At 42.9% G+C, this 144,179-nt stretch overlaps 1 protein-coding gene across 1 annotated transcript; it reads right to left on the reverse strand.

Moving 5' to 3' along the window:
* Positions 1 to 478: 478 nt before the first annotated feature.
* On the reverse strand, positions 479 to 75,784 carry LMNTD1 (lamin tail domain containing 1; the record flags this gene model as incomplete). Its single annotated transcript, XM_084537008.1, has 12 exons — positions 479 to 809; positions 8,297 to 8,388; positions 46,794 to 46,888; positions 53,274 to 53,446; positions 54,489 to 54,706; positions 55,928 to 56,047; positions 58,778 to 58,964; positions 64,792 to 65,002; positions 71,164 to 71,369; positions 72,527 to 72,554; positions 75,048 to 75,117; positions 75,755 to 75,784. The coding sequence occupies 12 exons, from the start codon at positions 75,782 to 75,784 to the stop codon at positions 806 to 808; spliced, it is 1,434 nt and encodes a 477-aa protein (XP_084393134.1). The 3' UTR covers positions 479 to 805.
* Between the last annotated feature and the right edge of the window lie 68,395 nt (positions 75,785 to 144,179).

The raw sequence follows: 144,179 nt of genomic DNA on the forward strand, positions 1-144,179 counted from the left end.
TTCAGTCTCGCAAATTAGACACTATTTTAGAAATAACACTTCCTTGCTCTCTAAAAGGTGTTCTTTTTTCTCAGTGTGCCATTCCATGCAGGTAGCTTAATGTGGCTTTTGTCTGCTCTGCAAAAGTACCTTTCCCCTGCCTATTGACAGAAGCTCTCCATACTAATATAAGGGTTTTTACTGGTGGCATTTTGCTGTCGGTTGTGAGGTTTACTGAGAATACTTGGCCAAATTAATTCCTGGCAAAACTCCGACTTGCTTTGCAATTGAGCAATTACCAAAATAAATAAATAAATAAATAAATAAATATAAAAAAATAACATTAGTAGCAGTTGTGATACCAGTTTAAGGAATCATGTGTTTGATCATTTAATATCCAAAATCAACCCTGTGGCTCCATTTTGGGGTTCTCCGGGAACCACGGGCCACTAATATATTCAGGGCTGTACCAAGGGTGGGGCAGAAAGTCAGACAGCCCTGGATGTTCCTCCAACAGAGGCACAAAATGGGGAAATGAACAAAACACAGCAGCTCCTTGTGAGTTTGGAGACCAGTAGGAGCCCCAGCAGGCAGCCCCCATGGAGCTGGAGGGAGATGGGGCAGCCGCATTACTTTCCTGCTCCAGAAAGGAGCGTGCCTTGCTGCAGTACCCTGAAAACAGCAGACTGAAATTTCTTGCTTACCTGATCAATAGGAAAATGACGTTAGCCTTATCTGATGAAGCAGGAACCTGACTGCATAACACCACAAGCAAGCTATCAGGCTCAGGCTTCGGAGCTGCTGGTTTCCTCTGAGCAACAGCGATTCACCTTTAAGACATCAAATGAAAACGTGTAGAGGTGGGTCCAATGAAAGCCTCAGATACCTCGTCTTCAGGGGCCTGTTTCCTAGAATGGGCTAACAACTGCAAGCCGGACAGCTGAGCTACCTACCTGGCTGCAAAAAGGGAACACTGGGAAACCTTTGGAGTAGAAACAAACAAGCCATCAAACTCACCAAAACATTTGAGGGCCTTCAAAATAGGAGGAAATGAGGGCTCTTACTCAGAATACCTGGTATGGTGGTGGCATTCCTGCAAAGAGGAGATGTATGGTTTTGAGCCTCCTTTGGCTGAGGGGACTTCAGACCTCCTCACGTCTCCTCTCTGCGCAGCACCCTAAGCACCGGGTGTGACCTCTGTCCTGCAGAGCTGAAGGAGGTGACTGAGCCACGACCCTCTCGCCACATGCTGGCTGGGAGCTGAGGTTGCCTCCCAGCGCAGCCCAGGTGCACTCCAGGTGACAGACGTTCTTGTGCCATCACCGTGCTCAGCTCTGTCCCCCAAGGGGTCACCCCAGGAATCGATCCTCTGGTTCTCACTCTCAGCCCTTAGCGTAACTCCAAGCCTCCAGCACAAAAGCCCATCAGGGTAACTCAGCACCACCCTCTTCATGCAGGGGTTACAAGCAGGGTGTCCCTTGACGCCGGAGAAAAAGAATAGCTTTGACCCAGACATCTGATAATGCAGTTTTGTACTAATCTACAAGATTCATCAAGCTGGAGAAATTAAAAACTTCTGCCCTCTTGCAGATAACATGCTTGCAGGTAAATGCTGATGCCACTGGCAAAGGAGTGTAAATTACTGCAGTTTGAAGTGTGGTAACCTACACCCTAACTTACCTAACAGGTTTTATTTAACTGTAAAATAAATGAGTCCTAGCTTTAAAAACATATTAAACAACACTGCTGTTCATTTACTTGAGAAACCTTTTGTTTACTGATAGTGAAAGCATGCACAGAAAACTTATTACAACTGCTGAGTAAATGCCATACCACAGTCACAGCAAAAAGCTCTCTCTAAATGCCATCACTAGTGCTTGCTGCCTGTGCTGATCCATATTCTGCTGCTCTGGTGCATGCTTAGAGGTCCTTCAGCCTTTGGAGTAAAAAAAAAAAAAAAAAAACTCACCGAAATGTTCACGGACCTTGAACAGAATCTGTGAGCTTTCCCCTGAGTCACGTTAACATCAGATCCCCAATAAGCTACTTAGTCTTAGAAGGAACAAAGAAGAAAGGACAAACAAAGCTGTTTGTAAATAGCACACGTCAATGGGCCGGAATATGTTTACAAATTTCTCACCAGATTTCATGCAAATTTCATCCCAATAAGTATTATCAACTTTATCAATGTGGGATCTCTCACTAAGGGTGTATAAACCCAGCTGTACCACTAATGCAGGAGAGGGCAGAGAATGAGTGCCTTTGAACAATATGCTTGGTTCTGCTGCAGGTTAACTGGGTAATTTTGGGACAGCTCTCAAAAGTGATCTGTAACTCCAAGGGCTGCAATTCTGGGGAAACCTGTGTGTTATAACAGCTGCTTTCCTTGCTTAGTGCTGAAAAATGTGAACCACTAGCTTGAGGCCACTTTCAGCCAAACTTCTCAGCTTTCCCATCTATAAAACAGGCACAGAACTACCCTGCATTGGGTTTTATCCTGCAGTCCCTTTTTTAGGGGAAGAAATTAAAATATGCCAGGAGAACTATTTTGAGTCTACTCGAAGGAGAAACGGTTTGCAGAACACAGTTGTGAGATTACTGCATAGCACATGCTATAGACAGAGACGCAATGTCGGAGAAAACTAAATATGAGCTCTTTAATCCCAGGACATTATTTACACAAATGTGTTCTATTTCAAAACTGCCTCTAAATTATTTCAAGAAAGCAGAGAATGCTCATTCCCCAAAGTGTTAAATTATGCACAGGAATTGCAATTCAGTTCCAGTAAAATACTTGTTCTGATGCTAGATTTATTTGTCCCCCCTGATTAATTGCATGTGCTGAAAAGACCACAAAGTCCACAGTAACCTGAGGCCATTTTACTGAATGCTGCAGGGGTCATTTAGGAATGCACCATAATGGATAAGCAAGGCATTTCTCACATTATAACGTGCCACAAGGCCTGAATGACACACCTTCTGTACATTCTGCTGCCTGGGTTTCTTTCCAGAGCAGAGTGTTTTATGAAGGAGCAATTTCAGTCCGCAGACTAATAATGCAAGACAAGTTGCCCAGGTTGGAAACATGGGAGGAGTCACTCAGAAGAATGTTGCTCTCAACACACTGGATTAATAATTAACAACACAGAAAGAAGAAAAGTCTGTACAGATACACATTTAGGGCTACCATCAGAAGACCAATATCCATGCTTTCAATGCTCCTTTGGAGTATACTTTATTCAGATTAAAACAAACAAACAACTGTTTGACTTTCCATTGTAAGTGAAAAATACAACCACCTTCCTCAACCACGCCACTGGGTTTATCTTTCCTCTGGGCCCTTTCTCCTTCACTTCCTTTAGCCTGTTGGGCAGATGGCAAGCCAAACTCACAATTCAAAGTCCCTTTTCTGCACTCTGACTCCTTTTCACATGCTCAAATGCCCTCAGACCCATGACTGATAGACATGACTCAAGTCGGTGTAAGGACTGAAACACCGGTGTAACTTAAAGGCTGAAAAAAGTACATTAAAGTAGTCCAAGTGCTACCCGAAAGAAGGCTTAAATACTCCTTTTTGTAAGGGTATGATGTATTTTGGATCTAGAGATGATTTTTTTTGGCTGTGAACACACGTCATCTTCTGAGTCTGGCTGTGCTGGTAAAATCTGTTACCACCCTGTGCCCCTCTGCTGGTTGTTGGCCTCATCTAACTGCCTGTGGAGCAGTTCCAGCGAGCGCTCCTCCTTTCACTTCAGACAAGCTCAGGCCAGTTATTGCTACCATGCAGACCAGCCTGCCTGATTTCTGCCTGGCAAGGAATTAGGACGTGCTCCCACAGACTAAGCAGCTTGATGGGAACAGCAGTCTTCCTCCAGGAGACAATTACAAATGGCCAACAAGCTGCATGTGGAATGTGACATCTTTCTACAGCCTTACTGAAATAACTACACTGAGACAGCAAATGCAGCAATTCCAGTACCAAAAATGTCTTAGTTGCACCATCCCACCTCATCCTGCACCCACCTAGCAGCTTGTGGCCTCCAAAAGAGGCACTGCTTCCACTTCTCCCTCCCTGGGCTGCCCTGCATGGCCCCTTGAGCTCTCTATTGCTCATCGAAACAGAAAGGAAATAATTCAGCCCATTCATCTAGCAGAGAACTTGCCACTTTTCTCAATCATTACCACTGGTACTAGTCTTCTGCTGTGTGAGTGAATTGGGCCAGTTTCAAGCAGTAGACAGCAAGAGTCAGGGCCGGAGCAAGGTCCCCCACCATCATGACTGGTAGCAAAAGGCAGCAATGGGTAGGATCCCTCCTGGCGCCAAAAAGCCATTGCAGCCACAGTCCCTGCCACATAGCCACCAACTGCAAAGAGTTGGGTTTATTTTGTGTTAATCTATGAAAGTAACTATGAATAGGAAACACCGGCGTAACAGTAACTGTGCCACAGGCTCCGCACTGCTTTAATCCTGCCAACGAAGCCCAAGACAGACCACTTCCACACTGAGAGAATCCCTAACTCAGGCCTTTGAGAAACATTTGCAAGGAAGCGAAACACAAGTAGTTATGATTGCTGTAATTACTTAATTCATATTCAGTATCTCCATCAAAGAGGTTCATTGGCACAAGTGCCAGTGCGGACACAATTATGGTAACCGGCTGTATTCTGTTCGCAAAGCTCGGGGGGATTTTGTACCCATGGGGCTGTTGCACGCCTGGTGACAGGACGCTGATAGCCTGAGGCTACATTGATGATATTCAGTTTTCAGGGGTAGTGATAAAAAAAAATAAATATATAAAAATCCCCAAAATTGAATCAGAGCTGATAACTAGATTGAGTCTTTAGTATAACAACAGGCAGACAAATAAACACAGGTAAGTAGGCGTAAGAGAGAGGGATTTCAGCACTGCTCCCCAGCTCAGGCTGCTCAGTGACAAGCGTGAGCCCCTGACAGCACACACTGGGGGTTGCTGGATTGAAATGTACGAACCTTCCAGCAAGACAGGAACTCTTCACAGGCTACACGGTACAGATGGTGCTTGTTTTCCTCTCCTCTGCCAGCTCACGCCCTGCCTCTCCACCTGATCCTGCCCCTCAGGATGAGCCTTCTGCTCAGCAGCCACAGGGGACTGCTAAGCGCGGCTGTCCCTGCTCCCCAGCCCCATCACGTGAAAGCTTCTGCGCTCACAAAAGCCTCCATCCTCCCACCCGCCTCCGGTATCTGATCATTTTAAATCTGGAAGTGGTTCGTTTCTTTGTATGTACAGAGTCGAGGGGTGGGGGCTGAGAATCCTTTGTATTAGTGACCAAGACGTTGACTGCTAGGCAGATGGTGCTTGCCAGTGACACTCCACAAGTTTAACTTTTTGGATCTGGCTGGTTTGCGCTTTCATTTATTGTGAAATTCAATTCAGAGCAGGAAGAAGCCACAGCACTACTGGCTGAGGCAATGTCATACACTGAAACGGTCAAGAAGTTCACTACATAAATTTCCGTAAATTCACTTAAACTGCAGAGTGTATTAAAACCCACAGCTTTAAAACTGAATGTAGACATCACAGTCATTTTCAAGTGGATGCCAACAACAGTGCAAGTAGCAGGGTTAGAATAAACAGAAAAAAGCCACAACCCAAGTGAAACTGCTCGCTTGAAGCACATTCCATCTATGAAATATGTTTCGTCTTCTCTCCCACTGTGGCAGTGATGAGATCCTTAACAAAAAAGGAAATTGGCAGCCTGAGCATTTCAAAAAGCCTTGTAAGACGTACTTACCCACCACAGCATTTTAGCATACAGGTTCTGCAAGGGCCTGACCCAAAGACTGCTAAAATCAGCAAGTCTTTGCACTGATTGAATGGATTGAATGATTTAGTTTTAAGAGCACAAGAATAAGAAATCTGTTGCTCTTTTTACTGATTTACTCACAGCGTCTTTCCCTTTCCCAGATCCACTTACGCTTTATCCTGGAAACTACTGCCATGCGCTGATAAACAGGGGTCAAGTCAATCTGCACACTCACAGTACTATTGAGGTAAATTGTTTGTTGGGAACTAGCAGCACAAATTTCAGGCTACTGGGAGCCCTGCAGTCAGTCAGCTCTACACAGAGGTAGGCTCGGTGTGTGTGTGTGCGCGCTATTTACTTATTTATTTTAATGCCTTTTTATTTGTTTATTTGTTTTGTTTCCTTCTTCCTTTCCTGGTTGCTTGAAGAAATCCTAATAAAAGCCAGAGGGAAACCTATCCGTCTGCCTCTGGTGGGAAGTGTGCCTAACCTTAAGAGCTAGAGCATCTCCTCTCAAACCCACTAGCAGTGAGCGTGCTGCCTCGCCAAAAGGCACGTTGCTGAGGCTTTTTTTAAAGCACGAGAAGAGACATTTGCAATTCTTATTACAGTCAGTGCTCAGTGGTATCGTGAGGCAAGCAGCCATGTGCGGTGGGTCTGCATGAAAACACGCACAGCTACAGAGGGCTGGGTCTCTGAGCAAAGGGGTAAACGCTACAGATTTCAACAGCGCTGGATGCTGTGAATCCAACACTGCACAAGGGGGAAATTGTACTGGAAAGAGCAGCAGCTCGGTGACTCTCAGCAAGCCTGTGCATTCTGACAGGGGACTCCTCGGGTCCCATTTCCTCAGAGAAGACTCATGTAAGGGCAGGCTTGCGAGACGGGCTCAGAGTCACCGCCGCCTTACCTCACCGCTTATGTCAGCGCGAGGCGGTTACAAAACCCTGCCGCTTCGTTACCGCCTGGAGCAGACGCACGCACCAGCCCCGGGACCTCAGGCACTCCTAAGGCGCCACACCTGGGCGCAAAGTCCCAATAAAACAACAACAAAAAATAGAACGGAAAAGCAACCCGGACCCACAAGCCAGCCCTGACAGAAGCGACTTTATTTTTTGAACTGAGAGCGCCCGGACTGTTTCAGCCTCGGCACCTCGCGCTGTGGGGCGGCCGGGCGCACCTCAGCGGCTGTAACGGCCGTAACGGCTTCAACGGCTCGCGGGCCCCCCCCCGCCCCCTCCCGATCGCACGTGCCCCGCCACCACCACCGCCGCCGCCGCCCAGCGCTGTGCGGCGCCTCCCAGGGGCTCTTTAAATAGCGTCTATAAATACAACGGCACAAGCCGCCTCCCCATTGGCCGCCGCCGCCCGGCTGATTTGCATATGCCGGAGGCGGGGCCTCCGGGTCACGTGGGGGCGGGGCGCGAGTTGTGCAAGCGCGCGCTGACCCATTTCCCGCCGGGGCGGCGGCGCCTGGCGCTTGGCTCGCTGCACTGCACGGCACTGCTCGGCACTGCTCGGCACTGCACTGCACTGCACGGCACGGCACGGCACGGCATCACATTGCATTCTATTGTGGTGCACTGCACTGCCTTGCCTTGCCGTGCCTTGCTTTGCCCAGCACTGCTCTGTGCAGCTTCACGTAGCATTGTGCTACCCTGCATGGCTCATTGCATTTTATCACTTTTGCACATTACCAGCAAATGCTCAAGCGGTGTCAGTGTGTCTGAGGCTGCTTGAGTCCCTGGCTCTGCGTGGGGTGTGCAGCTGGCCGCGAGAGGAGGCCAGAAAACACCACCCTGCCTCCTCCAGCAAACAGCGTGCAGAGGGTTCAGAGCCGGGCTGAAAAGAGCACGTTTCACGCTCCCGCTGGTGTATTTCTGGAATTAGGTGGGGTGGGAAAGACAAACAAGGCCCTTGAAACTGTGGACGTCAGTAGTGTGTCATGCTAGGGTCAGTGGCTGACAACGAGGGGAGGGAGTGTGGAGCTGGAAGTGCCGGAGGCAGTGGGGCGAGAGGGGGAAGCCCAGGACATCCGTGCAGGATGCTGCCAGCACCCACTTCCCGCAGCACGGAGCTGCTTCATGCAGCACTGGGTGCTGGGCCTTCACGGGGGCAGCCCCATCACCCCTGACAAAGCAGCCCCACTCTGGAAGCAGTAGCTGTGTGAAAGATCATGAGGGTGCTTTGCAGGAGCAAAATGCGGTCCCTGTGTGAGGAGTGCTGCTCCTGTGAGAAATAATGTAAGAAAACGCTGAGATTCCTTTGCACAAAGGTCTGGAATCTTGACAACTCCCAGAATTTCCACCGCTGCCCCTGTTTCTCTGCTGGGCACAGGCCCTCCCTCTGTCACCCACTGAAGGAGCACTCCCTGTGCTGCTGAATTCCTCAGGCCAAAGCAGGCGGGGTGCAGATGCTTGCCTTTTATTTTCATCTTCTTAGCACTTAGCAAAGTGACTGGGAGTTGTCAGAATGTGGGAATTCATCTCAGGGCTCGGATATCCAGTGTTTTCCTCAGACCTATGGCACCTACCTCGTGTGCTTGTAAGAGCATCTCAGCTTTCCCTGAAGGCAAAGGGGACACTTCTGGATCTTGTGTCCAGGCAGGAAGACGAACGAGGGCAGCTAAAAGGGAAGAGGGGCAGGGAGAAAACAATCAAATTCTGGTGCAAAACATGTCAGAACGTTGCTGCACAAACAGTGGAGCTCAGGATTTCTGCACTCTCGGTGTCGGCAGCATTGCCGCACCAAAGGAGTCAGCACGTTCCCCACTTGCGTGCTGCACTTCCCGGCAATTTCACTCCAGCTGTGCTGACCCAGATCTGCCTGAGGAGCTGATGTGGTTTTGAGCATGATCTTAAATACACTTTTAATTTTTGAGCAGCTGTAATTAAACACAACTTTATTTAAACACATCCAGACATGCGCAGCACCGTGTAGCAGCCGAGCGGCTGCTGCTGCCGCAACCTGGACACACCACAGCCAAACTGGATGGGCCATCGGAGGGCTTGTTCAGTGAGAGAAGGAAGAAAGCAGAGTGAAAAGAAAAAGGAAACAAAAAGAGAGTTGACAACTGCAGGCCACAGGTCGGAGTTGTACTGCTGGGTGACATGGTATGGCTCTGAAAAAAGGCAGAAAATGGGTGCACCACTGTGTGTGTGCAACTTCTGGCAGCAGCTAGCATCTTGTGCCTGCACTTTTTTCCCTGCCCTGGCTTTGCCATTTCGGCTGGTGGGGAGAGAAGCCAATACACTATAGTTTTTGTCTGCCAAAGCAAGCCATTGCTGCATCCTAAAGAAGCAGTTTTGATTCGCAAGAGGCCATCGATGACGGAGGTGACGGTGCAAGCAGCACTCAGCGAAGGGCTGTAGCTCCCACCTTGCCCTGCTCTGCCAATGTGCGACAGCCCCAGCAAGGCTGCAGTGTGCCACCGGGGCTGTTTGCCCTTCCCACTGCAGCATCGGCTTGGTGGTGTGGTGAGGTGTGTTTGCACAAGTAGTGCAGTCATCACATCTCCAGTTTTCCTCCAGAAGGCACATATAGCTGGAGCCCGACGTTGAGAAAACACAGAACACTAAGGCAGGAAGATTTTGTTGTGATAGTAGATTTAAAGGAACGACAGATAGCATGGCTCTACAGTAATTTATTCTGGTGTAAATTTGCTGCAAAGTACTTCTAAATCTGCCTGCTAACACTTAGACCCGTTTTATACTATAATAAATAACCGCACAAGATGCAGATCCATAAAGGTCCAGGCTTGTGATCTGGGAGCAGTCACACCATGAAGCCAGCCAAGTCCTATCGAACCCTATATTACTTCTAGCATTTCTGTACTGCTCTATGCTCTTGCGGGTGCCAGGTTATCCCGAACTTTATTAAACACCGCTTTGCAAATTACTTTGAACCAAATCCTGCTGAGACAATAAATAACCAGTCCTACCCAGGTGCACCTCTGGCAAATGAAAACTGCACCAATGCAGAAAAAGTGCTGGAGCAGCGGGACGGGCAGACAGGCCAGCCAAACACCGAAGCTGGCAGTGGGAAGGACGGGGCTGCCTAAGCAGGGATGCCTGATGCTATTTTGGGCAGGCGTGTGGATCCCTCTCAGCCCTTCCCTGCCAGTCCAGAAGGGCGTGGGTCTCTTATGGGTTGCATGTCAGACGTGCCTGTCTTGTATGGATGTTTTGGGTATTCTAGGATGGGTAAAGCAGCCATTCAGGGGCTGGGCAGGGTAAACTAAGGCACTTAAAATAGCATTGCGTGACTGCATTTAGGCAAATGAGCATGGCCGTGGCATGTCTGAAACCATGCCCAGTTATGTCATTTTGATACCTGGCTCACTGCAGAAGGTAGACTTGGATGGCAGAACTACAGATTACTCAAGATGCAGTGCTTAGAAAAAAAAATAAGGTCAAAAATTAGTGTTGCTGCCTTTGGAGGTAGGTGGAAACAGAAAGGGTCTTTTCTGGGGGGCTGAGGGTCACAATCTTCAGAGTTCTGGTTCCCTCTCGGTCAAGCCTCAGACTGCTCACACATGAGCAGACCTTGTCCTCAGCCTGACTCCTGCAGCCAAGACTCTGCCTTGGACACTTGGTGCAGACTGAGAGCGCAAACAAGTGCATCAGGCATGCGTGGCTCCCTGCTAACTCCATGGATTGGAAATCGTCTGACTGCATCCTGCAAAGAAAAGGAGAAGTGAGGCTCTTCAGAGGAAGAGCTTGCTGGAGGAACTCGTGAGGCTTCTCCCTGCTCAGAGTGTCTGCAGCAGCCAGGGAGGGGAATAGAATTGTCTTTTGTATACAGTCTTTATGGACACACAGGATACACCAAGCTTGCATCTGACTCACACCTTTCTTTGTCACCCAAGTGAGGCAGCTCTGTGTGGCCTGCACGCCGTCTGGCTGCACAGCCGGTAGGATGGCACTGGGACGCAGCTCCACAGGAGGAGCCAGATCCAGCCAAGCCATGCAGCAAAAACCCCTGTGTCAGTGCAAGCTCATCCCTAAACAGCACTGAACTGTAAGGTTGCCACGTTTCATGGGCTTGGAGAGCAGAGCCATGGCCTGTTTGCCACTGTGTGGGTGGTGCACAAAGAAACAGTGAGGTTGGCCCCGGGGGACGTGAGCTGGGCTGCGGGTGCTTGGCCTCAGGGCCAGAGAATGGGCCCAGGGCAATGTGTTTGCTCATACATGTGTTAATCACCATCAGTGACCCCTTGGACTGTTTTGCTGGGAAGGACGTAAGTGCAAGAATTAATTGTCTGGTACCACTGTTTTGGCTGCTGATGTGATCTTAGGGGCTGTCACTCAGTTTGGAGGCTTTCTACAGAAAAAAAAAAAAAAAAAAAAAAAAAAAAAAAAAAAAAAAAGAGAGAGAGAAACCTCGACCCCTGCCTTGGCAGATGTTTGGTGCGGAAACTTCAGTGGGGTACCACCCTGTCCTTCTGAGGTCCTCCTTGCACTATGCTTGCATGTCAGGATGCTTCTGAGGGTGAGTTACACAGCCAGAAATACCCAGATGATGGAGACAGCTGGTATCCATTGCTTGGCACAGCATGGTCCAGTCCTCTCCTATATCTCACACAACATTTGGGCTCCACTTTTGTCCTCCCCTAGTCCTATTTTAAGGCCCAGGCATGAGTTTCTGTGGGCTGGGAACTTTCCTGCCCCAAACAGTCACCTTTGGAGGTGGGACATGCGGCTCTGGCTCCATCAGAGAGGTGTTTACTGCCCCCAGCTGCTCACTGCCAGCGAGCGTCCGTCTGCAGCCCGAGCGCAGGATTCCGCGGCCGCCTGCAACCCTAGCGATCTTGTGTCTCATCCCATTGCAAGCTTGCTTTTTCGCTGGCACTACAGACCTGTGCTTCAGGCCATTTTAAGGCTTTTGGAAGACGCAGACACCCGGCTGTGAAAGATCACGGGATGCGTTTGCAAAGAGTTACGCTTGCAGCCGTGAAAGAAAAGCAGCAGCCTAAACAGCTATTCAGGGCTCAAGAAGCTACTTGGTATTCAGAAGTCTGCTTCTATCAACGTCACCACCTCCTGTGGAGCCTCATGTCGGTGTTCATGTTCTATGTTGTCATTTTTTCTCCAGCACAACCCCTGCTTATCAGTGGGGATGTCACAAAATGCTTTCTGGAGGCTGGAGGGAAAGCGAAGAAGGGTGGGGAGCCGGGGAAAGTCACCTGTGACATGTCAACAGCCACCTCCCAGAGTCTTATCATGAGCCTCCCATGCCTTCAAAGGGTTCTCAAAGCGTCCAGGTGAAAATGAATCCAGCCACACACCTGAGGAGCCAGCATGAGATACAGGGCAAGTGGGAGGAGGGTGTCTGGAAGTTTCTGGGACAGTGCACAAGTCTCATCTGTTTTCACCGGAATTCAGATCATTTGTAATGTGCTAGCAATTGTTTTGTGCCTCACCTAACAGGTGGTCTATTACAGTCTCTCAGCTGCAGTTGCAGGATTAATACTTACAGGCTTTACAAGCACCATTCGTCTTGGCTGGCAAGGTAATTTGTGTGTGTCTTAAATACTTAAAATTAGAATGTTCCTCACTGGAACAAAACAGACTTCAGTAACACATGAATAATTCAAAGTGTATTCCGAGGAGAGGAGAGGAGAGGAGAGGAGAGGAGAGGAGAGGAGAGGAGAGGAGAGGAGAGGAGAGGAGAGGAGAGGAGAGGAGAGGAGAGGAGAGGAGAGGAGAGGAGAGGAGAGGAGAGGAGAGGAGAGGAGAGGAGAGGAGAAAAAGAAAGAGGAGAGGAGAGGAGAGGAGAAAAAGAAAGAGAAGAGAAGAGAAGAGAAGAGAAGAGAAGAGAAGAGAAGAGAAGAGAAGAGAAGAGAAGAGAAGAGAAGAGAAGAGAAGAGAAGAGAAGAGAAGAGAAGAGAAGAGAAGAGAAGAGAAGAGAAGAGAAGAGAAGAGAAGAGAAGAGAAGAGAAGAGAAGAGAAGAGAAGAGAAGAGAAGAGAAGAGAAGAGAAGAGAGGAAAAGTTGTTTTTCTGCCTCTCCTCACTGTTACTCCGTGTTCCCAGACTGGGAAGTGGGGCCCCGGTCTGCATGCAGGTCGCACAGCTGCCCCTCCTGGGGAACTGGGAAGTTCAGAGAAAACCAAAGCATTCAGCAGGGAAAGGAGTTCTGTAACATCAGTTTCCCTAATCTGGATGCACTCGCTCGTGCTGCTGCCTCTCCAATAGGTACTCCACCCAGCCCTCAGATAATAATCACAAGCTATTTCGCCGTCTCTGTTTCCTTCCACATTTTTGTTGTTAACTCCATCAGCTGAACCGATAGCATTCGGCTTAGGAGCGTGCGCCTCAGAACAGCTTGGTATTTCACAAAGCAAAAAGCAAACAACAACAACCCTGTGATCTGGGCTCCAGGCTATGAAAATATTGACCCTTGCCTTGCAAAATACACAAGCACATGCTCAACTTTTTTTTCAAGGAGGCTGTGTGTAAGCGTGAAGTTGAGTGCGAGTCTTGAGGAATGAGGGACAAAAATGCACACAGTGCATCGCCAGGGTGAGCCCATCTGACAAATGGATGTGGACATTCGTGGTGTCACGTTCTTAGCAAAATCACTGCCGTACTCTACCGTAGTCCAGGCACTCCCTGGGGGAGGAACAGCTTTGCTGTCAGAAGGCCCAGTACTCCTGTTTTCACTCAGACAAAAATTCCACTGAGAGCACGAGCTGATATGGCCGAGTGGAAATTACAAAACTGGATTCAGATTGGCACACAGTAGAGAGTCAGAAATACTCAGTGATAAAGCTTTTTTTTTTTTTTTTTTTTTTTTTAAAAAAAAAAGCATATATCAGTTTCTGAAACAGATTTTATTTTTTAGAAGTGTTATTTCCTCCCTCAGTTGCTCATAGTTTCCTTCTTACACAGAATTATTTTAGCAGCCCAAAATACATATCTCCCTATGTAAACTTCAGCAGCACATTAAAGAGACGCTGCCCAAAACATTTCAGTCCTCATGAAGTGAAATGCATAGTGCCTGATATGGAAAGTTTGTCTTACTTTAAGCCTGAATAATTCAATCCATCTGTCGTGGAGACCTTATAACGTTCCTTTTGCTGGACTGGTTTTCTCTAAGGCTTCCCTTCCTCTGAGTGGGTCCCCAGGATGCCTCTTTGTGGCTTCCCTGACACATTTTCAGTGTACAAGCAGCATTTGTAGGCAGGACATGGCACTTTCTAGCAAAGCAACCTTCATAAAACCCAGGATGCTTTTCTTCCCCAACTAGTCATACGATGTGGCTTCAGACCATCATTTCTGGGAGCACCCTGGCATACAACCCTCCTTTTCAGGGACACATGGAGCTGAAATGAAGAGATGCACTCATTTTTCTATGGGATAAAAAATTATTCAGCCAGAAAGAAAACAGCTCCAAGAGAATAATAGTGCAGATATACTTGCACAGGCATCTTCCCACTGTGATGAGGGCTTCTCTCAAAGTCCAGGAATGAGCTTGGTGCCCACCATCACTTGCAAGATTTTATTTGGTGTTGCAGTTGCCCAGGCAGGGCAAAAATGTGCCATGCCCTGGTATAAGTATCCTGCCCAGCTGGCCAACCTGGCTCTGCAGTAGAGACTCTTCCTTTTAAAAGCACCAGTGGCCTTCACTGGCTGGTCCAAATTCTCCATTCATTGATGGCTTTGTCCCTTCCCCAATGCTCAGTCCTGAGGAAAATAATTCAGCCTGGGCAGCAGACATCTCCTCATCCAAGGGCCCTCCAGCTGGGTGGAAAATCATCCACACTTGAGAGCTTTCCATCAGTGTCCCTGTGCCAAGTGCAGGAATTTTTCCCCTCTTCTCTGGAGAGCTGCAGCTCAATGCGGCAGGGAAGGAGGGATGAGGAGGTGAACCAGCCCTTGAGATGAAGCTGTTGTTCTGCCAGAAGCGTGCTGAGAGAGGCCCCAGGACCAAACTGGCTTCAAGGGGGCAAGCTTGCCTATGCAGCCGAAATCTTCACATCAATACCCAGCAAATTAATGCTCATTATGGACACGATTCAACTCTTCAAAAGCATGTGCCTAATTCGGCATAATTCAGCATTTCAATACAGCCTTTATATAGACTCTTTAAACCTACAAACCATATTTTAGTGGCGTAACTGGATTCCAGGTGCAAAGAGGAGGAGGAGGCAGACCCTCAGCAGAGTGCAGTTGGGGGTGGCAGAACATCTGCCTGCTTGCATTGCTTGGTTAGTCCAGTGCTTTCCAAAAGCTACCCTCAAGACCAGGGTTTCCCAATGGGAAAACCCTGGTTACAATAAAATCAGCAGCATTTTTGCCATTAGTTTCATGGCAGTAGGATTTGACTAGAGTAAATTTATAGAAGTCAGTGAGCATTTTGATTCTGTGAAGAGCACGCAACTGGAAATCAAAATAAAACAAAACAACAACAAAAAAACTTTACTCAAGAAAAATGTATATAAACAAAGGAAGCTTAAAATGTGAAGCCTGAACTAACAGAGAACAGCCCACGTCTGCCACTCTGATTTGTAGGCATGGAGCTCTAAGACAACTGTTGTCTGGACAAGAACCAGAAGTTTGGTCTTCATTTATGAGCTAGATAATCAATATGGGCTGAGGCCAAAACCCGCAATTTTTATAAGGCTGGGCTATTTCTTGCTTCATATTATTAGGCACAAGAGACAGAGCTGACTTAGATTTACAAAATCTTGGCTTGGATGCAAAAAGCTTCAGCATGACTACTGAGGATGAGTGCATTCTCAGTTTAGGGCCCCTCCAAGAATTGGGACATTTTACTGAGCTTTTAAAGCTCAGCTCCAGTGCAAATGCAGGATTAATTTCTAAGACAGCATCACTTATGTGTTATATGAAGCAGTATAATATTACAGACAGGGCATTTCTGGGTTTTAGCCTTTTCCTTTTATTCAAACCTAGAGAACAGTGCAATGCAGACAAATCCTGGAACCACTGGCATGCTTTTTCTCAAGTCAGACTTTCAGTCACTGGGAGTTATGTACACAAGCCATAGCGGCTTTCATCAGGCACCCACGTTTCTTTGAAAAGTCTCATTCAAAGTGTTTTTCTCTGTGATACACCACTGAAAAGCAGTTGACTGAAGTGGGACAGCACTGTTGGATGCTGTACAGACACGATGCAGGGCAATTCTGAGTTTAAAGGAAAGAATAATTTTCCTGGCAAAAACTTCAAGGGTACTTGAGACAGAGATTTTGGTGAGAACAAGAAGAAACATCCTTTTTAATCTGTGAGGTTTGCCCTGTGAGTTTTTCGATGGCATCAGGAAGTCAGCACAGTTTTCCACCTTATCCAAAAGATGGCACTATTAACATTGCAGACACGCTGCATCCCTGCTGCGACACTCCCGCAGCTCTGAAGGCCTTGTGCTGGAACATCCAGCAAGCTCAGCCCTGCTCAGCTCCTGATGCCTCATCTCCCAGCCCACCCAGGTACGGCAACAGTCATCAAAGGCAAAAGCGAAGCATCTCAGAAGCTCCACTGAAGTCCAGTTTCAAATATTCTGGAAGAGTTTTGTGTGTTTGAGAGACAGATAGAGGGGAGATGCAGGGGTGAGGGGAAGAGCGGATGAGAAGCTGTGATAAGACAAGGAGCAGATGAGGGGGCTGGGGTAGGAAGCAGGACATGCTGCAGCAGTGGGAAAGGAAAGGAAAAAGGAGCGAGAGAAGAGCAAAGAGATTCACGACCCAAGAAGAAGGAGCAGGGCTAAGATGCTAGGATGGAAAATGCTAAACTTGCTTTGCTCACTTTGCTCATATTTCTCCTCACCCATCCTGCCCAGAACATGCATCTAGTCTGCAGTCCTGAAGAAATGAGAGAAATTTCTAGCAGTACTTTCTAGCAGTGAGAGCTGTGGCCCAGCTGTAGACACTCATGGTAAATAACAAAATGCCTTATCCTGGGCCTTGTGACCACTCTGTGCTGAGCCCCATGATGCTTTGTGGACCAGAGCCTGTTATGGAGGGGTGTCAGAGAGTAGCGAGGCTTTGCACAGCTGCAGCATGGTGGTGGCTAGCAGGGCCCCCCAGCAGCTTGGTGCAGTCCCATGTGGGAAGCAGGGACAGGACACGGAGGACCCTGGTATGCTCCATGGGACATTCCCATGAGACAGCTCTGAAACAGAGAGGTCTACCTGCAACCTAGAGCAGGAGAGGGACTCTCACTTGGTGAGTCCAGCCTTGTACTCACTATGTTGAAGCCCACCTAGAGAATACCTTTGTGGATAGAGATGGAAAATACATCAGTTTTTCAGGAGAGCACGGGAACTTTACACAGGAGTGTAGTATAGGTAGTGAGAAATTCCATGTTAGCTTTAAGTTTAATTATACTTCCATCCCTTTCAATCCAATTTTTACTTTAAAGAAGACCCAGGAGGTTGTCAGTTGAGGTTTAATTGACCTATTTGCAATTGATCCAGCTCATTCCTATGTCTGGGGACTCATTTTCCTAGATTTCAATTCATTGATTCAAGATTTTAAGGCCAAAAGGGACCATTAGATCATTTAGCCTAGTCTCTTGTGTGAAAGACACTTTTCACCTGGACACTTTTCCCTGAGCTCCACAACATGTACCTGGAGAAAGGCTGTGTCCCACCAAGGTGCTCAGCTTGGAGCTGGTGCTTCCCAGAGGTGGGCAATGAATGCCCTGTTTCCCTTGATTGCTGGCTCCAGCAGATCATCAGTCATCCAGAGATTAAAATGTAAGCATAATCACGATGGTGGTGATCCTGAATACTGCCTGATCCAAAAACATTTAATGAACAGTGCCTGACAGATAGACTGTTAATTTTTTAGATAAAATGCTTAAAATATAAATTGGATTATAAAGTACTTATGAAATGTTAATTTTGCCAAGGGGGCTGATGAGCTCCGGATACAGATAGAGCAGACAAAACAGTGAGAGTCATCATTTGTTCTCTCAACTTTAGCTTACATTTTTGTTAAAACTCAAGCCATTTTGGGCGATGGCTTACGTTTTACAGAACTCAGTTTTTAGTTACCCTTTGGAAGCTATGACCGGGAAATGCCCCCGTAAGACATTGCAGATGGCTCTTTCCATGTACTGCTTGGCAGATGTGCAGGAAAATTACACTGGAAAGTTGGCTCTCATCTGGGCTTTGTACTGAGGCGCTAATGCATGTGTTGTAATGCTTTGTAACTACATGATTTTTTGGTGCCTCTTTTTTTTTTTTTTTCTTTTTTGAGTTTCTGTGCCAAATTATAAATCCAGTTGCAAGTGGAAGCGTGAAATCTCACATCTTCACAAGAAGGTAAGCAATGACCTGAATATCTGCAGCCCATCCTGGAGCACCGTACTGCCTGCTGGTGAGGGCCTTGGTGCCAGAGCAATGCTGGAAGCCTCTAGGGACAGGGATGGGGCAGGAACTGGGCACCGGGCTGTCACCTCCCCGCTAGCAGCGCTGCCCAGAGGCCCTCAGCATCACAGGCTCCCTTGCCTTTTCTTCATCAGGTTCTTCCTGTCCATTTAATTCCTCTCCTGCTTTCTGCCCACTTTGCCCTGCCTCACTCTTTTTCCCACTCCTTTCCCCCTTATTTTGTCACCAGAGCTTTAGTGTTGAACAGGGTCGCCTTGCTGGCTCCTGGCTCTTTCTTTCCTTCTCCCATTGTCCTCTTCCCCAGTCCCTTCATGCTCCCTTTATCCTCATTTCTCTTGGTTGCCTTCCCCTGGCCTCCTTTCCCCTCTACCTGTCTCCAGACACCTTTGCCTCTCCTGCATTGCCTTTCTCTGCAGCTCACTGGGACAGCCCCTTCCCTCCCACCCACTGGCTGAGGAGATGAGTCTTTTTTTCCTCACTAACGCCAGTCCTGGTACACAACTGTCTGGGGACTAAATAATGTGAAATAACTTTTGATAAGGAAAAGCACCCACCTGTTGATCAGAGTCATGGTGATAGCTGCAGAGGTTCACCAGGGCCAGACATTGGGCTTCCTTCTTCCCTTCGTGATTGTGGTCCAATTCCCTGCAACAGTATTGCCACCTTCATGTAAAATGTTCTGAGGGCCCAAAGGTTGCCCTGAGAACTGAGGAACTCTCCCTTTCCCAAAACTGAAGCCTGGAGTGAGGTGCTGCCTGCTTCTGGGTTATAGGTCCTGCAGAACATGCTGCCGTGGATGACACCAAGCTAAAACAGCTCTGCAGGAGTCTGAGGCAACTCTGAAGCCTGTCCTGTCCTGCTTTTGTGCTTGAGGAGGATTATTTCCACCCCAGTCCCATTGCTCAGCCCTATCCACGGTAGTTGGCCAGGGAGCCAGGCATGGGGATGTCAGGACAATGCCTGTGCTTAAGGCCTTCACCTTGCAGCCAGCTCAATAGGTTTTGTGTGGTCCCCGCCTCCTCACACCGCATGGGCAGGGTGTAGTGAAGGCCACAGCTGGCCAGGCAAGCCTCTGCTTCGCAGCATATCCTTGGCTCCAGGAGACAAATCTTGAGTTTCTACCTCCCTTGTGTGTTTCACCTGCTCCAGGAGCAGCGCTCCTTGCCCCTGCATCTCCTTGCCCCAGCACCCAGCGGGAATGTCCTGCTCCTGCGGTGGAGATGCGGGACCTGCTCTGTTACCCCCAGAAACACACTCAAGGGGTCCTTGGCAGAGCATTGCAAGGACATGTTGGTGAGAAGCAAGCTTTGTTTTCACTGCAGTTTGTCTGAGCCTCGAAGCCACCACCAACACTTCTCCACAGGCAAGAGGATTCATTTTCATCCTGCTTCTACTCCCTTCCCAGCACTGCAGTGTGCTGCTGCTTTCCAGGGATTTGGGCAATGTGGTGAGCGTTACCTAATGTTTAATGTTACTGATTCTTACTACAGTCGTTTAAAGTACAGCAGTGAGAAACTGGGATCAGAGAAAAATCCGAGGCAAGGCATATCATGCCTGCTGGCAAGAAGACACCAAAATCCTATGAACCTTGATGTGCTGGTGTCAGGGAAATGTAAGGGCTCAACTCTTTGGAGCAGGAATAAGGAACTCCATGACAAAAGCAACTGCAAAGGGATTTTTAAATTAAGTAGGGATTTAAAATTTTAATAGCATTTAAATTTTAAATAGTCTATCTCTCTGTAAAATGAAAGCAATATTTCTGTTCCAATACAAAATGGACCAGATCCTCTGCAGCTGTAAGTTGGTGGCCCTCTGCACTGGAATTGAGGGAACTTAATTGATTTGTAGCAGCTGACAATCTGCCAGTTTATGCTCTCTCCTGGAAATACACTCCTCCAATCATCTGTCTGGTAGTGCAGCCTTGATGTTTCATTAATTTGCAAGAAAGCTGCTGCCAGGATTGACACACGCTCTGGCAATGCAGCTGAACAGAAAAAAAAATGCTCTAAAACTTGTTATCGTCTGTCATGTTATTGAAGCTAATTTAAAAAGCATTTCCCAGGCTCCCAATCTCAAAGGATCACTTAGGGATGTTGTTCTTCTTTCTGTGTGTATGTTAGGAAACCACTGCTAGCATTGTGTTTTCCAGGCTCTGTTTCTTTTAGAAGAGAGAGGGCAAGGAGTCATCGTGGAGGAATGGGAAAGACCCTTCATGCCCTGCCAACACATGACTATCCTCTACACTCAGAGCTTTGTCCTTCACAGTGTGAAATGACTCATTGATAAAGGTTTTCACTACTTCCTTTGGGAGATCATTAAACAGCCTTTCAGGCTTCAATGTTAGGATGTTTTTCTTGATAGTCAGCCTAGACATTGCTCTGCTGTTTCCTCCCATTGCCCCTAGTTACACTTCGTCCCACCCTAAACAACTCCTTTTCCCTCCTTGTGCTGATATGTGTATCCTCAGCATATCAGAAAAGGCTGGGGAACCAACACGGAAATAACACATAAGCTGTCTTGTCTGCAGAAAAAACTTGCACTAGAGGTCCTGCCATGATGCTGTAACCAGGAGAGTGAGGAGAAAGGAAGGTATTTGCTGCTATGTTGGTTGTGCCTAACCCAGTGTGATGCCTATGAAAATTAATGGGTTCAAGGGTCCTTAGGAACTTCACAAAGCTCTCTGTTAGGCAACTGGACCTTACAAAGGTGTGCACTCATGTCCAGCTCCCTTTCACCAAACAGTGCCCTCAACACAGCCAGTTTTTGAGGTAAGGGGATGCAGCAGGTTTAAACGACAAGGCTACTGTGGAATCCACCATCCTTCGGAAAAAGAATGAGCACAGGATTGTAAAATGGCATCAGGGGCTGTCTTGAGGGAGTTAACTGGATCATCTTCCACCACTAGCTTTCCCACTGGAACCTCACAGATCTTGTTTGTCATAGTGATAATGTGGGTTACTGCAAAAATACCAAGTCCAACAGAAGCAAAAAGATCCCTCTGGATGAACCGCTAATATGAAAAAAACAAACAAACAAATAAACCATAATAATTAATGGCAACATTTTGTCATGATCACAAAATGAAAAGTACTTGAAATTTGTGTTTATTGACTTCTACGCAGCAGTAAACAGCCTAGCAAAACAAAAGGGAAGAAAAGCTGACAAATGTGAGGCTACAAATGCAGTGTAAAGGAGCAAACAGGCATGGCTTTAGTGGTCAGAGATGTTCTTTGTCTCCTGTCTTAGTGGGAATTTTGCAGCTCCCTCTACGCTATTAAGTGCAACAGAAGTCTTTTTGGCTTTGACTGTCTTCCAAATCTGTGCTTTAAATATCTACCTCAGTTTTGGGAAAAAGCTCACTGCTGCCAGATCTTTTCCTTTTCTCAGCTACACACATATATTAGACTTATGATTTAAAGGCACTTCTCAACATCCAGACAAAAATGTTGACTTTTGTTTTTGTAAATAAACAGCAATGAGATGTTTAGCTCAAAACTGCTGCACTACAATATTAACTGTAGGAAGCATTGCCTCTGCAGAGCTGGAATTAATAGATGTTTGGCAATGAAGAGGGAGCTCATGTAGTGCCTTGGTGCGATCCACACAAGCAGATTCTGGAGGAAAAACTCCAGTATTGTCTACTCGCACTTATTTCTCCACATTATGCCTTAAAGAATCAGAGCAGGACACCTGAACAGCACTGCAGGGGTTAATGTTGCAGAAAGATTCAAATGCAAGTGGCCAACAAAACCCCTTAACTTCAGAGACAGGAAATGGGAATTGTTTTGCCTCCTCCTATATGACTTCAGCTGACTTTTTCCTCACCTTTTTGGGGTCATCAGTTGAAAGCTTTGAGCTTCTTTGGCTTTGTTGCTGCTATAAGGGTCATTAACTCGAATGTAAAAATCAGTGAGGTCAACAATATGTCTCTAGGGATGCAGACTGGAAGCCCACAAAAACTGTCTTTGTCCTTCACCAGAAGCACAAGCATTTCTGTGGCTGGCAGGAGAAACACACCTCTGTAGTCTCCTGTGGGGTGTTTGCTCACTGTCATTCAGGTAAGGGGACAATTTCAAAATCCAGAAAAGATGCTCAAAGCTTAGAGACTAGTTTAATAAAGCCTGTGAAAAAACTTCTGTGAAGATCTGCAGAAAGAACAGGAGGGCACTGTTTTTCTTGCTGACAGCAGGACTGAGGCTGAACTGCAGCTTTCCATGTCTGGAAGACGATTAGGAAATTGAGGCTCAGATTTCATAACCTTCTCATAATGAGGAAAATCAAAAGGGCCTTTGGGATATCAACACTCACAGGTTTAAAGGGAAAATGGGACCTAAAAAAATTGCTTCGAAAGCCAAGCTCTAGACAGGACAAACACATTCCTGGGGACCAATCTGATTAGGAGAGTTCCTTTGAAGGGCAGCCATGATATACAGAGCTTTGTTTGGCTGTTATGACTCAACTAATCTGATCATTGCCTCCTCCTGGCCTCCAGGACACCCCGTCTGACCAGCTCTCTGCCTACCCGTTTGAATATATGAGCGGCTTCCACTCCAGCTGATGGTTTGCCAGTAGCTCATAAGGCTAGAGCAGAAAGCAAACAATGACTGCATGAGAAATAGCACACTGCAAACTCTTTTCAACATCCATTTCTTCTTCAGGCAAGAGAAAGTAAAAACATTTATCTATATAGCATGTTTTCTATGTATATGTTTTCTTTTAAACATTATGTACTTGCATGTATACATACAAAGTTTATAAACTATACACAGCACACTATGCATCAGTAAAAACATGGAATTACTGTGAAATGCTAATGATAATGATCTTTAAAGTGAATTTTATGGGACATGCCAGGCTGTACAGATAAAGCTGATGATCTCTGGTGTCACCACAAAGCCAGATCTCATTTCTTGAAGCAACAAGAAGCACAATTTTAAATCCTGCAAAGGATTTAAAAATAAATAAATAAATGATAAAATAAAAGATAAAATAAAAAGCTCAGACAATCTCTTCCTGTTGTTGATGGAATTAGTGATGGATGCTAGAGCAAGTGATGTGTTCGTAGCATGTAGCTGTAAGATGGAGTGACAAAGTACTTCTGGAGAGCAGTGCCAGCCAGGGGGAGAGACTGTACATACATCACTCCACCAAAATTAGGCTGCAAGAAAGAAACAAGATCTCTCATAAATACTGGCAGTGCAAATAGCATTATATCAATACTTTTAACGATAACCGTGCTGATTTAGTTTAGCTTTTCCTTTCTCCTAGTAATCTCAATGCTCACGAGTGTTTCTGATTATTCATTCAGCAGGTCGTGTGACAACAGAAATATTTCTTGTGCTAGTTCTGCTGCCTCAGCCCTGGCACCAAGGGTCCAACAAATATACACTCTGTGTTGGAATCCAGCTCCTGAGACTCCTATGGGGAGGCTAGTTGGTGTCAAGGAAGACCATGGTGTTTTTTCCATTTGCATTCTTTCATTACAAGTTGGACTGCAAATGATTTTATATTTAACCCTTATCTCAGCTGTACATTGATGGTTATTAGTACATCATATTGAAAAAAAGTCCTGTTGAGACCCCAGTAGTACAAAATCCAAGTCTTTCTCACCTCTCTACCCTATGTTTGCTGTACCTGGCTCCTTTCTTTTGGAGTAGCAGTAAGGAAAAAAAAAAAAAAAAAAGGAATTTCATCCAAGAATATCAAGCAAAAGAAAAATTGAGATTTTCAATTTACTGACCATGGACCAGGCAGATGGCATTGTACTATTTTAACATGACTTGGTTCTCAGTAAGTGATGAACTTTCGCTTTTGGAAAAATCAATGGTTACTCATGGTGATCACCTAAATACCAAAGTATTGCAGATCGCTGATCTCTTTCCAAAAAGAAAGGATCTGAATTGTTGAAAACAATGATACTCAGACAATTTTCTGAACCTCATTAGTCTACGTTTCCACTCTGCAGCAGGAAAAAGGTGTGTCCGAAGTTTAGCCACCGCACCAAGAACTTGTGTCAACAAGTTGATAATTTCATTGCTTTGCAATCTTTAACTATGTTCCTAAGGTCTGGTCAGTCTGCAAACAGCTGAGGAGAACAAGAGGCATTTATAAATGGCTGCATTAAGAAGTACCATGGAAATGAAAAACATAACTCTTGAACCACTGAAACGAGTATGTAATCATTTTAGTGATACTAATACTGCTGAAGCACCCACAAATTGAAGAATTTAAATGTAGAGTTCATCAAGGCCAACAGGAATCTTCCATTGGCTTCTATGGGCTTTGGTACCTTAGCAATAGCTTGTTAAACTATATAGTACTTCTTGAAACGGAAAATGCTGTGTTCTCTTCCTATGTCAGTGGGGTTTCTTTAAGGCTGTTTGTAAGGTTCAGGACGATGTGGTCAGTGCCAGTCCCAGCTCTCTCTTCTGTGCTACATTCAGCCCCACTGGAATTGTCCATTTACTTAGAAAATGAAGTGTGAGACACAGGTGAGTTGACACTTTTGTCAAAAAATCCCAGTCACGAGTCACATGCAGTGACTGCAAGATGATTTTTGATGCTTGTTATGACTGCAGTGCCATGACTGGAAATTCACAGAGGAGCAAGCAAGAGATTTTATTGTGGAAGGATGTGGTCTGGTGGCTAAAGAAGCAGTGTAGTTTTCAAGAGAAACTTTGCGAATCATCTCTGCCAGAACTAGCTATTCACACTGTGACCTTCAAAAGGTTATATTAGGTACCATTCTAATAACATCTAGGACACAAGGGTAGTTCAGAGGCTTAATTAATCACGGTCTCAAAGTTTCAAATTCACAGACCTTCTGTGAAGTTAAAAACAGTATCATAATAATTTGAGCCCTCTAGCTGGTTATGTTCAGGATCAGCTACCTGGGGTGATTTAAGATAAATGCGTTGGCAGGTACCGCCCCTGCAGTTAGTCTCATACAATTCCCTGCGGAGTGGCAGTATTTTTAGCTGCAAGCAAACCTGCAGTACAAAACAACGTAGCACAAGTATTTCCCAATGTAAGGTATGGGGGGTTTATACTGAATTTAGGAATATTGCAGTAGCAATCCCAGAGTGATTCGTTTAGTTCAATGCCTGGCCTTTGAGAGTGGACACTGTCAAAAGTTCCCAAAGAGGAAGCCAAGGCAAAAGTGGGAACTTAGTGAGTAGCCTCCCCACGGGATGAGTCCTGGGCTCAATTATCCCTTGTAGCAAGATCTTGTCATTAACTGTACACTGTGGAGAAGAGTCCCCTTTGATCTGCTTTAAATGCTCAGTTTAATTAAATTCATTTTATTCATTCTGAGGAGAAAGAATAAGCTGAAGTAAAACAGTTACCCTCTCTCTACTGTTTTTCCTTTTATTCATCTCCAAATGACAGTTCCAATCTTTACAGTTTCTCTCCATGTGAACACTTTAATCCAGTAATTTCAATATCCCATTTCTGACCCTTACTTTTTCTGAAAAAAATAATTTTGAGAAAAAAATAATCAAGAATTAATATAGTATTTCAGATATACTGATTAGCTTGGTTTATAAAGCAGTGTTAAGCTATTTGCAGGGTCTGTTTTCCGTCCAGAGCTGTACAGTACTCACACAATTCTCCCACAATTTCTTTACCTCTGCATTTTAAGTAAAGGTTTTCACTGTCACCAATTATGATCCACTTTTTTTTTTTTTCTGAGTAGAGTTAATTTTCAGTTTTTAACAATAGTTGACATTTGTGTTTGTTTTTCTTTTCTTTCCCAAATCTAATTACTTTGTATTTATTCAGAACAGAAAATTGTACTTGCTCTCATATTTCTATCTTTCCTTGCTTTCATAGACTCTTTTCAAGTTTTTCACAGTCATCCCCAGTGGCCTTCACCCACCTTGTGTCATGTGCAAAATTTCCAACCTCACTGCTCGCTCTGTTTTCCAGATCGTTAAAAAAAAAGCAAAAAATACACTTGACAGTATGGATTACAACACCTGCTGCTAATCTTTTGCCAATGTGAAAATGTATCATTTATTTCAAATTTTACTTTCTCCATCCCATCGAATCTAATGCTGAGCAGCAATTTAACTGTTGCTTAAGATATTTACAGATATTGTCAATGTGAGATTAAATAAAAGACACTTTGAATAAGAACTGCCATGTGAAAAGTTGTCCCTGTTTGATGACTCTCATCTTATGTTAATTTCATTTATTCCCCTTACACTCCTAATGTTAAATTGCATTCGTCCTTAAAATGACAATAACAGGGGAAATATAAAGTCAGACTGCTGGTATTTTAGGATTGCTCTGTGGCAATGCCATGTGGTCATCAGAACTGTTCAGATCTTTTCTCTTGTTAAAATATCAGCCTTAAATGCATATCCAGGAAGAATGAGTGTTCTTTGATGGAAAACAAATTCCATTATGCGCAACAGGGTAAAGCATGATTACCTTTACCTGTTAAGTCAGGAGATCTATTCTAGGAATTAGTCTGCTGGGACCAATATTTGCAACAGATCAGTCTTATACATACATGAAACCATAATTAAAAAGTGTCTGGAAAAGAAATAAATCTGCTATAGGCTGAGTAAGAGTAAGAGTATAGATTCAAGAGGTTTTGACTGTATTGAATCTTTTCCAAATGATCTGAGTAATCATTTCCAAGTGTTGACTTTCCTGGATGAAAGCAGAACTAAACTAATACACACAAGAGGTATGCTCACAAGCTGAAGAAAGAGGGCAGCAAAAGGATACCTCATTCTCATCCACAGGACCAAGTGAATTTCATCTCAGCGTTATCTGTAATCAGCATAGACCTTTATGACGCAAAGCCTTTCTGTATGGGATACTGACCAAAATAAATCTGTGCTGACATTGCATTCTGGATAAGAGACTGCTTTTGCCCTGGAGTAAGGGATGCATTTCTAAAGACCAGGTGCTTCCTTTGGGATAAAGTTACCATTTTCAGAGAATTGCATTTTCTTGGGGAAGAAGTCTGTTATGGCTAGTAATTAAAACAAAAATGTAGAAATTCTGACCCAACCTTGCATCCCATCTGTGGGTCCCTATCTCTGAGGGGAAAATGGATCCTAGCCCAGGAGCTGGCAGGGCTCATTGAGAGGGCGTTAAACTAGGTAAGAAAGGGGATGGGGCTGAAACAAGGCTTGTTAGAGCTGTGCCAGGGGGAACAATGGCAAGGCCGGGGGATAAGGCAATGGCCCAGCTGAAGTGCATCTACACTAATGCATGCAGCATGGGTAACAAACAGGAGGAGTTGGAAGCCATCATGCAGCAGGCAGGCTATGACTTGGTTGCCATCATGGAGATGTGGTAGGACCACTCTCATGACTGGAGTGCTGCAATGACTGGCTATAGGCTCTTCATAAAGGACAGGCAGCACAGAAGGGGTGGTGGTGTGGCTCTCTATATTAGAGAATCTTTTGATGTTGTGGAACTCAAGGCTGGGAATGATAAGGTTGAGTCCCTGTGGGTTAGGATCGGTGGGAAGGCCAACAAGGCTAGCATCCTGGTCAGAGTCTGTTATAGACCGCTGAACCAGGATGCGGAGACGGATGAGGAGTTCTACAGGCAGCTGACAGAAGTTGCAAAATCATCGGCGCTTGTTCTCGTGGGGGACTTCAACTTCCCTGACATATCCTGGAAACACAACACAGCCCAGAGAAAGCAATCTAAGAGGTTTCTGGAGAGCGTGGAAGATAGCTTCCTGATGCAGCTGGTTAGTGAGCCTACCAGGGGTAGTGCCCCACTAGATCTTCTCTTCACAAACAGAGAAGGACTGGTGGGAGATGTGGTGGTCAGAAGATGTCTTGGGCAGAGTGACCACGAAATGGTGGAGTTCACTATTCTTGGCAAGGCTAGGAAGGGGACCAGTAAAACTGCTATATTGGACTTTCGGAGGGCTGACTTTGAGCTGCTAAGGACACTGGTTGGCCGAGTCCCTTGGGAGGCGGTTCTGAAGGGCAGAGGAGTCCTGGAAGGCTGGGCACTCTTCAAGAGGGAAATCTTAATGGCACAGGAGCAGTCCGTCCCCACGTGCCCAAAGACAAGCCAGCGTGGAAGAAGACTGGCCTGGCTCAACAGAGAGTTGCAGCTTGAGCTTAGGAGAAAAAAGAGGGTTTATAATCTTTGGAAAAAAGGGCGGGCCCCTGAGGAGGACTATAAGGATGTTGTGAGGCTGTGCAGGGACAAAATTAAAAAGGCCAAAGCTCATCTGGAGCTCAATCTGGCTACTGCCATTAAAGACAACAAAAAATCTTTTTACAAATACATCAACGCAAAATGGAGGACTAAGGAGAATCTCCATCCTTTACTGGATGCGGGGGGAAACTTAGTTACAAAAGATGAGGAAAAGGCGGAGGTGCTCAATGCCTTCTTTGCCTCAGTCTTTAGCTGCAAAACCAGCTGTTCTCTGGATACCCAGTACCCTGAGCTGGTAGAAGGGGATGGGAAGCAGAATGTGGCCCTCACTATCCATGAGGAAATGGTTGGTGACCTGCTACGGCACTTGGATGTGCGTAAGTCGATAGGGCTGGATGGAATCCGCCCGAGGATACTGAGAGAACTGGCAGAGGAGCTGGCCAAGCCACTGTCCATCATTTATCAGCAGTCCTGGCTATTGGGGGAGGTCCCAGTTGACTGGTGGCTAGCAAACGTGACACCCATCTACAAGAAGGGCTGGATGGTAGACCTGGGTAACTATAGGCCTGTCAGTTTGACCTCAGTGCCAGGGAAGCTCATGGAACAGATTATCTTGAGTGTCATCATGCGGCACTTGCAGGTCAAGCAGGCGATCAGGCCCAGTCAGCATGGGTTTATGAAAGGCAGGTCCTGCTTGACGAACCTGATCTCCTTCTATGACAAAGTGACATGCTGGGTGGATGAGGGAAAGGCTGTGGATGTGGTCTACCTTGACTTCAGCAAGGCTTTTGACACCGTTTCCCACAACATTCTCCTCAAGGAACTGGCTGCTCTTGGCTTGGACTGGTGTACGCTTTTTTGGGTTAGAAACTGGCTGGATAGCTGGGCCCAAAGAGTTGTGGTGAATGGAGTCAAATCCAGTTGGAGGCTGATCACTAGTGGAGTCCCCCAGGGCTCGGTGCTGGGGCCGGTCCTCTTTAATATCTTTATCGATGATCTGGATGAAGGCATCAAGTGTACCCTCAGTAAGTTTGCAGATGACACCAAGTTAGGTGCGTGTGTCGATCTGCTCGAGGGTAGGAAGGCTCTGCAGGAGGATCTGGATAGGCTGGACTGATGGGCTGAGGCCAACTGTATGAAGTTCAACAAGGCCAAGTGCCGGGTCCTGCACCTGGGGCACAACAACCCCAAGCAGAGCTTGGGCTGGGAGATGAGTGGTTGGAAAGCTGCCTGTCAGAGAAGGACCTGGGAGTGATGGTGGATAGTCGGCTGAATATGAGCCAGCAGTGTGCTCAGGTGGCCAAGAAGGCCAACAGCATCGTGGCTTGTATAAGAAGCAGGGTGGCCAGCAGGGCTAGGGAGGTGATCGTCTCCTTGTACTCAGCTCTGGTGAGGCCACACCTCAACTACTGTGTTCAGTCTTGGGCTCCTCGCTACAAGAAGGACATGGAGGTGCTCGAGCGAGTCCAGAGAAGGGTGACCAAGCTGGTGAGGGGTCTGGAGAACAAGTCTTATGAGGAACGGCTGAGGGAGCTGGGGTTGTTCAGCCTGGAGAAGAGGAGGCTCAGGGGCAACCTTATCGCTCTCTACAGGTACCTTAAAGGAGGCTGTAGCAAGGTGGGGGTTGGTTTGTTCTCCCATGTGCCTGGTGACAGGACAAGGGGGAATGGGCTGAAGTTGCTCCAGGGGAGTTTTAGGTTGGATGTTAGGAAGAACTTCTTTACCAAGAGGGTTGTTAGGCATTGGAATGGGCCGCCCAGGGAAGTGGTTGAGTCACCAACCCTTGAGGTCTTTTTAAGACATTTAGATGTAGAGCTTAGTGATACGGTTTAGTGGAGGACTTGTTAGTGTTAGGTCAGAGGTTGGACTCGATGATCTTGAGGTCTCTTCCAACCTAGATGATTCTGTGGTTCTGTGAAAATGCATCAGACTGTCAATACACTGAGCTCTGCCACTGTTACCTACTGACTGTGGGGATGAGTATCTCCTGCGCAGTACTTCACTCCAGCAGCAGCAGCTGTAGCTGACTGTGCTGTTGCAGGCAGGCTCACAGAGGTGCTGAAATGGAGCTCTGTGAGCAAAACTTTATAAAAAAAGTATATTCACAACTGAATGTGGAAGACAAAACTTTACAGTTATAATTTGCTTCTCATCTCAGAAGATCCCGTGGGAAACCACATCTTCCAGAGACAAGATCCAAAGTCGTGCTACATGGCAGCTCAGATCTCACAAGTATCTTGTGACCAGCACCTTGGGAGCAGAGATGTCCATCCAAGCTAAGCCACTCCTGCTCCCTTCATCCACACATGCATCATCACTCAGCACATGCTTCGTTGTAAGGCCACGTCTTTTAGATGGGGTCTTTTATAAGAGAAAGTTGCGTGCCACATTGTGGAAAGAAGTGAATACATATAGGTCCATTACACAAACTGCATCTAACTGCCCTGAAGAACAGGCTGTGAACACTGCACAACTAGATTTTATCCTTCCCTTTCCCATTGCTTATTTTGACCACTCACAACGTAGCTGGCCCCAGGTAGTCTCAGTTCTGCAATTTATAATAGGTGTTTTTGTTTTGTTTTGTTTTGTTTTGTTTTTTGACACATCACAGAAATCATATAGTTCAGTTTCATTTTTTGTGAAACACACTCATATTTGTCAAAGGAGAGAGAAATTATACTGTAGTTCATACAGATATCTGTCTTTTCAATTATGCTACAACCTCTTTATAGCTCTAGGTGGGTCTGAAGCCATGAGTGTAATACAGAAGCAGCAAAGAAGGACTGTAAGCAAGTGTTTTTCACTTCACTATTTCTCACAGATCCATCGAAAAGGCAGGTATCCTGTCCAAGCTAGTTATGTAGGTTCCCTCTTTAGTCTGTGGATATAGGAAGATACCTCCAGTGGGAAAGTGATCCTGTCAGTCTTAGACACCTATTTTTGGATAGAGTGAATCATCTTCTAGAAGCACGTCTCTAATTGCTGACTACCGATGGAGCCCAGACTGAGACTAGACATCTAATTTTTTGATGTCAAAGGTTAAATGAAGGAAGTCCTACTCTAAATCACAGCATCATTATGTTTCAATCCAAACAATTTGTTGCAGTATCTTCATGGTGTAAAGCCGACACTCTGTCACACAAAGACAATTAGAGATAATGATAATGATTCTGAGAATAAAATGTAAAGCACTATTTATTCTAGAAATGCCAATTTTAAAATAGGACTGATCAAGCTTAGGGAGATCTCAGGAAAACTAGGTGGCAATCTAAAACCTTGGCAAAGAAAACCAGATGCTACCAAGTCATGCTGTGCTTTTGCTCTATCCTTGAAAATACAGTAAAAGCTCTGGGTATACTTCATACATTTCTTTGCTATTCCTCATGCTTGGTGCCAAGCATAGTAAATAAAAATTATCTTTATATGTAAGATTTAAAGCTCTTAACATGCTGCATTTATATAATTTTTTTAGTGCCCCTTCAGTATATTGAGAAGACAAATCAGTCTTAAGAACTGTGTCGCCTCTGAATTGCCTTCTTATGCAAAAAAATATGGTTAACATTGAATTTGAGTGCATCCCAAACGTGTGTACACAGTGAAGTTGACACATGCTGCTTTTATAATAGACCACATCACCAGACAGGAAGCTCTCTGCTTCATGGAAATTAAAGCCAGGAGGACAGATATCATCTGTGTGTATGGGCACAGAGGGCGAGAAAAAAGAAACAGTTTATGAAGATCTAACAGTCTAAGAGTCTAAGAAACTTCCAAAACTGCTACACACCTCTTGGCAGGAGCCTGCCTGCACGTAGCCACTATGCACCTTTTGCCTTGTGGGTGGAGGCTGCTTTTCTGTCTGCAGCATCTGCTGACTCTCCCCACCTCCGCTCCAAAGTGGCTGCTTGAGCTGCCTTAATCTTTGCATCACTTCACAATAATAGTGGTGCCAATGATTAGAAAAACAAAAGCACATTAATGAAACAAAACATTCGTTTTACAGCCTCCTTCCCCTTCTGTCAGCCAGCTAAAGGCAATTTCAGCGTAGAAGTGTTTTCCTTTCCTCTCAATAAGGTCTTTTCCTGCTGGAGTTCCAGCCAACTCCACCGTTTTTTTTCCCGTCTACCTGAGCTCAAACTAATTAAAAAATGGTCTTTGCAAATACTCTCTGGGGGATCACCAAACTTGAAGTGAGTTTTCAAGAGAAGGAATACAGTCCCAAAATGTATGACTTATATTCCAGTAGCAAATTCTCATGACTTTGGGTCAGATCCTTTGATGGAGTAGTCTGGCAAGGTTCACTTCTGACAGCAGAGGTACACTGGTTTATACCAGCTCAAAGTTTCATCTTGCCTTTGTTTACCAAATGAATGCTGAACCTCCAAAAAACAGTGAGGTTAACAAGTCATGCAGCTGCAGTCATCCGTTACTGATAGAGAGGCATAAGGGATGTCAATCTCACTTTCTTCCCTTCCCAGCAGTCTCCTGTCCCACTGGCTGTACATAGATGGGGTTCCTTGGAGAGCCTTCTGCTCTCATTAGCTTCTCCACTGCTGGGGAGTCATTAGATTTAAAGCAAAAATGGGTAGATCTTGTTCACTCAGCAATAATTACACAAAAATAGAGACCGATAAATTCCTGGAAGATAATTGCTGGTGGTAACAATTGAAACCTGAAGTCTGCTGCTCTGAAAAACCACTGTGTGCAAGCTTGTTTCTAGCTAAGAATTTCTTTTTACCAGGAGATTCTTGGAATAGGAAGATTTATGTGCTTCACATCTCTTTGTGCAGCCCTACATAGAGGGAGAGAACCTCAGTGTGTGCACACGTGCCTGTGTGTACATGCAATATCTCAGAGGATGCCTTTTCAGAACAACCAAATATATGCCGCAGCATTAGTATAGAACATATCTTGTTATTCTGGTCACAAATTACGATGGGGACACAGAGCTACTCCAGCTGGGTGTAGCCATTAGTTTACTACCTACTTGGCAGGAGATATATACAGGACTATCTATATGGCACAAGTGGAATATGCACCACGGTGCTCAATTCAGCCATAAAAGTGCTCTAATTTATTGAAATAGTGCAGTTGGATGACACAAAAACTAATCAGGCTAGTGATTCCACTACTATCTGGAACAAATCACCCCCCTGCTTCACCATATCTCTATCTAGCACATTCCTCCATCATTTAGAAACAATCACAGTGCTATTGAAATGTGCTAGATAAATGGCATTTGAAACTGAAGTTCTCTGTGCTTCCATGGAAAAGACCTAACTAAAAAATGTCAATGTATTTTCAACCTTGCAATGAGACTTTGTGTTATTCCTGCCAACAGAAACAACATTACAGTCAATTTTCCCTTTCCTCCAGACAGCCTATCTGGCACAGACAGGTCATGCCATCAATCTGGAGAAATCCAAGTGGTTTCTGGTTCATTGCAGAGCACAACCTTCATGAATAAAGCTATGCTGAATGAAGTTATACTGCTTCCTCTAGCAGAAACATAGGTGTGCCAAGACCTAGCTGATCTGCTAAATCCCAACAAACCTAAGCTGGCTTCACTCGGTCTCGGTGCTGGTGTGGGTGGCTCTATACCATGCACCTGGCTGAAGAGGACAGGGTGCAGATATTGGAATGACTCAGGAAAAAGTGCACCTGAGACCAGCAGAGCTCATGTGCCAATGCCCAGCATCACTCTGGACAGCCTGAGCTAGCTCCCTGCTGCACCACTCAGACATCTTTCCACAACACTGCCCACCATAACCTACTGTCTGTGTATAACCTTGATTATTTGATCACTTAGATTTTCCTAGACCTTCACTACCACAGATAATGAAGAACCAACTGTCTTTACAAAGTACTGCAATCTAAAAGATTGTCAGTATTATTTTATAAGGGTGTTCAAGTGCTAGGAAATTCTGGCCATACCCACTGAAAACATGAAAGTCCTTTTTCCAGCTGCTTGAGCATATGCAACACCCAAAAGGGATGGAAAAACTGGTCAAGGGAAGGCTGTTAGCTCTTGGTAGAGGTGGAGAGGAGTGGAGCAGTGAAGTATCAGCCAGTCTTGCTGTGATCCAATGGCATTCTTCCTCTTGCCTTCCAGAAGAGCCTATAAGAGGGACAGGGTATTTTGATCCCCAGAGCTCTTCAGTCCTATTCCATCCAAATGGTGCCAGCTGTGAGGATGTTTCCTGGCCTTTGCCTCTCCCTGACAACTCATTTCACAGGGTGTTATCTTCATTGCATGCTTCAACTGTACCAATAAAGGTGGAATAATAGGTAAGGCAACTACTAGGCCTCATTCATTATTAACCACAAGCACATCTAAATCAACTAGCTGGAAGTGCTAGCTGGTTCATGACCTCCACCAAAGCAATTCCTGGGTTTTGGGTACCCAGGAATCCAATGCTACCACTTTGGAGGGCAGGACAGAGTTGCTTAAGTTGCATTTGCAAGGAGGTTTACATTAGACAGAAGCTTTATAGGCATGTGTGTTTAAATGAGTTTGAAAACGAGAGTTTGTAGAAATGTTCTATGGTGTATCCTGTTTAGCATTTCCTTTTGGAGAAACTGGCAGAAAAGCCAAAGGATATGGTTTTGACAAAACCAATGAAATCATGGAAACAATGTCAATTCACTATGGTTTGTGGTTGTAGTGAGCGATGCCATCATACAATCACAGCAAACCATAGAGCATGTAATTTAGTGAAATGTGGCATAGTTATATGGCAAAAATATTTGTCATGCAATAGAAATGGTTGAAACAATCAGATGCCTTTTTTTGTGCTGAGGCTTCCTTGCAGGGCCCTGCTCGCTGAATTAATTAACTCTGTGTCTCCAGGTTCCTGCAGTAAAACCTCGCTTTACAGGATGAACATGACTAGGTGCACCTCAGCCCTGCACATTACTTTTCCATTTGCAGGGTGTTTTTACGGGCCCAGACTTTGCTGAAGACACAGTGTTCTGGCCCCAAAGGACATGTCTTCAAAATACATTTCAAGTGAGACTGCATCTGCTCTTTTGGAGAGACACAAGTCTAATAGGCAATCTGCTTGATTTATGTACCATGAAGTATGATTAGAGTATGGATAAGATCCTCGTTCATTACCTAATTTCTTTGAAATGATGAACCTGGTGTGTTTGCTATGAGATACTAAACCAAGAGTAAAAGGACATTTTCAAGGCTGGCTCTAAGCCTGTATTTAGCAAATCCTTTCTTGTTTTTGTTCATCGGATCTCTGTAGAATGATTTTTCCCCCTTTCTAAACAAATAATATATATATATATATATTAACATTACATAATCACTTTTGCTTCAGGTACTTTAAAATCATGCATCATTTAAACTTCACAAAGGCATTATTACACCCTGGATTCAAATGGATAAACTGAGGTAAATGGGAAGCTAAGCAATTTCCTTGAGAGGCTGAGCTGAATGTACAAGTCCAGAGTTTCCATTGTGTTAACTAGCACACTGCAGATCCTTAAGCATTCTCAGTTTTTCTGGAGTGAAAAATCAATGCCATCGTCAAAATGCACTATAAGGGAATACAGTATGTTGTTGACAAAGATACATTGTCCAGAGACTTCAGTTTTATGAAGTTGCACTGAAGAAAGGAAAAGCAATATTTTAAGAGCACAGAGACATAACTTTTAAGAGCACAGAGACATAGCTCTCTGACTGGGGAGAACCTTTATGCAAGAGATCTTTAGGAGCTGATCCAAAATCTACTGAAATTTCACACTGGCTTAAATAAAGCTTGAATCAGGACCCAAACTGCTGTATTATGCAGATATTTCTCAAGTTTAGGAAGTGACAGATCATTCTGTGCATATCTTAAATGAAAGAATAGGAGCAGCAAAGGGAAATAATATCTGTAAAAACAGAGCAAGGAAATGGTGGAAGATCATTCATTTGTCACTTTCTCTTTTAAAAGAAGACAGAGGGGAATGAGAAAACAGTAACTGGGAAATGAGGTGCACTCCAGATCTGAAAAGGCAGTGTCCATAAAAGAAGAGAAATCTAACAGAATATTCATGGAGAATTAATATCTCTCCCTCTCTCCCCTGCCAGTTCTTCTCTAGGTATATGTAAATCTTTATCTAACGTTAAATATATGTACCTTTAAGCCATTAGGAATCCTAAAGAAAAGTTTGACAGTTTCCATGTGATTTCTATTTGTGTTACTTAAGCTGTTTATTAAAAATCTTTTGAATACACTCTACTAGTCTTTATGCCTACTCCTCCACTAAGGCAAAACAGCATTTATCCCCTGAAATCATACCAACATCACAGATTTACAAGAGGGCAAGACCTCAGGATGTTGGGTGTATAATGACTGCCATTTTGCAGTATTCAGAGGTGCTGTAGAGCACAGCACCAGTGCACCACTGTCTGAAATGGGGAGGGACTGCAGCAACTGGAAAACATCACACAGCAAAGGAAAACAGCGTGCTGTAAATCTGTGTTGCCATTGTGGCAATTGCTTGGGACTAGGAGAAGGTGGTAGCAGACTTTCTTATCTGCATGAAAATTTTTGAGCCTCTGCTGCTAAGTTTTACCTAAACTTTTCCCAAAGTTTCAGTAATAAAGCCTAAGATTTTTTTCTTAGAGGTGGTGTGGTCGATAGAAGCATGCCTCAATAAATGATATTGCACACCATGGGGAGTTCTTGTCTCTCCTTTAGCTGATGCTGTGGTCAAGGTCACTGTTTGGTTAGTTGGAGGTTGTTTTTTATATATATTGAATATAACGTAGAATTCACAGAGGACAGAAGCAGCAGCTTTTTACAGATCTGGGCTGGAGCTGCCAAATTCAGAGCCAGACTCTCAGCTGGCATACAACATACACTGAAGTCAGTCAATTTTCAGCCAAGAAACACAGACTTGGGTTTTTGCTTCCTTCAGGAAAGAAGAGGGGAGATGATCCAGGTCTTGTTTTTTTGCTACTACAAACTATTAGTTGTTGAGACTGAATTTAAACTATCCATAGGCTACATGGTTTTATATGAATTATTAGTGTTATTTACTCTCTGCTGAGCACTGATACTTACTCAGGGAGACATGGAGGGCTATGCTGCCCTAGAAAACAGAATTCCACTCTTTCCCTAGGCTTTGCAGAAAAATCATAGAATTGGTATCAACAGACCTGAGCTCTAGCAAAGGTGATGCCACACATCTTGTCAGAAGTGTTGCTCCTGCTGTGTTTAACAGAGCATTGCCCATTCACCTCAGAGAGTGTGTGAAGAAATTGTTTGTGAATGTAGAACACGCCCAGGTTTTTGTATATGATGTGATATATCTGCTGCTGGCTGATTAGCTGGCCTGCTGCAGCCAACTTCAAATATGAGAAGCCAGACCTTGACTGAACGAGATTTAAGTTAGATGATTTCTGTTGCCTTGTATTATGGCTTTGCTCTGGGTTTCTCTTTATCCTGTTTTGGCAACTCCATCCTCACGCTGCAGATGTGGAGTGGGACTCACCACACATGCATACCCTCAGAAGTGAGGACTGGGAGGAGGTGTGCCGGAGGTACCCCCTCAAGCTCCTCACCACCCTTCAGACCAGAGCTCAGATCATCCCCACCTCCCCACCTCTTTCTCCCCAGTCCCCTGCACTTCATATGGTCACTCCTAGACCGCTGTAACACCTCAATTCAGCACTTCTCAGGGGACTGGAGAGGCCCCAGCCATTATTTACATGGGACTGGGACAAGATGGGGTCAGGGAGCCTGTTTAAATTACCCCGACCTCAAATGGCTGCCCTACAGACTGCAGTATTGTCTAGGCTCCCCAAAGCATAGCGAGCTTCATTGCTGCTCACCACTTTTTATTAAAGGTTCAATCACACCTTGAAACTCATATGAACCATCCAACTCCCTGGAGGATAAAAAATAAAAGGGGAAAGCTCACAGACAATCTATAAATCATAGCTGGTAATGTACTGGTACATTTGTACCACATGCATTTGTAATATCCTCTTGATAGCATACATTGCAAATTCATCTGTGTAACTGACATATTGGTGAAAATGAGGACTTGTTCTGAAATCACTCAAGGCCAAAGTTTATTGGATAATTCACTCACAACAAATAACTTACTCAGTGTTATGAACATGTGATGTAATGTGCTTATTTGGTGACCTCTGTGAATGATTAGTTGCCCTTAACCCCACTCTTACTGCAGTGTTGTTTACCCTCAATAAAATTACCACACAGCTGGCATTATTTGTTATTGCTTTTGACACTCTCAGTGGAGGCATTTACAAATGAAGTGGTACAGAGACTACAGTATCATGAAGGCTTTTCAGCACTCTAACAAGACAATGAGAGGAAACTTGTCCTACCATTTCTTGTGCCCCATCTGTTTTGTGGATAAAAGTTATCCACGGCTTGGACCAGCTTGGAAACTCCAAGGAGCCCTGGGTTTTGCATGTACTGAAGCTTAATGAATTTTGCAAACTAGAAATGAAAATACCACAATTAAAATATTTGATGATGCACCACCAAAATGATGTTGTTCACTTATTTTGAATTGGAAGTTTAGGCTTGTGTATTTGTAATAACACTTCACAGATAGATGGCTATTACATGTTCTGTAGTTGTGCATTGTGAAAACAATGAAGTAAGAGAAGATCTGATGCCTTTCTGGATAGAAATTATTGGGTTTGCAGAATAGCTAACTGAGAATGATCAAGATTTATTGGGTTTGCAGAATAGCTAACTGAGAATGATCAAGATTTTGCCATGGCCTTTAGCTTTGTTTAGATTGCAAGACTCGGTATGTGTAAACAATAAAAATAAATAAACAGAGGTGAGAAAATCAAAGAGTATGGAAGAGAAGTGATGACAATAAAAACTAACAAACAAACAAACAAAAACAAAAACAAAACAAAACAAACAAACAAAAAAAACACATTCTCTTCAAACACAGGTCTCAGGCATGTGCAGAGAGCACAATGTATGTCTTTTATGCCTCCTGTCTCATGTCGTGAGAGGCTCTCTCCAGTTTGCTGCCTGCACCTCTACCTCTTGTTCCTGCAATTTCACAGACTGAAGAAACAGCTGCTCCCAATTTATTTAATCATCATTAGCCAGCATAATCACCTACCCATGTTCACTGGGCCAGCAATGCAATGTTACAGGCTTATAAAGCACCTTCTGCACCACGTGTCATTTTGAATGTGCACACATGTACTGTTTCTGTACAACTCTGCAAGAACTGGTTCCAAAGCTGAGATAGATGGGACTGACCTTTCAAAATGTAATTCATAATTAAAGAAAAGAGAGAAGCTACCCTCTGTCTAGTTTCTAGCTTGCAGCTATTTGTTATGCTTATGTTCGACCTACCCTGTGAAATGGTCCAGCACATGGTACAACAGCTGCAAGGAAGGTAAATGACAATAGAGACCCCCTAAAACTAATGTCAGCTAATGAAATAAAGCTATTTACAGAATTTAGTTACCTCCCAGCTGTTTAACAGGCTGCAGTTCAGGTTACTTTGGGATAAATGGAAACCAAAAATAAGGTTATGTTACAATGGAAGAAGACACCATTGTCGTTCTATTGTAAATGACGTCCGCTTGAGTGAGAGAAAAGGCTGTATAAAAAGAACAGGAAAGCACAGTCCTATGCTTTGAAAGTCAAAAGAGGCATGTAAAATAATACACCTCCTGTTGCTTAAGTCATACTGATCCCTTTGAAGAAAGTATGGAAAATAAACTCACAAAGCTTTCAGTAATTAACTTATCAAATCATTGCATGTATGGAGTGGATCTATGATTTCGGTGAATTTCCATGTCATTATCGCTAGCCAGCAGTCATCTTGCAGCAGCTGCCAGGCTGGCAATGCAATTTGCATCCTCACTTTTGTGGGACCACAAAGGATTTGCAACATGCACACAGGCAGTGGCCCTGCACAGCTCTGCAAAAACTGTTGTCAAAGCCAATACCAAAGAGAAATGGGATGTAAATCAAAACATTTTGAAGGTAGAAAACTACAACAAATAGTTGGAAGAGACTGAAATCCACACACTTAAGGAAGAGACAGTAACTGCCTACAGGAGGGTAGATGGATGAAGTAGCTAGATAATGAAGTGGGAAGAAACAAGGAAGGGGAGCTAACGAGGGAATCTAGGACAGGAGCCAGTTGGTAAAGATAGGAAGTGTCTGGTCAGAAATATCTGAAAACATACCTGGAGGACACCGAGCCTTGCTAGCAGAATTGCCACACAATGCATTGAGAGAACAAGACGGGATGGAAGGTAAAGCTGTAATTCCTCAGGGATGTAAACTGAGGTTGCACAGGAGAGTCTAATTCTGGCATTTCCAGACCTCTGTGCACACAGTTCCTTATTTCTCATCTTAGTTACATTCCTCTTAGCACAGACAGAGACACTTCAAAATGGGCCCTCAGCAGAGCAGATAAAGTTGGTACAGCAAAGTGATGATATACTGAGTAACAGAATATATGTACAGACTACTATATAGTCATCCTTTAAGTGTTTATGGCTTGAGATTTGAAACCGTAAAGATGTATCCAACGACAAATTTATTTTGGCTTTAAGTTTTGCTATGAAAGTTTTGCTCAGCATGGTGGGGAAGGAAAGATCTGTCAAAAGTATAGTCCTTCTGTAAGGTTCTGGGAACGTTTTTTCTTTTGGCAAGGTTACAAAGTGGGCTTCTGCAGTGTGCCGAGATTCACCAGAACCCTTCCTGTCTTTCTAAGCTCTGTTATATCTATTACGTTGCCAATAACTGTGACATAAATAGCATGGGATTTTACTTTGCTTTTAGAGCTCTATCTAAAGGAAATGTGCAGTGATACACGGACTTGTACCAACTCTCTGGGTTTATGCTCAGTAATATCACCCTACAGATTGGGCAATACATTTTTAAAGTGCTGTCAAGTCTGTGGGGGAGTTCACTGTGTGTTTTAGAGTCTCCTGAATGGAACATGCAGCAAAGCTGAGATTCACCACGTATTTTGTTTAACAGAAAAAGAAGCAGACTAAAAGAAAACAGGGCACTCTATCTACAGTGTATTTCCTGTACAGTCCTGTGATTGTGCAGTTATTGCTGAATCGAGTCAGATTTCCACTTCTATTGTTTGGCACTTGCACCTGAATACTCCCACTGTCAGTCACCACTGTGACGTGTTTAGGGCCTAAACCCATGAGTGAACAGGGTTGGTGCATGTGATGTAAGATTAGGTATAAGAACTGGTACCTGGATGCTGGCAAGGCTCCACATGTGTCTTCTGTTTACACACGTTTCCATGCAAGAATACAATATCACTTAATAAGCATATTTTCTAGAGATTTTTTAATATGCTCATATTTCAAGCTACTAAAATCCTGTAATGAACAACAGCTTTCTCCTGTCCTATGTCTAAACACTCTAATTAGAGCCTGGAATTCACCTTCAGAGGGAATAACTGTATTCTCTTAGCAACTCTTACAAACCACTGAAGAGCCACTAGGCTCACCTTCTTATTTCTGTGAAGTCCTGTACACAAGCCAAGGGACCTGTTCACAACTTCTCTGACCTCTCCTGAAGCCAGAGTGCAGTTAGTGCACAAATATCGCCTGGGACACCATCAGTTCTGTGCTGCTGTTTTTAACCACCATGTAAGCAGGCTGACGAGTAGCTATGTCATAACTGGTTTGGATGCACTGCCTATAGATGCAGCTTATACCTAGACATAAGCCTAAGACCAAAATCCAGCCATCCCTACGCCATCAGCTTGTTTTTCAGAACTACCTTTCTTCTTCTATAACAGTTAAGCTTTTTCTGGAACAGTCTCCTTCATTAAAGAGTACAACAAAATACAGAGTGGTCTTTCCCAACATTACTTAAATAGGATAAAACTGGATAGAGAATTTCCACACCATGTAAAACATAGTAAATACGAAGGATCAGAAATAAGGTGCAGACTTAATATCCTGGTTTTGGAACACCTTTATTTATCCTACAGTTGGGATTTATCCTATCCTATCCCGTCCTGTCCTGTCCTGTCCTATCCTGACCTTTAAAACAAGCCTGAGGAGGGGTGTGAAGAACTGAATTGGATAGCATTACACTAAGCCTGTCCTCACAGGTCTTTAGAAATGCCTGGTTTTATTTCAGGGTGCTCGACACTCAGTTCATACAAGAAGCATTACTGCTAGCCTTGGAGACAAAAGTTCTTAAATTCATAAATCTACAACGCAGGGTATGTAGTTGAAAAGAGTACTTTTATGCTACCCATCTAAATTTTCTTAACACTGTCCCATTTGCGTCCCTTCAAGTGCCCATACAATCAATTCTTTGCTGTTGGGATTGCTACTAACACCCCACAAAGTGGTGTGTTCTCTGCTAGGGACTAGACTGAGACCTATGAACATGTCCCACGTGGGTTGCAGTCTGCTCATGATAACTTGATCGTAACAATCCATGCTGCTGACACACAAGTGAGAGAGCCTTGACAATTAAATCCCAGTCATTAGCATCACCATGGCTGTAGCCACTTAGTCTCAGCACTGGGCATGACTGCAAAGGTATTTGCAGTGTAGTGGAAGTAAATAAATAATAAAAAGGTACTGTCTGCTCCATCATCTCTCTAACAGTAATCTGGAGTGTCACTTGTTCCCAAGCTATTCCAGACAACCTGAAATGCACTGAGGAGGATAACAAGAGTAATTCTGCATGAGTATTGTGACAATGGACTGTGTGCCTGTGCCCAGCTTATTTGGATTGTTTCCATTACATTGCCTCAGAACATAACAATAGGTACTGCAGAAGAACCGAACAGAAAACAGGAGGATTGCTTATCAACCATAGGACCTTGCTGACTCAAACTCTAGATTTAAAATATATAAGCACCAGTTCACTAGGACTCCTCATGAGAAAGAATTGTGGGGACTGCAACGGTGGAGAAAGGGCTCCTTCTCCCCCACTCCTGCAAGCACACAGGCTTGCAGATAAGCTAGTCCCTTCTCCCGTCCTCTGGTTTCTGGTAGCTGTCATCTTCTCTACTCTGCTTTTTTTTACTCACAAAGCAGACAGCTGCACAGGGATGGACAGCTACACTTCTCATCTGGCCCCATCAAGTAATCAAAGGTCACTTCTCAAATATCCTAAGTTTTCCCCATACTTATTGAAATGGAAATGATTACTTGTCTGTTCAGAAAAAAGGCACGTCTTGCCTATTTAGTTCCAAGGGTAAATCCTATTGATTACTGGAATTGGGATTTCCTTACATGCACTACTGTGAAAAGTCCAATTCAAGAGCAGCAGAAATTACTCAGGAAGTGCTTTGCAGCAAAGGTAAAGGAGAAAGGAACACGCGTTTTTAAGGATTGTAATGAGTACCAAGCAGCAGACTGATTTCATTTCTCTCTCTCTTTTTTGTCTTTTTTTTTTTTTTTTCTTTTTCTGCTTAGGAAACACCTGAACCAGATTGATGCCTCTGCTCCTGTTTCAAGAAGCTGAATGTTTGAGGTCCAGCAAGGTATTCTTTTTTTGAGCCAACAAAATGCCTTACAAGTTGCTGTATCTCCTTCTCTCTCCTAACAGCTGGTGGCTGGATACCACACCTCAGGAATTCTACTGTTCATTAGGCATGCATTTCCTCCTCCTAGAGAAAAGTAAAAATGTAGCACATATTAAGATGTGAACATCTCTCTGAGATGGGCTGAACTGGGGAGGCAGATGGCATCCTTACAAGTGCAATGTTTTAAGTGAATTTTTAAAGAGTAGGGTCATTGCAAGCTTCCTCACTCTATCCCAATAGAGTACTGCCATCTTGCCTCAAAAGTGCCTCCTCCTGCAGCCAGAGGGACCAGATAGTAGCCCTTTCCCACTTCGGTTCTTTTTTTTTTTTTTTTTTTTTCAGGTTCTCTACTATGGTAACAAACCGAGAAAACTCCTTTACTAAGCTGGCAACTATTGTCTATTGAGAACTGGGAGGAGGCTCACAGTTCCCCTCAATATCAGATTTCAGGGGGGAAAACAGGAGTTTCATGTCATTCTTAAGTCTGAGTTCAGTTCACACTCACAGGCATTCCTATACATTGACTAGATGTCAAAAGACATGTTGTCTATAGGATAGTTTATGAAGGTCTTTATTAAGGTGGTCTGTGTGGAAGAACTTCCTAGTATAGCTGTATGACTGAAGTTATAGTGATTTAGCTACTTCTATAGATATTCACTTCAAAATAAAGAGGATTATTTTCTTGTTTAGGTTATGCCATATTGAAAGTGACACAGACAAAAAAAAGGACACTCTTGTTGTGAATAAGACTACTCATATAGTAGGCATCCAGTGATTTAATTTTACCTGTTCCCATTTCCAATGTAAAAACTACCTTTCCATGGGATCAAACCTTCTATGTTTCTGAGTCAGTGGTCTCTGGGGTCTTGGAATTTCCTGTCTACTGTATGGTTTCATGATTGAGAAGTTAGGACTATATGGGCGTTATGATTGTTTCCATAAGAACATAAGACCACAGTAAGTCAAAAGACTTTCCACTCATATGTCTTAATAATAATTTTTTACAGCATCACAATACATAATAACATTTGGGAAAAAAAAAAACAAAAACAAAAAACAAAACAAAACAAAACAAAACAAAAACTGTCTATAACAATCACTAGCAGTACAATATATAAAGTCACTGTTATTCTTTGAGGTAATTAGAACATGGATTTGCATGTGCATGTGAAGCCACACTGCAAAGCTACACTTGAGTCACTGTGTCTTCACAGGTGCTGTATGCACCTCACTTTCAGAAGCACATCCCACAGTCCTGTATGCTGTAGCAAACTTAACTCTTCTGCTATTCTTTCTCCCATGCAAGAGCTTATAGATCTGGAGCTTACAGACCTACTTATCTCTGTCTCTACTGGTTCAGATAACTCATCCACGCAAAATGGTAAGTGACCAGCCCAAATGAGAGCTTCCCTTGGGGTTTAAGCTAGTGCTCTTGACAGTCTGGCCTGATTGAAAGCATAACTCTATCATGTAAAAAGATTTTTGCATGTGGGTGAATAAGTTTTGATAGGGATACCTGAAGGAAAGCTTGACTCAGCCATGAAGCAAGGGCTTCAAACCAGGGTTTGATGAGCTGCCACAAGTCAGCTAAGCTAGTGACAAGCCAAAATTTTAACATACTGTAATCTGAAGTATTCTCTTCAATCTGTTCAGTTCTGTTTGCTGAAACTAAAGCAAGTGTGTCCTTCATCTTATTTTCATTTGCTCTGACAGAACTGTGTGTGCACAGTCAGTCACAGCTGATAATATTACACGTCCCAAGATGTTTTCTGAGCTGTGAAGCTCTTACAGTGCAAATCAGCATCAAGCCCATAGTACTAAAGGCTTCCTCCTCATAAAGCTCTAAAATGCCACTTAGTTGTCTTTGGCTATTCTAATAGTTCCATTAAACCCTGACTATCATGTAGCAAACGTAGCGATCAGAAAACAAGTTACTTGGTCATAGTTTTCTTGGGTGGCCAACTCACTTTACTTTAGAGAGTTTCTCAGGAACTGTGTTAGTCTTAATCAAAAAGCATTTAATCTAGTGTCACTGAGAAAAACATTAATTCACTGTACTTCTAAAGTACCTCTCATATCAAGATAGAAAAGCCTTTTCACAAGCACTGCTGACTCACAGTGCCCCTAGGAGATATGTGTTATTGCAGTCATTTTACACTTCATGCTCACTTCTTCAGTGAGCAGAGAGGCACAAGCAGTAATCATGCAGTTTCTTTTCTTCTTTCTACCCGATGTATATAGGCTGGCTATTCTTACTATTATTAATTATACACCATTCTAAACGTAAATAGCACTTTGGAGAACATTAACTATTTTGAGTAATATCAATACATCAAGTATAAATCAGTAATTATGGCCATAATAAGAAGTGCATAGCTTAATGGGGAAAAAAATGCACCAATTATTGCAGCTTAAGTAACAGAACCTGAGAAGTAGAGATAGGTAATGTGAATACTTAACATGTCACGAGACATTTCCAACATCTGCATATTTATGGATATTTTATACAAATAAAAATCCAGAGCAAAAAAAAAAAAAAAAAAAAAGCAAAACAGCTGACTTCAGGAGATGAGTCTAGAAATCAAGAAATTTGAGAGAGAAATTCACAACAACTCAAACTAGAGGGTCTACACATTTACAGACACTCAGAACAGACACTCCAGGCCTTTAGGTAGGGTAGTGCCTTCTGTTTTCTAGATAGAATAGCGTAACTAAATTACAACTTTAAGCAAAAGTAAGATGCAAACATAAACTTCTCTAGACTTACATGTGTGTAGCTGTGATCAAGTTGTATTACCCAAACCCAGATACTTTGTATTTGTAGTTCTGGTATAGGTTTTACTCACCAAAAGAAAATTAAAATTATTTCCAACAAAATAGATCAACTCTTCTATTCAGAATTGTAGTTTGTTTGTTGGTTTAAAAACTCTACAGTTCTTTTCTTTGTTTTCTTGTTGCTGTTTGTTTCTATTGAAAACTGAGTCATAGAAACTTTACTCACCCCTGCTGACCAAGTAGGCCTTGTTCTGCATTCCCCCCTCTCACAGCTGGGAACTGAAGGATCTTTCCTCCAGCTACTTCCTGCATACAGAGTGCCTGTTGATGACAACAGTCATTATTTCCACACATTTACTTTAAAAAGAAAGTCAGTTCAGGAAACAAGCATGCTAATAACAAAAACCCTGTTTCCTCTGACTTTATGGAACTTTTAAAATAAAAGCCACTCTGGGAAAAATACACAATAACATGCAAGGTCACTAGCTGTCTCTAAGATACTTTTACTTTAAAGGATCAATCTCTCTCTTGCAGGATTTTCAGTTGAACTGGATTTCAGTAAGCATTGGTTAGCCAAAATCACAGTTGGATTGGCTGTCCATGAACAAAAAGTACTTCGCAAAAGCTTTAACAGCCTCTGAACAGAGATCACGTCATTTTTTCTCCTCACTGTCATTTTCCCTCCAGTTGATGCTCTCAGACTATCTGTCTTATACCATCTCTGCAAGTCTCACTGGAAAAATCATCATGTCTTTGGCTCCCTGCTGTCACTGTCTGCAGATCTCCATAAATTCCTGGCAGGCAGGGAATAAGAATTTTTACTTCTTGATCCTGAATTTCTGTCAGTTCCTTGAGCTGTGTTCAAACCTAATCTCAGCCCTGGACATACTTTTACCATAGAATCAGCTTTTTAAATGGATCCATGTTTCCCCTGTCATGAACACCACCTTTAAGCAAGTTCACTTGGAGATTTCATAAACGCTGGGTATTGTTATTATATCAGAGCAATTTCCAGAAGTGGATCTCTGGACTCTATCACTCCCTTATATGACTTGGTCACAGACTGAATGCTGTAATGGGTGACAAGAAGATAAAGGGCCATCCTTAGTCATGACTTCTTGAAGGTCAGGTTGTTCCGCCAAAATTATCCTGGAGAGAATTGCTTTTTCACAAGCCAACTTGCAAACACAGTTTTCCCATAGTGATCAGCTTGCAATAGAAGCAAAGGACAATAAATGTACCTTTCATTCAGACAGTTCTGCTGATATTTCCAGGGGACATGTGTGCTTAGAAGTGCTCACATCTCAAAAGCATTGAAGCTCTCCAGATTTTTCTCTCAGTGGCAGCCAGAGTTTGCAAGTGCCAAATGTGTTAGCACTTCTCAGTGCAGAGACGACATTTGGGCTGCGAAGTGATGGTAATATACATGAAGCAGGTCAGTGTTGCTGACTTTCTGAGGCTGTAGACAGTATACCTGCTACACAACCTATCACCTCTGGACACCTACATCAACGGTGGCAGGGGTATTTTGGTTTCTCACAGTCTTAAGAAAGTCTCTCACCAACCTTTACCTCTCCTCCTTCTCAACAAAACCATGGATAAATCCTTGTTTTTCTTTCAGTGTCACTGGAGTACTCATAATGTAGCTCATACTGAAACAGTGAGTTGAAAGAACATTGCTTGCTTATGCTATTCAAAGACATTGTACATAATGTAATTTATTTCATGTTTTCTATATTTGATAACAAAGAATTATTAATCTCTTTGATTTGCCCAAGTTTTTCCCTCCCACAAGTCAGAATAACTTTTTTTTTTTTTTTTTTTTTTTTACCCTGGAGCATCAGAGATACACAAATGCACATTACATCAGTGGTTTTTAAGCAGTAAACAACAAATAGATAAGGAAATAATTCAGACAGACTGGCATTCTGCCTGGCGAGTAGGGAAGCATACTGTCAAGTCATAAGATATCATGGCTGAGAAAGCAGCAAAAAAGAAACCAGAATTCCTATGGTTCTGACAAAATGATGGTAGAGCATTTGGTACCTAATAAATGATGCCAGGATACTTTCATAGCTTTCTGCTAACAGAATTGTTTTCTTTACTGGATCATCCTCTTCCATAGCTACACTGACCCTTTGAATTCTAGATTAAGTTTCTAACCCAGTGAGAAATTGAAAAGTTTTTTTAAGGTTTTGAAGGCTACAGAAGAACTTAAGCTGGCAGAGGGCACATAAACACACAGGTACAGACTACTGGAGCACATGGCCGTCAGCCAGGGTGAATGACATTGTACTGAGCAAGCTGAGATGCTTTCCTTTATGTCTTAGCAATGATAAGCACAATTCATAAATCCGCACTGGTTAGCTGATCTACTGGAGAAAGTAGCTGACTTAATTTCGTACCATAGGATATTGCTGTAATATCGTTTGACCTCTTGGTACTCAAAAAGTGCATCTGCATGTTTGTACATCATTTACACTGGCCAATGTTATTGCTCGGCCTTGTCTATAATATGTCAGAATCCTGAGAGAAAACAGAGAAATCTGCAAACGTTTCTCATTGTTTACTGGAAATTACATGGGTGGTCCCACAAAGTACAAAAGTCCTTGGGCAAGTAAAGAGAATGAATGCCTCATGATATGAGTGCATCTTGTCTCATTTGACTCTTCTTTTCTGAGGCAAAAAGCATGAGAACTGCTGAGGAAAAAAAGAATACTAACAGGCTAGCTCCATTTGCTAGAGAAGAAAGTTGTAGGAATTGGCTCATTTTCACTGAAAAATGTATGCTAAATACTTTTCTTGTCTGCAGGTTCAATTTGCCACTGAAAGCTTAATTAACGTTCCCCAGCAACAGGGAAACATTCAGATTCATGAAATACGTTGGTCTTGGCTGAGGCTTCAAAGTGTTCTCTTTACAATATGCTCCATGGCTATTTTTAAACTCCTTGCAAAGTTCACAGCTGAGCATTTTGATTCAGAGTGAAATTCATCAAGAACAACAAAAATATCATCACAACAATGTGTTTCTGAGGAAAATGGGAGGTGTATGATGAATCTGAAATGCAAGAAGCTTGGCTTAAACACTGTGACTTATGGCAGGAGCAACTTTTCCCTTTCTATCAGTCTAAGAAAAAGAGGATAATTGGAAACCAAAGAGATGGTTCAAAGAGTTCGGGAGTGTTTTTTTGTTGTTGTCAGCACCAAAGAAAACTGTGCACAGCCTCAGGAGGGACTCAGAAGCCAAAGTGGAGGAACCATAATGTGCCAGCTGAAATTTCATATTGGTGGATAGATGCTGAGAGGAACAGCCACTATATGCCCTACCATCGTCTTATGAGCTGCAAGGACTCAAAGTAAAGCTACAAGCGTAACTGGGACAGGATAATGCAACTCCTGTTCTGTAGCAGTTAGAAAAGACAAATGCTGAGTTGCAAAAGGAGAGGCAAGGCAGACTTCTTTAAACACCATCATGTCACCGAATGTACTTTGTTCTGTACTGGAATATTGCAGATTGCTGCAATTAACATCCAAAAAAGAGGCCAAAAAGATAATGTTTGGGATATGATCATATACTTCTGGGATATGATCATATACTAAACTGATTTTGAAAAGCATAATTCAGTATCTGAGAGGAAAATGTAAAAATACTTTGAATCACTATTTTGATTCAATAGCATTGACCTAACATTGCTATATTACGGCATTAGGAAAATAAATATCCATACTTAATATTGATTAAAAGTATGTTTGCAGCAGAAAATAAATGTGAAGTTAGCAATACTGATTTCTCTAAGTCTCTGATATTAGAAAGCATTTATGAACAAGTTGAAGAGTCCTTTCTGAACAGGGAAGCTTTTGTGAATCAAGAACTAAGCAAGACTGTACTTATGCATACTACTGTGGATTGCAGTTGCTCATAGCATTTATAAGCCTGCTAGTTAAAAGTTTTGAAGCAATGAAAGAAAAATCAAAAGAAAAAATAATAAAAAGTAGTCATATATTCAAAAACATCATTCCATCATATATTTGAAAATCATCATTCTGCCACCATCACTAATAATGTCTAAGTACTCATATAAATCTGCCTGAAGATCTTGTAATTTTTGCTTTGTAATAAAATAAGAATGATGCCTACATCTCTCTATATATTCATTTATGGAAAAATCCTGCAGTAATATGTACTACGCATGAATATTTATCAGAGGAAAATAATGGTTGTACCCATATTTAATTTTTAATCTGATATCTTGGATATTATTAACTTTCCTGACAGTATTAAGAGGAATAATTTCGTACTTCAGTAGTGAAAAGAACTGCAAATGAACCATAAGTAAATAGAACTGAATTATCTTTTGCAAAGATCTGGGAAAGAGAGACTAAGGGTATGCAAGTTGCATGAGATTACCTACAGAAAATCAGACACATTTAATGCATGGCACACCACCATGCCTTGAGTTCTGCCTCCACAGTTCCCACACTTTGGAGACAGGTCTGTGGGCAGGCCCTGTCTCTATGCCTGCAGACTGGGGACATGATTGCATTACAGTCTCAGAGGTGTTTTGCTTTGGTTTCATGTTGCTTGCTTTACTGAGAAAAGTTTTAGCCTTAATGATTGCAAGGAAAAAAATAATCTTGAAAACTGAAACCAAATGTAGCCTGTGGCAAGAGCGCTGGCCTCCATCTGCAGGGATGTGAGAAGAGACAGGAATGCAGCAAAGAAGACTATGTGCAGTTCACCCCAGCTGTGTCATCAAATTCCCTTTGGCTCCCAGGAGAAGCACTGGGGGACATCCTGTGTGTGCATGTTGTGCTCTGGGTCCGAAGAGGACTGTTCCCTTGCAGTGGAGTTGCCACTCTCCCTGCCCATGGCACTCAGGTTTACATCATGGAGCAGTATTGAGTGCATGAGCTGGATTCCTCTTGAATGAAACCAAGCCACAAGATGTTCTCCAAAGCAGCTGCACCTCAAGCACTCTGGCTGCAAATGGGTGTCCAGATGGAAACTACTTTGAGCAGTCCAGTGGTGAGCATGAGTGGGTGTCGCAGCAGCCTGGGAAATTCCATGCCCAAAAAGGACCTGCACTGTGCAGATGTAGGTGCCCCCTCATGGTCTGTTGGACCAGCCTAGAGTTGGGACAAACTAAATCACCCTTAAAATATGTATAGGGTGAAGGCCAGATCCTCAACACCAGAGGTTATGCTCTACAGAGTGTCTCCTCTTTGTCCACAGCATTTGTGTATTGAAACACAACCTCTGATGCTACCAGCAGCCCCAGCTTACAAGTGCTAACTCCTTCCCAGCTTTTCCCTGTCTGGGAAACAAGCAGAGGAGATATGGGAGACCCAGCTCTGCAGAAGATCAGAGCATCACAGAAAGAGCCAAATCAAGTTTTAAGAAATGGGAAAAATCTTTCAAACAGATGATCCTACCATTACGATAGAGCAGGAAACAAACCGTGAACTCACTCCATCAGGTCTTAATCTGCCTTGCCTGGATTTGGCATTTGAGAAGGATGTTCCTGCATGGTTATTATTCAGATAAAGCTAAGCATAAACACTTTCCTAGCTCAAGCTGAAAGGCTTTTCATAGACCGGCACTCCTAGAAAAGGGGAAAAATTCCTGACATGGTCACTTATCCACACCAGTCACAGACTGACCTCGTTAGTACATTCAAAGAATTTGACTGGCCTAGTTCTAAACACTCACTAAATAAAGAACTGTTGCAAAGCTGTCCTCAGGAGCTGGATACCCAGTTCCTTTAAAATTAATTGGAACTGAGCACTTGAAATTTGTAAGTGGTTTAAAATACTAAATGGAGCAATGAGCACAACAGGAAAACTACACTACAGATCATTAAATCTATGTTTTACATACATATGCAACCTAAGCCTCCCTGCTTTTCACTTGTTTCTATTCCCTTCAGCTCTATATCTTGGATTGAAGAGTTTTCCTTCTTGCAGAGGAGCTTGGGGTCCCTCTGTATGATGATCACCTTGCTTGTCAAACACACATCTACGTCTTTTTAATCTTCATGAATCAATCTCCTCAGACACTTATTCATTTTGTCATCCTCCCCTGAACTATTTCCAGTATGTCAACAGCTTTCTGGGTTTGAAGCACCCAAATTAAACACTATCTTTCTCACCACTGCCTAATTAGCAATTCACTGCCAATGTAAGAGTGTCTTTCTTTTGTTGATTCCTAATATTCTGTCTCACTTTATAAAAACATTAATATTAGTAGCAATTTCCTCCCTCCATCTTCCCAACATATGCAGTTCTACAGAGCAGTGGTCTTCCAGGGGGTGTGCAAGACAATCCATTGTGGTATGGAAAGAAAATGTTTTTGTACTATTAATAAGTAAAAGAAAATATTTAAAGTATTTAAAATTTTGTTCATCTTTATCTCACCCTTTTTTAATTTCTATTTTTATGTAGTTTTTACAATGTACATATTATTACAGTAGTAAATGTATATAATTTATAAATAAATAAAAATGAATATACTGGGGATGTGTGTTCTATGTTTTTTTACAGGTAGGGGTGCTCAATCAAAACAGTTTGGAGAGCACTGCAGTAGAGCGTGGAGGTACATCCAGGTAGTAAGATATATGCATTTTAAGTACTCAACAGTTTGTGTCAAACTCCACCTCATCACCACTGTTCCATCTGCAGCCCATACTGTGTCAGCTCCTGAACTCACCTGGCACAGGGTCAGGCCTTGACGACTGACACCAAGACTGCCTGCACAAGCTGCTGCCATCATTCCCCAGGGTTAGTGGTCTAACCAGAGAAAAGTGAGGATGGGTGGGAGAGTCTGGACTTTGGCACCAGGCACTCTGATTAGGAAACAGGCATGCAAAGGTCTTTTTTTCCCTGTAGAGAGAAATTCAATTAACTCTACTGTGTATATTTCACACATTTTGCACATGCATGTATGTGTACAGGATATAAAAAATGCGTCCATATTGTATTTATTACTGCATTATTTATTGTATTGCGTTATCATATTTATGATCGCATTTTGCATAGATTTACTGTGTTTACTGCACATGTACATCAAATTTATGCTATCTATTTAACAAACAGCACAAATATTTGACACATTCTGCATTTAGTTGTAGGTGGAATAACTGCAACTTCTATATTTTTTGACATATCACATTATAATTTACCATTTGCCATTGCTTATAATTCTGCCAGACTTGAACTCTTTGCACTGAATTTTTACATAATTTCTCCTTGCCTCTGAGTTAGTTTCTTTGGAGAGATTGAGCAAAAGTGATTTAGCCATTTTTAAGAACAAAGCTTGTAAAGAACAGCCAGTCCAATTGATGGTGAAAACTGTTCATCTTCCTGAACATCTACAGCTAGAATCTAAAGAAATGTAGAGAAAAGCAATTACTTCAAACATGAGAAGAGGCACCCACCTTTTTTTTTTTTTTTTTAAAATATATCCAGATCGGCTAATCCTTTATTTTTAGACTACATGTATATCAACTCCTTTGCACATGCTTTTCTGTTGTGAACCTGGCTTTAAAGTCCCTGGTACAAACATTTTGGAGGGGACTTATAAAAAAAAAAAAATCTAATATTGTGTTCCTTATTTAAAATAGTCAATGACTCTGCTCAGGGGTGCGTTACTGAGACTTGGATGCTCAACTAAATTGTTAAAAATTTAAGCAGAATTTTACTTGAATTTTACTTTTCACTTAGTCTTGACTGACAACAAATGCACTCCTATCAGGAATTTGGGGCTGGCTGGATACCTGTTTGGAGATTAAGGTTAATTCTTATTTTCAAAATTCCAAACCTTTTAAAAATTGCTTACCAAGATGCTCACTTAAAAGCATCCACTTACAAAACTAGTCTGGCACAATACTGTAGTTACAAAGTACACTCAATGAATGTCAGACACCTTTTAATGAAGCTTTGTCCTTTTTTTCTTGTTTGTTCTGAGTCAGCCTTCTTCCACTTTTTATCAGTTACTGTAAATTCCTGTTTCTCTTCCCATTCTTCTTTTTGCTTTGCTGTTGAGAAAGTTGGTACAACAATGTTCTCAAAGTCTTCACTTTCCTCTTTCGCCAGCCATCCTTGCTTTCCGTTCCAGTAGAGAGGAGAGTACCAAGACACAGCCTGAAAAAACATATCACTTCTTATTTGTATTCTGCATTTTTTCATCAAGATAAGTGTTTATTGTAGACAAACCAGGAAGGGGTAGGCACTCCAATATATTTCTAAAATGTCTATAAATAGTAATGGCAAGCATCAAATTCCAGATTTTTTTTCTTTGGTCTTTGAAATCAATTTCCAGTCTTTAAATATACTTAGGGTAGAACCATCATGTAAGAGGCTTGAAATTCCACTGCTCCAATTAAGTGAATCAGACAAAGAAGAAGACAGAAGACGTGACACCTTGGCAAGTTTGTCAAAGGCTGATAAGAAATCTCTTCTCCATGGCCACAGTGGATAGGACACTAAGGAATGGACTAAAACCAAGACAGAAGATGTTCGGTTTGGGCTCTAAGAAAGGTTTTCTAACCATATGGAGAGCAAGGCACTAAAGCAGATTGTCTATTACTGAAGGTCTTCCAGAATTACTTCAGCAAACAAACGAGGAACAATCCTGGCAGAGGTGATCAAGTTTCCCTTTCAGCCTCTGATTTCCTGGCTGTATGGACAATGTAATAGCAAGTATGGACAAACTGAGCTTAAAGAGAAGTAAATATGAAATGGTGATACTAGAAGTCAACATACACTTACTAGTTTGTAAGATGTAATTTATGCTGCCTTGGGGAAGCTGTACAATTTACACTGTTTATGAAAACCACAGGTCTTTTCCTTCTGGTCACCTCTTCAAGTTTGTATAGATAAAAATGACCAAAATCATAGTTGCCACTGGACAGCTATCAGGTAAAAAAATGGTCTTGGGCTCTTTCTCATTCCCAAGTAAATAGAAGTTTGGCTAAAAAAATTCAACCTAGTTGACAAGCCAATGACATGGGCAGCCATTGGATGAATAGCCATTGGCACAACTGGATCTTTCATGGCTGAAGTACAGTGGCAGAGGATAGGCTGGCAAATTGCATATTTGTAGCCTTGCCTTCAACTGTTGTAAGGATTTTAGCCCTTCATTCAACAAGTGTGTCATCAATCTACTGCTTTCTTCAGTCCTTCAGATCCTATTATCATCCATACTGAAGAGAAGTTAACAGAAATCACAGCTTTTCTATACTTGGATTGCTTGGACTTGATTCTACCAGGAGTTAAACAAAATCACCCTAAACTTCTGGAAGGAAGTCCAGCAAGAGAGCTGTCTGGATATGGGAACATGGTGGCTTTGCTCGGGGCACTCACTTGACCATTGGGGTCACAGAGAATGGTAGTACAGTTGAGGCTTGTCCCAGATGTCTCCAGGCCATTCCAAAGAAAATCTGAGGGAGGTCTCTGAAGCACTTTAGCATCTGCTGCCCAAACCTGCAAAGATCAAGCAGTCAGCACTTTAAAGTCAAAATGGCTCCTGGATATTTATATAATGCTGGGACTCAGTAAAAACATCAGGTTTTCCTTTTCCTTTTTGATTTCTGTAATGCTGGTCACCATTTGATCTGTGAAATCAAAGCTGAAAGAACTGTATTTCAAGACTTGCAGTTTAGTTATAGTGATTATTTTAAAGTACCTCTCCTGTGGATTAACAGAGATTAGCAAAGGCACAGTTTTCAAGGTGTGATAGTAAATCCAGGACTTTTTGGTCTGGCTTGCTGAGAGTAAGATTAAAAATAGGCAGTTTCTTTTATTTGCTAAATTACCAGGGGCATTTGAAGAGATCTGTGATATCAGCTTTAAAATTCCAGTCTCTGCTTGATTCTGGGTTCCCTCTGTTCAGGGAGAAGCAGCCTCAGCTGGGGACTAGAAGTTTTCTGTACTTTTATCCTCATACAAAAGGTTTAATAATGCTGTGCTTTATAAATTGAACACAATTATCTGTGACCTTTATCACAAGCACAGCAGCAAAAGGACCTGTTACGAAAACACTTCTCTTATATAAGACAACCACAGCATGCTTTTGCAAGTGTTATTCCTAAAGGATTTGTCATTTGCCATCTGTGAGAAAATGGCTCCAATCTCTTCCTGGGAGCCAAAACAATTCTCGTTCAATTTTAAAGGAAAAATACCTTGGGAAAAAAAAAAAAAAAAAATCTCTTCCAAAAGTGCTCATCATACAGCACTCTGCCAAAGTATATTTGTGGCTTTTTCAGACATACACCAGAAGACAGCAGTGACTGTGGCTCTTCTGAGCTCCTGCCAGCTTGCATTTCCAGCTTTCTTATAGGAGGGCTCATGCAGGGCTGTCCTGAACTTGGTGGTGAACATGGACGTCTCATTGTATTCTGCGAGGCCTCGATTTTCATGTCAAAAAAAGAAAATAAGCACTGGTGGTAAAAGAGGCTTCGGGCTATACTCCAACCATCTACTCTGGCATCTAACTTGAACATTTTGCCTTGGTTCATCTGTTGCTCTGACAGAGAGCTGGGGCCTGGAAGTCCTGCATAGCTGGCTCTCTGACACAGATGCTATTGTAAATGAATTTTAGATGCAAGAGTTGGCAACTTGAATAGAACCCTTTGAAATTAATAAACCAGCAGAAAACTTCTACTTCCATTTGCTGAAACAGCAACTGTGGTGAACCTTCTACCTCAGGCAGTTGTCCACCCAAAAGCCATTTAGTGATAAAGGGAACAGTAACCATGTAAGTGACCTTAGTAGTGATCACAGCATTTCAGAAAGGACCACTTCTTTTTTGATGGTTGGTGCTTCAAAGCCAGTTAGCTGAAATTTCTGGAGAGCTCTTCAAAGTGTCTTGCAGCCAGACAGGCAGTCGGTTCTAGAAAGGCTGTGTCTGCTCTGAGTGTGGGCACAGTACTTGGTATTTTCATCCCTGAGGTTACAGGAGGCTGGCTGCAGATACTGGCAGATACTCCTTAGCTACAGCTACAACTGAGTTTTGGTCAGTTGCAAAACCAGCTTTGGTTTAATTCATGTCTGACCCTTTTTCATTACCATGGATCACAGAATTATAGAATTGTAGAATCATCTGAATATTTACTGATTTTTTAACACATCGTTCTGGCTTGACATCAAAGGAAAGTCACACCATTAGCTTCCTTTTAAAGACCATCTGGTTCCAGCCCCCCTGCCATGGGCAGGGACAGCTCCCAACAGACCAGGTTGCCCAAAGCCCCATCCAGCCTGGCCTTGTACACCTCCAGGGATGGGGCATCCACAGCTTCTCTGGGCAGCCTGCTGCAGTGCCCCACCACACTCATTGTGAAATATTTCTTCCTTGTATCTAATCTAAATCTACCCTCTTTTAGTTTAAAACAATAACCCCTATCACTAAAGACCCTAGTAAAAAGCCTCTCCCCATCTGTCTTATAGATGATCCCCTTTAAGTATTGAAAGGCTGCAAAACAGTCTCAACGGAGCCTTCTCTCCTCCTGGTTGAACAACCCCAACTATTTGACTCTTGGCATCTTAGGTCCTACCTACCTCTCTATGTCTTATTCAGGCTGACAAAAAGCTACATCTAACTCTCTGGAGGAGAAGTCTATTTTGAAAAGCAGCAGCCCATGCACTGAATTTTTAACATATAGCTCTGGCATGACATCAAAGGAAAGAACATCATTTTATAGAGTGGCAAACTAAGGCACAGAGTTTCATTGTCACACAAGGCATAGTCACACAAGGCATAGTCAGGACCAAATGCTTTATGGCTTTCTCTGCTGGAAAACAGCTGTCCTCAGATGGTGGGCACAGACTAAAAAGTAATATCACTTCTTTAAAAATTCTCAGTTGAAATCCTACTACAGCAACATCTCAGAGTATGCAAAAAAACATAGTAATGGAAACATTACTATGTTCCTGGAAACAGGAACTTATCAAACAAGAACTTTTCAGGATAGCTTTCCATTGCTCGGCAATATAAAATGATGGATACATGATGAAAACGCCAGGCTTGTATTGGTGGTGGACACTAACTGTTACTTCTGAATTCATCATTATTTATGAGTGTTAGCCCTTCTGAAAATACAAATTTTGTATTTGATTGATTTGATTAAAAGTTTGATTCTGTACTGCTAGACTAAGAGTGAACACTAGTCTGCAAGCCGGAGACTGAAGAATGACACGCAGATTCCCCCCACTCACCGTCACAGTGGAGTTGGCTTCCATCCTGGTCTCAGGGGGAAAGCAAAACTCAGCCACTGGTTGACCTTGGATGTCCTGCTTTAAGACATAATTCCCAATGTTTTCCTCTTTTTCAGGGGCACAGTTCAGGATCTTTATAAAATGACCATCTGGATCAACTTCAGAAATTTTCACATTTCCAATAGCACTGAAAGAACAGAAATAGACTTGAAAGTGTAAAAGCCATTGCTTAGTTGAAAAAATACATGTTACCAACAACTAGGCTAGATGTCAGTAATTAATGGTAAGTAAACATACCACAGGCAGAATACCTACAGTACTGCCATCTTATCTTTTATGCCATGCTTTTCAACTGATTAAAAAAAAAAAAAAAAAAAAAAAAAAGCACTGAAATTAGTATATTCTATTTATCTTTCACTCTTAGGTAGCATCTGTTACCAACACAAACGAAAAGATTCTTTGTGGGGCAAAAAAATTATCAGTGTACCTTTTGCTTCTTTTTCTTTTTTTTTTTTTTTTTTTGGTCTAAATCTATGTAGACTACAAGCTCTAAGGCTGTCTTGTGTATTTAGACTATTACGATTACAGGGAGTTGTGTAGCTGACTCCCTTTGTAAGTTTAGAAAATTCCTCCTGTTCATCAGTATACCTTACTCCTCCTGCCTCTCATTGTTTTTACCTTCCTGGAGAAAGACAGACCTCCATTATTAACTTGTTATTGTAAACTCAGGGACGCTCCGTGCTACAAGACTGAGATTCCGTCCACCTGTTGTTTCGGAACTGTGGGGTCTGTTTTGCATCTCCAGTAAGACTGGGGACTTCTTGCATGAGCAGGGGAACACTCCATCTCCCTTACACACTGGAAAACATATTTATTACTTGACTCTTCCTTTTAGTAGTGCACATGTCAAGAAAGTACATTTAAACACTCAGTCCCAGTCTGTAATACTCATCATAGGTCTCATTAGACAGGTTGTGAATGAAGTCTAAGAATTGTTCAGCTTTTCATGCAGCATCCACTGCAATTAATTTGATTACTTAGCATTGGTGCAGTGCCTTTTCTCTGTCTTCTGTGTGTGTAATGCTTTTTCCCTTGCCGTATTTGTCTTCTTCCAGTAAGTTTAAGTCACAGATGTCTGTGTGTAGAGTAAAGGTTGACCCAACACCCCAGACAGCTTATGTGCTTGCTTAACATAGCAAAATCCTCACTGACAGTGTGACAAATTCTGCCCACCAACCCCAGATAATTCAGCTGTGCACTGCAGCATTGAGTCACACTTGCTCATGACAGCCAGGCTGCCTCCAGGCTGCTGCTGGCATCGGTAGATTTGAGAGTGGAGTCTGATGGGGATCGGCCCCTCTATGGCTAGAGAGGACACACACACAGAGCAAAACACTTTGCTGCCTCTTTTCTCCCTGCGAACTTGGGGAACTCCAGAGTGCTCCTCTTCCCGCTCAGTCCTGGACTATTAGTGCTTCATGTCAGCAAGGAAAGGCTTGAAGACAGCTTCCCAGAGACACAGAGCCTCAGAGGGGTTTTGGAAGCAAAACCAGACAGAGGAACTGCTCACATTCAGACCCCACCTGACCCCCCCTCACTTTTATGGCTGCTTGTTTACATCTGGCCACCAGTTTGGCACGCTTCTCCTTTCTCCCTCCTCCTGGAACCACACTCTAAGCTGGATCACTGAAATAACCCAGTGTAAAAGGTTTTGGGAGACATTATTTTATTCAGAGACTTTTTGGCAGTCTCTGCAAGCCATCGTGTCAGTGCAGCTGAAGAGATGGCCAGCTGTACTCAGTAACATTGCTAACTGCTGGTGTAAAGACCAATCCTTCATGATCTGGTTGTAAGTCATCATTTACACATGCACAAAGCAGATGTAAAATGCTATGACTTAAATCCACAGTTGATCCCTACATCATTATAGTCCTAGAACTCCAACAGTGCCTCAGGACAATGCCTATGGTGGGCACAGGATAGGAAGGCACCTTTAGAATTTCATTTTTGCACTCTCTCTGTGTGTGCCTGTGGCTCTTAGTCCCATGCAAAAGCCCTATATGTAACAAGAAGGAGAGAGACAGTGAGGAAACTGAGATTACTTCTCTAAGGACTTGTACAACCAGCTATTCCCTGGATGGTAACAGACTTTTGTTAGTTTTACTGAAGGAATAACATCTCTAAGGAGATGTTCACTGAAGACTTTAAAGCTTTTTTTTTTTAGCAAGCTAGTTTACCTTTCAAAATACTGGACCAACTCCTTGGGGACTGGAGCTAAAATGCTAAAGTGCATGGAGGAGATGTCAGCGTGCATTGATGCTGTACTTAACTCTTTAGTGTGCTAATGTGGTCTGTTGGAACAGAATCCAAAATTTTCTATAATATACACAATGCTGCGCATTGCGAAGGGAAGAAAAAATGTCAGCACTCTTGGTAGCACAGTGTGCATCAGCCATACACCTGTGACCTGCCATTAGGATGCCAGTTGCACTGGTCCTCTCTTATGTGGTAGAGGCAGCAACAGGACATTTTAAGCCTTGAAATATGCCAAGAATTAAAGTCTTTCTAAGTTCCTAAGTCTTCAATAAAGTTACAGATTGATGTAATTAGTATGTTGGGAAAAGCTTATCTCCAGAAGTGCAAATACGTTTGTTTGTATGCCGATAGATTTTATACTAGAAGGATATGACTGGAAAAGTCCTGTAAGAAGGCTCAGATCTTTCTTTGCTGCAGGCTGGGAAATGTTGCATACATACTAGCTGTAGGCCTGGAATGCCTACAGCTAGTATGGAACTCAGCTGAGATCCAGAATGCTGTACAGGTGTTCACTGAGCTCATCCTCAGTATATAGCACATTCACTGAGTGCAACAGGTTGATCATTTTCAATAGCCATGCACAAAATTTTAAGTATCAGCATCCACCTCTATTATTTTCTGCAAAACGGTCAACACCAAAATATACTGGCTTTAACACTGCTCAGGTACGAAGGTCAGGGAGAGGTTAGGGCAACACTGAACAACACACAGTGGCTGTCTCCAAGAATCAGTGCCAAGACCTGCGTGAGAATACTGTCAGTCTCCCTGCACACTGCTGATAGCAGCAAATTTGATGCAGCAAATCCTGATGCAGCTGAAAATCCTGGTTTCTCAGCAACCATACATTTCTCAGTAAGATATGAGTTAACAATCTAATTAAACATTTAATCTTCAAGGTGCTTTCAGCATTTTCAAATAATCTGAAAAGCAAATGAATATAAATTAAACTTGATCGTAAACAATAACACCAAAATATCCTTGTTGGCCCAAACCACATATTTCCACTGCGTTTGTCTATGCTCATACTGTGACTTCATAACAAATCAGATCTAGACATACTATTCATCAACTCTTTATAGAAGTATTACTAAATTATGTATTCACACTGTGTTCATGCTAACATAAAAGATGTTGCATAATGCAATACCAAATTAAAAGACTGTGTATTGCATGCTACCATGTAATTGTATTTATTGAATGTGTTTTCCAAGAAAAGGTATACTCTAATTACAAAGTGAGCAGAGTTTAAAAAGTGCTAGTGTGCTGGCATGGAGGAATAACGAATCAAATGAGAATTAAAATAATTGTTTAATTTGTGCATTTAACAAGTTTAACCACACACAAAGTGAACTGTCATTGCTTTTTTACCCTAAACAATTAGCAGAGCTAATGACCTCTCTTCCTTTTTGTATGAGACAAGATGTGATTCAGTCCCCACTGGAAAACAGTTCATGCAATACAAGGAAATGCATAAACAGGAAAGCAATCTCTTTTATCTCTTAATATCTATTTAGACTTATTCTCTGCAAGCACAGTCAAATAGTATGGTATAACTCGGTATTTGGAAACAGCTTTAGAGCTCTGATCACAACTGTGGCTTTCTTTCTGTCTTTCAAAGGTATCTTTTCATGGCTCTCCCTATGCCTTAAGAATTACACAGATCTCTTTATGGAAACGTGCATGGAGTGGGTTTACAAAGACTAAGTCAATGAGGAAAATGAATACAAAGTCCACAGAATTTCAAAATGGGTGACAGCAGGGAGAGCAGCAGGCATCAAAGAGCTGGGACTCAGGAAAGCATTCGATAAAGTGTCTCTCAAGTATTATCTCCCACTGGTTTAGATATAAATACTGTCACAGGAACCATCTGAAAGACTGCAAACAAGGAATAATAATAGACAAGCAGGTTGTGTCTCATATGTTCCCTATAGGGATGACAGGTAGTTCTCATTTCATGGAGCATCTCCACTTGTGATGTGGAAGGGGGAATAAAACAGCTGGTTAATAAAATATGTAGATAACATTAAGTTGAGAGGAGAGGGTAGGGGAACACAAATGAGGACAATAGAAATAATACAAAGAGCCCTGGAGGGCTTAGAAATATGGTCAGAAAATAAGTGAAATGCAGCTCTTGGAAAATGGTGAACTAATTCAGCAGAGAGGAAATAAAATTCACCAAGAGAGAGACGTATGGAGAGCAATAATGCTGAAAGAAAGCTACGAGGAAGCCAATGATGCATTTGTAATCTGACAGAAGAAAAAACGCTGTTACAATTTTATGGCACTGTCCATGCAGAGTAGGAAGCACAAAATGGAAGATTCGTTTTGTGCAGCTGTGGAGAAGGCAAAGTAGAAATACTGGTCCTTATGTTCACATGCACCAGTGCAGCTTCATTGACTACAAGAAAATTCCTCCTAACTGCTTCTATCTCGTATCACGAGTAAATGCAGGTAGACAGGGTTCTCCCACTTCTAAGACAGGCAACACAGAGTTCATCCACCTGTCGTGTCTTGGCCTGAGGCACCATATTTGCAAACTCACCGATGATGCTTTGACTCGTTTTTGAGCATTACTGTGCTAGAAACTTTAGATTTAGGCTGGAATAAGACTGAAATAATATGCATTTGGCTCATTTTAGAACTTCTCATGACCAAAAAAATGTTAATTAAGAAGGAATCATAGAACAGTATAATGGTGAGGGATACTGGGGGTAACTTCAGAAAAGAGCTAAAATGCTTGTATGCAACAGATAATCATGGGGTCATGTGATAAGAATGGGTATGGCATATGGGTGGAAAATACCAAAAAGGCAAAGGCTTTATGTGGCTGAACTATCACCTATGAAATAACATTAGAAAAGGAGAAATGTGTGTTGACTATTGTGAAAGCAATCTTAGCAATAAGCAAGTGCAAGCCTATCCACTGAACAACGTGGCAGGAAACAGTCTGCAGGAGACAGTGTCTAAATAGGAATTAGCCTTAAAACTGGAGTTGTTAGTTATTGCCACTTCTCTCAGGGAGACGGATCTAAGATAATTGAAACCAGCTGAGGATCTGTTTTATAGGTCTTTCCCAACCCGTAGTATATGTGAAGCCAAGTTAGAGATGGCAAATGCCTTTTTGGGATAACTATCTTCTCTGGAGACAATACTTTATTTTTAGTGGGTTTTCTCAGTTGATGTAAACTACATACAGCCCAGTTCATTTCTCTGGCTGCCTGTCACTGCCTCATAGAACTCCATGCAGGTGGGACCCTCTAAAAACCCCTGCAATATTGGTTCTACTCTTGGATTCAAAACTGGGTGGGATCAGTTGAAGACAAGGCCAAACCACCTATGAGATACAGTATTTCTGCTCTTTTTCTGGGCTGCATTCACAAGGTGTCTTTACAGCCCTAGGCAGAATAAATTAGCAAACATTGAAAGGGATATAGTTAACGATGTGTGATTAATCCTTTTCTGAGGATTAAGCCCAATTTAGGGGCAGTTGTGCCTAAAGCAGTAAGCATGATCCTTACAGTTCAAAGCCTCTGAGGTTCACCAGTACCCTTTTGTATAATAACTCTTGTTAAAGGGTACTCAGCCTCTTGTCCAGGGTTTGCTTGAGTTTCACAGTCATTCTAAATGAGATACTGCACAAAACACCATCTCTTACCTACAGAAATAAACCAAAGGAAAGGCCTCAACTGTGCCTGTACCTGGATGCAGAGTTCTGGTAGTAGTTCTCATAAGCAGAACAGGTCCTTCCATAAGTCTTTATGCGTCTGAGGCTCTGGGCAGTCCTCCCTGAGTCAATAAGCAAAGGGATGAAATAATCCTGGTGCTGTCGTGACACTGTCAATGGAAGGCTAAGGTTTCTTGGTGGAGCAGGCTCCCAGTCTGGTATTTCAGTACCATCTCTGAGCTGAGCTGATGAGCAAGCAAAAGACAAAGACACAGTGTTATGCAATATTAACAAAAAGACAAATTATGAGACTGAATTCTTCTTTTTTTGGTAACAAATATGGCACATTTTATTTCCCCTTTGCCTCTAATTGCAAAGTGGTGCTTAGCAAACACTCTTTTCAAATCCTTAAACTTATGGCTATAAAATAGAGCACAGCTGGTAAACTGAATATTTTGTTACTGACATGTAGATTTATTACCTCATTGGAATTACCTTGAGTAACAAAAACAACAACAACAACAACAAAAAAAACAACAAACAAACAAACAAACAAACAACAATTAATTTTGCCATCAGTGATATAATTGTCATCCTTCAATTTCAGTGCTGCAGGATGGCAAAGCATCAGCTGTGAGCGGATAATGAATATATAGAGGCTCCCTTCAAATTACAAAATGAAAGTGATAACATCCCTTAATCCCCTCTATGTTCCTCTTTTCAAATATAAGTGTCCAAGAGGGACTATGAGGGACTCCCCACCCTGGCAAAGGCAGGGAGAACCAGAGAGGGAGTATGCACAGCAAATCTTTACCAAGAGAACTCCTCTCACATCCCACACCAGTGTCTCCCCAAAAAACTAAATGTTTTTCAGTGCCTGTTTCTCTGACTTTGCATTTGAGATTTCTTTCAAGGTTTTATCTTACTGTATCAGAGTCACTCCATCAGGCAACCTAGCTAACAAAATATGGTGGGGCAGTGATAGCATTGATTGTTGGGGGAAGAGCAGTCCCTGAGCTCTTCTTAGCTCTGAAATGACTGGGGCACAAACCAAGATGATTTTTTGGAAAAGTGGGCAGGCCACTAGGGAGGACTTTAAGGATGTAGCGAGGCTGTGCAGGGACAAAATTAGGAAGGCCAAAGCTCATCTGGAGCTCAATCTGGCTACTGCCGTTAAAGATAACAAAAAACGTTTCTATAAATACATCAACACAAAAAGGAGGACTAAGGAGAATCTCCATCCTTTACTGGATGCGGGGGGAAAATTAGTTACAAGAGATGAGGAAAAGGCGGAGGTGCTCAATGCCTTCTTTGCCTCAGTCTTTAGCGGCAATACTGGTTGTTCTCTGGATACTCAGTACCCTGAGCTGGTGGAAGGGGATGGGGAGCAGGATGTGGCCCTCACTATCCATGAAGAACTGGTTGGTGACCTGCTACGGCACTTGGATGTGCACAAGTCGATGGGGCCGGATGGGATCCACCCAAGGGTACTGAGAGAACTGGCAGAGGAGCTGGCCAAGCCACTGTCCATCATTTATCAGCAGTCCTGGCGATCGGGGGAGGTCCCAGTTGACTGGCGGCTAGCAAATGTGACACCCATCTACAAGAAGGGCTGGAGGGCAGACCCGGGAAACTACAGCCCTGTCAGTTTGACCTCAGTGCCAGGGAAGCTCATGGAGCAGATCCTCCTGAGAGTCACCGTGCAGCACTTGCAGGGCAAGCAGGCGATCAGGCCCAGTCAGCATGGCTTTATGAAAGGCAGGTCCTGCTTGACAAACCTGATCTCCTTCTATGACAAAGTGACGCGCTGGGTGGACAAGGGAAAGGCTGTGGATGTGGTCTACCTTGACTTCAGCAAGGCTTTTGACACCGTCTCCCACAGCATTCTCCTCAAGAAACTGGCTGCTCTTGGCTTGGACTGGCGCACGCTTCGTTGGGTTAGAAACTGGCTGGATAGCCAGGCCCAAAGAGTCGTGGTGAATGGAGCCAAGTCCAGTTGGAGGCCAGTCACTAGTGGAGTCCCCCAGGGCTCGGTGCTGGGGCCGGTCCTCTTTAATATCTTCATTGATGATCTGGACGAGGGCATCAAGTGCACCCTCAGTAAGTTCGCAGATGACACCAAGTTAGGTGCGTGTGTCGATCTGCTCGAGGGTAGGAAAGGGCAGGAGGATCTGGATAGGCTGCACCGATGGGCTGAGGTCAACTGCGTGAAGTTCAACAAGGCCAAGTGTTGGGTCCTGCACCTGGGGCACAATAACCCCAAGCAGAGCTACAGGCTGGGAGAGGAATGGTTGTAGAGCTGCCAGGCAGAGAAGGACCTGGGAGTGATGGTGGATAGTCGGCTGAATATGAGCCAGCAGCGTGCTCAGGTGGCCAAGAAGGCCAACGGCATCCTGGCTTGTATGAGGAACAGTGTGGCCAGCAGGGCTAGGGAGGTGATCGTCTCCCTGTACTCAGCTCTGGTGAGGCCGCACCTCGAGTACTGTGTTCAGTTTTGGACCCCTCGCTACAAGAAGGACATCGAGGTGCTTGAGCGGGTGCAGAGAAGGGCGACGAAGCTGGTGAGGGGCCTGGAGAACAAGTCCTACGAGGAGCGGCTGAGGGCGCTGGGGTTGTTCAGCCTGGAGAAGAGGAGGCTCAGGGGCGACCTTATCGCTCTCTATAGGTACCTCAAGGGAGGCTGTAGCGAGGTGGGGGTTGGTTTGTTCTCCCATGTGCCTGGTGACAGGACGAGGGGGAATGGGCTTAAGTTGAGCCAGGGGAGTTTTAGGTTAGATGTTAGGAAGAACTTCTTTACTGAAAGGGTTGTGAGGCATTGGAACAGGCTGCCCAGGGAAGTGGTGGAGTCACCATCCCTGGAAGTCTTTAAAAGACGTTTAGATGTAGAGCTTAGGGATATGGTTTAGTGGGGACTGCTAGTGTTAGGTCAGAGGTTGGACTCGATGATCTTGAGGTCTCTTCCAACCTAGAAATTCTGTGAAATTCTGTGATTCTGTGTGAAGATTGTGGGGCCAAGTGTCTGGGTCAGACAGCATCCCCGCAATGCAGATCAGCTTCACCAGCTCACTGTGAGTGTTGTCTCTAGCTACACAGACATCGTTACTTTTTCCATATGAGTTTTTCTCTATGTTACAAAAAAACAAGGTGTTCGAAATGCTGTAGTCCCTTCTCCCTCTGCATTTCACCATGGCGTGGCAGTGGCACAGCATCGGACACTCTTCCAGTGCCATTTGTAATCCCTTCCTTTGGGACACTCAGGGGAGCACAGCTCCAGCCCTGGGACAGTGGTGCTGGTTGACCTACCTGTGGCAAATGAGCAGTTAGTGGCAGCCAAGCATAACAGCACTGGAGTAATAAGGAGGTGAAATGCTACAGCATTAGCAGTCTAAAGAGAAAGCTACAGCTGGCATACAGTTTAACAGAGTGTGACTTTGGTTGAGGATGAACCGAACTAGGAAACATTAAAGTATAGCATTTGGGCATGTAGTGGCAGGGAAATAGCACAAGGGGCAATGAGCTCTTGAAGCTGGGAACTAGAAATGCTGGGCTTTGTTGTTTTGTGCTGCAGTCTTTGCTAAATCAAACATTCAGAGTGGTAGCTGAACTGGCAGCCAAAAGGGAGCAGACTGTGTTGAAGCTGCTTTTCACTGATGTTTCAACAAGCCAGTCTGTTCCTGAGATCAGACTGACAGTTGCTTTTGCTGTTGCTAGGATGTGGCACCCTTAAAAGGGGGCTTTTGGGGAGCTGGGGGCAGGGCTGAAACCATTGAAATTCAGTAGGATCAGTTGACTAAGTCGCTTATGCTCTTTTGGAGACTTCTGTCTAAACTGTGGTAGCACCCAGCACTCAGCAGTGAAAAATGCTGTAGTGGAAGGTTCCAGGAGAGCCTCTCTTGGGCAAAGTTTGCTCTCCTGTGGCACCTTGAACTTCAGGAAACCCCAGCTCCATCAGTCTTCAAGCTGCCCAAAGTAGCTCACCCTGGGGCACCACCAGCTCTGTGTCCCTGCAGACTAGTGAAGCCCTGACCTCTTCCTTTTTTTTTTTTTTTTTTTTTTTTTTTTTTTTTTTTTTTTTTGTGCTGTGTCATGCCTGCATTGCTGAGCAGGGGACATCCATGTCCCAGAATTTGCAATGGAGTGGTTAGAAAGCTCTCCTAAGAGAGAGGAGACACTGAATTCAAACACATTCTATCCAAATCAGGGTAAGGATTTTAACCCCAGTTTTCCACTTAGGGGGTTGAATTAACTTCCAGGCAACAGTGTGGAGGGAGAAGGAGTCTGTCAGCAAACCCCACTGCCTAACATGCATCACTGCTCACTGATACACGAGAATAGGAAGGAAGGATCTGAACCTGGTGGCTAGCTCATGCTGCAAAGGGAGGAACAGCAGAAGCCACCACTTTCCACATACGTACCCCATATTGTCTGTATAAGAGCTTCAGCGAGGGGGACCGAGGGAATGCTAACACATAACATGCTCAGATTTGTTTGAAGTGGATCAGTAAGTTAAGATACAGCTGGGAGGACAGACAAACGCTCACACGCAGGCACACATGGATGGAGGTCACATTAACCTCTATTCCCTAGAAGACCAGGCTAATAAAACATTTTTGCATCATTCTTTCTTTTTTTTTTTTTTTTTTTTTTTCTCCCCTTCTCCCCCCCCATACAGCTGCTTATGGCAGGAGACATACACTCCTTTCAGACAGCAGGCAGGACTCAAACTGGGATCTGTCATTGCATGCTAATATTTGGGGTGAAATCCATCATAATTCATCAATACTTTGGAGACAATCAACATTGCACCTTTTGAAAAGGAATGCCACCTTCTCCAAACCACAGGGCTGACAAGTGCAGCCAGAATGAGCTGCAGCTGCTCCCTCCCAAGCTCTTCATTACAGTGTTTCACCAAAGCTAAGTGTTTTGATTTGGTTCAATAGGCAGGAATGAAACATTTCAACTGAAGAATGTCCAAGCATTTTGTTTAGGTCAAATGAAACATCTCGACCTTTCCGAACATGCTGTTCCCTGAGCAGCTGAATTAATGAAGCCTGGTTTCTAATGACTTTTTCTCTTCATTTGCCTTCCCCATCCCCCTGCCCTGGCATCATGTGGGTTCTCTGATGGCTAATAAATGGGAAGGAGAGGACATCTCAACCTTTTCTTCAGTCTCATGCCTGACTGTCAATTTTCAGAAAACCTACAAGACCTCATCCTTGAGGAGGATCCCCATGCCAACCTGTGAGGGAGAAATTCGTAGCATATATTCCAAAGTTATTAACGTTGTTAGAAAAATGTGTGCATACACACACATACCAGTAACCACGTATCACAATAATCAAAAATCCTTTTGGTTTCCCTCAAAATGTTTGTTTCTATGTTTATCACTAAAACAAATGCCAAAATATCAGAATTGCCCACTGACTAGAAATGCTGGTCAAAACTGTGTTTAATGAGCTGTGTTACATCCCCCTTTTTGCAAGATGTTGACCAACTCCCCTACTATGACTGGCATCATTGTTCTGGTCTATGTCAAAGTAACTAGAGAACATTTTAAAATCTCTGGGGATAAATATGCTCTGCTTCACCACAGACATATGTAACAGAGATTTTTCCCCCTTCTCTCATGAATGTCCCTTGCACAGAGCAGCACTCACACATATTCCCACCCAGCTGCACAGTTTCTTGTCTGACTTGTCATGACTTTCTGTGAAAGCCAAAAAGAGTCTGCGGCCAGACGCAAAGTCAGGGCCTTTGCCCCATCAACAGCACCTTGCTGCAAGACAGCCTGTGTCACTTAGCTCCCCTCTGTCCCACACGGCAGTGCTGCGGGGAAAATGACATGGAGGGGGAGGCAGAGGGCACAGAACCTCTGCTGGCATCATGGCTGCTCTCAGCCCTGGTTGTGATTTGGAAACAATCACAATCCCTTTAACAGATTAGAGCTGGATGCTCACTGTTCAGTAGCTTATTCTGGGCCAATCACTGCTCCAAGAACATGTACACACATCTTTCCACAAACTTCTAGGCATCAACAAACTGCTTGGAGCACCGTTACAGATTTTTCTGCAGAAGAAAGCTAAGCCTACTGCAATATAAGGTGAAAACATAAGGTTCTTTTTAAATGTGGGGTCCTTATTGTAGCCATAAACATTGTGAAACACAAGCTCAGATAAAACTGGAATACTCTCTACTGCCTGAGTGCCCTCCTCCCACTTGCATATTTGGAAATATGATCAGTCCCAGCTAGAGGGTGGGATATGAAGTAGGATGTTGGCTTCTCTCTTCCATAAGCTGAAGTATCATCAAAGCCTGCTCTCAAGCTAAAGGGTTATATTTTCATAACTGTGTGCATATAATGGACTCTCTTTGCCTGTACATGGCAGACAAACCTTCCAATGCTTACCTATGGTTCTGCTTTGCAAAGTGTGGGCTAGGCCATGAGATTGTGCTGAACTGGATGACTCTATGGTCCCCGTGACAGAGGCAGAATGAGACCAGTCCACAAAGGACATGTCTGAAGAATACGTTGACACATCCACTGTTGAGCATGGAGTGATTGAGCTTGTAACTGATACATCGGAGGACAGTTGGAAGGCTGTTGTCTCAGTTCTGTAAGAAAAAAATGACCCTTTAGTAATCTTTCAAGTATATATTGATTTATTTGTCTATTAAATAAATACATAAATGACAGCATGATCTTATATGGGGACAAGCCATATCATTGCCAGAGCGATAACCTCCCAACCTATTCCTCATTTTAAATTAGATACAGTCCTGGGTGAGCAGTACTACATCACGATAGAGCCAACAAAGCTATCTTCATCTCTGAGCAATAGGCTTATGCTGTCTAATGTGTTTGCATGTTGAGTTGTCTACATGTATTTGTCACATCCTGCCACCTGGGCAAATCTCTATCAGTGATGAGATCTTTACATACCTTTAGGCTACCAAAGCTGCCAGGCTGTGGCAGCTTTTGGCTGAAATCTATAACTCTAATTCTTTCCTGTATGTCACCATGGACAGGAGCAGACAAGAGCTGAGCATGTAGTGCCTGCTCCTTGGGTCAGATGAACCTAAGCCAGTTCCCACCTGGAAGCAACCTTGCCAAGTCAGTACAGCACCATGTCCTAACCAATAAATTTGCTTATCATAACCACAGCTCTGAAGGTTTTGGATCAAAGTTGGCTTATGATCATCCTGCTGGGAGCACAAACAGAAGGATTTGGATTTGTCTGCACTTTGTTGTTGTTGTTGTTTCAACGTGCTGCCTGTATGTGCTGTTCCTTTAGAAGGATGACCAGACTGGTTTCAGAGGCTCCTGATAATTTGCCAGCATAGTTAGGCCACAGAGCCACACAGTTTGTAAACATCTTCAATCACAATACAATAGGAATTTCTGAGTTCCCCATATTAAGTCCTTCAGTTGAAAGTCTTTGTGCTTCCCTTTAAGTTAAATAATTATGTGGCTCATTACGTAATTGAGAGGATATGGCAGAACTCCTTACTGTGGCACTGAGAGGTGCTGCTGCAGTCAGGACAGTTCAGGGAAGGGAGGAGATGAAGTGTGGTGTTGTCCCTGATCTAGTTTAGGCTTGTGGGACAGGATGTGGGGAATTTTCCAAGAGCCTAAGAAGGGTGTGAACTGCATGTCTTGTGAGGACAGCATGCTGCCCAAGCAAAAGTTACTCTTCTCTGAAGCATAATTTCATAATTTCAATTGCATGCCTGTAAATGCAGAGGCAGCCTCTGCACACACAGCAACTGACACTCTCAGGGCTTCACCAGAAGCTTCAACTATGAAACAAGATACCAGGAAAAATGTCACAGTTCATATGACATTGACACATGTAGGGCTTTTTAAATTAGAAAATTCAAAGCTTAGCAGCATCTGTTGTAAACTTCCAAGGAAGAAAAAGTGTGTGTGTGTATTCATCCCTGTAAATACTCCCGAAAACACTATTTTTGGTCATGGCAACACAGCTGAGGCTGACCATACACAAACTGTCTTTCAGGCCACATTGGCAGGAAAAGGGTTTCCTTCCCAAGCATCTGGCTTTCATCTGGGCAGGTATGCTTGGTCAGGCTGTTTATTTTATGAACTCCACCTGCATTTACATACATATGCCTCTGTCTGTGAGGGCTGGTAGGGCAGAGAGTTTACAGTACATTGAAGAATTTCAAAATGAACTTAACTACCTCCTTCTTCCAGCTACGGTGGCACAATTCTAGAGCAACTGCAATAATTTCAGTGTGATGACTCGTAGACTTACACAGGTGTGAGAGCACAGCTGCACACAGATCAAGGCTCTTGTAAGTGCCAGCTCATCGAAAGCATGCACAGAAACTGGCAATCCCTGAGTCTAATAAACCTTTATTTTGGAATGGGTGCTATCCACAAGCATTAGACATAAAAATATATCATGAAATCTAAAATACAGGTAAATTTGTTGTGCTCTTTGTCCTGGATAGAACAAGAGGATGATAAAATGTCCACCCCACCCTGCTGTTGCTTAGAGTACAAAGCTCAATGCCTGTACTCTGTGCTGCGATTAAACAGAGGAGTGGACTGCAGTCTCCCTGCATTAGAGGAGACAGCTAATGACAGCAGTTGTACTATGGATGACACATCACAATCAAAACCACTTCAATTTGTTTTGCCTGCAATACTCTGCAGTTACCAGTCAGAAAAACAGATGATAAGCCTGTGTTGATTAAAATGTCAGGGGAGCTCTTAAGTTTATCTGCTAGTCAGTGGTTCCAGCAGACATAAAAGAATAAGCTTTATATACTATATAAATTATATATTTATAATATGTTCTGTTTTATGTTATATGTATTTTATGAAATTATCAGTGTGCATATACAGATACCTACATATATAATGTTTGTGAAAAAGTGAGTTCTTAGCAAGATTCAGCAGGCCAGGCATTGCTGCCTGAAATCAGCAAGTTATATCAGGATAAAAAGTGCCATTTGTGAGGGGGGGATCAAATCAGTGAGGCCAGCTTGATTTGAAAACTTGTTCCTTGCTCCTCTAGCCTTTCTAACCAGAAGAGCACAGACAGGATATGTTTACTGATCTATGTGCAGCCCCAACATTTTCCTTCAAGTAATCTCTTCCTTTTGGCAATGACTGAAACATGACCTTTAATTTTGTGGAGTCTGGCACCACAGCGAACCCCCTCCCCTCCACTCTAGTGTGCAGATCTCAAGCATGTGCAGTTTCAAACTACAGGGAGCAGTAAAAAGAGTGCCACACCAGTGAAACTCATGCCTGCTCCAGTTCTGCTACTGACTGTTAGCTGGAACTGGAGTGCAAAGAAGTCTTGTTAAGTGGATACAGTAAGCAGAAAGCAAATTGGCATGGTAATTTCAGTAATTTCTCTCACCACTGCTTTTCCTCTGCGTTTTCCAGGCACAGCCCTTCCAGCAGGTGCTTGTGGCCTGTCTTGCTTTGCTCTAATAAAAGGAAGCAGTTCTCTTTAAGATTAAATGTTCAGAGAACAAAATAAAGTGATGTGGAGCTGGGTTAGGAGGCTGGGTATAAACTTCAGCAGTGCCAGCTGAAGGTTCCCACTCTACAGAGTCTATTTCAGTCAGGAAAAGGTCAGAGATGGGGTGAGCGTGCATTAGCAAGCCTGTATAGGCTGCTTTGCCTTGAGTGAGTCTCTGTGCCTCCCAAACAAAGGCTTTCTGCTAATTCAGCATGCAGAGGAACACAAGCTGGCTTGGAAGAAAACAAAGAGGCTAAAAAGGGCTGGTTTGGGCCTTTTCTCAAAGCCTGAGAAAAATGGGGATCCACTGCAAGCTCTACCATGTAGGCTCATGGGTACTTCTGAAATAAGCATGGACAAAAGATTCAACAGCATGTGAACACCAAGCTGTGCTCTGTGAGGTTAGATGGGGTAGTAACAACAGGTCTCTCCAGAAAGGGAGAACTGGTAGGAACTTGGGAGGCGAAAGTGCATCTTTTGTGGCTTTTCTGTGGCTTTTTGACCAACGTGGCAATGTAACACTCTGTCATCTTATTTAAAAAGAGCCTCTACAAATCTGATACTCTTTTTCCTGAGGTAGAGGACTAATTAGCTGTGAGGGGTGGTGGCGGAGACCTTTCTTTGCCTACTTTAAAACTCAAAAAATCTGGGCCTGACATCTGCATATTCAAACAGTGTTAAAACAGATGTGCAACAAATCAGGAGAAAAGGTGAACAGACACTGATTTTTTTTTCAGTTAGCTCTCTCATCTGTTTTCTTCTCCAGGCACATTTCTGGGTAACTCAATTTCACTTTCCAGGAAGACAGGCTCCTCTTGAGCCTCCTTCTGTGCTTTCTTCTTGGCAAGAGGATCTCGTGCATCCTAAGAAAGCAATCACAAGAAATCAGGGGGAGAAAGGATTTTAAGCTTGTGATTGTGTCACACCATTTATCCGAACACAGATTTCAGATCTGAAAAAAAGAAAAGTTCGTTCATATTTTGATTATTGATCAAATGTTTTACAAGTTTGGCTACATATAGCAGTGAATTTATGAATGAGATAGGAAGGTGGCCCTTTGAACTGTAGTCTTTCAGAAGCAGTCCTCCATTCATTAAATCTTAAAAGTCAGCCATTTGCCATCAGTTCCTTAGGTAAGTATGTACCTTCATATGTCATTTAAGTAATGGTGAGATCATTTATAATCAATAGTCACTATAGTTAATCACAGTGCAGGAAAGATAAACAGAGCTAATGTTTCAGTGCATCACTTGATGTAGAGGGAATGAAAGTTCTCTTGTACCTACATACACAAAGGAAGTTCCTAAAATAACCATACAATAGTGTGTACTTTAAGGACAAAACAGTAAAATCCCAAATTTGACCAAACCAAACTAACCTCACAGCTCTCAGCCAGGAAAAAGCTGAGAGAAGCGGTGTTTCCTCATACTCAAGGGTTACACTGGTCTGTTGGGAGATGGTCATCACAGGACAGCATGAGCCAGGTAAACTATGTCATACACACAACAGAACAATTTGCTCATTGACCATCTTGACCTTCTTTAGTTTCTGTATGAAGGTAGTATTCTTGTACTCTGCAAGTGAATTGAGCTACTTCTTAGCTCAAGTAGGACAGGTCACTGCCCCAGTGATGAGCATCACATTTCCAGTGTCACTATTTTTCTTTTACCAAGAGAAACACCTTCAGAATTTTATCACAGTAGCATCTCAAATAATTTGTGAAATCAGTAACATAAACTACGGTTTCAAAGATTAAGAGATTCCGTATTAATTATGTACACACAATACATGGCAGTTTAAACATAACTGGAAAACAAATCTTAAATCAGACTTGTTCGTAACAGCCCCTGGAGGTCTCATCCTCCTCCGCAATAAATGAGTAGGTCTGCTGACATCTATGTGGTCCGATAACTGCCCAATCAGTGTACAGGAGAAGTGAACTTGTGACTGTTACACTACACTAAAGTTGGTAGCATGAGTTTTACAATGTAAATATTTTGAAAAAAAGAGAACAACCAACTCAATGCTAAAATAATATAACTTGTCATGGTCAAGAAACTAACAAAGGAAACTTTGCAACATAAAACCCAACAGTGCCACAATATGCTTATAAACAGAACTAGTTATTCTGCCTTAAAAGACACATCCTAAATGCCAAACACATCGTTCGTAACATATAAACAAGGACAAGAAATAAACTTAGGAGTCACGATTTCCACCTCAGGGAAAGACGATTTATCTAGCTAATGTAAAGGAAGTTTTGCCTTTACTCTGATTGGAGTGATGCCATTTATGACCTCATTTAAAAATAAATCTAGGCTATTGTTCATACATTTCTGAATCACAGAGACAGACCAAGTGAAGCTAACTGAGGTAGCCTTTAGGAGAGCCAAACCTGAACACATCTACAGTTTTTCCTTCCCCAGATCTTTTCCTGATGTTCCTTCCGCAAAATAATGACCGCATGTCTGCAAAGGCCTGCCTGAGCTGCCACTGCTGCCGGCCAAGCTCCTCTCCCTGCTGGCAGAGCAGCTTGAGGCCAGGGCTGGCTGGCTGTTCACGTTCAGATAAGCAAGTCCTGCTGGCGGCCAGCTCTGCTGTGGGGCCCTGGAGGTGCTTCCAGCCCACCTACCCCACCACCTGCCAACCCTCTGCTTGCGCTGCTTACTTGCTTGTTTTACTGCTGATATACATTTCTGTTTTGATATACACTTCTATTTGGGGTTAAAAGTGCCGTAGGGAGGAAGTGTAGGAATTCATTTAAAAGAGCGTGCACTGCCCCATCCATGTGGCTGCTGTGCATTTTGGGAAAGCAATGGCAGAGCTGGAAATCTGGGTGCCCAGCTCCTGCCACCAAGCCTTGAGTGGTCAAAGAAAATGGCAGGTGATGGGTTATTACAGTGAGGGTCACCCTGGTTTTCACACTCACCATTCAAAACACCTAGGGTATCCAGAGAGAACCCTCAATACCTTTCTCGGGAACGGTGAGATATTGTTGTTGCAGGCTTCTCTTCACAGCATTTATTCTATCAGTACAAGAATTAACCTTTTCAGTCTGAATGAAGGGGAAGGTAGGGAACCTGCTGTCTCCATCCTCTGGCTGCAGCTGAATGCCAGAATGGAAATGGCAAGAGACATCTACATTAGCCCAAGCCCCTACCACAGCTTAGCGGAAGGGCTGGCAATATTGCAGCCCCCCCGAGCCATGCCACTCACACAAAAAGCTGCTCAGGATGTCAAGCCAACCACTCCTCCCTCCACAGAGAGATCAGAACCTTTGGCTGTCCCATCACTCCAGTGCCACCACCTGTGCAAGAACTGTCTACAGACTCTGGGGCTGGTGTGGCACCAATGGCTAGGCTGGGGGAGTAGGGAAATCCTGAAGCCCACATACCTTTTCCCTTCTCCTCCACACCTGCACTGGGGAGTTCAGGATGACTGCCGCATTAACAAGAGGCAACCTCGGAATTAAACTCAGAGCTTTTGATTTCTTAGTTCTACATGGCAGACTAGCAAAGGGGACAATAATAATTAACCCTGCCTCCTAAATGTTAATTACAAAGGCATAGGTTTGATATCAGACAGCTCAATTCTAGTGAACTTTAATTAACCTGAAAGTCTAGCCTTATTTTATGCTAAGACTTATTATTAGATAAAAGAAAATATTCTGATGTTTAGATTTGAAACACATGTAATCTATGTTTGCAAGTTGAGGTAGAGGAATTGTTTGTTTGATACAAAAATATTTTGCTTGAATACACAGCTATTTCAGTTTTATTTTGAATTCATGAGTTATTACCATTATTTACTAATTTTGCTAATATTTTAGTATATAGAGCACAGCTTTTGGGAGACTCATACATGATAAGACTATTGCATATATATTTAAATCTTATGTATATGCCTTCACCTAGGGGCAGCTCAGGTTAATCGAATGCTGATTGAGCGTTCAGTTTACCTGAGCACTTCAGATGGGTCTACATTCATCACTTCCAGGGTGAAAATTCATCTTGCTCTCAGGAGTTGTTTCCTAATCAGCTGACGGTTCAATTCAGTTGGTTGTTCCCTCTGACCTTCCTATGGCTGACTGCATTCTTTGCCTCCCAGTCACACTAATTGACCTCTTAGTCAAAAATATGCCAGGTTTTGGTACTCTGCTCACAGCTAATTGCACCCTCATGGACAATTTTGGCTGAGCATTTTCCAGTATAGGCACTGAGAACAGTGTCTTAGGAGGCATTTCAATTAGAGTATAAGTAGAAATAATCTGTATGAAGGCAGTGCATGTTGTCACACAATCACACACTAGCAAGCTAGACAGGCACAGCAATTAACAAATGGGTCTGTGCAAGATTTTGGGGAGAGGGTGCAATTTGCTCTTTATAAATAAACACAGTAGTTTAAACACCATCTTATCAACCCATTTTTCTGCTGTCCAGTGCCAAACTAGTACCCCTCCACAAAAAATTATTGACATATTTAGTCATCTCTGTCAGTTGTCATAGTTAGGTTTTGTTAGAAAAAGCCCACTGTGTTGCCCATGGCTGATGGAGAGAGATTCACTCCAGCACCTCAGCTGTCCACTGCTGCGTGACATTCACATGGGGACACACACTCTTCAGAGGTGCCATCCAAAATGAGAGTTATTAGGAACCAGTGAGATCTGGATTAGGCTATAATTTAAAATGAGGGTGTCAAGTAGTTGCCCAGCTGTCATTAAAAATTAAAATAATACTGCATGTCTAATTTGCACAAACAGCAGGGAACAATTAGAATAGCACTCAGAAACTTATCTTTGTCATGAAAAGTGTATGTTGCCAGAAGAGAGGAATTAATTTGGAAAAGTGCACTCTAGTCAAGACATTGTTTCCATTATGTGTTACTCAGGTAAATTAAACGCTATATAAAGTTTATCCAGGATTGTTAAAGGCTTGTTTGCTATCAAGAAATAATTTCTTAAGAATAGACCTGTCTGAAACATTGAGGAAATTCAGCATATAAAAAAAAGCAAGAAGCTTGCTTTCTGAAAATATGTATGGTCCTTTATATTTGGAGATTTATCTAGGTTTTTGTTATAGACCTAGCTTTAAAGGTATATACTTTTGCATATATGATCTTATTCCGGATGACTCTCCAGAAATGTGAAGCACATCAGACAACACGCTTAGGAAGCACGAAAACTCAAAATCTGAACAGCATTCCTTCTGCCCAGCTTTCCCAAGAGATTTACTTGTACTCATCTGCACCCAGTACAAGCCCTCAAACCCCACCTGCATGCTCACAGGTGGAGCTACCTGAAACCCCTCCTGCAATATAATACCTTTCCTGGGGCAGGCAGCCATGCTGCCAGCCCCGTCCAAGAAGACCCAACACCTGCCTGCAAACCCGGGGGGCCTGAAAAGGATCTGTACTATGCATGCTTTGGCAAGTGCAAAGATTTAGGCCTTAGGATTTGGAAGATAAGCTTGATATAAACTTCAGAGTGGCTGTGAGGTTCTTTCATTGGCTACAAACAGGGCTTTGTACTTCCTGACAAGTGGGACTTTAAATCCTCAGCAAGGATCCTTTGTTTCTTGAAATGTAATTGTAATTTTGCAGTAGCTCGAATTGCATTAAAAAAAATGAATCTTTTGATGATTCCTGTATTAGGGCTGAGGTAGAGCTTGGTGGGGCTGCCAGTTTGAAGGGAGATGTGACAGTAGTACTGCACCAGTGTGCATCATCCAGTGTATGCCCTTCTGGGAACCATTTGCAGAGAAAAGCAGAGTCTGATACCTTCATTCCAATTGAGCTATTAAACATCACAGTTCATCAATGAGATTGTTCACATTCTCTAATATCCAGAAATCAAGGTATAAACACAAAGTTGAGATTTGGTTCAGGCTGATTTCTAAAATAAAATAAAATAAAATAAAATAAATAAATAAATAAATAAGACTACTACTTTGGTTCAGAATATTTATTCTTTTTTAAAAAAACTTTCCTATAATTATTAAATTAATATCAGTAATAATAATACCAGTAATATTCTGATAACGTCTTTGCTTTGTAGAGTTTGAAGGGACAGCAGAGGGCATATGTGGTCTTACAACAAGGAAAAACCTATTTGAAAGAGAAAGTTTTTGGAAGTATAAAGTTTGGTATCTTTTCCTGAGATACGAAGCACTGGGGGAAAAGGGTTATTCTTGTCCAGTTAATTAAATCTCGGCAACAAGAGTGAGGCTGCCTTTAAAGGTGCTATTAGAAACTGAGCAGACAAAACAGCTTTATAAACCACCTGCCAGCAGAACAGAAGCAGTATGCCACTTTGAAGTCTGATCATTATGAGATAGTGTAAAACCCAGCTAACAGCCCTCAGTGACGCCTTGCCTTGTCTTGCTGGAGGCGCCTGCCCAGGCAGGGGGGCACCGTGCTCTGCCCCTGGACGCAGGGCACTTGCCTTGGGGAGCTGGGTGTCTGACAGCTGGTGAAGCTTTAGCCTACTGCAACAGAATTTGGTTCACAAAATGCCTACGTTTAAAGCTTGCCTCTGTTGCTGGTATGTCAGAGAGAAGATGCAGCATCCCAATATTCCAGGTGTGCCTTGTCCCATTTCCAGACTACCTCTGTTAGGACCTGTGAAGTGCTGTAGACTCAGACGTGTTGCTAAACTCAGGACTTGAGCACAAAGGAAAGGGACTGGCCAGACCTGTGTGGGGAAAAGCTTTTGAGGCTGAACAAACATATCGCATTGCTGCTATCTTTCCCTAAGTCCAATTTTCTCTAAAGTCTCTCATTGGTGAAGTGCTGCTGGAGTACCTTCAGGATCCAGTGTACAGGTGGAAGTGGTGGCAGCTTGGAGAACATATTTGTCATGCAGTCCTGGCCCATATCCAGCTTTTCTGGGTGAATGTGCAGGTTCTGCTGAGCAGGGTGTTGCTATGACTACTCCCTTAGCACTACCTGAGCCCACTGTATGCAAAAAGCAGCCTGGCAGATGTTTAGGCAAAGCCCAGTCAGCGCAGCTAATGCAAGGCAGGCCTGCTCCGAGTCATGATCGGATGGACAGTGACTACAAACATACCACATGAAGGTATAATGGGGGACATGCAGTTAATGCAGACACCGCCTGGGAGAAGAAGGCTGCAAGATTCAGCTGATTTCTCCACCAGTTCTATTTCAGGTGGCACAAAGAGCCAGCTCCTGGCTGCACGCAGCATACTGTGCTGAGGGAGACAATAATTAATGTACCAGCAGGATCATTAACACTGCCCAGGGGTACTCCTGCTTCCGTGCATATTTTCTGCTCCTCACAGTCTTTTTTTAACTTGTGTTTTATATAGGTGGCTTAGTATCACCATGCACTGCCTGCCTTGTTTTGTTTTCAGCCATTCACAGGCATTCGAAAATTCAATCAAGAGCTTTAGGTCTCAAACCTAAGAAGCTCAAAGACAGACTGGAAACACCCTTTTCAGGTTGTGAAAGCACTGTTTTCAAGACTTGGGTTGGCAGGAAAAATTTGATCACATGCATGTATCTGAGTAGAAGATATTCACTCGAAATATCTTTGTGTGAAAATTTGGTTTTCTGTTTTTGAGTATTCCACAGCATGAAGGCAATACATATAACTCAGAGGGTAAAGAAGGGGCTTTCATCACAGCAGTAAAATGGGCCTCCAAACTTTAAAACCTCTTCCATGCACCATTTCTGACTCCCTCAAGCAGAATCTCTCACTGCAACACTAATTCTCATGAACAAGGGGTAAAAATGGGCTGGGCATCTTGGAGTGGTGCTTACTTCATGATCCAAACCATTTTCATGTGCCATTTTGCCACAGTGGCAAAACTTTGTGTTGCTCCATGGCTATGAGCATACCATAGCCATGGGCAGGCAAGAACAGCCTCAGGACCTGCACCTTGCAGACTGGGACTGAAGCTGTGACAGTTGATCCTGTTCCAGTTTCCTGCCGCAGCATCAGCACAAATTGCCTCATGGCTAAACATCTCAGGAAAGACAGGGAAGTTATTTTTCAGAACAGAAAAACAATTTAAAAATATATTGTTGAAAGATGATGTGCAAATAAAGGCCATTATATAAAGTAGCCACGTATATATGTATATATATACACACATACAAATAAATAAATGGGAAAGTTATCAATTGTGTCATGATTCTGAGTTATGTCACTGGAGATAGACAAGAAATAGCTCAAGTGCCAATTAAAATTAAAATATTTATTTATTTATTTATTTATGTATTTTCCTTTGGAAACCAACAAGTGAAGAAATATTATCCTGACCAAAACCATTAACTGGAACTCCCACACTAACCTTCAGAAACATATACTTTCTCCCAAGACCAGCAGGAACTCCTCCAGCAGGTATAACCACATGACAAAAACCCCTCCTTTCCAGAACAGAACAAGATGCCCGGCATTCTCCAAGTACATCCCTACCTCCCGTCCCTGGCTAACTCCCACAATAGTTTCCTTGGATGCATGAAGATTTAAATGGGCTGCCCTCTCCTAAAATAAATTCTTCTGTGTGACGTTGGTTTTTGTATTTTATATGCTATTTCTCTGGTGGAATAAAAATTCAGATTATGGTGTTGTAGAAAGCTATTACAGTGATAACATCTTCATGCTGTGTTTGGTTACACTGCAGCAAGCATGTTTTAAAAGATGAGAAACTTTTAGAGCATTATTCCTCTGAAGACAGCTATTATTATTATGAGTTGCATTTATTCCTAGAAGCCCTACTGAGATTGTACTAGGCAGCTTTGAAATCCACAATGAGACTCAGTGGTGCTCAGATGTTTTTCTCATTCTGACACATGGAGCTAACAAAGGCAGAGAGGCAACTTAGGCACAGAGACTCATGCAGCTTGCTCAAGGGTGGCTCCTGTAGGAATAAAAACACATGTCATGACTCAGGTACAGTCCTCATTCAATAAACTTTGAATCATCTCTGCTTCTACTCTGCAGTTTGAATTACTTCTGATAGCTTGTACTGAGAAAACATTTATCAGTCCTTTCGGGTTCAATCATACAGGGTACAGATCTGTACCACTGGAATATCACGCTTATGTAGCCTTCAAAGGCTGCAAAAGCTTTCAAAGAGGCTTCGGTTCAGTTGCTAGAGGGGAGATGAAGAGAAATACATGTGCATGAAATGAAGCTGCATGAGGAAGTCTTGTGGGTGTTTGCAATTCCATGTGTTTCAGCACTATGTGGTTTGTTCCTCTTTCCAGGTGCAAATGATGTTCTCTGGTGCAAAATGAGGTAGGCAAAGGTTCCCATGCCTGCCAAAAGGCTAGTTTCACAATTTGAACTAAGCCACTTCGGTAATATTCACGATGCAATATTCACCAAAACAAGAAGCTTATTTCAGGAGTAATTTAGGTTCACTAAACTGCTCTGGATCCTAAACTGCTCTGAAGTCTATGCTCATGATTCAGAGGAACATCAGTTCCTGAGGGACTCTCATGTCTTGTGTCCACATTCCTGCATCTGTAGAAGGACAGTTATGTTTTGTGCATTCCTATAAACCTAACAACCTATAGAAGTATTATCTAAATGCAAGCTCCATGCAGTTTTCAAACTCACAGGCAGTTTTCAAATGAATGTTTCTATGTCTCTGGTGAGTGTGTGTGCATGTGCATAAGGGCACAAGATGTGTTTCAGCAACCATCTTGGTGCATTCTGATGGGTGGCAAAGGATACTTTCAACTGGCCTTCTATTAAACAACAAATAATTACATATGTAGGCATTTTTACTTGACTTATAGATATATTTTTCACTTGGTGCATGTGTAAGTTTTATTATTAACCCTGTGGAAGCCACTGAGCTGAAAGGAAAGAAAGGTTAGATTGAGAAGTTGATAGGACAGGAAAATGCTTTTCTTCAAAGATTAATCAGATTTTAAATTAGGTGATGAAAGTAAAAAGAGCATGTGGAAAGGATCAGAGTAAGTACATTCTTTATCTTCAAAGAACCTCCAAAAAGTAATAAGCAAAGTTCCTGCTCTCCTGGAACTGGAACAAGCTCAAATGTGTATTACAGAAAGAATGGGATTTCCAGAAGTTTTCATGGGTGGCCTAAAGCCTCCTCCACTGAGCACTGACCTGAGCGAGACCATATGGGGGCCATGTGAACACTGGAAAATCCCACAACAGGCTCTTGTGCTGAGGAGCAGCTGCTAACAGAGGATGGTGAGGGTCCCTGCAGAAGAGTTACAGCCTAGAAGATGAGGCTGAAAAAATTTACTGCTCCTCAACTCTTTTCCCTGATGGACACATCTCCTTGCACTAGCTCCACAGGCTCTCCCCACTTTCTGTAGCCAGGGGGGATGGGACAGGTGTACTGCAGAGAGACAGTGTCCTCCTCTGTTCTGCCAGGTTGTTTCTCCCCATCCAGCACAGGGAAAATGACTCCCACTGTTATAGCAATCCCTTTCTGTTTAATATTTATAGCAATCTCTTTCCACTTAATTCTAAGTACAGACCCCAAGAACTATCTTTTCTCAAATGCCTGCACAGCCAGAACCCTTGGGCAGGAATTTTCTCTGGGAGATGAGCTCAACGAAAAATACATAAAAAGACGCAATTTCTTGTGTGCTGAAAGAGGTCATTATTAGTCCTCTCCAGGAACCAGCACAGGAACTGCTTCTCAGGCTTTGTTCCTTACCCAGTGTATCAGTGCCTCTCTCCCCTCTCTGAAGGGCAATGTACACTACAGTGACCAGTACTAAGGCTGAGCATACATTCTCACATGTCCACCACTTAGCACCAAGTGAAAAAAAAGTGAAAAAGGAGTATTTATTAAAATTACTAGCACATTTGATGAAATATCTGTATCAATTAATTGCTGATAAGTAGTTCAAAGCTGACTCAGAAATGAATTAATAATTTAACACTAATAACTTATTCAATAAATTTAGCCCCATTTGTCTCTGTCTGAAATGACTTCCCAAGAGTTATCATCTTTTTGTGTCCAGGCAAGGATCTTCAAATCTATCTTTGAAATTACTTCAGATCTTTCCCTCCCTTGAAACGTTATTACAAGACTGATCTTATACAATTTATTACAAGTATTTCATACTAAAAATTCAAGCACTGTTGAGAATTATGATGGGTGAAATGTATTGCTTTTACCATTCCCTCATTGACTGTCATTCTTTTCACTTGTAAAAATGTTTTAAGAACAACTCTCAAACTGCATTCTTCAGAGACAGACATCAGGGAGGGCAGAGGGAACAGGTAACTGGCAATTGAAATTTGGGAATATACCACAGTTTTTCTTCTTTGGCTGCAAACAAATGTTTGAAACAGCATCGCACTGGAAAAAACATGTTACTGTGAGATCACTACATTTGCAAAAAGATACGCATAGCGTTTTAGATACCACTTTTTTTTTTTTCTTTTCTTTTCCCACTGCAGGAAAACAATGGCACAATCAAAAATACACAGAAATTACTGGAAGCCTTCAAGTCTTTTAGTTGACTTCAGAGGGCTATTTATGATATCTGAGATGCCAACACACAGAATTGTTTGGTAAATATTGACATTTTAAGGACATACTCCATAAATGTTGAGTACTATGTGAACCCAGCTTCATGTTGAACAGGGTCACAAAAGAATTCAAAATGTCTTTCCTTCTTAAACTGGTCCTTAGTATTGAACAAGTAGAGCTTGAACAAGTTGAAAAATGGAAGGAGCAAAAGAGGAATTAACCAAAACAGTGATCTTTATGTAGAGTACCCAAAGGACCCATGACAGAGGATTCATGGGCTTTCAGAGAATGAATCTGTGATCCATGTGGTTTCCAGCTGAAGTGCATCTACACCAATGCACGCAGCATGGGTAACAAACAGGAGGACCTGAAAGCCATCGTGCAGCAGGCAGGCTACGACTTGGTTGCCATCATGGAGACGTGGTGGGACCAGTCTCATGACTGGAGTGCTGCAATGCCTGGCTATAAGCTCTTTAGAAGGGACAAGCAGCACAGAAGGGGTGGTGGTATGGCTCTCTATATTAGAGAGTCTTTCGAGGTTGTAGAACTCGAGGCTGGGAATGATAAGGTTGAGTCCCTGTGGGTTAGGATCGGCAGGGACAACAAGGCTAGTGTCCTGGTCGGGGTCTGCTATAGACCGCCGAACCAGGATGAGGAGACGGATGAGGAATTCTACAGGCAGCTGACAGAAGTTGCAAAATCATTGGCGCTTGTTCTCGTGGGGGACTTCAACTTCCCTGACATATCCTGGAAGCACAACACAGCCCTGAAAAAGCAGTCTAGGAGGTTTCTGGAGAGCGTGGAAGATAGCTTCCTGACGCAGCTGGTTAGTGAACCTACCAGGGGTGGTGCCCCGCTAGACCTTCTCTTCACAAACAGAGAAGGACTGGTGGAGGATGTGATTGTCGGGAGCTGTCTTGGGCAGAGTGACCACGAAATGGTGGAGTTCACTATTCTTGGCGAGGCCAGGAAGGGGACCAGTAAAACCACTGTATTGGACTTTCGGAGGGCTGACTTTGAGCTGCTCAGGACACTGGTTGGTAGAGTCCCTTGGGAGGTGGTTCTGAAGGGCAGAGGGGTCCAACAAGGCTGGGCACTCTTCAAGAGGGAAATCTTAATGGTGCAGGAACAGTCTGTCCCCACGTGCCCAAAGACGAGCTGGCGGGGAAGAAGACCAGCCTGGCTCAACAGAGAATTGTGGCTTGATCTTAGGAGAAAAAAGAGGGTTTATAATCTTTGGAAAAGTGGGCAGGCCACTAGGGAGGACTTTAAGGATGTAGCGAGGCTGTGCAGGGACAAAATTAGGAAGGCCAAAGCTCATCTGGAGCTCAATCTGGCTACTGCCGTTAAAGATAACAAAAAACGTTTCTATAAATACATCAACACAAAAAGGAGGACTAAGGAGAATCTCCATCCTTTACTGGATGCGGGGGGAAAATTAGTTACAAGAGATGAGGAAAAGGCGGAGGTGCTCAATGCCTTCTTTGCCTCAGTCTTTAGCGGCAATACTGGTTGTTCTCTGGATACTCAGTACCCTGAGCTGGTGGAAGGGGATGGGGAGCAGGATGTGGCCCTCACTATCCATGAAGAACTGGTTGGTGACCTGCTACGGCACTTGGATGTGCACAAGTCGATGGGGCCGGATGGGATCCACCCAAGGGTACTGAGGGAACTGGCAGAGGAGCTGGCCAAGCCACTGTCCATCATTTATCAGCAGTCCTGGCGATCGGGGGAGGTCCCAGTTGACTGGCGGCTAGCAAATGTGACACCCATCTACAAGAAGGGCTGGAGGGCAGACCCGGGAAACTACAGCCCTGTCAGTTTGACCTCAGTACCAGGGAAGCTCATGGAGCAGATCCTCCTGAGAGTCATCGTGCAGCACTTGCAGGGCAAGCAGGCGATCAGGCCCAGTCAGCATGGGTTTATGAAAGGCAGGTCCTGCTTGACGAACCTGATCTCCTTCTATGACAAAGTGACGCGCTGGGTGGACAAGGGAAAGGCTGTGGATGTGGTCTACCTTGACTTCAGCAAGGCTTTTGACACCGTCTCCCACAGCATTCTCCTCAAGAAACTGGCTGCTCTTGGCTTGGACTGGCGCACGCTTCGTTGGGTTAGAAACTGGCTGGATAGCCGGGCCCAAAGAGTCGTGGTGAATGGAGCCAAGTCCAGTTGGAGGCCAGTCACTAGTGGCGTCCCCCAGGGCTCGGTGCTGGGGCCGGTCCTCTTTAATATCTTCATTGATGATCTGGACGAAGGCATCGAGTGCACCTTCAGTAAGTTCGCAGATGACACCAAGTTAGGTGCGTGTGTCGATCTGCTTGAGGGTAGGAAGGCTCTGCAGGAGGATCTGGATAGGCTGCACCGATGGGCTGAGGCCAACTGCGTGAAGTTCAACAAGGCCAAGTGCTGGGTCCTGCACCTGGGGCGCAATAACCCCAAGCAGAGCTACAGGCTGGGAGATGAGTGGTTGTAGAGCTGCCAGGCAGAGAAGGACCTGGGAGTGATGGTGGATAGTCGGCTGAATATGAGCCAGCAGTGTGCTCAGGTGGCCAAGAAGGCCAACGGCATCCTGGCTTGTATGAGGAACAGTGTGGCCAGCAGGGCTAGGGAGGTGATCGTCCCCCTGTACTCAGCTCTGGTGAGGCCGCACCTCGAGTACTGTGTTCAGTTTTGGGCCCCTCGCTACAAGAAGGACATCGAGGTGCTTGAGCGGGTGCAGAGAAGGGCGACGAAGCTGGTGAGGGGCCTGGAGAACAAGTCTTATGAGGAACGGCTGAGGGAGCTGGGGTTGTTCAGCCTGGAGAAGAGGAGGCTCAGGGGCGACCTTATCGCTCTTTATAGGTACCTCAAGGGAGGCTGTAGCGAGGTGGGGGTTGGTCTGTTCTCCCATGTGCCTGGTGACAGGACGAGGGGGAATGGGCTTAAGTTGCGCCAGGGGAGTTTTGGATTAGATGTTAGGAAGAACTTCTTTACTGAAAGGGTTGTTAGGCATTGGAACAGGCTGCCCAGGGAAGTGGTTGAGTCACCATCTCTGGAAGTCTTCAAAAGACGTTTAGATGTAGAGCTTAGGGATATGGTTTAGTGGGGACTGCTAGCGTTAGGTTAGAGGTTGGACTCGATGATCCTGAGGTCTCTTCCAACCTAGAAATTCTGTGATTCTGTGATTCCCTTGTAATGCAGTTTGCATAGCTTGAGTTTGGCACCTGCAAATTGTTAAATGTTTTTCTTTTGATTTGGCCAGTATTAACTTGCTTAGTTTTGAATGATTTACTCACAATAAATATCCAGCTCTTCAGATATGTAAGATGCCAACCAACACCATCAAACCTACTGATACAGACCTACATGGAGCAACAATTATAAACTTCATACTGTATAGGTAACTAGCATTACTTCACAAGTAAGTAACTCACAAGCAATAGCACAATGCAAAAAAGGATGTTAACTTCTTTGCCTAAGTGTATTTCACTGCCCAGTTAACAAGAAATCCAATAAAAATAAAAGAATTTTTCAAAAATTTAGTAGGCCAGCACTTAATTATCTAGCTGCATACTAGAGTAAGAAGGAATTCCCTAAAGGCTTGCAGGGAGATGGAGTTAACTGCATTGCAGCTCTAGATCTCAAGCACTGCACAGTTCCTGACTGTCAGCGCAGAAAATACAGGCAAGGGAAGAGGCTGGACTCACGGCCAGTCAACTTTACCTAGGCATGCAGGGGGAAATACATCACCTCTTCCGAACTGCAATGACTAACTTCCATTCACCCTTCTATCCAAAGAGAAGTGGTAGCAGAGCAGCACTTACAAGAATCTGAGCAGGTCTCCTCTGAGCAGTGCTGCTTTCCCCCAGAGGCTCAGTCAAGCCCAGAACCACTAACAAAATATGATCAGATTATGCTGTGGAGTGATTTATGTTTCTATACATATTGTGGGTGGTTGCATTCATATAAAAATCTGTTTGATGTCCATTAATCAAACACACCTGTGATGGATTATAAAATGTACTAGTGATTACAGCAACTCTGAAATGAAAGTTTTCAGCTCTTAAAAATGAGCTGAAGACTCACTGCAGTGAAGCAGCTGACTAATTATTTGTATGTCCTTACATAGGGTTTTTGTCAGCACATAAAGACCCATTCCCGAGTAACCACAGACTGACTCCAGTGCAAATTGGGCATCAGAATTTCTCTAGTGTACCAGGGAACCTAATCTATACAGACAGCAAGCTGAGAAAGGGGTGAGACAGTAGGCTTTATTATATTTTAATTCATTAATAAAGACTTTGAACAACATCCTGGAAGAAGTGGAGGTTTATATGTGCCTGGCTGGAATACTGAGCAATACCCACAAAGCAAAAAAGGAAGGGCTTCTGGATAGGTTAAGAAGCACAAAGTGGCTCAGTGAGGAGGCAATAATGTGCTCTGCATTGCTTTTGCTTCTGCTCCAGAGGAATCTCTTCCAATGTGGTTTATAAAATGACTGAGTGGGGATGGAGTGGAAAGCGACAGGCGGGAGCCGGTTCCAAAGAAGGGTTTGGTCAAAGGACAGTCCTGAGGGCAGCAATTGTGGAAATGCTGCTGTGGTGAAGAGGGTTGGGCATTTCATGAGAGGAAATGGGGAAAAAGAAGACAAAGCAATTGTCTCTCTATTTTCTGGAGCACAAAGGGTTAAAAAATAAAAAGAGAATAGATTAACTTTTTGAAAAGTCTAGTGGTTTGGACTCTGCTGAGGGCTTGGATCAATCCACTCCTGACTTGAAAAAACAGGACCATAGTGTCCACTTGGCGCAGCTGCAGACTTTATGGATTTTTATTACCAGCGACTGGAGTTCAAGATGAGTGAATTGTAAATAAGGAGAAATGAAACACAATAAAATAGTCTCCAGAGATTTACCTAGAAAACATCTGGAGTTTTGGCACTAATATATAGAAATCTACACCGATGGGAACACAACATATTACTGTGAAGTGTAGTAAGAAATAGCACAGATAAATGAGAAGTTAATGCTTCCTATATATCACAATAAGATATTTCAGCTCCTTTTGGTTGTGTGAGTTTCTACTGCTGTGAAGTCTTGCCAGATATTTCATTGTTACCTTATTAGATGTTCTTGGTTTACTACCTTTTGCTTTGTAAAGCACTGATTTAGTGTCACTTAATTTAATTTTTAAAAACATAACCAGATGTCCTGTTCATTTAGCATATGAGAAAACAATATCAGAAACATGTGTTTTTATGCATTCCAACACAGACACTAAGATTTCATTCTCTTGCTAAAACAATCTTGCTTCTGAAATAAGTTCCCCTTTTGTCTTTGACATCAAATGCCACATTGGCATGCAACAGTATTTTTATCTCTATAAGTCTCTTTTAATGCTTGTATTTAGCCAAAAGACTCTTAATTTGGGGGCCTGTCTCCCAGATTCCCACTGAGCTTTTCATTTCTTTTACAATACTGACACCATTGTTTGCATGTTGGACTGATCTGGCCCACTCAGTTTAATGGGAGAAGGTGAAGGGGGAAGCACTTGAAGTGAGGGGCCCTCCCACTGCTGGAGGTAACCAAGCGTAATGGTATGCTCCACAACCTACCAGCATTGTTTACGTAAAAAGACTTTAAACGCTGGCAGCACAATGACCTGGAGAGCAAAGGTTAAGGAACCTCCCAAATTCAATCTGGGTGGTGCTGGGCTCAGCAGGGACATGCATCTCCTCCCAGTCAGTGTTCATCTGGCTCCATTCCCTTTTTGCCTGGGGTGCAATATCATCCTGTTTAAATTTAATAGTGGTGAATGAGCTATTCAGCACGCAATGCAGAGAAAGTGTAAATAAAATTATCTGCGCACTACTGGGACTTTGAAATCTTTGGCTTCCCAATGTGTTATCAAAGAGGACTAACACACATCTGTGATTAGCAACTATTTGGGAACAGCAGTGAGCTCGTAGGGTTACTCTGACTTGGGAGTTGGTTTTGTTTGTGGTTATGATCTTCCCATGGCCAGCTGGGGGATTATTTAGATGGTTCACAGCCCTGCAATTTTATTACTTGCCAAAATAATAATTCTATGTTTGGCTAAACCTGTGAGTTTTCTTTTTTAATAACAGCCAAAAATGAGTAAGCCTAGATTCTGTCTATTGTGTCAGAAACACAGGCATAGATCAGTCTTTACCGAGAAGCATTGTTTTTGTGGATGATTTACAGTTGTAAGAAGCAAGCTGGGCTCACAAGATACCTTGGTCATGGTCAGACTGCCACCATGCCTAACGTTAGCACCGAGGCACCTTTAGGCCCCTCTCTTCTTTTAAAGCAGTCTTTCCCACTGTAGCCAAGGGTGATACTTAGGACAGCTCTCCTCAAACTCCCCCCAAGCCTGAGGAAAAGCCCAAAACCCCATATGCCCAGCATTCAGAACCTGGCTGCTTATCCCACAGCAGGGCTGACTGTTTCTGAGAATCTTGCCCTGACTGAGAACTTGAACGCTTTTGCAAAATTTGTCTGTGGTGGCTACAAAACCAAAAAAAACACCTGAGTCAATAGCCCAGACCTTCCCAGTCCCAGTCCCAGGTGGGCAGAAATCCAAATCCAGTCCCGTGTGAGCTCAAGCCCTGCCCTCACAAAAGTGAGCTCAGCTAATTCCAGATGTTACTGAGCCAATCCAGAGAATCTTCTCTGCCTCTCTGGACAGCCCTGGAGCTCCTGGTAGCTTTAATTATCCCTCATAAACTTATCTTACTTTGCCTCTTCTATCAGAATGTTTCTAGCAGTTCACTTTTATTTACTCCCAAGTTTCTCATAAATCACAGGCTGTTACAAGAAGGGCCACTGTATAAACCTTGAAGTGATGGATTGGCACAGAAGAGTCAGTGAGGTTCAGCCATCTCTTTTGGATCAGCTTCTCATACAGGCTACACTTTAACACACGATGGACGTTGAACCTGAACCAATGTGTAGGATGAGTATTACTAGCATTTCTGAAGGCACAAAATTAGCGGTAACATTAATTATGCTATTGTCCTAATAGGCACAGTGGCAGGGTTAAAACTGCTGGCGATCCACCAAGGCCCAACAAGCTCGGTAAGATCACACAGCTTCTTGGCCACTCCTCTGTCCCTGTGGCCTTCTTCAGCTAAGCCCAGAAGCAGAAACTGGCTTCTGAACTGACTACCCATGTTCAACCAGCCAAAACAATCCTGGACTCCTCAGTTTTGGAATTACTGGAAAGAGCCATCACTTTCCACCCATTTTCAAACTACCAATTAACTGGAAAATCTGATATGCATCGTAATAAAAAAAAAAAACTTTTTTTTTCCAATCATGAAAAAATGAGAGTGTAGACAATGTAATCACATTATAAATGGTGTTAAATTAATAGTTAGCTAAAAATTATTCAAATGATGATTCTGACTGAAAAACTAACAAATGGGAAATGGACTGATTAAGCAAATGGACAGGCTAGCAATTGCAAAGCAACAAAGTGAGTCCAATGACAATTCAATACATTAATAGAAAGCTTCTAGGTGGGCTGACACATAAGGAGTGGAGGAAATGGGGAGGTATGTATAACTGACTTGCAGCAATCAAAATACAGCTCTTTTATAAGACAAAGGAAGGACTTCAGGCAAGCAGAGCCTATGGAAATCAGACATTACCCTTTGACACTCATTGCAGAGCTCTATAGTGACATTTCAATCACTTCACTCTGACCTATGACAGCACCACTCCATCAAGTAGATACCCACTTTAAATACACACAGAATGCTTTTGCTGTCTGTCATCCTGTTATGCAAAAAATACATATACTGAAACATGAATAAGAATAAAAGCTAGCTAGAGCAAATGACTGGAGTTAAAACTTTTAAGAGAACTCCTTTTAGACGATATGAGGAAATGATCATTTTGCTTTAAAACAAATGACACAGGATAGCAGGGGACTAACTGCGTCGCTGAAACAATGTTGTAGTCTCAGTCACTGTGCAGCGCATTTGGTGCAGAAAGACATAAAGGACATTGTGTCCACGAGTGAGTCATAAAATGATGCCAACATGCTCTATCATGCCAACCTATGTCAGTCTCGTAAAGGTTCATTCATGAATTCCACACAAGGTTATCGCTCCCTATGTGCTCCCACCAAGAACCTTATCTTGGTGTTTGATCCCAGCCAGATTTTCTTTGTCACCTCTTAAGGAAACAATCTGATATTTCACCCCCAGGCCAAAGTTATAAGCACATGGAAATGGTTGACTGACAATATTCGTCTTGCCTGAAAAACACTTTTGTTAAGTGAGGCCTTGATCTACAAGGCAAACACATAGGTATTAAGGAACAACAACAATGAAAGTGCATTTGCCACAGGTTAACATCCCCCTCAAACACATTTCATTTTTTCCTGTTGTTCATCTTGACCAGAATTACAGCTGCTCTAAAACAATTGCTCACCTAAGTGTTCCCCCTATTTAAAAGCATTATGTTATATGACACAGTAACTAAAAATACGCCTCTTTTGCTGCAATAAGATGACTTGAGCTGTTGGGGCAATCCTGCAGAGGGCTATAATACTCTTCTTGTTCAGGGAGAGTCAGGGGAGAGAAGTGACCTGCTCTGGGCTCCAGTATCAGTAACAGCAAGTTCATAGATGGCAGCACAGAACATTGAAACAAGCAAAAAACCTACAAAACCAGCAAAACAAGAAAGTCAGTTCCTCACATACAGTGGTTTCTTCAGTCTTGCTATTACCTTGTAATATGAGAAATCCTGTTCATTTTGCTGGAGCAGAACAGGCTTTGCAGTAAGTGGTCCTTGCAGTAATACAGAACATTTCAGCATTCTGTGGCTTGGAGAAATGGTTCCTTTACTTACAGATACACAGGTTCCTTACAGATTCACAACTCCCTGTCAGGAATTATCCCAAAACTGCAGCACGTTTTCCAGGGCCATCACGTTACATTAAACATTTAGCCCTGCCTGAGGCATGTTAATATGTAAAAAAAAAAAACAGATATGCCTCAAAACAAAAAACAAACAAAAAAAAAACAAAACAAAACAAAAAAAAAGATTTTTTGCTTGCTCCCATGATTCCTGATGTCATAGGTTTTTACAACAGATTTACCTTTCATGCTTCATTTCATTTCTAAGGACATTTTAAAAGGACTTTGAATACTTTTCAGAGGTCATTGGTTACTCAAAGACCACACAATTATTTTTAAGCAATTAGTTACCAATAAAATTCAATCCTACAAAAACTTTACCATTATTTTTTATTTTTAAGACGAATACACCAGTGACACTCATGAAGATTTGTATTGGCAAGTTAAAGACAACATCTGGGAGCCCACAACAGAATTTTAGTGCTGAGCAACGAGACATTCACCAGCTGCCTTAGGCATTCCAGAAACTCAGAATTTTTCCAGAAAAGCCTCTTACCCAGCAATTTTACCAGGCACAAAGAGTGGATCAGACCTCTGTGGGTGCTGTTATGCTAAAAAATTGTCTGCTTCTTCAGCACTGCAGTGCCAAAAGCATAAACTTTGCCTCACTTCCTGCCATTTGCTTCATAACATATGCAATTTAAGGTAGCATCACCATAATTGCTTTTAAAGTTAAATGGATTTTCCAGGAGGGTTACAGTTATGATCTAAGACACAGAAATTCCAGGTCTGAGACAGATTTGTATAGTCCTGGGTTTGTTATCAGGGCTAAATTTTGTCCTCTTTTAAGCCAGGTTTTGAGCACTCAGATGTGAACTGGGGCCCCGCATGAGGAAGGAGATATGATTCAAATGCAAACTACTGTGATGGCAGGACAGGAGAAGTTTCAGGGCTCAGGACCATGACTATAAACCAGTTTCTTCTCCTATTAAAAACCACACAGCCACTTCAAAAAGAGGCCTTCTTACAACAGCTCAGCATCTCCTATTTTCACACGCATCTCAAACAAGCAAGTGATAGAGAAATCCCAAACAATGGAAAAAGGCTTAGCAGTGCAGCTCATTTCTAATAATTTCAACTGATAATGCAAAACAAGCCTGCAAAGCATCCTTCTCACAACTCTAGCCAAATGCACCCTACCCATAGTTTGAGTATATGTACTCTGACAATGCAGTTTGCAACACAATCAAGAATGCCACCTACCCACTCAACACAGAAGTTTTTGCTGCCCACTCTGTTGAAAACTACAAAACATGTATCAGTCCTCAACAAACAGCTTAGAGCTTTGGGTTCAGTTTCCATTTCTGGAAAAAGATCTGGAAGAAATTTGCTTTTAGCCTGAACCACCATGTCCTTCCAAAATCTGCTGCTTCTACAACCCCAGCTTTCTAACTTGGCCTACAGAAGTCACGTCAATTCAGCTCATCTCTGGTAAAAATACACTGCCAGTTCTCATGAATTCAAGACTACATAACCAGTTTTTGTGTAAAAGACCAATGATGTGATCTTGTTCTCAGGTATTACACAGATTCTGACCTTGTCGTGTCAAATCTTTTTCAGATGATCCCCTACCCACTACAGATAACTTCCAGAACAATGGTATGTTGTTCTGCTGCTCTATTCCTTGGGCCCTTCTCTTCCCAAACAGCGGCAGATGTTATGACAATCTCAGCTGTAGTTCCTTACCCTATATAACTGTAAAGTCCAAAGCTTGTTCGCTGCTTCTCAGCTCTGCTTCAATAACAGCCACTTCAGCTTCTTCTCCATAAAATATAACTTTGATTTTACACACTTGTATCACATATAAAACATTATAGTCACCTCATTGACAGCAGGATCAGGACAGACCTTAGGCCACGTTTGTGCTGTTATGGACCTGGTTCAAGACTGTGATGAGCAGCTCAAGTCACCTACTCGGTGGTGATGAAAATAAGGTCCAGCTGATGTGAATAGGACCTGAGCACATATGTGACGCTAAGAACAGCACTCATGGGTTTACCCAACTGGAGAAGAACACAGTTTGTGTTGGTGGGGACATCTGTGCAATAGAGGAAGGACAACATGAGAGCCATTCTCCTGGGCACGATGCCCATCTCCCTGACTGTGTGGCAACACACGGTGTCAGCTCTAACTGGGGCATCACACACACCCAGGATGCCTGAGGGATGAGCATGCCACCAGGCATGCTTGTACAGGTACGTGGGAGGCACTGGCAGAAGCTGGGGACCTGGTCCATGACTGCCCTGGAGAGCACTTCAGCAAGCTGCTGTAAGGTACCTGACACTGACTACAGCCAGAACAGAACTGAGCCTATGACAAATGCAATCAGAAACAGAAATCTTTCCATAGATGTTCTTCCTGCAGAAAAAATGAAATGCTCTGCTATCCCTCTGCCAAATGGAGAACGTGAAAAAATGAGCAAACTGAAACTGGCTCTTTAATACCATCTTCAGAGGTGCTGCTGGCTATGGCCTTCCATAACAAGGTTTTATATCAGTGCTACTGAACAGCCAGGCCTCCACCTTCACAGAACTTAATAAAATAGAATTCTTGCTTATCTCAAGAAGATATTATTGGAAAAGGAGTGGGAATACCTGGGAGCTATATTCAAATTATAGTTGCCAAAGAACCAAAACAGACCCAAATCCTTATTAAATGCAGATGTTTTATTTAACTTCTTCACAACCTGGTATATAAAAATATGCTTATGATGTGCAAGGCATAAAATGTTCAGAAATGTCTCCTTCATTTTTTCAAACTATATGGGGGAGGGGGAGTTATGTTTCTCAATTTAGGTATTATTTCTCAGTAATCAGAAGATGTGCTTGGAAGTTAGCCATCTGAGCTGAAAACTACCTAAATCTTTCCAAAAACACATTTCTAAATTCTGCTAGATAAAACACACAAAACATATTTTAAGCCTTCATACCAGGACTGGTATTTGTCCTCTGCAGATCTGGATTTTCTGTATCAGATTTACTGTTGAACATGCGGATTAATTTACCAGCAATACCTGACTAGTGTGAAAACAAATAGATAGACTGGAATGTTTTCAGGAAGAGAAAGTAGCTTTTGTTCTCTCATTTCTGTACTTCTTTTAAGGCATTCTTTCTTTCTTATCCTTTGCCCGTGAACAACACTGCCAAGATGATGTGTTTCCATGCTTGATGTCTTGTGCATGATGTGATCTCAAAGTGACATGCTGGAAACAGCAGTAATGGATCTATTGCAGTCCCCAAATTTCCATCAACATTCATTTCCTGAAATCATACATATGAGAGCAGAGATCACCCTCAGACATTTGGAAACAACCAGCATACGATGAGGGAATATTATTACTTAAAGTGTTTCTAAAACGTGCTGGACACACATCTTTGTCCAATATTTCTCATTGTATCTGCTTTAAAAAGAAGTTCTGGGAACACCCTTCCTCATGGGCTGCAGAGCACACAGTTTCACCACCATTCTGCAAGCCAAGACCTGAGGAAATTGCAACAGTTAACACCAGGCCCCCACTGCTGCCATGCACCAGTGAAAACATCAACAGAAAACAAACAGCAACAGAAACAAACAGGCATCAATCCCTTCTGTTACTCTTATTTTAGGCACTTGTCCCCCTAATCCTGCCTGCGTGGAGCTGCCTGAGCACCAGCAGGGCTCCAAAGGGGTGTGAGAGCCTGCTTGATAGCAGCCTTGATGTGATGACACCCCAGGCTTCCCACCCCATGAGCACACCCTGCCTCGTCACCTTAAAAGCGAATACCAGCAATGCTGTCTGCTGGTACGAGTGGTCCTGAGGCCAGGGAGAGGAGGCTAGCCCTTACCAGCCCACCATGCCAACGCAGCACCAGCTCAGACACCTGCAAAAGCCTTCCTACCGCTGGTTGCCTTCATATGGGGCTGTGAAAGAAGCATTCACACCATTATGATATGGTGATGCTATGTGTGACAACAGCAACACAAATGGCACGTTTTCCACCAGCCCTAACGTAACAGGTCATCATGTTAAAAATAAAACAGCACAGCGTGGCACCTGATGCCTTTCCAGAAGCTGCTGCGCTCAGGCCACATCCCAGGCCAGAGTTCAGAATGGTGGTTTCTTTGTCAGTAGCCACAATGCAGACTTGCAGCATTAATTAGCATTTGGGGGAGCCTGTTGCCAGCCTGTTCTGCAACCACAGGCTGTTTTCCACAGGAATACATGTGGGTTGTAAATTGGATGGCTGCTCTCAGGGGACCACTGGAGTCCAGCACTGTAAGTATTTAATTACTCTCAATGGTTTTAAGGCCTGGGGCAGGCTTGTGGCTAGCCAGGCTGGTGTAGGAGAGTCTGAAAAACTACAGGACACTGCATTTAAATAGAAGGAGCAGTCCTTCCTCTTTTTTTTTTTATTTTTTTAATTTATTTTTTTATTTTTATTTTTTAATTTTTGAGTGAGTATGTCTAATAAAGCTTTTCACACATTTCAGACCACATGTTATATATGGAGTGGTAATTCGTGTCGAGAAAATGGTTGATATTAATAAAGAAGGGGGAGATGTGGGAGTGTGGCCATGGGGGTCAGAAAGCCCCTTGGTTGATGATAACATCAGACTCTTAATGACGAGGCCATCAGGAATGTAAAAGAGTTTAGAGGGAACAAAGAAGGGTGATTCAGGAGACTCCATGCAGTCTCCAGTTTCTTGTTCTCCAGCCATTGAGGCATGGAAGTTTCTGGGTGTTTACTGTTGCTGTTATTTGCAAAGTTGTTTGACCAATGAAAAGTTGTTTTGAAAAGAACTGCTGTGGAGAGAAGGGTATAAGAAGGGAGCTTGCCCTCAAGATAAATAAAAAATAATAATAAAGAAAAAAAGCAACACGATGAAGTTACGACATCAATAAAGAAGCAGGAAAAAGGAGTGAAGAGGAACAGGCTGGCAGAACGGAGACCAGGATGGGAACAGGCACTTTGATTGCCTCATGAAGATAGGTTCGGCCAAACTCAGCAAACTGCTCAGAGAAGCTCGTACAGAAAGTCGCTGGAAATGGACGCGCTGGAGCTGGAGAGAAGCTCGAGCTGAGCAAAGTGGACCTGTGCCCACAACTGCCTCTCGCTGGTAAGCAGTTGTGCATTATGGGGAATCATACGTCCTTAGGAACAAAGACTGTCCTGGTAACCTTACAGCTTATTCTTCTTATTAACAGTTGGACAGTTTATGAGTTTGAAATATGGAACCAAACTGAATTCAAGGTGTGTGACTCTGCAACTAAAAATGACAAGGTTGCAGTGGGATTGCTTGGCACCTGGCGAGAAGTCTCTGAGGCCTTGAAGAGCCATGTGGAGCCACAGTCAGACACGTGTGGTTTGCCAGATAGTGAGGGAGCTGCGGGCTCGTTTACTGATCCGACTGCTATGCCATTGGTCCCTCTGCTGCTACAGCCATCGAAGGCTTTTGCTGTTCTGCTCCCGGGTGACATGAATGTGCCTTTTGACCCAGGCCCTACTGGCCTTGAAAAGCAGATGGATATGCTTTTCTTCGATCCAGGGAGAACGGGATACATAAGGCCTGAAGACCAAGTTGCTTGACAACTTAAAGCAAGACATATTGTTCAAAAGGAATGGAAAATGGATACTGTTGTTTGTAATCAAGAAAAGGAATGGAAAGTGGAGACTGTTAAGCCATGGAACTTAAAGGATTGTGTGTTGCCTTTCCTGATTGTACATATGTATAGGCATACTCTGGTTTAGTATGTAAAAGCAACGTTCTGTATATTTAGAATGTTTGATGTTTGTGTGTGTGTGTTGGTGGGGCATAGACTCCCTGCACACCCAGTGCTGTTTACTTGCCTTTTATACCTTTTATACCTTTTATAAATATTCTTTTATAAATATTACTAAATTCAGATTGAGTTGAGACTTCATTTACAACACATATCCAAATAGCCAAACACACCCACGTTCATTGGAGGCTCACTCTGAATTTTTGTCAGGATAAACATCAAGTAGTGTTTTATGAAATTACCAGCCACACAGTAATAGCAAAAAGCACCAAATGTTCTTAACCATTTCCCATAGTTATTGACACATACGTTGCATACACACACACATATATATGCATGTATATGCACATCCCCCCCTCTTTTTGTACCTCTCAGTAGAAACTTCCCTCTTCTCCTGTCCTCTGAATATGCAATTATATGCAAGTAAACCTTTACCTAAATCTAGGAACAAATTTCACTGAGAGTTTCTCAGGAAGTTTAGGATATTTTTCCCTAATTCTTCTCTACTGGGACAGTTTGCAAGGCATAAAGAAACAGAGAAACAAAAGAGACTAACTTGGCCAGCCAAGCAACTCCCTTTGCCAGACTGCAGCCGCTCTCTTTAACCTTTTCCTTTCCTTCATTAGCATCTCCCTTTCTTTCTGTAGGATCATCACAAGGTAAACTGTGTTGAGTACACACAGGTAAGTGCTTGAGATATAACTGGTTGAAGAAGTCTTCATGGATATCTGTGAAGGTGGTAATGCTGAAGGTAAATTTCTTCCTTTATTTATTTATTAATTGAAATGGTTTGAAATTGCTCAAAGAGTAAGTTATGTTTTCTCAATTCAAAGAGTAGGAATATCTGAAACAGCTTGAACTGTACTGCAAGTACTTGTCTGACTGTGCCTGTAAATAAAGTACAGAAGTACTACTGCAATTTTTCTCATGGACATAGCCTGTATCACCAGCCAGAGGAGGATGATGGCTCTGAGCAACAGCCTGAGTTTCTATCCATAGGTAGTGAGATGGCAGTGTTCACACCCTGTGGAAGCAAATTCTTTGTAAGAGACCAGATACCAAGTAAGCTCTCTCTCTGAATAAAAATCTCATTCTTCAGGCTAGATTTCTGCGGTCCTTTTGAGACGCAACAGGCAATGAAGATCCCTAGTAACCTGGGCCACATCCAAGGCCTTGGAAGAATAGTGGATCATGGAGTTGGTATTCAAGGGTGAAAAAGCACCAAGAGAGAAGCACTGGAGTGCTGCCTGTGTTCAGACACCTCTGTGCACAACAGCTTGTGCACTGAACCAGCCTGAAGCTGGCAGAGGCTGAAGCATCTCCTCCCTACCAAAGAGTCTGGACAAGACAGAACAGACCTCAAACATGGTTCCTGCAGCTGCAGCATCTCCTGTCCATCTGGGTGTCTGTCCACCAATGGTGTTCGCATCTTGGGAAAAGGTGTGTAACGTTATGTCAAAATTGAGCTGTTTGTAGCAGCCTCTCAGCAGCTCCCAGCATGGAGAGGGATGAACCACTCGGCCCAGGTTGGTAGCGCAAAGGGGGTTCTTGCTTGATGACAGCTCTGTCAGATCAAACCCATGTCATGGAATAATGTGTCCTTTTCAAAAGGCAGCCTCTGTCAGCACTGCACAGCTGCCACCGCTGATGTGCAAACTGTGATGTCTTGTTTAAGTCCTTGCTTGCTGATACCATATCCACAAGAGGCACCCTGGATGAAGACAGTTTTACTTATTTTTCTGTTTAAACAATAGCTTTGAAAAACTTCACTGAAATATACCATATGGTCACAAGCAACTGCCCTAGCTCTGCTCATGCCTCTTTATGTCCCCTTCTCTCCTCACTGCTTCCTTATGCACAGGCCTGGGAAACTGCAATCATCATGGTTTATTTTAAGCAGTATTAGAAACACTCAAATGTCATTAAATATCCTTCAGGAACATGTGGAAGACATGAGCAAAGAAAGGGCTGTGTCTCAATGGCTGCTGAGGAATGCATGTTCACTAAAAACACAAAGCCACTGCCCCATGAGGGGAAGACTGATCCATATGCTAGCTGATGCAGTTAAATTAGCAAGATTATTTCCTTGCCAGGGGATATTTTCTGTCATTTGTGGTCACAAAAAAAAAAAAAATATATATATATATACATATATATATATAAAAGAAAGAAAGAAAAAAAAAGAGGAAAAAAAGAATAACCAGGATCCATAAATCATCTAAATTTATGTATATGCATGCTGCCATCTATACATTCAGACACCAAAACCACATTGCACCTAATATATGCACATACATGGACTGAATTAACTCGATGCAAAAAAAAAAAACAAACACATATCTTCCCAGCAGTCCGTCAATTTCTATAAAAAATTGAGTCCACTATAAATGATGACATTTGAATCCAGCAATGGCCAACCTGCATCATTTTCAAGTTGTTTTTGACTGACTCTGTTACACATGTTAATCTCCCATTGTCTATGCTCAACTGTCTTATGCACCCTGACAGCTCACCATATATTCTCAACAAATATTTTGCTTCAGGATGTTTTAAAGAGGAAGGTTTACTTTAACCTCCCTTCTTTTGTTAGAGAAGATGCAGCAGTATGAATAATACCTTCCATGTGTGAAGGCTCACACAAAATTTCTTCACATCAGCAGAGCACTGCGTTCTGAACACCGCTGGCCAGATGTTTCCAGAGCAAATGCTCAGTGTCCTTGAAAATTACTGTCAAGGCCTGCAGCGGCCATCCTAGCCATCTTCGTATGAGCAAGAACCAGGGTTTGGGGAAATAAAATAGCTTCCTGGCATAGCTGCAGATCAATACTCACACTGAAACACAATATTTTCTTCCTTTTCTTTTCCTTTTTCAAAGCCACAGTATGTTATAAAGGGCAAAACTAGGGTACTGAGGCATATCACTGAAGAGTAGCAGCTGTGCAAAGCAGTCCAAATGCAGTATTGAAGCTGAGCATCTTGAGTCCATGGCTGGTCTCACTATTGCTAAGGTGCTGGTGTCCTCAACATGCCTCCCACACAGTGAGAGCAACAGCTTTGCACTACAGGCAAGTCCAGGCGTTTAAGCACCTAAATCTGGATTTGGAGTCTCAGGCCTCTCCTTAGGAATAGACAAGTATCCTCAGTATTTGTAGTGGAAGGAAAAGCAATTAGGATAAGGATAGGGATACAGCTTTCTAGCCAAAGCTCAGCATAAGGCTTATAGGATGGGCAGGACAGAGAGAACAGCAGTGCTTGTAAGGTAAAGCAGAGAAAGGAAATTCAAAACATTCAGTGTTTTGTTGTGTTTGTTGTTGTTGTTGTTTGTTTTTATTACAATATTGTAATTTTGAATGGGGACAAATTAAATGACTGCGGCATGTTACACAGACCTTTCATCTGTGTCAAAAAGCAGCCACCAGCTACCTTGGTTTCTCCACTTGGTCTCAGAAACACCCCTTCTACCCTTTCTTCCTTACCTCCAGTCTGGCTTGCGCATACCTTAATATTTGGAAGTTGCATGTTTTCCAGCCCATACTTGTCCAAAGAGTCCATATGTATTTGTGCTGCTGGGGAAAGGCATTGATTTGCTGGCCGAGGTGTGATGGCTTCTCTGTTCTCTTCCAGGCCTGAGGTAAAGAACCAAAGGTCTGGGGATGAGCCCAAAGCCAGGAAGATCTGTCCTGTGGAGCAAAACACCACAGGAGAGCCAGCACCCCTACTAGAGGCTCCTTTTGATCTCTGCAGGACACAGAATTTAGGAGCATCAGGTACCTCCAACTGCTTATCATCCAACAAGGGCAGAACAGCTGGAGAGGTTTGTGCATGCATATTTAATAGATGAATAGTGACTTGTTTTATGGTCCTTATTCATAATTTATTGTTTTAGAGCTCCAAAAGTTGCCAATGTTGTTAATAGTTTTGCATTCAGTATGATTTTACAACATCACAGCAGACAGGAATGGACAAAGAGAGAGGAAAAAAGAAAAGAGGCCACTGATCTTTGGATGGGACAACTGGGTCAGAGGACTGCATCTCTGCTTGGCAAGCTCTGCTTTGGCAGTGGACACACACAAGCATAAAGCACACTTCATTTTACAACCATAACTTCTCATTCTTCTTCTTCTCTCTCTCTCTCTCCCCCCCCCCCCCCCCCCCCCCCCCTTTATTTTTTTCCTTAAGATTCTTTCCAAGAATGCTGTAAGGACATGAACTGACTTTTCAATCACTTGTTTTGTGCTCTCCTCATTGAGGGAACAGGCTTGTGGGAAAGGCTGCTGACAAATGTTGCATTGTTGAGTCAAACCTATTTATGCCAAGATAGATTTTTTCTTTTTTTCTTCCCCTCCTTCTTCTCCCAATATTTTTCTCCCAGACTTTTAATAAGGCAGTAAGGGAGAAAAGCAATGATGCAAACAAGCAGAGTCTCAGTGTGACCATATGCACATCACCCCCAGTTGCTGGATCCTGTCGTGCAGTTGTTAATTTTGTGTGTCATATTTTGTCACACTTATTAGCCTGAAGTGCAATAATGCACGTTACCATTCACAAGAAAGCCTATTCTGAATAACAAGGCCATGAATGGATAATAATAAAAGTATATTCCATGTGGCAGGGCCTGCGCTAATTAGGCAACTTGAAAATCTCTGTCAAATACTATAAAATGTTACAGTGCTTATATAAATGTTTAATAATGAAACTGATAGCAAACAGAATGGGGGTGGCTTGGGGAAAACAGTTACTTGAATAGTTTTCTGAGGATAAGGGGTGATAAGGTTTCTGCAAAATAAACCATTAGCAAATGTGGCATCAGGTTGACATGTATTTGATGAAATGTGACCTGTAGTCCATCACACTCCAGCAGGTGTGGGAGAAATAGGGCGAGCTTGGTCCCTTTCTTCCGGTTTTAGCCCCCATCACCCAGGAGGCAGTGGCCCAGCAGTGCGCCTCTCCCTGTGCGGCAGAGCGGTTAGCAGCCACTGCCAAGCATCTGAGAATCACAGAATCACAGAATCATCTAGGTTGGAAGAGACCTCCAAGATCACTGAGTACAACCTCTGACCTAACACTAACAAGTCCTCCACTAAACCATATCACTAAGCTCTACATCTAAATGTCTTAAAAAGACCTCAAGGGTTGGTGACTCAACCACTTCCCTGGGCGGCCCGTTCCAATGCCTAACAACCCTCTTGGTAAAGAAGTTCTTCCTAACATCCAACCTAAAACTCCCCTGGAGCAACTTCAGCCCATTCCCCCTTGTCCTGTCACCAGGCATGTGGGAGAACAGACCAACCCCCACCTTGCTACAGGCTCCTTTAAGGTACCTGTAGAGAGCAATAAGGTCGCCCCTGAGCCTCCTCTTCTCCAGGCTGAACAACCCCAGCTCCCTCAGCCGTTCCTCATAAGACTTGTTCTCCAGACCCCTCACCAGCTTCCTTGCCCTTCTCTGGACTCCCTTGAGCACCTCGATGTCCTTCTTGTAGCGAGGAGCCCAAAACTGAACACAGTACTTGAGGTGCGGCCTCACCAGAGCTGAGTACAGGGGGACAATCACTTCCCTAGCCCTGCTGGCCACACTGCTTCTTATACAAGCCACGATGCTGTTGGCCTTCTTGGCCACCTGAGCACACTGCTGGCTCATATTCAGCCGACTATCTACCAATACTCCCAGGTCCTTCTCTGCCTGGCAGCTTTCCAACCACTCATCTCCCAGCCTGTAGCTCTGCTTGGGGTTGTTGCACCTCAGGTGCAGGACCTGGCACTTGGCCTTGTTGAACTTCATACAGTTGACCTCAGCCTATCCAGATCCTCCTGCAGAGCCTTCCTACCCTCGAGCAGATCGACACACGCACCTAACTTGGTGTCATCTGCAAACTTACTGAGGGTGCATTCGATCCCCTCATCCAGATCATCGATAAAGATATTAAAGAGGACTGGCCCCAGTACTGAGCCCTGAGGGACACCACTAGTGACCAGCTTCCAACTGGATTAAACTCGATTCACCACAACCCTTTGGGCCCAGCTATCCAGCCAGTTTCTAACCCAATGAAGCGTACACCAGTTCAAGCCACGAGCAGCCAGTTTCTTGAGGAGAATGCTGAGGTGTCAAAAGCCTTACAGAAGTCAAGGTAGACCACATCCACAGCCTTTCCCTTGTCCACCCAGCGTGTCACTTTGTCATAGAAGGAGATCAGGTTTGTCAAGCAGGACCTGCCTTTCATAAACCCATGCTGACTGGGCCTGATTGCCTGCTTGCCCTGCAAGTGCTGTGTGATGACACTCAATCTGTTCTGTGAGCTTCCCTAGCACTGAGGTCAAATTAACAGTCCTATAGTTTCCCAGGTCTACCTTCCGGCCCTTCTCATAGATGGGCATCACATTTGCTAGCTGCCAGTCAACTGGGACCTCCCCTGATAGCCAGGACTGCTGATAAATATTGGAAAGTGGCTTGGCCAGCTCCTCCACCAGTTCTCTCAGTACCCTTGGGTGGATCCCATCCGGCCCCAATGACTTGCATACATCTAAGCTGGCACTTCTTTACGTCATTCCCTGAAGACCTGAATCTAGGCATTGACATTTATTCCCCAATGCTGTGGGCTAGCTGCCAGCTCTAGGACACCTCTGCAGGTTGAAGTCATGTGACAATTTTCCGCACCCTGCACACAGGAAGATTCAGAGCTGCAGCTACATAGCTGCTACATTCAGTCATCAAACTGAATGGGAAAAAATATATATGCCTCTCACACAGACAATGGCACAGGCAGTCCCCCCTTACCTACAGCCTCAGCCTGCACCAAGCAAGGAGTCAGCAAGCAGCCAAAACTGACTGCAGAGCACATCCCTCCTCCCCAGGCACTGCTCTCAGGGATTAACGGAGAAATGATGAATGAAAATATTTTGATGACTAAAATTAAAACTTCATTCCAGATAAATTAATTGTGCTGCCTGTACATGAGATTAAATCGACAATAAGAATCAGTCATAGGAAACATACTGCTCCCCAGCTCCAAAGATGGTTTTCAGGAACACACAATTGCTTCACATTTTTCAAACAGCGCTTCTGTGGTGACCTCAGTGGCAGAGCTCCACTGACTTCAGTTCTGCTGAGCACCAGGTAGAAGTAATCTAGGCCTAGGCAGGGCTTTTTCATTACTGAAGAATGCTTATAATATTGAACATTTAAAACATTTCAAAATTCTTTTAAAAAACTCTAAAGTAAAAAAAAAAAAAAAAAAAAAAAGGAAAAAAGTAAAAAAAAGTTTTAAAAGTTTGCACTAAACTAAAAATGATTACATTACTCTTATGTATAATTACATTATTATCACATGTAATGAATTCATAGATCCTTGGGCTGGGGGAGGCATAAGTTCTAAAGATAAATGAAAAACAGCAGGATCCCATCTGATTCCAGTTGAGCTTGCAAAGTCCAAGATAATGTTAGCAACATCAGCATGGCAGAGAGCAAAGCACGTTCTAGCACCTGTGTTGTGATACCAAATATCTGCCTGGCAGTATAGCAGGTTGTCCTAACGTTGCTTTCCTGAAGAGTTAAAGAGCTGCCCCAACTCAGGGGTAAGCTGGCTGTGAGTTTTACCCTGCGACACGTCCAAACCTCCTCTTAGAGCTGACTCCTTTCCCACAGGCAACTTAAGGGGTAGATTCATGAGAAAACAGATGTTCTTAGTTTGCTATTTTAAACACTGAGGCCATGCAGAATTTTCACACAAAATGCAGTTGGATCTGTCCATAGCAGAGATGAGGCCTGAGAGCCTACCCCATCACCTTGTAGCCCAGGGGACAGACTCAGCACAGGGAACAGCTCAAGTACTGCACCTTGAAGAGCAATAGGAAATTGTAAGTTACAGAGGCAAATGCCCCACTGCACATCCCAAATCCTGCTCGTTACCAAAATCTGTGAAAACAAGCAAGCTCCATCTTACTGTGGCATGGAAACACTGCTCTCTTGAGGGACACAAGACAAGTCAGGCTGGGGAATTAATGATCAGCCTCACATCCCTTCCCTCCGCTTTTTCACACTTGAATCCTGCACAGGTTTTACTCAGCTTTGGCACATGGCTTATGAATTGCAACCACTGCAGGAGGTGGTGCAGTAGCTAGCCAACCTGTTCACCTTTTGTTCTTCTGCCAGAAATGGAAATAAAATATAAATAGAAATATTTGAAGGATAGACTTTGGACACCCACCCCCCTAACCCTCCGAGGGTAGGAAAGTAACATTCAGCTCTCCTGGAGTGCGTATGTATGGGGCTATTAGGATCAGCTGAATCTGTGGACTAATGATATATTATGTCTGAGTTTTCTTGCAAAGCAGGCTACACTTGGAAAATGGCATTCTGAATCCTGACTGTCTCACTGAGCTCATTTAAAGTGAGCTCTCTGGCGCAGAACTGATAGGAAACAGGGTATGAGCTGGAAGAAAATAATAGGAAGAACTGTCCTTCAACTCGGCCCCCTTCATGAGAATTGCAGGTTACTTCATTTTGGTTCTTAGGCCAAATTTATCGTCCTGTTTGTAGCTTTTTATTTAGGCTTGGACAGGCTTAACATCTCTGAGTCATTACAAAGCCAAATGACCATAAATGTTGGTATTTTTCCTTGCCATCTAAGATGTTCTGCAGTGTCCACGTCTCTGACTCAGTAGCTGATAATTTCAGCTAATCTGCAGCTTTTGTTCAAACATTTATTGTGAATGATTTGGGGAAAATATTATTTTTCTCTCTAACATAAAAAGGGAAACATTTAAAAATGAACAAATATTACCATAAAGCTCGAATATTTTTTCTTAATTTGGTATTTGCTTCCTTAGGTCATCATTATGTAACTTCTGTTAATTTCATTTAATATTTTTCCTTGGTTTTTCTTGCTTTATTTCATGGTACTTTAAGAAAGATACTAACACGATGATTTTCATTCTCCACTTCCTACCTCGAGCACAAAATTGTTGCATACAGATTTCTCAGCAGTTCAAAAGTGTGCTTCACTTATTAACTCCTGGTTTGCCACCAAAATAGTTCTCCTTTAGTTTTATCCATAACAACTGTTTATTATTTCTACTGCCTCTGATACCACTGTACAGAGATGAAAAAGGGCTTACTCATTGTAGTAGTAATAAAAAGGGGCTCTTAAAGTGGTCCTGCAGCATAATAATCTCTGTTATGTAAGTTTAATAACTCCTTTTAAAGGCAGATCTAAATTTTAACTTATAAATCACCTGTCAAGTTCTTTATAATATCCTAGGGATAGAGAGAAGATCTGAATGAATAAGCTTTAGGAGTCAGGATCCGTAAATCTGAAGGAGGAGAAAGAAAGAAAAAGATCCATCCTTAGCGTTGTGCAGTGAAGATATTCCATAGGGCTATCTAAAACCTGCATCAGAATTAATAATACTACTCATAGATGTACTTAACAAGCATTTTGAAAGTACTTTGAAGTATTCAGAATGCAAATGAACTTAAACGAAAGACAGTAAATGAAGCAAAGCAAAATACTCCAAAAGTCAAACCATATATCATGATGAAAAGAACCAAAGAATAGGAGCCACTAAAAATACTGAGGAAAGTATCACAAAAAACAAATATGGATATGGATCTTTAGTCCAGACACAGTAACTTATACTGTCCAGATGCATTAGATCACAAAACCTCTTAAAAAAAGAGAATCTATTTTTACTTCCCTTCTACTTCCTTTTACCCATGTCTTAAGAACATGCCAGCAAACATAGCTGTGTACTCTGTGTTATCAAGATCTACTCTACTAGCAATTAAATCAGCCTATGCACCCTTCTTAAATGAAATCACTTGCAGGGTTATAGTGTGTGCTGGCAACACGAAGAAGGAGCAGTGCTAAAAGTCCAGTTGGATCTATGTCACCTCGAAGTACTCATTGAATGTGAAAGAGCACGAACTGCCAGCTATGGACTTGTCCCAGAAGCGTCCAGGGCCTCCTGGTGGTACTGTAACTCAAATAATTAAATGACAGCAATACTAAAGGCCACATATTTTTCTCAAGTGGGACAGGACCTGCTTCATGGTCTCAGTCTGCTGCCTTTTGTGTTATGATGAACAGCCTGACCAGGCACGGAAATAACCTTCAGCTCCTCTTGTTTTCCCACACCCCCCATAAGGCAGTTTCTCAGATCCTCTTGCAGCTTCTATGGCCTCTGTTGTGCGTGTGGACAATGGACCTTTGAGAGAGCTGGGCAGGCTCAGGCAAGGCTGTGGGACTTGCATGGTGACAGGGAGCATGGCTCAGTGTAGCCGCAGGCCCACCAAATTGTTCTGGGACATGGGCAGGACGAGAAATGATGTAGACAGAAAACTGCTTCAAAAATTGCTCCCTTTCTTCCCCTAAGGGGAAAGAAATGCCTTGTGCTGACAACAGGCCTGAAGCTTTCATCATGAAGGAGCACTAAATAAGAGGTTTTCTGATGCCAAGCTGTTTGCAGAGGTGATCACAAACCACAAAGCCGAAAGCCAAAAGTTGAAAACCATCTGTCTCCTGAGTCTGAGAGTGCCTGAACCTAGTATTTGCTCACTCCGGTCTCTATTTAAATGTCACAACAGCTTCTTTCTGCATCTTAACATTATTTTGACATGAGCTGGAAAGAAACGCACTGGAAAGCTGATCATGGAGGCCTAGGGCAAAACTCAGCTTCTCCCTGGGAATGCAGAGGTACCAAGAGACATGTGGAAGATGCAAGGAAAAGGAAGGTCAGGGCAGACCAAGACAGGTCACAAGAAAGAATTCCCACCTTGTTGAAAGAGGACACGTGTTGTGACTGCAAAAGGCCACAACCTTCAAGAAAGAGGCTGTAATTAGCTCAGAAACTGACAACTATCATAGATAAGCATGAAAAGAAACTAGGAACATAAAGCACTTTGCTACTGAGAAAGGCTACACTCATAACTCACATGGTGTGCAGGTATTTGGGTCCTTGGCCAGAATTCAACCCATGAAGTTAACTTACTGCCAACCTCCCGTCAATCTCAATTGTGTCGCTGCCCCTTGAGGGGTGCCAGCTGGAACCTGAAACGGATTTTTGCAGATAATGTTGTTTGGTCGTCACCAAACTCCAGTTGCTATTATATACATTTACTCACTTTATTCAAGGTTAAACCAGTTAATTCCAGGCCAAAGCTTTGCACCAATTGCTTGCCACATTTCAGACTGATAGCAGATAACTGGATAGATGAAAACGCAATCAGTCTTAATTTTAACATTACACTAGCAGATGACAGCCACAGCTGTTCTGGGCAGGACAGACTGCGCTGTGCACATAATGCAGCCCACTGCAGGAAAAGACAGACCCAAATGAGAGCTTCAAAGACTCTATTTTCTTCTTGCTTCCCTGTTTGGAGGGTGGGAGATCTTCAGTGAAAACCCAGATCTGCACCTGCAATTTGGATCAAGTTCAGTTAGATGGAGACAAATATTTTTAACAATATTTCAGTGTGGAAAGGGCAGGTAACGTCACGAGATCAATTTCTCTCTCAGCATTCTTTTTCTATTTTTAGCTGACCACATGAGTACAAATATATGAAGGTTCAGCAATATCATAACTGAATCTACTTCTTAATCCTGGCTCTGTGATGCAGATGAATTTTTAACATTATTTCCCCATCTAAACACCTTATCCTCAGAAGCTTCACTCTTTTCTGAAGGCTACACCTACCCTGGGTACAGGTGGGGAACACGAATGGGGACAGAAAAATGGGAAAAAATTCTCATCATTTGAAGTTGGTCAATGAGTTAATTTTCATCTGGTTTATACTACTGAAAATCTGGAGTAGCTCCATTTCAATCAGTGGAAGAGTAACAGAACAAGCAGCAAGAAAGAGTGATCTGATGGAAGTTAAAATCAAGTGTCCTTAATGCAATGTCATCTCTGCTTTTTCTTTTAAGACAAACTCTCACTATTAAAATTCCATTAATTTCTAAATTGCTTAGATATGCGGATAGCAGGAAACCTTGAGCTGTCCTAGTGTGGCATTGGTGATGCACACAGAAATAGTGACTTTGATTTCTTTTAACAGATGGGAGCTAGTCTAACATGCTTTTCTGGTTGAACACTCCCCTGCTGAAACATCTGTCTAGGACATTGGCAGTCAGAAAGACCCTGCTTGTTGTGTACTTATTTCCTCAAGCTGGAATCACCAAGATTATTTTAAAGAGTTTCCTCACTGAATATGGAGGACCAGTTCGGTTTCCAGTGTTGCAGTGACCTCTCTAACTTGCTTTACATAACTCCTCTTTACTTTGGGAAAATAGTTGGTGAGAACAGCAGCAACATGATGAATAGTGGCCATGACAGATCATGGACTTACTTCAAGAAATAACACATCCATCTTGCTTGATATAGAAAAGCATGAATTGCTGCAGTATTTTCAATCATGAACTGGGAAATTTAATCAGTTTTCTTCCATAACAATTCTTTTTTGCCATGAAACATCACAAATAAGAAAGGGTACAGTGAAGTCAGTGTGCTTGATTAAGAAGGGAGGCCTTTTAGTGTGACAGTTTGGACTGTGGAGCAGCAAACCAAGCTGTCCCACAGCCAGCCTTGGTTTAGACGAAATAAATGCTGAAGAACAAATTTTTTTTTTTTTCTTCCTTTAATGTACAACTCAAAGCAAATGTGTGGAAGAGATGGCATTAGGCTAGAAGTGAACGAAGGCTACTGTTTTGTGGGTGAATTACACTGAGAGAATGTAAAAAGTAAAAAGAGAAAAGACAAGACTCAGGCTAAATTTTTAATAAAGAAGCATTTAGAAGCACCTAGTTTCTTCTGCAAAGCCAGTGAATCTTTAATGCAAAAATTGCTTCGAAAAGGCAATTATCCCAAAAAGAAATTGCTCTGCAGCAGGACAAAATTTAATAATTAAAGTGCACACTGAGAGATTTTACTGCTATTTTAAGTACTTTCTAGTGCAGCCTCATCTGTGAAGATTCAGCTGTTGCCTCTGTTACGTAAGACCAGTGAGTAGTTCAAGCTAAAATGCCAGCAAACCAGGCTGTTCTAGAAATGAGGTTGCCTTTAACAATCTCACACAAACACAGATTCTCCAGGAAGACCAGAGGTATTGTTCTGGGGGTGAGTAAAATGCAAAGACAGAACTTAAAAAAAAAAAAAAAAAAAAAAAAGATGAAGGCTTGAGCACAGTGTACGGTTCAGTTACCCTGCATTTCCTGACTTCTTTTCAGGGCTTGACTTTTCATCTTTCAGGGGGAAGAAGGCCAGGCTACTAACACATCAAGCTTTATCTGTGGTGATGCATTGTAATACTGCAGCACCTGGGAAGGGGCATGAGTTCATTTGCAATCTCCATGAACCAGCAATGAAGAAACCAAGCCTTCTCCACAGTAGAAACACAGAATCATTTAGTTTGGAAAAGACCTGTAAGATCATCAAGTCCAACTGTTAACCTAGCACCTCCCAGCCTACCACTAAACCATGTCCCTAAGCACCACATCCACACATCTTTTAAGGACCTCCAGGGATGGTGTCTCAGCCACTTTCCCAGGCAGCCTGTTCCAATGCCTCATAACCCTTTCGGTGAAGACATTTTTCCTAATATCCAACCTAAACCTCCCTTGGCACAACTTAAGGCCATTTCCTCTTGTCCGAACACTTGTTGCTTGGGAGAAGAGACCAACCAACAACCATCCTGCTGCAAACTCTTTTGAGACAGCTGTAGGGAGTGATAAGGTCTCCCCTGAGCCCCCTTTTCTCCAGCCTGAACAATCCCAGCTCCCTCAGCTGCTCCTCGTAAGTCATGTTCTCTAAACACCTCACCAGCTTTGTAGTCCTTTTCTGGACATGCTCCAGCACCTCGATGAGCTTCTTGTAGTGAGAGGCCCAAAACTGAACACAGTGCTAGAGGTGCAGCTTTGCCAGAGCCAAGTACGGGGAGATGATCTCTTCCCTAGTCCCACTGGCTATGCTGTTTCTGATACAATCCAGGATGCTGTTGGCCTTCTTGGCCACCTGAGCACACTGCTGGCTCATATTCAGCCAGCTATCCACCAATACCCCCAGGTCCCTTTCCACCAGGCAGCTTTCCAGCCATTCCTCCCTCAAAGTAATTTATCTTCACCCCAGGTAATTTCTTATTTCTTTTATCTCTCTCTCCTGAAGGGGTTAACAGACTATAAACATGCCCATTTTAGATCCCTTTCTTCTTCATTTTGTACGAACTTATTAAATTACCTGAGGTAGGATGCCATGGTAACATGCTAGAAAGGGAACTGACATTCATGCATGACAGAAGGATCCAGCACCAGCTTTCCTCAGCCAGGAGCAGTGTTATGCAGACAGGTGGTGCAAAACAAACCACGACCAAACAAACATAAGTCAGAAATCACAGGGCTTTCTCAACATGCCCTAATTTCAACTTGTTCCTCTGTGGAACAGACCAGGTGAAGTGGTGCTTCAGCCCTCCATGCTCTGCTCTGTCTAAGGGAGGAAAAAACAAAAGCAAATTGCAGCAAATGTTTCTGACAGGTGTGTAAAGCACAGAGTGCATTTCATATGGGACATTTTAAATGTAGCACGTCTGAAAACAGGAAAAACAAGGGGCACAGAGCACCTATATTCACTACTGCACATTGCTTCCAGGGCAGCAGCAGTTTCCAGGTTGCGCTGGGACCCTCAGGATGTGAGTGAAGGAATTTGGATCTGTATGCTTCTGTACATGTAGACAGGGCTAGAATGACTTTGCAGACGAGGACAGGACAGGTCCTCTAAGGACATGAGCTCAATAAAAAAAATAATAATAATAATAATAATAATAAAAAAAAAACCACTGACACAAGGTAAGTAACCTTTCTTTTTCCTCCCTGACTTCTGCAAGATACGTTATGTTTCCAAAATTACAGTAAAATTACAGTAGAAATAACTTTGGTTATATGGTCCAAGCCTTGATTTTTAATGAAATAACGGAGAAAGTGGGATCTTGCAAATGTATACCCAGCTCACCAAACTGAGAACTACTGCTCACATGCAGGCACCTCTCCTCTCCCTCCTTCCTGTCTTCTCCCTCTCCCTTCCCTTCAGTAATGTGCCCTACACAAATATCTATTCACAAATGCATGGAAAAACAGGGAGGTTTTTGACTTGATCAGGAAAGAGAACGTGCTTTTTCAGTACTGTGTTCTGAAAGGATGTTTTTGTGGTGATCTATTTTATTCCTGATGTTTGTTTTTTCCATAGCTGTTCAGGAAATTCTTGATCTCTGTGTTTGTCAATGGCTGACCATTAAAACATTGGTCACCATGCTCAAGAGAGACTTAGCCAGCTGCAATGATGATCTCTAACTTTTTTTCAAAAAACTTCATAAAGATCATTTGGAGGCTTCAAGCAGAATTTCATTGTTCTCTTTAGACCCCTTTATGAAACTTTGTGATCTTACAACTGTTAGAAACACAAGTTAGTGTTTTCAGAAACCAAGGTAGCTTTTCTATTCTGTAATCTTCTCAGCACAGTTCAGGTTGAGTGGAAAAGGCTGAGGAGGAAGGAAATATGTTTATTTTTAGCTTCATGTGACTGAGATGGTACTGCAGCAGAAATCAGAAAGGCACAGCATGCAACAAGCAGAGGAGCATATTAGAAAGTTGTATATCTTACACGTGGTGATTAAACCTAAACAAGCAGGCTTTTTTCCACAAGAGGAGGTATGGAAGAAGAAGAAGAAAATCAAGAAAGAGTAAGAAGGGGATGGATCAGAGCAATTTGAACAGTGGGAGGAAATTTTAAAACTGCCACTGAAGAATGGGAGGGAAGTAAAAGGAGAGACAGACACCTGCAGCTTCAAAGAGACCACAGACAAAGAGGATGGAGCCTAAACAGAGAGGCTTTGCCCCTAAACATTCAAAGGGCCACAAGAGCATGCAAGCAGCACACACAGCCAGTGGGGTTATCTGCAGGAGTGGAGGCCTGGCAGAGTGGGAGCCCCAGTCAGAAAAGATTGCCTGAGCCTGGCTGCATTCTGTGGAAGAGGAGGGATCAGGGTTAGGATGGCTCCAGAGGAGGGTCTGGGGTGATGTAGAGATTGCCAGTGCAAGAGTGACAGGGGAGGATGCTCCTAGGACACACAGCAGTTGCAGCATTGGAAGCACTTTTTTTCCCTGACATTTGATTTTCAAATGAAAAACATATGGTCTTCCATCAAAACTTTGGAAACAAATGCAGAATAGGAGTGTTAACAGACAGGGAACTAAAAGCAAATACTGAAGTAAAGCTCTAGTTAGAAGAGGAAAAAATACTGAAGGGTGTAAGAGTTCAAGAGCATTAACAAGACAGAAGCTGTTTGCACAGCAATCACATAGTTACATACTATTTTCTCACACACATCTCTTCAGCTAAATTGCATTTGGCTTTCCTTTGTTCTGTGTTTTGAATTTATTCCAATCTCCCAAAATATTTTCATCTTATTTTTTGAAGAAATCCACAACACCAAACAATGGAGAAACTGAGCAGACCACTGGTTAAAATTCAAGGTGTGTACGTGGGACCAGAAGGTGCCCAAAGGCACAACTCAAGCAGAGGACAGTCTGTAGCAGGAGGCCAGGAAACGCTGTGATTCAATCGCTCTGATTCACTGTGCCTCCCTGGCTCCGTCCTGTTCTCTAGAGCGAGGGGCTGGGGGCTGGAACTGGGGTTCAGGCTGTGCTTTTGCCAGTGGAAAATGACTGTCTGCACTGCAAGGAGCAAGCTGATCCATCTGGGCAGGGTAGAGAAAGCTTCTCCTGTCCCCATTCAGTTCCCCTGGAACTCCCATGATGCAGGAGAAGATATTCCTGGAGGCAATACCTACATTTCCACACGACTGAGCACCAACAGTCATCCATGGCATCAGGCACCTTCTTCTTCAGCCTTGCACAGAAACATGGGCTGAGTCACAGTTCAGCCATAAGCTGCCCACAGTTCATACACTGAAAAATCAGTTGGTCTAGGTTTCAGGTAGCATAAGCAGCATGGGCAGCTGAGGAGCAAGCTTAGATTGAAGCTATCTAGGCAAAGCAAGAGCAGAGGTCAGCTGACGTCATTTTGGATAATAGGTATAACACTAAGCGCTTTGAAGACAATGGCTCAACCTCCTGATGTTTACAGCAGGGTCAGGATTTCACAAGTTTTCCTGCCAGGAAGGGTTTGGGAGACACACAGCCATGGAAATAAATGCCTGCTGGTGGAGCTCTGGCAAGACCCACCCCAAACCATAACCCATCAGATGTAACTCAGGTGGTAGAAAAGCCTGGTAGCACTGGCTGAAAAGGATACCCAGCACCCAGATTTGAGTGCTGTCTCCGTCCCTGCTCTCTCTGGAAGCCAGATCAGCTACTGCAAGGCCAGAGGTGGAGTCAGGTGGAGCTGAGCCTTCAGGAGAGCCAAGGCAAGTTGAGGCTGGCCATCACACAGGGCTGAACAGGCACTGGGAGCTTACTCAGGGAGGAGAATGGGCCTGAGGTGGCCTTCAACCATGACAGCCAGGAAGCAGCATCAGGACTTGCTGCTGTTTGTCCTTCCAACCCGCACCTCAGAGCACCCCTGGCATGGGTCCTGCTGCACCTGCTACACCCACAGCAGCTCCAGGCAGGTGCAGGGAGCCTTGCGGGGCCGGCCCTGGTGCAGGTCCTTCACAGCTCCTGCTGGCCCCTGGGGAAGGGGTGGTGCCCCCATCCTCCTGGGGATGAGCCCACAAAGCAGGACTGATAAACGTGAGATGTTAAATTACTCCCAGAGCCAGGACTGCATTTTTTCCCTAGTGCTCTGGATATTGTTTGGCAGCCATGGGATAATTGAGCACGAAGGCTAAGATAACATAATTAGAATAACAACTAACAAAGCACATGACAATTATTTCTGAATGTTTTATCTGTCCTCCCCACCTCACATGGTAAATGCGAATGCTTCCCTGTTACAGAAATTGCTAGGCACATAACAGCACACCAGAAGCGTATGCTTTTCATTTTGGATTCTCCTTCCCTCACTTAATGATCTCTTGACACAGCTCCCTTTCCTTCTGCTAGAGCTGATCGCCAGCTGCACCTCCACACAGGGCCCATTTGCCCCTCTCCCACTTCCATTCAGCACCTGCCATATACCAGTCTGTGGGGCTGATATGGCAATTTTGCATAGGAGCTCCCTGCAGGAAAGGGAGAGGAGAAAGATCAAGAAAGGGGAGCTGCCACTCTCACCTCATCCCCTGAGGGCTGACGGGAAGGGCACAGCTGGCTTGAGGATTTACAGAAGGGTAGAGAGCAACACAATCTGTTGCCCCAGGGATGAGGATGCTCATGGAAGCTCCAATCTCATGCCTTCATTACCAACCCTTCAGCTCCAAGAATATCTGGGTTAAATATATCCTTTGTTGAAGCATCTGCACACTTCCACAAAGATAGCAGTCCCTATCCTGAAAAGAAGCTGTGACTTATAGCTGCCCTCTTGAATTTTTCACCAAATTTAAATTGAGCTCAGTGTGATTAAATCCTTGCCCACAGAGATGTCTCAAAAGTATGCAACAAGATAGCAGGCAAGACATAGGTATTTATTTATAATGGCTTCACATTATTTTCACCTGCAGATTTCTGGGCTGTCTGGCTAAATGAGAATTTCAATGGCTGGACAAAGGATTATCAGGAAGTTCAGTGTTTACATTTTTCAGTATAGAGACATCTGCCTGTTTTTAGCTGACCTGTTTAAGTCAGTCAAACGGCAGAAGGAAAATTTGAATATGGGAACCACCAGAATAGGACTCTAATCTCCTGCCTGACTAGAGGCAGAACCAGCAGCAGGTCATGTCCAACACCAAGGTATTGTCGCCTCCACAAATGCTGCTGTAAAACAGGAAGGGAGACCACTGTAGGCAGGGCTGAACTCAGCCAAAAAGCTGGGAGACTTTGCAGGTACAATCACAGCAAAGGCACATAGAAGAACAGGTCAGTATATTTTTAAATAGCTTTTTTTTTTTTTTTTTTTTTCCCTTGGGAAATTGGCCTATGGGCCAATTCAGCTGCACAACAAGTAATTAAATCCAGCTTGCTAAAGGCCCTGAGTAGTCCCTGGGACACACTTTCCCAGGGAAAAGTGTTTTAGTTTGGTGATGCTGAATTGGTGGAACCCATCTTTCCTCTGAAAGACAATTTTCTGCTACAGGTTTTAAAACCCCTTTACAAGTGTTTCCCCAGAACCAAGAGATAATGTGGTAGGTGGTTATATCTGAAGGCAAAGACTGAGAATAATACATGCTAAAATAAGAAAGCAAGGTTAGGTTCATTTGTTCAGACACACACATGCACACACCCCCACAAACATACCAAAATCAGCTCCACGTTCTCCTCTAGAAATATTTGTATGAATGGAGAGAAAGCTGTGACTGGAGACTGTAAGCACAGCTTGATGCAGAACAGTTTTGCATGTGGACTGCAAAATCAGCACACCACAAAAACTTTCACATATGGAAAAAGACTTATCTGTAAGATCAACGGAGGTGGCAGTCACACTTGTCCTGAGGAAGGGAGTTACCTTGGGTAGGTATCAGTTGGTTGAAAGACAGTTTGACCAAAAAAAAAAATGAATCTGGAAAGCTAGGGATCAGAACAGAAAACTTCTGGTTTACAGAGAGTTTTCAGGTACTACTAGCTTATTGCATGTTGCATGGTAATAAATCATGTCTTCTACATGCAGGTATTGAGTGTGATAAATGCTCTCAAGACCTCTAAAGCACCTGAACACATTGGTCTTGCTGAACTGTGCTGGAACAATCAGGGAAACCTTGTACCCATTACAGACTGACCCATTACCTCTGCAGTACATTTCAAAAACAAACAGTCCTTAAAAAGCACTGTATCTTAACACATTTACATTTTTTAATGTGAAACAAAATGTACCAATCTACAATTTTAAGACAGCTCAGGCCCTCAGAAGAAGCAGTCTTCCTAGGCTTCCATTGCTGGTATTACCAGCATTTCCACCAGTCTTTCTGGCCCTCCACACACCCAGCTTCTGAAGACAAGTCCTAGACACATGGTGTGCAGTGCAGCAAGAATGTACATTTAAGAAGGTTCAAAGGAAAATGAAAGTGCTCCCAACACCAAAGAGAAAGACTACACAATGGATAATAAATGCATAAAAAGCTGATGAACTGCATAAGCTGATGAAAATGATAATGAAATGCATAAAAAGCTGATGCATAAAAAGCTGATGAGATCATTGGTTTCATTAAAAAATAAACATTCCTGTCCCGTAAAGACGTTACTGGTGATATTACTCCATCAATACCATCCAGTTTATCATAACCCCCTTATATGAGTGCAGAGTCATGTCCCACTTTCCAAAACGGTGCCTGCTTTACGCCTGCCTGGAAGAAAGATCAAAGGATCTTATTCCTGACCTGAGCCTTCAGCCGTCAGCATGGCCTGTAAGTGACAGACAGCTGCTCTCAAAGTCATCAGGAAAAAAGAAATGATAACAGGAAGAACAATAGGTATTATCCCCCCAAATGGGTACTTATATAGAACAAGAGAATGAAAAAGCAAAAGTATAAAATACATTCCCCCCCCTCCCCCCCCCCCCAAGAAGATGACTACTCAGAAAAGAAAATGTAGAAAACCAGATATTTATTGAATTATTTAACTTACTAAGTGGCGTGGAAAAAAATAATCAGAAAATGAATATAATTCTTCTCCTTTTCAGAAAAGACTCCGAGATATGCAGGACAATGGAATATTTTGGGAGAAGACAGTTAGGCTACTATGTCTCTATGCAATTTTGAAGTCACAGAAGAATACTGGCAACATCATGAATTTATCAAATATTTTAAATACTGGTAAAATTTTTGTTGTATTTTCATGCAAGTTATTTTCTCAGCTGTTATAAAGGGAGGATTACAATGATGTAATATGATATTCCCTTTATAACTGTGATTAATACTACTTTTATCATAACTGAAAATTATCTGTAATAAAAAGATACACTATTTGCTTTAGTGCATTAAGAAAGCTCGTTTGTAATCACAATTTGAATCACGCTCCTCCAGAAGGCAGATTTGTTAAGTGAGCTTAGCCAGCCCCCGAGAGGGAAGCAGAACACACTGCTATATACATCCAGAACAGCTACATCTATACTCCACCGAACTCAAAGCCCTGCAAGAAAAGCAAGACAGCACTAACAGATAGCATTTTGTTCCAAAGGAAACTGACAGTCGCAAGACCTTGTTATGATCTTAACTGACAGTCCCAATTGAAAATTCACAGCAAGCTTTCACTGCACCCTAGACTGACAGCTGCTGAGATGATGGGCAGGAGAGCACCAAGTCTTAATTTAAATGATGCAAAACCAGATAACTGCCTTTGCTGCTTTGGATGTACAAGAACCCATAACATAAGGCATTCCCATTAAAGATAGTCTAAATCTCACCTCACCAGTGCAAATGCCTCCTCTGCTTTTCTGCAGTAGCAACAGGACCAAAATATGAATTACATTATCTGGGTTTGTATTTTGTCAAGTTTTTTGTTTGTTTGTTTGTTTGTTTTTTGGGAGGGGGGGTAAGGCAGGCAAAAGTCTCACAGCTTTATTGAACCTTAATGCTTACAGGCCCCAACTCATGCTAGAAAGTCAAGATTTGCTGCCATGTTTTGGGATGAATATGTTAGTGCAATGAGAATGTAATAACAGCATGGCCACATTATCATCAAGTAATAACTTGATCAACACATGAGGTAATCTAAACCCTAACTTAGCTCCAGCCACAGTCTTATGCTGTATATCCTGTCTAAACATTGCAGTGCGTCCCCAGCTTCCGAATGATTAAATTAGCACCAGCAATGGCACATCTGCAAAAATACCTTAGTTGATTTTCAGAAGCATCCCACAGCTCTGGTTCTTGCAGCAGCCCAGCACTTTGCTGCAAGATGACAGGAAATCTGGTGCATTCTAAGCCTTGTTGTTTTTGAAATGATCTGGATGTCCTGAGATTTGCACCAGTGCAGTCCCCATTGACCAAAAGCAGCTCCCGCAGCCCTCATGGGTCTTTCCTGGCTGCTGCATAATTAAAACAACCCACCTGCTCCAAAGCCACTTCCTCAGCTGTGAGGCAGTACAGGCACAGATGTGATACCCTGCCATTATAGCCCCCTGTTCAGGGATGGCTCGGAGGCTGTCACGCTCACTGCAGTCATTCTGCCCGTAAAGTTCACTGAAAAACATTAGGCACCAAAACACTTCAGTGATTCTCTCCCTGGAGTTACAATAAACTTGTTTCCAATTTGGTGCCCGTCCATTGCTAATGTTACCATTTTACGCATGGTAATGACACGCATGCTGGTCACATGAACTTACCCCTTTCCTCTGGGGTCTTATGAATATATATCATGCATAATTAAGGCAGGCCTGTTTTGGCATACAAATTCATTAGTGTTTTAATATAAAAATGCACAAAAGGGGAATGAATGTTTCATGACAACTCAAATAACCCTTTCTGCTAGAAAAATATGACCACACTGAAACTATCTATATATGTTTTTGTTTTCTAATGAAGTCAGCATTCAAAAATCTCTGGAGCATACTGCTAAAGACTGGCCGAGTATTTAGAAAATGGTAATGTACAGTTTTTAGCAGATTTCATCCAGATCTCATAATGTTTCCTAATGCTGTTGTATGACTGACATGAGTTTCTCCTATTAGAACAGAATTTCTCCCCCTCCAACAGCTTCCTATCGACATCTGAAATGGAACCTGCAGCTTCAGTTTCAATTCCACATCAAACAAGCTAATGACACTACCATTTTTTATTTTTAAGGTATAATTCAAGTGCAGCCTTATATCACTGTAGTAAGGATCTCTTTCCACAGCATCTAAGAAATGAGATGTTGATTTGGGCTTCTCACATTTTTAGGAGGTAAAATAGGAAAGTGAGAAGTCTGGAAAGTTGTTATTTAAAGAGTAGATAGGGTCTATGCTTTTTAACCCTTTAATGCTTACGAGGATCTCTTTATGCTACATTAAAATATAGTACCCCATACTAGAGTATACACATGTCCAACAATAACACTGTTAGCATTCCAGCAACCTAGCACTCAGTAAACTTCATAACCATTTTGGATATGACAAATGCCAAAGCAACGGCTCAGAATGCCCAAAACTCAGCCTGACTCAAGACTGAAAATTTGGAAAATGACAATGATTCACATACTTTCTGTGAAAATCAAGGCTAAAATCTATTGCCTGCTTTGTCAGTATATTTTATTTTATTTTATTTTATTTTATTTTATTTTATTTTATTTTATTTTATTTTATTTTATTTTATTTTATTTTATTTTATTTTATTTTTATTTTTTTTTGTACACTTGGAGTGGAACACCAATCTGCATCTTTGCCAGGCTTGAATTCTAGGTTTTTCACATTTTCATAGAAGCACAGAATTACTCAGACTGGAAAGTACCATGGGAGTCCAGGCTCTGCCCAAAGCATCTTCAACAGTGAATTAAGACCAAGTTGCTCTGTGTTTTCCATTTGGGACTGGGAGATCTCACAACACTCACAACATCTCTGGAAAACCTGTTCTTGTCTTCACAGTGTTTTTCCTCTTATCTTGTGACAGAACCTTCTCTCTTGTCAAGTTATGGTTATTGTTTCCTGTCCTCCTGCGAGACATTTCCATAAGAGCCTGGCTCCATCTTCTCCATAACCTCTCCTTGGGGCTGAGCAGAATGTTCCCTTTTAGTTCCCCCTGAAGCCATCTCTTCTCCAGGCTGAAGCATCCCAGGTCCCTCAGCCTTTCCAAACAGGGCAAGAGCTCCAGCTCCCAACCATCCTCGTGGTCCTCCACTGAACTCGCTCTGGCTTACCGATATCTTTCATTTTATTATTATTTTTTTCCTGCAGCCATTAAGAAATAGTTTCTGACGTATTAAAAAATGCAATTAAATTCTGCAGGCTTAAGGTCCTCAGTTCCCAAGAGGACTCTGGGTCAAGTGCTTTCTGAAGGACACCTCCAGATATCTGTCTCACAGGAGATTACTGTTCTCATTGATCCCCTCCTAGGGTGTTACATGATAATGCAGCAAGCAATTAAAGCAGAATCTGCCCAGTCAGAAGCACAGGAGTTCAGAAAAATGTGAAGACGAAGCTGACTAAGCTGGTAAAAATAATAATAATAATAATAATAATAATAATAATAATAATAATAATAATAATAATAATAATAATAAAAAATAAGGCTGTATATTTCCAGTGCCTTGTTTCTGTACCTTTGCCAGTTCCAGTCAGCTATAAGGCTCCATACTGCTTCAGGACACTACTTTTGAAAGCTTAAGTTTTTGTTGTTGTTGTTGTTTTTAATATGTTTATGAAGACATACACTATTTTAAAAGCTCTCATAATAGTTTATCTCAAAGTCTGAATGCCTTTTCACTCTGCAGTGAGAACATGAAATTTGAGAAGTTGTGTTAAAAGTGTGCAAGATATGTCCTTTGGTACCCCTTAAAAAAATACTACTGACTGCCTTCAAGCCTCACTCAACAAAAGGCTCAGCACCTTTGGGGCCGGCAGCTAGATGTTCCCTGGGCTCCCTGTGCATTGATCGTACTCAGCTCGGAGATGCAGAGACTGAGCAGGACTCACTCTCGTGCCCCCTTGTCTCTTGTGGCAGTGAAGAGAACTGCTAGATACAAGATCATCCCTCCCGTGCTGCTGTGCTATTTGTGTGGTGCAGGGGCTGGAAGCAGCAGGTTTCCTGGGAAGGATGAAAGACAAAACTTTGGAGGACGGAAGAAGTGGCAATAGAGGAAGGACTTTAGGACAGAGCCTAGGAACACTGTGCTTTCAGATGGGGATAAGAGGTATTTGGGTGTGGAGGTTGGAAGTGGGATCAAACAGTGGAAGAAAACAGCAGACAATAGAAACAGTGACTAATGTGTATTGACAGGATAGGAGCCAAGACAGGAATGCAGGACTTTTTTTTTTTTTCAGCCTTGTCCACATCCTCATGGTTGTTTAGTCTGAAAAGGTGTATCTGCTCCACGTATTTCCACTTACCCAGACCACAGAACTCCCCAGATCCTGAGAAAGGCTGGGAACAAATGATCATGGATGTGAAGGTTCAGATGGGTAAAAACTGTAACTGGGTCACTATCAGAAAGGAGCTGCACTATCAGAAAAATAGGCTGGTACACACAGATACTGTAGAGGCTGAGGAGATACAGCTTCCACTGAAGGCTCTTTTGTCTGGAATAGAAACCAGGATCCCAAAGCTGAAAAACAAACTAGCTAGCAGCACCTTCCTCTGACACTCAGTGCCAGCCTGTTTCTCCCCCAGCTCACAATTTAGATGACAGTCTAATAATGCTGCTTCTTATTTACTTATCCAAGCAGTATAGTCCATACTGTGGATCCAAAGATTCAGCCCTGCTGCTAAGAGAAATAATGCAATAGCATGCATAGATTTTTCCCCTGCTAATGTTTTTAAGAATGTTAAAAAATAAAAAGGTGAAAAGTTGAAGAATGCATGATGAAATGCCTATTTTGATGCAATTAGGGTGTTGAATAGGTAAAGTTATATCACTTTTTTTTTTTTTTTTTTTTTTTTTTTTTTTTGGTTGAGAAAGGAGTAAATAAAAAGTACAAAACCTAAATGCATCAGTAGTAACATAAAGGAGTAGGAATTCTCCTAAAGGAGCCACTTTGCGTGACATCTACTTTGCCGAGCATGGATGAAAAGAGACACGGAGTGCTCTAAGCAAATTCATCACATATCTCCCAGTAGGAGAAATCCAGAAAAAACATTAGTGCTTCTGTCAGTAAACTTCTAATATCTGGAAGAAAAATTATGTATGTAACACTGTATGCAGTACACCAAGTTCCTCCCACCTAACTTTAGTTAACTATACTAAAAGAAGCTGTTCAGATTTCCCTTCACGTACAATGGAGAAAAATTTTGCCTAATCTCAATCCTTCTATTTAATAAATAAATAAATAAATAAATAAAATTATGAAATTAATCAGTCCTTAAATTGGCTCATTAATTGTAAGGGAAATGAGGATGAATAAATAAAATGTAGTGTCTACACTAGGTGATAAATATTTTACCACTAAACAGTTCTGGAACCACTCTAAATTTTCAGTTCCTCTGTTTTACTATGTGACTTCTCATCAAGATCACAACATGAAGCTTGAAAATGTACTTTAAAATGATTGCAGCATTTATTGTAAATCATGCATTCACCAGTGACTTGTAAGATAAGCTGTGAGCAGAAGAGATGGTAAGAATCCTGTTGGCTATCTGTGAACCACAAAAATTAAGTTGAAAAACAGAAACAGCAGGAAGAAGTGGTTCATGCAGCAACATCAAAATGTTCAGAGAAAAATTCTGCAACTCGTAGTAAGAACCAAGATTATTTGAAAGTGCATGATGCCATCCCTTCATCAGATGGGCAGAGCATCTGTAAGGTAAAGAGGGGCTGTGAAAATAGAGATGCTCTTGTGAAAGTAAAATCCAGTGACATACATAACAAAACACACCAACCACTCTATGAAATAAATGCAGTAAGTGAAAAAAGAATTGTTATAAGTCTTTATCAGAGTATTTTACTCCTCTGCGAGTTTTTGAATTTAACTCTGGCCTCTCAACAGGTGCAAAGGAAGACAAAAAGAGCAAGACAGAGTAAGGTATCCAGAGGAAGACAACTTCTAGATTCTTGCAGTGCTAATAATGGGAGTGAAAATCAGCTACCAAATAGGGTTTGTGTCACAGAGGATGTGAATCCAGTATCAGAAATGTTTGTCCTTGGAAAGGAAATTGTGTTGATCCTATAAATGCAGAAACTGTTGATGAGCCTGAGCTGACGTTCATATAGAAGCAGAAAGCCACAAATGCCAAAATGAGACCAGGGAAGCTGAATAAAAGAAAAATTCAAGGTCATCCAAGTAGCAAAGCAGAAACAGTGAGGCTAAAACTCCCTGTCCATTGACAATCACAGACACATTGACAAGCTCAACCACAGGGTTTACTTAACTGATAAACACTTAAAAACTATGATATACACTTTAATGGACTGCCTTGTGAGTTAATGAACCAGCACATTCCTCTAGATAGAATCAGAATAACTTGGCTGAGATTCCTAAGCCATAATGCTTTTCCTCAACTCTTGTGCCCGATGCCTTTAACTTCCCACCAGGTATTCTTGCTGTTTCTCAACTTTTAAAAGTCCCTGGTCTTATGCACAGTGACAACTTGAAATTTCCAAGAATGGACTTTTTTTTTTTTTCTTTCTGATTTCTGACACACTCTTATGATAAAAAGTATACTTTCAGCTCTGCTTTGCCTCATTACCTTACGGCCTTGCTCTGCTCAGAGTTTTTTTCTCTAATAAAAATGCATCTTTTGTTAAGGACATAGCCCTTGGTGCACTTACATAGAGTGATATTTTACTGCAGTTTGTCTTTCAGACTGCAGTGCAATGTTTTTACAGGTTTCTCAGAAGGCCTTACCCCTTATGGATTTTAATTCAGCAACAAACTTCTGCTCAGAGTGACTTGACTGAAGAAACAACTTTTGGCGGACACAGATACACTGTGCTCAAATGTTGCTCATAAGTAGAGCTCATCCTATGAGCCTTGGGAAATAAAAGTTTCCTAAGTTTCCCAGCCTGTCCTCTGCATCTGGTGGCCTTTTTCACAGTACAGTTCCTAAGAGTCCTAAATGCTAGAATGATGGTTATGGCAGCCTCAGCAACCTACCACTACTCTCAAGATTGTTTGGCTTCCTTTCCAACTTCCTCCAGAGTGTCCTGAATTTAAATGGGAATATACAGTCTTGCCCAGAATGCTCCAAGGAGGAGTGACAGCAACGTCCAGGTTACATCCCCCAGTCACAGATGCAGCTTTGTGGAGACCTTCAGAGGCTCTCCCTATTCACACAAATACACACCTGCTACAGGCAGGAAGGACATCAAGCAAATATTAAAAAGGGGAAAGGCAAATGTCTTTCCATAACCTTAGAGATGTTACCCTTATTGCAACTTCAATGTTCATGCAGGAACACCCAAATGCCAGCTTATTCCTGTACCAGATGCAGAAAGTCTCTCAGGCTTTCTCCTCAATTTGCAAAGAGTGCTAGCACCAGCCAGAAGACAGTGCCAAATGCAGAAAGTTTTAAAGCAAACTAATGGTGTTGGATACTCTCCTGCTCTAATCTCAATTTAAATTAGTAACTAGAGGCAACACACTAGGAGCTTTTCTAGTCTACTTCCTCAAGAAGTAAATCAAATCTCATATAAAATATTCAACATGTGTCAGCTGAGCACAAAGTGCTGCAAGTCTGAACACAGCCCTTAGTGTGCACTGAGGAAGCACTTTTCCTAAGATGCTAGAAATGTAGGCAGCTCAGTTTGACACTGCATCCAGTTTTATTTGTTTTAGAATATATGCTTCTCTGGAGGCATGCAAAATGATCCAGGGTGCTGTGGGGGATTTCACTGCTACCTCTCTTTGCCCTTGTACTTCTCCTCTTCTTTTTGATCTATTGCTCCCTACTGCCTAGGGCTTACTTCATATGCTCTGCAAGCCACTATCTGATCCATCCTCACCTTTCCTGTTGGCCACAGCCAGCCCATCCCACTACACCCAAACTGCCAATACACGACAGGCCCTAAATCAACACTTCCATGAGCCAGTAGCTTTTATCAGAAGGAGATAGGAACCCCAGCACTGGCAGCAATGCCAGCCCTGGCCAACAAAGATGTTTTTAGAATTATATCCTTGGCACCTTGCAGCATCTTTAACAAAGCTGGCAGTGACAACTGAAAAGCTGCCAGGTAGATTTGCCCTGAAGAAGGAAATGGGATGGGGTAGGGTGTGGTGGTGAAGAGAAAAAATTATTTCAGGACATATTTGCAATTTCTCACACATTTTTCTCACCCCTTCTTAACGTTTGAGAAGAGAGGGACATTACAGTGAGGGTCATGCCCCATTCAAACAAACATAGTGGTAACAGACCGGCATTGTAAAAAATATCACTCCCAGTCTGACCTGACAGATTAGTGCAATACACAAGTCCTGCCTAAATAAGTACTCTGGTAAGTTCATAGGCAAGATCAAAATGAATAGTGTGCAAATTAAGGTTCAGACATAAGATTTGGGTTTCATATCAAGGTCTTTTATTCACCAGCTGCACAGCTTCTGATACATACTTGTAATGCTTTTGTGCAAGTAAAGCCTGAAGAATGCATACATATGAAATTAAAGTCCTATTATACCTAAAAAACACATATTCAGCTCTAGCGACCAAAGACCCTCACACTGCAGCTACTTGCTGAAACTCTGAGATGCTCTGATAAAAATACATTTAGTCTTAAGGGGATGTATCCATAAAACCAACAATTTCAGCTCCTGCTTTCCATAAAGTGTGGAGAACAATTGCTTTTCTCTTCTGAGTACTATGAAGTGTAGTGTTTTAACCTTTGTAAAGTACTTTGTGATCCTTATGCAGGAAGTTCCACAGAAGTCCAAAGGACTGCTTTAGGTGCTGTGTTATACTACCAGTCAAAATAGTAGGCTCTCTCTGACAGTGTGGTTAAACTTCTCAAGGGTAAGTGAAAACAATCATGTAAACTGACAGAGCCTTATTTCAAATGGGAAAACAAATACAACTTCATGAAAAAGATCAAAAACACTCTCTGAAAAAAAAAAAAGGCAAACAAAAATTAAAACCCTCTTCCCACTTTAACATCCCCCTGCATTCCCTGGATGCACCCGGTAGATTTACTGCAGTATAAGACAAAACTGCTATCCCAGTGTTGTTGACTGGACAAGACAAAAGGAATAGGGGTGGAATCACAAAACAGCCTTTTTTTAATATATTCTCCATACCAAGAAGACATTCAAAGAGGTTTTCATCAAGAAAGCCATTCACATTCTTATATTGACATTTACCACCACAGGGAAACTGGAATTGGAATGGTTTTGACTATAGAGTTAATTCCTGTAAATCCCATGAAGCCTGTAGAGTCTTGGAGAGCAAAAACAGGCTTCAGTTTTATACTTTTCTTCCTTGTGTCTAGTGATGCCATCTCTCTTGCAGAAAAAAACAGCCCCGAACCAGTTACAATGTGCTTCTCCCTGACATTGATTCAGCAGAACTTTCTTCCATAAAGTAAAGGAAAACTAAACATTTTATGGTGTTGCCTTTGGAAAGCACTTCCTCATGTACCACTTACTTTTTAGGCCAAAGACAATAGCATGAACTGATGGCATGTTTGAGCACATTTGTGTCTTCTACAAAGCACACCTGTTTTCTCTAGCCACTGGGGCCAGGACCAAAGGACACAGTTATTCACAGAACAGCATCTTCTACTGCTTCTGGTAGACACAGTCACATTGGAGAAATGTCAAGGACCCCCTGACTTCTCATCCAAGATTTGGACACAACGAGCCTAGCACAGGGAAGGATCGCCACGTTAGACATACTTTTTTTTCTGTACTGGCTACTGTGAGAAAGGTACACAAGAGTAGAATTTGGTTATTCTATTTCAGCAGACACTTTCACCTAACTGCATGTATCTTCATATGAAGACCTTCAAAAACCTCTGAGGGAGACTCCAGGATACAGAATAGAGCCCATCAAGGACAAACAAGGTAACTTCATGGTCTCTGACTAAAAAGACACCTGCATTTCATCATGGCAACAACAGTGTTGGCTGTAAGCACTTTGTCTCTATGCTTGACTTGCACCTCATCATACATCACACAACAAATAGGTACATCCTGAGGATTCACAAAGGCCCTCAACACCAGCTACTGCATTTTCAGGTAAGGCAACCAAACGTTTTTGAATTGTTTATTTCACACGCATTGGTAAAACTCCTGGGAAGTATCCATGCGTGTCTGGGACAGAAACTACAGAGGGGTGACTGACCTCTTGCCCATCTGCCATATGCTGCCTTCACCTTGCTGGCTCTGGCTGCTGCCTTGCAGGGTGTGCACCGTGACTGGCCTCTGTCAAGAGGAGCTGAGCAAGGAAAAAGACTCTGTGAGAGGGAAAATACCCAACAAAAGAAGATGAAATGGAGTAATTAGCATCTTCCTATGTAATTTCCAGAACACTGCCAAACCTTCTTGCTGCAGCACTACAGGCAAACAATTACCTTTTTCAGCTGCAACTTGCTTCTCTGCCCAGGCCAGCAACTGCAGCTATCTCCTAGCTGCCTTTTAGGGACTTGCATGCATGTGCTGATCTATTTGGAGGCCAAGGGAAAAACAGATTTAGCACTTATCAGAAGTACAGATACAAAATACTCATTGCAGTACTGCTGGCACTCAGCATATGGTTAGCCTGATTTATTTCTGTTCAAACAGAAGCTAGTGTTTCTTCACGCTGAGTACTGCCATGGTAAAAGTAAGGGGAAATCTGTGTCCTGGAGAGCTTAATTCAGCGATAAAGATGACATTTTATCCCTGTCCTTTTCCGTCATTTCTGGATACAAGTATTTAAAAAAAAAGGAAGCCAAAGAACTGTATATTATAACTCACGTTTCATTTCCAAGGAACTAAGTGGTGAGTGTCACTTATGCAGCATTAAAATGAGAGCTGACTTGCAGTAACAGACTGTCCATTTTTGTGTTCACACTGCTCAGGAAAAAAACATTACAAATGATTTGCCCAGCAGTGAGACATTTCTCCTGCAGGACGGCTGGAACATTATGTTTCTATTCAGTCCACATGCGTGTCTGTATTTCTCACAGTCACTCAGGGGAGCTATGGTTTTCAACTACATGCAGAGGCAGCAAGAGGAAATTACCATAAAATTAACATACCATGCTTCAGATTGTAATTCACATGAGGAGAACAACAAACCCACACTCTCTTTCCAGACCCTCATAGATTCCCCGAGCCCGACTTCTTTAACTGCAAGCAGGAACGCCATGAGAGAAGCAAGCCTGTAATGAGAGCCAAGGCATAGAGCTCCAGCCCCAGCCACAAGACCCAGCCACACTGGCAGTGAGCTGCGATAGCATCAGCTGCCTGTGTACACAGCTCAGGTGAGCAGACCTGCACCATCCCCAGGCCAGGCAATGGGGATGAGGCAGCCTTCTCCCAAGGCAACCTCCATCTTAGGGCTTCATTCCCTTGGGCACCCGCTGCAACAAACCTGCTGCCTCGAGTGGCCGCTGTATTAAAGTGACAGCTTCCACCTGGGTTACATGCAAGGACTGCATGATAATTAATAGGGACATTGTTTGAAGCAGCAGTTGCCAAGATATGGGCCAAATGATAAGGCATAGCCACATGTACCCCTGTAGTTGAAAACCCACAACATTACTCTGCCTCCTGCCCCAAAGAGTCGCCACACAATGCAAAACTGTTGTATCATGCCCTTATGGAGATGGAGCGTTCCCAATATATACATGTCAATGCCTGAGACCAATTGGAATGTAAGGTTTTAGAGAAATAGTGGTTATTAATAACAATGGAATGATATGTAAAAGCCAGTGACTCATTCACAGGATGTGTCTCACAACACCAGTTAAGTTATAAAATTTAAATGCAATTACATGCTAGCTGAATATATTTGCCTTATTTTGCAATGTAGTTTATATTAAACCTTCCCTTTCATGTTTGCATAATAAATTTGAATAGAGCTTTCTATTGCATTCACACTTGGATGATGGCTTTTAGTTATTTTATAGCACATGCTTTGTAGAGGGGGAGGGAGGAAATGTAAGCTTTTATTACAAAATTGTAAAACAAAATTTAATGACAATACTTGCCTGCTGTAGAAAGGTGATTAATGTACTTCATGTTAACTCACAGGTGGCACTTTTTATCACTGCCCTGTAACTGCTGATATTATTATTATTACTACTATTATTGTGTATTTTAGTACCAAAACATGAAACAAAGTAGGTATCCACAGTTTCATGCTTCTGGAGGTGCATATGCTATAGGGCTGCAGCCAGCCACCAGTGTCCCCCATGACAAGTCAAGAGAATTTGCGAAAGGAGATACTGAGGGTGAAGCTCTCCCATTGACAGAAGGACATCACAGAGCCTGAGCAGCACATCAGCCTCTCAGCAGTTTTACAGGAGAGCATCACTGGAACTTACATGGACTTAATTGTGGTGGCGGCTTGCAGGAGGGTTGAATTCCCACCTTCTTATTTCTATTCCCAGATTTCCCAAGCTTTGAGATACAGTTCCAGATACAGCTGACTCAGCTGCCAAAATGCCACACAAACAGTGAACAAGAAAACTAAACCTGTCTTTGCGTTACCAAAGGCTTAATTTCTTCAGAAAGTCTTGAAACTACAGGCGGCTGAAAGCAAGGAATTTGTAACCAGGGAGGTAAATCTTTGTAATATACTCTGGGTTTATATTGTTTCTCTAATTAACTACCTCTGACACTGGGCTGGAGGGGTCCTTGGTCCTTGGCCTTTCCCAGCACTCCCAGATTTACATGGGAGTAAGACTGTCTTTAATAAAGCACATATAAAAGAAGCATCACAGAGCTGTGGCATTATGAAATGAGCTAGTGGATTATAGCTAGGTCTTGGCATCTATTGTCCACATTCCAATTTCCATGCACATATAAGTATTAGAGTACCAAGACAATTCACTTTGAATCTGTAAAATGTAGGCTCATCACCATTCAGAAATGTACCTTTTGTTAGTTAGATACCATGTTATCTGACAAACATCATTTATTTGCTCATCAGCCCATTATGATTTATGCAAACCCAGTAGAAACTATCATGCCATTGTTTCCAAAATGGCCCTAATCTCAATATGCAGTTCATGGTTTTATACAGATGCTAATTATTATAACTGCAGGGCAAATCAGCAAAACATGACCAAAGAAATAAATGTTGCTAGGTACATAAAAACCCCACACCCTGGTTGTTTTTCCAGAATCACAGTTGCACAACGTTAATACTGTACTCATGATCTTAATAGAAAATAATCCCTTGAAAATTAATTGCCACTAGACATTAATAAGCACTTTGTTAATTAAGCCAGTAAGCCAATTAGGCCCAAGGTGAACTTGAGGGCAATCAACTCCACAAACAGTGCAAGCTACATCTTAGAAGTACACTTTAAATTTCAAAAAGCCTGGTTTTGGAGACTGGATGGCTTGTGGGATTGTTCATTACAGAACAAAGCAACAGCCCAAATTCAGCCCAGGTCAGCAGCAGCCAAGAGCCATTATTAGCAGGCAGCTTATCTGTGTCTGTGGAGCAGCTGGTCGAGACCTCATTTGAGACCTTACCAACTTGTAATTAATAGCTAGCTTCTCTAAGTAAACTAAATCAGAAAAGCCAGCAAAAAGTAATTCAAAACTGCCTCCCAGCGAAGAGCCTTCTTAAGCTATAAACCAGAGCATGGTGTAGAAAAAGCAATTTACAGCTGACGCCCTTTTACTCTGGGTAAGAATCAGGCAGCTCACTATGCACCTTCCACCAGTCTTTTGCAGACCACAGGCAGAACTTGCAGGAGCAAACAGAAATGGCACAAACCTTTCTGATGAGATGCAAGTGATCAGCAGCTCTTTCATCTCCAAAGTCCATTGTGGTAGCCTTACTTATTCACTAACCACAAATGGAGATGGCCAAAGCAGACATGCAGATATGCCAGAAACCACCATTTCTGCCTTTCCTTTGGGGCTGAAAGGAACAGAATCACAGAATTGTATGGGTTGGAAGGGACCTCAAGAGATCATCAAGTCCAACCCCTCTGCCAAAGCAAATTCCCTATAGCAGGTTGTCCAGGTAGGCATCCAGACGGGCCTTGAATATCTCCAGAGAAGGAGACTCAACAACCTCCCTGGGCATCCTGTTCAGTGCTCTGTCACCTTCACCATGAAGAAGTTCTTTCACATGTTGGTGTGGAACTTCCTGTGCTCCGTTTTGTAGCCATTGCCCCTTATCCTGTCCCCACAAACCACTGAAGAGAGGTTGGTCAAATCCCTCTATCTCCCACACTTCAGGTATTTGTAAACATTAATAAGATCTTCTCTCAGTCTTCTTTTCTCCAGGCTGAACAGACCCAGGTCTGTTCTTCATAGAGAAGATGCTCCAGGCCCCGTATCATCTTTGTGGCCCTCCACTGGACTTTTTCCAGGAGATCCCCATCTTTCTTGTACTGGGGAGCCCAGAACTGGACACAGTACTCCAGGTGAGGCCTGAACGGGGCAGAGTAGAGGGGGAGCATCACCTCCCTTGACCTGCTGGCCACGCTTCTTTTAATGCACGCCAGGATCCCATTGCCCTTTTTCGCCATCAGGGCACACTGCTGGCTCAACCTGTCGTCCACCAGGACACCCAGGTCCTTCTCCTCAGAGCTCCTCTCCAGCAGGTCATCCCCCAGCCTGTACTGATACATGCAGTTGTTCCTTCCCAGGTGCAGGACTCTACACTTGCTCTTGTTAAACCTCATTTGGTTTCTTCCTACCCAGCTCTCCAGCCTGTCCAGGTCTCACTGAATGGCAGCACAGCCTTCTGGTGTGTTGTCCACTCCTCCCAGCTTTGTATCACTGGTGTACTTGCTGAGGGTGGACACTATTCCCTCATCAAGGTCATTGATGAAGATGCTGAACAAGACCAGACCCAGCAGTGACCCCTGGGGAACACCACTAGTCACAGGTCTCCAGCCGGACTCTGTGCCGCCCATCACCACCCTCTGAGCTCAGCCAGTCAGCCGAGTTCTCAACCCACCTTCCTGTCCACTCCTCTGTCCCACACCTTCTCAGCTTTGCTAGCAGGATTTTGTGGGAGACAGTGTCAAAAGCCTTGCTAAAGTCAAGGTAGATGACATCCACTGCTCTCCCCCCACCTACCCAGCTGGTGATGCCATCATAAAAGGCAACGAGGTTGGTCAAGCACGATTTCCCCTTGGTGAATCCATGCTGACTTCTCATAACCTTCCTCTCTTCTAGTTGCTTGGAGATGGCATCCAGAACAAGCTGTTCCAACACTTTTCCAGGGACAGAGGTGAGACTGACTGGCCTGTAGTTTCCCAAATCCTCCTTCTTACCCTTCTTGAAGACCGGAGTAACATTGGCTATCCTCCAGTCTTCAGGCACCTCTCCTGTTCTTCAGGACCTTTCAAAAATGAGAGTGCAGTTCGGCAAACACCTCTGCTAACTCCCTCAGCACACATGGATGCATCTCATCAGGACCCATAGATTTGTGCACATTGATCCCACCCAGACATTCCTGAGCCACTCCCTCCTCAACCAGAGGGGAGACTTTAATTTCCCAGACTCTTTCTCCTCCCTCCAGGGTCCAGGAGTCCACGGGGAGGGGGGGAAGAGGGAGGGGAGTCTTTGAAGCAAAGAAGGCACTAGTGTCTCCATCTTCTCAGTGTCCCCCATTACAAGGACATCCCCCTCATTCAACAGGGGACCCACATTATTTCTAGTCTTCCTTTTACTGTATACATATTAAAATAACAAAACAAAACAAAAACCTTCTTATTATCCTTTATCTTCTTTGCAAGCTTCATCTCCAGGTGGGCTTTAGCCTTCCTTGTCGCGTCCCTGCAGGCCCTGACAACACTCCTATACTCCTCCAAAGGGGACAGGCCCTTTTTCCATATTTCATAGACCTTCCTCTTCCTTTTGATCTTGTTGATGAGCTCCTTGCTCATCCACACAGGTCTCCTGCCTCCTTTCCCCAATTTCCTATTCTTAGGGATGCACCGATCCTGAGCTTGGAAGAAGTGCTGTTTAAATGTTGCTCTCACAAGCACCCTTTCCTTCTAGCAGCCAAGCCCATGAGTTACCCCTAAGTAGGTCCCAGAAGAGGTCAAAGTTAGCTCTCTGAAAGTCCAGGGTAGCAATTCTACTTACTTCCACCAAGTTCTATCTTGAACTCCACCATCTCATGATTGCTGCATCCCAAGCTGCCCCCAACCTTCACATCCCTAAAAAGCCCATCCCTGTTGGTAAGAACAAGGTCCAGAAACACCCCCTGCCTTGTCAGCTCCTCCACCACCTGCGTCAGAAAGTTGTCTTCAACTCATTGTACGAACCATTTGGACTGCACTTGCCTGGTTGAGTTGCTTACCCAACAGATGTCTGGATAACTAGAGCCCCCCATGAGAACCAGCACCCGGGATCGCGAGGCTACTTCCAGCTGCTTGTAGAAGGCCTCATCGACCTCCTCCTCCTGATTTGGTGACCTGTAGTATAACCCCACAACGTCACCCATACCAGCCTGCCCCTTAATTCTCACCCACAAGTTCTCCACTACTTCTTCACCCTCCGCATTGGTGGAGTTGGGTATGTTTATATGCTGTCACAAAGAGGGCAACTCCTCCCCCTCACTTCCCCAGCCTGTCTTTCCTAAAGAGGACATAGCCCTCCATGACAGCATTTCAGTAATGCAACCTGTCCCACCACATCTCTGATCCATTCCTGGGTTTCCATCCTAGTGGGACACATTCTTTTTGAGAAACCTGGGCTTCACACATAGCAAACAGGAAGGAGATGCAGAGCACCCGGCTAAAATGGCTCCTCTGTGGGCATGGCTGAAGATTTTACTCCCCCTCAAACTTCTCCTATTGTGGTTTTATTTTATGGCTCTTGGCAGGTCTCAGCAAGCTCAAATACTTCAAGCCAAAAGCATCAAACTTTCCCTTTTTCTAGGCTGAGATGAAGGGGTTTTGTCCCTGCAGTTAATTTGGAATGGGTTTTCTGTAAATTTCTCCAACAGCATTTGAAAAGGACACCATTAATACTTGCAAGTTTGCTGACTGATAAATCGGACCAACTTTTTGAATGTGTGTCATGACTTACAGGCTGCGAACTCTCAGCTTCACCACCACATACTTTTTTGTTTCTTCCATCAGCGGTATGTTTCTGAATTTGAATTATCACAGCACTCCTGACAGCAATGGGGTGATCCATTGGCTGTGTTTGGGTCCCTTTTACATTCAAATCAAAATGAAGAGGACTAGAGTTGTGGCTGTAGGATGCACAGTTTCACACATGGATGTTTCCAGGGGATTGGGTGCAGAATTTGGGAAGAACAATGAACTCCTTAAGTAGTTTATGTATGCCAGAGGAAAGGTCCCATGCCTTATGCTTTTCCTGGGGCTAACCACACCAGCATTACTGCACCTTTCCCATCAGAAGCATAAACCACAAAACAACACATAAAAGAAAGTAATACCTATGTAGTTAAAAGGCCTTGAACTTCACAGGATGTAAATGAACAGCCAATTATTCTGTGAATAATGACTAGCTGCTAAGTTGGAACATGTTCAGGTATGTGTGTAAGTCTCTCTAATCATTTTTATTAATTTTGAAGAATGCCGAATCATCTTGTCTAAAGCCAGAAATGTTAATACTGACATTAATTAGTGTTCATAATACAGTATATCTTTTGAGTTTTACTGCAGTCGCTTGAATCTGTGCTTACAATGACTTTTGAAAAAAAAGATCACATTGATGAAGGTGTTTTAGGTTTGTTTTCGGCCTGGTGAAAAATATTTTTCTAGAAGTGTCATCTAATTTTGTCTTTTTTTTTTTTTTGGTCTTTCTTTTCTGAGTGTATTTCTTTTTCTCTTTCTGCCTTAGCAGAAAATGGGAATAATGATGTAGGCTTGACTATGCATATAAATTGAATAATTTGCAATAATGCTCTAAAATGCCACTGGGATGGAATTCAAAGGGCTGTTTGCAAAAACAATTGCTTAAAAAAAATCTGAAAAATAAATGCAGAAAGTGGCTAGATGGCTTAGGGGACTGAAAATGGCAGAGAGACTTTCATCTCCCGGTCACTGCTTCAGATCCTATTTAGGTTGAAGAGCAATTGGAAACTATTACTGTGAGAACAATATTTTGGATCTCTGCAAGTTTTAACATAATAATCTGTGATGAGGTTATGAATAAGGCTGGAGTTCACTGAGAAGAGTAACAAAGGTTCAATTTTACTACATGTTTTGGAAGGCTTTTTTTTTTCCATTCCACTGATGAAATATAAATCTTTCTACCTTTGTTTTTAAATAGCAATCATTTAATCATGGGCAGTGTGAAGCAAAACTGCATTCATATCCTTAACTGTAACAGCAGCTGACTACCCTTTCTCAGACCTACGTACATTTTTGCTGGTGTTACCAGTGCTGCTGATGTACATTCATGAAAGTAATTGCGTGTAGATCAAGCTGGTCCTATAATAGGAGAAGGTAAAAGACATTTAAGCCACTTCAGAGTCACTTCAAAGCCACTTCAATTCAGAGTAGATGAAAAAGAAATTATGCTTTCAGGATGGAGTCATGATTCAATGATATTAAGAATTCAGTCAGTTTAAGATAAATGCACAATTAATGAACACTCATCTATTCGTAAAAAGATGTCAACACCCTTTCCCTACATAAGATTGCAATAATTGCAATATTTTGATACCTATTTCTGTCTGCTGATTTTTAGTTGTTGTGGTTTATGCCTGAGTTTGACAACAGAACCCTGTGCTGATTTCCAAAGCTTCCTTTGAACAAAAACATTTACAGAAGCATGCACAAACCTCACTAAGGTGCACAGTAAACAGCTTAAGAATGTGCTAATTCATTTCTGGTAATATCTACAACATCTTAAGAGATTTCCAAACAAAAAAGGAGAAACAAATTGCAACCTCAGCAACAGACTGAAGGCTTAAAGGATATGATGCTTGAGTGTTTAAGAGCAGCCAACAGCAGCTTTCTAGGAATGAAGACATGGTGAGTGGCTACTGTAATGCTGACACAGAAGATGGTTGTGTTGATAATTTCATTTTATGCTTGGATTTACCTGCTCTAAGATATCCTCCAAACTGTGAATATCTGCTCATTACATACAGAGATCACCCTGCAGAGATGTATCTTCAGGGCAGCAATGAGAAGGTAGCAGGATCACACAGAAAGGGAGCATGAATGTCATCAACGTGAAAACACAGGAAATGGGCTGGCCTCCTAGAAAGAGCTGAGATGGTTGGGTTGACCTTGAATTAAATGAGATCCAGATCTGAGCAGAGCCAGCATACTCCCAGACTTTGCTCTGCAGTTGCTGCTGGGGGAAAGAAGAGGAAGGGGAAAGCTGTTGTCACCTCTTTATAGGGAGAACGTGAGGTTCTGCTGCTTCTGAAGAGGTGAGAGTCCTTTACATGAGTTTAATGAATGACTTGGAAAGCAAGCTCCTGAACCATGACTCCTGGCTGCTGAGGACAACAGCTACTTCAGCTCTCACTGGAGCTGATCTTTTTCTGTGAGAACAGCAACAAGACATGAAGTGCTTCTGCATGGCCATGACTACTCTCTGACCTCCCCTGGGTAGAGCGATGCTCTCCTACAAAGGTGATGCAGCAAGCACAGAGGGAAACATAACCACTCAGGCAGGTAGGAACAAAACGCTCAGTTAACTTTCCTGAATGCCCTTCAACATCAGGCAGTGAGACTGGCACTGCATGTTTAACCATGTTGAAGGATAATCAAGATCAGAGAACCAGGGAGGCAGCTCAACTAACTCCAGGCATGCTCTGTTAAATGCTATATGATGTAAAAATGGTTTATAGCCCATGCAGCATACTTGGATAAGGACCATCATACACTGAAATTAAAAGTAATTAGTATCCCTTAAGGGTTTAGAGAGAATTGTTTTTATACAGCATTTCCTTTAATCTTTATGTTTAGCCAAAAAAATACAAAGGCATTTTTATGCAGAGTAGCATTTGTTTACATTTAGCACCTTAAGAGATTAGATTTGACTTTCAGAGCAGTTGTTAGAGCTACAAAAAAGTTGCTGTTAAACTCCCTAAATGATACTGGTGGTATTGATAGACCCACAATGCGTGAATGCAAAACATACTGCAGTCTGCTGGGCCCAGAGAGGTTTCAAATCAGAGGCTGGGGCTTGCACCAGAGACTCAATCTCTGCACCCACACAGTGAGCACACATAACCTTCCCCTCGGCAGCCCAATGCCATTCAGGCATGGGAGACAGCACAGCTGGATGACTGTGGGTTACGGCCTGCCTGTCCAGACCAGCAAGTGGGAAACAGTGGGAAACATGGTGCCTACCCTGGTAGTTACCAGTGGCTGGAAAAACACCACAAGCCAAGCCTTCGTGCAACATGGAAGTGCTGCAGGCCTTGAGAGACATGAACCTCAGAGGAGGAAGGGAATACCCAATGGGATGTACCTGAGGGGTGGAAGGTGATGCTTTACACAAGCAAGAGCTGCCCCTTATTGCCCTCCTTCCACCTCTCCTTATCAGAGGCTGGAGCAGATGGAGGATTTCCCATACTTGCCCTCCAGGGATGGTGGAATTGTAGGGGAATTTCCAACCCCTTTCTCAAGATTACTCCAAATCACAGAAAGAAAAAAGCAAATATTAATGTCACCAACAATTTGAAGTGAGTTAAATTTCACTGCAGTTTCAAAACACTACACTATGTCCACATGTGCAGTGTTGTTGTGTTGTTTTGTTTTGTTTTTTAAATTGAAGCACTCAGGAATTTCATGTTGACTATTAACGAACTCTTTCCCCCAAAGAATTTGATTCAGCCACCTGAAACCAGTATTTCATCCCATGCTTTATCTGGTGACTAATCAGTAGAAATGATTTCTACACTACTGTTTACATGAGCCGCTTGATGCTGAGAGCACAATGGCCTACATTTTGCAACTCAAAGAATGGTTGCTGTGCTTTATTTATGAGCTGTTAGTTTAGCCACATATAAAAATATCCATCAAAAGCCAGAGGTTAACAACATTAAGAAATGAAGTGCAACTTAATAAAAACAAAAGCATTGATAGATTCCCACCCATCATTAAACCTCACATCACCCCTATAAACTGTGTCTTCAGAAAAAGATGAAGAGTTTGAAAAGGTACTGGAACTTCTTTGCCCTATTTTGATGCTTTATTAGTTTAGATTCTACCACAAATCACAAGATTTAGGAACAAAGGCTCCAGTGCTTTCTAATAGTGTGATGTTTTCCAATGCTTCACTCTCAGAGAAACAATTTTCTCATTGCTATGCAGTATATACTGCAACAGTGCTACGATGAATTGAGCTGGACCTCATCTTGCAAGGCTTTCCTACAATTGCAATAACATTTATTGACCTTTAAAATCACTCAACACCCAAGATCTTCTCCAAGGTCAAACCCAAGGAGCTAGCCATTGAATAATAGGAGTTAGTGTTTCTATAAAAGGCATTAGATTTGCCAGCGTGGGAAATAATACCTAATCAGAAAATATCTCAAGGGCAACAACAATGACGTTTGCTTCACAGTATTGCATAAACGTTCTTCAACTTCATCTGATAATTCAGCTTGCAAGCCTATTTGCTCCTTGAGCCTGCTATTGAGAAAGGCAGTATAGCTGCCAAATTTGATGAGGTTTTTGAAGACAGAGACATGCAGCCATAACACTGGAAAGGAGTTTACATCCCTTGCCATTGCTCTCCAGGACATGACCAGCTGCACCTGAGCCGCTATCTCTGTGCCTGCCACATTGCCCCTTAACATGCACCCACAGTAGAGACTGCACTATCTCCCCTTGAACATCTGCTTAACAATGCATAACCATAATTACCATTTCAAATCTTTTCATCCAATGCCTAACTTTAATCTTCCTTTCTGCAATTTTAGTCTATTACCTCTTTGTCTTACCAACAGTCCACGTGGAGAAATAAATGGGGGTGTGTTTCTTTAGAATTACCTTTGGGCAGAAAGAGCAATCTCAGGGCTTTGAGAGTATAATAATATTTTACCTTCCAAACACTCTTATACTTCCCTCATGTTGTTATGATGAAGGAGAACCCATTAGCTGACCGTGCACATATGCATGCACACAAGGAGAAGGAAGAATTATATGCATGATACTCAACAGCATATGGTAAACCCATTTATGTCTGTCTTTCCACGGCAGGTCAGGCACTGAATAGGACTCATTTCCCAGAGTCATTCTTGGCAGTAAAGAGCCTTCATTGGTGGATAGCAGCTGAAATAGCAAGTGCTGTGTGACTAATTGCATATTTGATATTCATGAGATAAATTAATTAGCTGCTTATTCCCAGTGAATAGCCTGGATTCAAATAAAGCTGTCAGATGTGAGGTATGGTAGATGTACACATGTTAAAAATAGTTCCTAAGGTATATATATCAGACTGCTACTACTAAATTTAATTTAGCTTTGTCTTCAGCCAGGAGTTGCTTGGAGACTGGCTAAAGCAAATGAACTCAAGATATTTTTTTCTTAATTCCTTTTCTTTTTTTTTGAATAGGTATATATTATCCCCTCAGACACAATACAAAATAACTATAAAAGCTGTTTGGCATGGCCTTCACTTATGCAAAACCTAATCTAAATAATGGATGGCCAAAAAAAAAAAAAAAAAAAGTAATGCTGAGGCTATTACTTAAACCAGGAACAGGTTTAGTCCCACACTAAGTCCCACTGATGGGATTCAGAACAGGGACCAACACCCAGGTTGCTTTTTGCAGCAGTGTCCATCTGAAGCAGCTTCAACTGTCCAAGGCTCCAGGAATCCAGGCAGCTGCCCTCAGCCTGCCAAAAGCTTCTTCCTCTTATGTGGGTTTGTCACTGCCCCCATGGCAGGGGCAAGCTGCCACGCATAGCTCCCCTGCCAGGGGAAGGGCACGAGCACATTTGGTTTGCTGGGGTTTTCCTGTCAATCTGAAGCCTCACAGAGAAACAAGGTTTGTCCAGTCTCTCCCTGCAGGCTCGATCCCTTGTCCAGCAACTTTTA

Source organism: Aythya ferina (genome assembly GCF_964211825.1).
Source record: "Aythya ferina genome assembly, chromosome: 1".
Classification (NCBI taxonomy): domain Eukaryota; kingdom Metazoa; phylum Chordata; class Aves; order Anseriformes; family Anatidae; genus Aythya; species Aythya ferina.